Raw genomic sequence first — 107,199 nt, forward strand, 5'->3', positions numbered from 1 at the left:
GAGTTCATCCAAAATAATTTTTCTCTTTTCTTGTGTATGAACATTTGCTTTGTGTAAAGCCCTGGGATTCAGATTTTAACACAAGTTTGCATTATAAGATTTTGTATTATATAGTTTGTTTTAAATTTCGCGCAAAGCTACACGAGGGCTATCTGCGCTAGCCGTCACAAATTTAGTAGTGTAAGACTAGAGGAAAGGCAGCTAGTCATTACCACTCACCGCCAACTCTTGGGCTACTCTTTTACCAACGAATAGTGGGATTGAGCGTCACATTAATAACGTCTCCACGGTTTAAAGGACGAGCATGCTTGGTGTAAATGGGATTCGAACCTGCGACCATCAGATTAGTAGTCGAGTACCTTAATCACCTGACCATGCCGTGGGTATTACACGATAATAATAAACATATGGGTTAAATGTAATATTTTTAGCTGATTGACATTAGACATAAAAATGTACGGTTTCTTATTTTACGTTAACATAGCACCAAATAACGCAAAGTTTTTATTCCATGTCAATATGTGACATCAGAAATGCATAATTTCACATCTTATACTAATCTGCAATATTTGTGTTAAATTCTGTATAGTTTAATCTTAATCTCAGGCATATGACGTGCATAAAATATTAATTTATGTTACTATGAGCACTTACTACATAATTGTCAATCTGAGATATCCCGAATACGTTATTTAATATTATTGTAAGCTATAATTTAAATATTTTAGTTTGCTAAAGGACACTTGTTGTTATGATCTGAAAACTTCGTGAAGTGATAAGAAAGCGAATGTGATATAAATAAAACTGGTTTAATATACGAATTACTGAGTAAGTGATTCATTTCAGTGTTATCAGCAATGTTTATAACATCTATTCAGATTATGGAAAGATGAGCGAGGACGTTTTGAAAATAAGTTTATTTGTTTATTTATCATTATTCGTGGAAATTTCTGTTGAAACTTTATTTGACCTCGTAGCACAATTACAAATGAAAGTAGCTTTAACAAGCATTATGGAAGAAATAAATGCGTTTTCCCTACGTGAAATGGATTTAGAATTATGTTTTTAGTTTGGGTTTGTTTAGAATTTCACGCAAAGCTACACGAGGGCTATCTGCGCTAGCCTTCTATAATTTAGCAGTGCAAAACTAGAGTGAAGGCAGCTAGTCATCACCACCCAGTGTCAACTCTTGGGCTACTCTTTTACGAACAAACAGGGGGATTGGGCGTCACATTATAACGCTCCCACGGGTGAAAGGGCGAACATGTTTGATGCGACGGGGATTAGAAACCGCGATCCTCGGATTACAAGTCGAATGCCTTAACCACCTGGCCAGGCCGGGACCTACGCGTTGAATAAATAAACACAGAAAAAAAAAAGACAAGAGGAATCAATGAAACAAAAAGTTCGTACTAACTACTTAATTTCGCGTTTCAACCCTGTTCCAAGATAACTTGCACACCACAATATGAGCCTTAAATAAATGAATCTAAAGAAACCGATTGACTAAACAATGTATTTCTCCTCGGGAAACCTCTCCTGTCAATTATTTGACAAAAAAAAACCTACAGTTAGAAGCGTTCACAGGGAAATGATCAACGATGCTGTATAAGAGTCCAGGAAAACCCTCTTCCATAAGACTCCAGGAAAACCCTCTTCCATAAGAGTCCAGGAAATCCATCTTCCATAAGATTCCAGGAAAACCCTCTTCCATAAGAGTCCAGGAAATCCATCTTCCATAAGAGTCCAGGAAAACCCTCTTCCATAAGAGTCCAGGAAAACCATCTTCCATAAGAGTCCAGGAAAACCATCTTCCAAGTTCAACCACTGAAAACCTTGTTGAGCAGACATATACCTACCAATGCTCAAACCCTGATTATAAAGTATCCAACAACACAAATGTTTTATCCTGATTACCTACAGACATCAAGAGGTGTAGAAAAGTTTTCTACAGTAGAGGAAACTTCTAATTTTGCTCTTGCTGTTCATATAACACCCTTTTCTCTCTTCATTTCTGGAGGCAATTTCTCACTTTTTATTACTAAATGTTGTCGATATGTTGTAGCTGTAAAACCAGAGTCCATTAACAAACTACAAGACTTTCCATCAATAAACCCGTAGACTCTTCGACTGATGTCTTCAAATAATGAACTTCTTGCCTCAAATGGAGCAAATGGGGTATTCTTAGCTAGACTTTGGCTCATAAGTCCAGATGAGTCCTGTTTGCTCTATCTTGTTTCATCAGTATACTCATCCTTTTTGGTGTATTAACTTATCATAATCTCGGCTCTATGAGGTCCTTCTTTCTGATATCCTTTGGAAAGAGTTTTTATTCCCTACAAGTCTTTGTCTGTAGTTCATAGCAATGTGCCCTTTCAAATTACAGTTGAAACGCCTATGTTATTGTGCTTTATTTCCTCATTTATGTGTAAATAGTGGTTAAACTAATCCTTTCAGTGTTTCTAAACTGTCGTCAGTGAGAATTGATCTTTAAATATCGCTCGAGCTGACGATCCCGTAACTTCAAAGTGGAGTCATTATCTATAACTTTGATGGATTCCACTTTCAAAACCAACTACAGTGCCGACTTTAACTGTATATAACTATACGGCTTCATTCTAACATCCATATCCTTGTCTGCTATTACATCTATACATTGGACACATTCCAAAGAATCTACCATTTTACAAAGAGTATCTGGCTAAGACAAATAGGCAAACATTTACAAATTTTCTGCAATTTTGACCGAGATCTCTTCTCTCCTCTGTACCCGATTCCAGCACTTTGCTTTGGATAATTTCTTCTGGTATGTCAGTCAATGCCTAGTGTGTAAAGAAGTTACCAATACTTGTTAATTCTTACAGCTCTCAGTTGGAGATAGTTAATGTCGTCAAAAATGATTTACAGGCCACAAATTGAATACCTTACTGTTCACTACTTCACGAATTCACGCTGAAATTATTTTTAACTGGTCTTGGTATGGCTCCCATGGAATCTCTCCATCATAATCTATCGTTTATCAATTGAGTGACGTTGTTGAATTATCTGAAAGATAATTTGGTCGTATCTTTACTGGAGTATTCCACATAGGTCTTTCATTAACTGCTAGCACACCACAAAATGTGATTGTTGTAGACCAAATAAGTTCCCTCTAATTCATATCTTGTAGTAGATGGTGTTTTAAACTGGCACTCTTGATCTAATGCAGAAAGAGTTGTGGCTGGTTTGTTTGTTTTTCGAATTTCGCGCAAAGTTACACGAGGGCTATCTGCGCTAGCCGTCCCTAATTTAGTAGTGTAAGCTAGTCATCACCACCCACCGCCAACTCTTGAGCTACTCTTTTACCAACGAATAGTGGGATTGACCGTCACATGATAACACCCCCACGGCTGAAAGGGCGGGCATATTTGGTGCAACAGGGATTCGAACCCGCGACCTTCAGATTACTAGTCGAACGCTTCAACCCACCTGGCCATGCTGGGCATCATGACTAGTTTAATCGTTGCATTTAATAATTTATTTTCCAGGGTTTTTTATTCTGTCACTGGTATTTTTCCTACAATTTCATGTCGTATTTTTAATGTTTTATTTTTATCATCACAGCCTTCTATACTTCAATCTTATTGGTATAATCTTTCTGGACATCTCCAGTAGGTTTAGCGATATTGTCGTCAATCAGATTTATTTTTATTTTAGTTCTCCCTTATATACTTTATCTAATTTTTAAGTTCTCTCTTAAATTCCGGTCTTTTTATTTTCCTTTCTATTTTTTTAATACTCTTTCAATCTCTTGTCTCATTTTCCTCGACTTTATTTTGACTGTTACATTAACTCCAATAAGTCTCCGGTATCACAGTGAAGCCATCTCGAAAGTTAATGTTTAAACAACGTTTCATTTCACTTTCACCAGAATAATTCAACTTTTTACACGAGTTGTTATTTTATTTAGCAGAATCTTTCAAAATATTCAGTGAAAATTATTCGAAGCCTAGCTCATCAAACAATAACAAATTAGTATATTCCTTAATTAACGTCTCTACAAGACACTTGTACGCCGTTGTAACTTGTAGGTTGTAGGCCTAAATAACCTTACAAATCACTTTCAAACACATATCACGACTTGTGTAAAAACAAATAAATACACTTACTTGTATAATTTCATGGCTAACCGATAAAGTAACTGAATATTTATGCGATAACTAACACTGTTCCAAATATTCTACAAAGATTAAACACTAACCAAACTAAAATGATTGACTGATACTCTATCATTGTAAGCAAAATACTGATACTTGTATTTATAGTCTAATCTTGTCACTCGCTGCTCCCCAACTTTTGTAAGCTTTCGAGACGATAAATTTATAACCTTTCAGGCCTATTTACACAAATATGTTTGATGTTAACGTCATACCAACATTGAAGTCTAGATGTTTCAAAGAAACGAATAAATTCCGATCTCATCGATACACGTAACATTCAAAATAATAAAGAATTATACATTTAGTAAACAACTTTGTTAATTTGTTTTAATTTTAAATAAACTGTGGTTTAAAAAAAGTCTCAAAAAGTGGCATGAAAAGATCTTCTTGTGACGTATACAGGACGTCATACCTGCACCCTCAGAATTAAAAAAAATAAAATTCTCCCTGACGTAAAACGGAGGCGAAACAGAAAAAATGTGACCCCTATTGTATGCACACAAGATAAAAATTTCGTGAATTTGGGTGTTGCATCTCGCTTAAATTTTTTTTCTAGTATCGTATAAGAAAGAGTTCCATTTAGTATGATATGCCACCCTTCCATTGGATTCGATTGGATCAACATAGTAAGTATTTGGGAATTAGTTTCTCCCGAGGTGTTCGAAAATTAAAGCAATTCCCTCTAACTCCGCTCTCGGTGTGGATAAATATGGAGCGTAAGTAATAATAAGATATTTGATTATTGTTAAGCACAAAGCTACACAATGGGATATGTATGTTATGCCCACTCGTATGGGTTATAATCAGTGATTTATTAATGAATGCACAAAACTGTTCAAACCCAAGGTTTTTCTCTCGTTTATTTCAAAATAAATGGGCCCGGCATGGCCAGGTAGATAAAGCACTCGACTCGTAATCTGAGAGTCGCGGGTTCGAATTCTTGTCACACCAAATATGTTCGCCCTTTCAGCGGTGGGAGCGTTATAATGTTAAGGTCAATCCTACTATTCACTGGAAAAAGAGTAGCCCAAGAGCTGGCGGTGGGTGGCCTTGCTTCTAGTTTTACACTGCAAAATTAGGGACGGCTAGCGCAGATAGCCTTCGTGTAACTTTGCGCAAAATTCAAAATAAACAAACAAAATAAATGAAGGTGTTGTAGCTGCTCTAGTTTTGGGTAACTCATGACTACAATAAAACATTTTAAAAGAAATTAATAGTAAGGTTATAAAATTATCAACAATACGTTGATTTTGTTTATTCATTTCATGCGTGTCCTTTCCAGTTGGCCTGGCATGGCCTAGCGCGGAAGGCGTGCGACTCGTAATCCGAGGGTCGCGGTTTCGCGCCAAACATGCTCGCCCTCCCAGCCGTGGGGGCGTTATAATGTTACGGTCAATCCCACTATTCGCTGGTAAAAGAGTAGCCCAAGAGCTGGCAGTGGGTGGTGATGACTAGCTGCCTTCCCTCTAGTCTTACACTGCTAAATTAGGGACGGCTAGCACAGATAGCCCGCGAGTAGCTTTGTGCGAAATTCCAAAACAAACAAACCTTTCCAGTTTTATTAATTCTAGTTCGATGAACTACCTCTCCCACACTGTTATTTCCTCAGTTTCATTTATATTTCGTCCTCCCTCGTCAGGTGGCACAGCGGTATGTCTGCGGACCTATAATACTAGAAATCGGTTTTTTTATACTTGTTACCAAATCACAGATAACCCTTTCTACACCTTTGTGTTCAACTTCAAACAATCCATCGCCCAATTATCTATATTTCACACTTTTTTATTGTTGCGCACGTGATATAGTTTTTTTTTTTTGTTCTTTCGTTTTCTAACTCATTGTTCTATTATTATTTATGTCAACATCCTACTCGTGATACAAACGAAAGGCTTAGGTTTGAAATGTCGTTTTACTCATAACTTCGCCATTTTCACGAGCTTAGGAGTTCTTGTGCACTTTTTCAAAATGTGTAAAAAAAAAAGTAATTTGCTTATAAATAACTTGTGCAATTTGACCAGCAACGGTTTTGAATAATTTAAATTTGAAATACATGTTTTTCCCCACTAATAATGATCTATACTATATAATATGTAGTGATATATCTAAAAAAAACTTCGCTATTTTATATATATACTCTTAAAAAGTCAGTGGCACGAAGCAACATTACGTTTTGTACGCTCGTGGTGCGAAAATGCAAAATTTTTGAATGATTTCTAACTCTGTGCTTCCTTCTTTCTAGTTTTCAATATCGATACCTACGCCACCTATATTGAATGACAAAAGCAAAAAGTTGAAGTTTGAAAAATATAAACACTGGCAAATGTCAGTCATTTAGGACAAATTTGCACAATGATGCAGATAGTACAATAATATATGTATTTAATAGAATATAACAACAAAGTGGATGATGTAATCAGAAATATATATTAACGATAGAACTGGAAAGTTTTTTGTTGTTGTTGGTTTTTCTGAACGGCACTTTATTCGCATGTGAACCAAAGAACCATGTCAAAAACTTCAATAAACCCCGATTTAAAAAAAAAAATTGTATAAAAATATATTTACTATGAAATATTATATTTAGATGGACGAATACTTTATCTAATTTAAAATACCTTAAAACACTGAAAAATAGATCGTAACCATTTCAATATACTCAAAATATATTTATTTATCTTGTATAAAGATAACTTAAAAATTGATTTTTCAGTATATCAGTGGTAAGTTTACAGACTTACAACGCTAAAATCTAGGGTTTCGTTTCCTGCGGTGGACAAGGAGATAGTCCAGTGTGAAATTTTTTTAAAACAAATAATCAGGTTTAGACATTCATGGTTTAAAGCGAGTTCTCTCAGAATCATCCTGGTTGCACATCTGTATTTATTATAAACTTCCTTGTATTCAACATGGTAACTGAGTGTATTCGGTATTACTGTTCTTGGAATTCTTAAGTATGGTATATAATAACAATTAAAGATTAAACATCTAAATATGATAATGAATATATCACATGCATTCACTTTTGATGGATCACGCGTAACCCAATGGGTAACGTGCTCGGATTTTAAATAAGCAGATCGATAGTCCACACCCTTGCCATAAAAACTCCTTTCGCACTGTTGGGTAGTGGTAGTTGGATTGCGATATAAGAGTAACAACCAAACGTCACTATTCGTTCAGAACAGAGTAGCCCAAGAATCCACAGTTAGTGCTGCTAAATATCTGCCTTCTCTTTAATTTATCAGTTCGAAATTAGATACGGCGCAGTATACACAAATAACCCTTTAATTGCACAAACATTAGAAACAAACACATCAGTCGTCTGAACTGTTTTTCATTTCTTTCATAACTAAAGCTTTGATTTGCTGTCCACTAGAACTTTTTACTCTTCTCTCAATTTAACGAGAAAGCTGGCTGGGCATCCATCGTCTCATGGAGCTAGAACATTCAGCAAAATGTTAGTGAAACATTTAAACTTTCCACAAGCGGAAAAAAGGATGGAGATGACAGCTCTCCTCATGGCATTCAAACGAGGTAACATTCTTCTGAGGGCGCTTGAAGACATTTAATTTTTTTAAATTAATAAATTTTGCTATCCTAAAAACATAACATCTAGTGTTAGCTAAATGATACAGGTCTTGGCCGAAACTAGTCGTAATTAAAAATCTTTATTTGTTTGTTTGCTTGTTAAAAGGCAGTAAAAAGTATATTAAATGTAAAGAAGTTCTTTGAAAACAATGAAAGAACTTCATCAATATTCACATTGAATGAGTTTGCTAGAAAACATAGCATGGTAAGTTGTACTTGAGAAGAGAAAAGAGAGTGTACAGCCAGAAGACCATTGATAATATCAACATAGAAACTCTCTTCTACCTCTTGCAAGACAGCTAGTCTCCACGTGAAGGGTCAACTGTTGGTCTGCCTCTTTGGCTCGTCTCAATTCACCTAATACACTTTTACGTAAAGTCTAAAAATAAACTAAAAATAAGGATAGCACACTGTCTTACAATTTATTGATTGTTCGTAATTAACCACAAAGCTACACAGTGGGCTGTCTGTGCTCTGTCTAAATCCGGTTTTTAGCGTTGTGATCAATAGAAATGAGCTGTCTTACGATCCTAGAAGTTTACTGATGAAAGTTCTCTTTGTTTCTTTGTTTGTTTTCATCACATTTCGCACAAAGCAATTCGAGGGGAATCAGCGCTAGCTGTTCCTAGTTTAGAAGTGATAGACTAAATAAGAGATAACTAGTCAACCACCCACTGACATCTCTTAGAATACTCACACCAATGAAAAGTGGGATTGACTGTGTCCCTACAACTGAAAGAGCTACCATATTTGGGACGGAATTTTATCCCACAAGCCACAGACTGCAGGCTATGTCCTACAGGGAATTGAAAACCCATAATTTAGCATTGTAAGTTCACAAACATAGCGTTAACTCATTTGGAGGACCTAAAGAGGCAAAAATTGAGATAAATAACACTCGAGACTCAGTAGTTTAGTTGGACAAGATATCTGTCTAACAAGACATTCCTTAATTTGATCACAGATGTTTAATCAGTGCTCCATATTTAGAATTAAACAACATTGTTATTATTTTAATAATAACCTCTTACAGAGAAAGTAGCTCAAAAGGAGAGACCTTATGTAACAAATCCGATTTTTCAAAATTACATATGTTTAAGGCAGTTTCTTTGAAAAGGGTAAGAACAAAAAATATTATTTGACGACTATAGTTAAAAACCACTTACATCCAAATTAGTGAATTCAATAAGAAGGTTTTATTTCAAGTATTGGTCGAAATTGTAATAAATGTCGAAACATTTAATTTAATTACTGTTTTACGCTGAAAAAAACTTTATTTCATTTTGTTATAGCCGCTTACAACGCAAATATTTTAGACGTGTTAGCCTCAATGAGCAGAAAGCGCATTGTGAACTTTGCGTTCGAACAACACAAACAAATAGCTTCTTAGGTTGTTTTATTTAAGAGATAGCATACATATTGTTAAATAATTACTACTTCCATTCAAAAATACAATGTTATCATGAAATGAATTAATGGCAAGCTTTACGATGCTACAATACAGACCTCGATTCCTAGTGGCGAATAGAACGTGGAAATATGTTTTTTATGTTTTCTTTGCCAGTTTTATTTATTCTCAACTTTGGGAAGTGCAGGCCAACTTGTTTCAATATTTTTAACTATGTAATTTATTAATAAATGCTGTGAAATGATTTATCAGAAAGTCTGTTTTACCTATAACTATTATTATTATTATTCACCTAAACTTACAAAACAATTTTTTAGGAGTTGCAACTGCAAAATAGCCGTGTGACGTCAGCACCGTATGTGTGCATTTCAGAAAATGGTTGTCGTATGACTCAGAAAAATTTGATTAGTTTTAACGAAAATTGGACTGGATTGTAATAGGATGACTCATCAGTAACAATTATTCTGAAACGTAGGTTAAACTGTTATTTAAATAATTTTGCGAAAATATTACGCTGCTTTAAGTTATGTAGTGGTGATTTTATATTAAAATGTAGAATAATTAAAATTGTGTTATTACTAGTTAATGAAATATTGTTTAGCCTAATGTTGGTATAGTCATTGAATTTGAAATTTGTGTCTCATTTCTCAGATAGCCCGATGTGGCTTTGCTATAGGGAAATACACACTATTTTCTTAAGTTATACATTGACGGTATAGTTATCATCAGTAAAACTCGAATGTTGTAATTAATATTGTTAACGTTTGCATTATATTACGTTTGATGTAATAATTAATATTAAATCTAACGTATTTGTAAGTTACACTAGAAATACCTACAAGTACAATAAAATATTATGATGTGTAGCATTGTAAGCGTACGTACTACTAATAGTGATAAATTGTGTTTGTTTGCAAAGGACGTATGTTGTTCTAATACAAGTTATAGTGTCTTCATTATATTATTTTACTTGTAGGCCTATGTATCTTTCATGTACTGATGGAAAACCAAGTGGCCAGTGAAAAGAAATTCATCCATATAATGGGGTTTTCCCAATGTAAAAATGTTCCCATAAGGGTACATAGAATAGAGAAAGCTTAGTACTTTAAATTACATTTTTAGAAAAAAAATTACAAAAATTTGGTTTATTGAGGAAAGTATTAAATAAAAATGAATTTCTGAGCACAATTTTACGTTGGAGAGAAAATGTCTTTTTGATATTTCGTTATTTTCTGACTTTATCTTTCATGCCATATGTCATTGTATACGACTAAAGTAAATGAAATAAGATATTGAACATGATTTTTATGTTAACCACTGTTAACTTATGAAATTGTATCTTATCTTTGTACTAGTTTAGATATGTAAGTCATTATTGTTTCATAAGTTTTTTGATTGTGAAAACAAATATATCAGGGTTATGTGGATCTGTGAAATTTAAAAGCTTAGAAGTAAACTTCCTGCTGTAGGAAAAAGTAGATACCTCAGTGTGCTTGTTGAAATTGTTCTGGGGAATTTGTGGTTAGAGTTGTCTATGTGAGTTTGGGTTATAGACATTAGAATATTATTGGCAGTATGTGAAACTGATGAAATCATGCTTGGAATGTAATTTTCAGCTTTTGTTCTCTCTCTGTCATAAGAAGATCACTCATCTGTTAAAGTTAGGACTGCAAGAATGACATTTAGTCTGAAGAAAGAGGTGTAATTATAATTTACTGAAACGTTTCGATAAACACTTTTTATTTCACCATTTCTGAAATGTAAAAATACCAATATTTGTTTCTACAGACCAAAGTAGTTGATGGCTTGACCCTGTAGGAAATGCTCTTGATTTGCATGTTATACAGGGTAAAGAACAATTTTAATAGTAAAGGAATAACTAAAAAGTAAAATCTTAGGAAATGTTTCTTTCAACTAAACGTGTTTGTAGATAGAATTATTACACTTTTGATAATTACCATTATGCCACAGGAAGTCTTTTTACAACTTCTCTTACTGTGGTTTTTCTCTTAACATTGTAGACTAGATGTCAACATTGGTTTTATGCTGTTTTGTTTTACCTTCCTTTCTTTTTATGCATTTTACTACATATACTTTATTTTTACCGGACGTTTGGCACAGATAGCCTAGCTGCTTTGTGCCATAAAACATTAAATCAACAAACCAACCAACTACACTTTTGAAGTTACGCATTTTATAGCAGTTAGCTCAGTGTAATGACTTCTACTGTTATCTGCATTACATGTTAATTCAGCCCTGACCTTCCAAATATCAATCAGCCCATTTCTTACATTTCTATAAAGATGTAACATATGTTGCTCTGGATGGGAATTTTTTCCATTGGTTTACATTCCTATTGAAAATGTAAAGCTACTCCTACTTAAGATATGTCTGATATTTCCAAATCTTAGATTTATGGTTCTTGTTTAACTACCCTTAAAATTCAATATAAAAAAGTACAATGCATCAATCTTATCATTTCATTTGATTTACATACTTCAGTGAGATTATCTGTGGCTTTTATCATTTGTATCTATTAAAACAATTTTTAAATGAGTAAACTCTGTGGGCTTTTATTGTTGAATTATTTTAATAATTGATATACGTTATATCTTGGTGATGTTTTACACTGAAACATCAATGGCAAAGTGTATTAGTTGTTTCTGATATGGTCTTACTTCCACTTACGCAAAGTTATCTTGATTTCATTCGTGCTGACTAAACATTGTGAAAAAGTTTTGATGCTCAGTGCTCCATCACGTATGCCCCACAGATTTCATGTCCACTTTTGAACACGTACGTAATCTAACCACAGTACTACTGGTGGAGAGTGGTTACATTATACACATGTCCACTTTTGAATACGTACGTAATCTAACCACAGTACTACTGGTGGAGAGTGGTTACATTATACACATATCCACTTTTGAACACGTACGTAATCTAATCACAGCACTACTGGTGGAGAGTGGTTACATTATACACATGTCCACTTTTGAACACGTACGTAATCTAACCACAGCACTACTGGTGGAGAGTGGTTACATTATACACATGTCCACTTTTGAACATGTACGTAATCTAATCACAGCACTACTGGTGGAGAGTGGTTACATTATACACATATCCACTTTTGAACATGTACGTAATCTAACCACAGTACTACTGGTGGAGAGTGGTTACATTATACACATGTCCACTTTTGAACACGTACGTAATCTAACCACAGCACTACTGGTGGAGAGTGGTTACATTATACACATGTCCACTTTTGAACACGTACGTAATCTAACCACAGCACTACTGGTGGAGAGTGGTTACATTATACACATGTCCACTTTTGAATACGTATGTAATCTAACCACAGTACTACTGGTGGAGAGTGGTTACATTATACACATATCCACTTTTGAACACGTACGTAATCTAATCACAGTACTACTGGTGGAGAGTGGTTACATTATACACATGTCCACTTTTGAACACGTACGTAATCTAACCACAGCACTACTGGTGGAGAGTGGTTACATTATACACATGTCCATTTTGAACACGCACAATCTAATCACAGTACTACTGGTGGAGAGTGGTTACATTATACACATGTCCACTTTTGAACACGTACGTAATCTAACCACAGCACTACTGGTGGAGAGTGGTTACATTATACACATGTCCACTTTTGAATACGTATGTAATCTAACCACAGTACTACTGGTGGAGAGTGGTTACATTATACACATGTCCACTTTTGAACACGTACGTAATCTAACCACAGTACTACTGGTGGAGAGTGGTTACATTATACACATGTCCACTTTTGAACACGTACGTTTTATGTGTTTGCATTCATTACTTTCATTTTTCTATTGTCACCAAATTATGTAACTTTAGGATGAGTTTGTTATTCTATGTATCAACAGTGGAAGTTCCCGTAGACAACACTTCTGGTATGACTACCCATGTTACTGGTTTGGACTTTATCTGAGGAAGTGCAGATCTCAGTTCATATGGAAGTAGATGTGCACCTTCAGCTGTTACTACAGATTACACCTCTAAGAATGAATTAAGTTTTTGCACATTTTTTTTCTAGCGCATCGTTCTTACAGGGGGAAGAACACTTATTGCCCAAGTAGTGCTGTGACCCATAATTATGCATCAGTTTTATCTTTTAGCACACCAGTTATTTTTAAATGGTCACTTTCCACTTGATTTTACTGTTAGATATCTTTACCAAGGTGGGATTTTATTATTGTGTGAAAGGTGGTAGGACCATTTTAGAAGTTAACACTTTCGTACACTGAAAATGTACTTCTGATAGGTACTTCGTCTCGCACATTTTCCACCCACCACTGTTGTTCGTTTCAAATCCGACCAATTCTCAAAAGTAAGGACTGAAGAGGAGAATTAGAGGGAGGTAGCTTCATCAATATAGGTGGTGAAATACTGTTGGTGGGGGGTGGCATGAAACTTGTAGGATGTGTAGACTGGTGCACTAAGTGCTAACATTTTTAGCAGTGCTAGGATTCAGAAAAAAACATTGAAATAAGTTTGTGTGAGTGGAGGTAATTAGCTACTGGAAATTCATTTTTAGTGTTAATGTTTGCTACTTATAATTATTTCATAAACATACTATGAATAACTTAATATTATTTTAACGTTTATAGCAATTTTAATTTTCTTACAGTGTACGTTATTAGCTGTTTAAGTTATGTCAACAGAATAGAAGAGTTACCTACTTCTTGGGAACAAGTTATTTCTTGAAATCACTCATGGAATATGACAGAAAAGAAGGTATGTGTTTTTTTTTAAATGCTAACCATAACTTGCATATTGTAGGAAGTTAATCAAATACTGACGTTAATGTACAAGTTACATTCAACTCTTAATAATTCATTAAAATACATCAAGTTTTCTGGAGATTATATTAAAATGACTTGTGTTATTGAAAAGCTGGATGTAATAATTAGTTTTGAGGTTAATTAATCAAGTATATTTTTGTAATATTTCAACAAGATATTTCATTCTATATTAATTTCAATATTTGTTGAGAAATGGAAAGATTATGCAAGACATTAAAAGTTATGAAATTTCAGTTTTCTCACTTGGACAGGGGCTACAAGTAATGTAAAGTTAATGAAGCTGGTAAAATTATAAATTTATAGCCTTATTTTAAAAAATGCCAAATTCAGATAAATATGCTGAAATGGACAAAGTTTTCACTACATTTGTCTCTTGTGCACATTATGTCTGTGAACATACGACTCAAATTTCTGCTTAAAAGTATATGGAAGTAATATAGAAGTTTTTATTACCATTGTCCATAATTCTTCAGATGCTTATTGAGAGAATTGTTGATGCTAACGATTTATCTTGAATGGCAACTGTGCAGATAGTTCTTGGTAACATCTTGATTGAACCAAAAATAACCACTTATTGAAAGATGAAAAACTGAACTGTTTCTCTAGGATTTGATTACTAAATTGTGTTACATCAGTCATAAAAAGCAAAATTATTCATATATATTGTTTGATACAGAAAAAAACGTATGTTCAAGAAGTCTTGATAGAAATTAATAAAAATACTATAACCCAAGTACTTTAGAATGGTGGACCTTTTCTAAGTCAAACCACCATTACACCACTATACCCAGTTTATCCTTGAAGAAAGAGATTGGGTTATAATGTTTTTATTCATTTCTGTTTAGTTTTCTTGCTTGTTACAAATCATGAATGATCATTAGTGTCCAACATGTTTATCAGTTAAAAATCAGATAGGCAGATATTGAGACTGTTTACTATACTTGTGGCAATACGTCACTATTCCTATCTTTGGAGACTGTTTACTATACTTGTGGCAGTATGTCACTTTATTCCTATCTTTGGAGACTGTTTACTATACTTGTGGCAGTACGTCACTTTATTCCTATCTTTGGAGACTGTTTACTATACTTGTGGCAGTATGTCACTTTATTCCTATCTTTGGAGACTGTTTACTATACTTGTGGCAGTATGTCACTTTATTCCTATCTTTGGAGACTGTTTACTATACTTGTGGCAGTATGTCATTTTATTCCTATCTTTGGAGACTGTTTACTATACTTGTGGCAGTATGTCACTTTATTCCTATCTTTGGAGACTGTTTACTATACTTGTGGCAGTATGTCACTTTATTCCTGTCTTTAGAGACTGTTTACTATACTTGTGGCAGTACGTCACTTTATTCCTATCTTTGGAGACTGTTTACTATACTTGTGGCAGTATTTTACTATTCCTATCTTTGGAGACTGTTTACTACACTTGTGGCAGTACGTCACTTTATTCCTATCTTTGGAGACTGTTTACTATACTTGTGGCGGTACGTGACTATTCCTATCTTTGGAGACTGTTTACTATACTTGTGGCGGTACGTGACTATTCCTATCTTTGGAGACTGTTTACTACACTTGTGGCAGTACGTCACTTTATTCCTATCTTTGGAGACTGTTTACTATACTTGTGGCAGTATGTCACTTTATTCCTGTCTTTAGAGACTGTTTACTATACTTGTGGCAGTACGTCACTTTATTCCTATCTTTGGAGACTGTTTACTATACTTGTGGCAGTATTTTACTATTCCTATCTTTGGAGACTGTTTACTACACTTGTGGCAGTACGTCACTTTATTCCTATCTTTGGAGACTGTTTACTATACTTGTGGCGGTACGTGACTATTCCTATCTTTGGAGACTGTTTACTACACTTGTGGCAGTACGTCACTTTATTCCTATCTTTGGAGACTGTTTACTATACTTGTGGCGGTACGTGACTATTCCTATCTTTGGAGACTGTTTACTATACTTGTATGCAATGCGTGACTATTCCTATCTTTGGAGACTGTTTACTATACTTGTGGCGCATGCGACTATTCCTATCTTTGGAGACTGTTTACTATACTTGTGGCAGTACGTGACTATTCCTATCTTTGGAGACTGTTTACTATACTTGTGGCAGTACGTGACTATTCCTATCTTTGGAGACTGTTTACTATACTTGTGGCAGTACGTGACTATTCCTATCTTTGGAGACTGTTTACTATACTTGTGGCAGTACGTGACTATTCCTATCTTTGAAGACTGTTAACTATACTTGTGGCAGTACGTCACTTTATTCCTTTCTTTGGAGACTGTTTACTATACTTGTGGCAGTACGTGACTATTCCTATCTTTGGAGATTGTTTACTATACTTGTTGCAGTACGTCACTTTATTCCTATCTTTGGAGACTGTTTACTATACTTGTGGCAGTATGTCACTTTATTCCTGTCTTTGGAGACTGTTTACTATACTTGTGGCAGTACGTCACTTTATTCCTATCTTTGAAAAATATCAACAGCTGTTTATGATTTTTATATATTCTATTAACACTGACTTTATGAACTTATTTTATTTCTTTACAGTTATAGGGTATTTAGAGGGAGTTCCGGTTAAAATTGCAGAAAAGTTCCGACCACCGAGAAAAGTGACTCTGCCTTTAAGTTTTCATCCCTCTTTCTCATTAAGTACTCTTCAAGATGATGTATGTATCACATTAGTAAAGCATGTTAAAGGTTGAGGTTTGATACATCTGACCATTGAATTATTATATCAGTACTGATATAATTTTTTTTGTTAATAGAACCTTACAATAAATTATTTTTATCAGTATTTCAAATGTAGTAAAAGTATAATAGTCACTGATACAAAATAGTGCACAGATATAGTTATTAAAGTTACTGATTAAATCATCAAAATCTTTGATAAGAAACATTAAAAGATGGAGAAATATAATTCTTTTATCATTAAAACTTGTTATTTAGAGACAAAGAAGTAAGTTTCAAAACTTTTAAGGTTTCTGAACAGTGTGCTCTATGTTTAAATATAATTTGTGTTATAGGATGCTTGTTTTAGTTTAGACATTTCTCTTGTTGTACCACGGGCAGTTTTGCTTCATAGTAACAAGTTTGACTTGGCACATGTACGTTTTTTTGTTTCTAAAATGGTTTAATCAGTATGATAACTGATTTCGGCTAAAGATTTGTGAATTTTACAGAGGATTTATTACTGAATTTATTAATCAGTACATTTGGTACTGTCAGTCAGTTTAATTTTGTAAATATTGTGTTTGTGTCTCAATGAAGTAGTAAGTGTATGTGAAAATTAGTAAGGAAATAACTGATTAACATTATTTAAAAAACTAGACTTCTCATTCTCTTAATGTTTAGTAAGTATATGAAATTTGTAGAACTTGCAGCTTAACAAATAGTTTTGTTGTTATTAAGTTGACTGGACATTGCATTTTTTTTACTTGCAGTTTAACAAATAAAATAGTTTTGTTGTTATTAAGTTGACTGGACATTGCATTCTTTTTACTTGCAGTTTAACAAATAAAATAGTTTTGTTGTTATTAAGTTGACTGGACATTGCATTCTTTTTACTTGCAGTTTAACAAATAAAATAGTTTTGTTGTTTTTAAGTTGACTGGACATTGCATTTTTTTTTTACTTAATGAAGTAATCCAAAATAGTCTGTTGAACAGTTATTTTGCTAGTTTTTCATATTATAGTTTAAACTGTTTCCTATGAAAAACTAATAGTTCCGCTTCAAATGTTTTATTTTCAAGTCAAAGAATAATACAGAACTCTGCATTCAATATTTTTTTAGTAAGAACTTTACTGAATTTCAATACAATGTGTTTTTATTCTTTTGGTTGAAATAATAAGAGCTTCGTTAATCCAGGATCTGATGTATTTTAAATTGTTCGTTTTGTTTTCAGTATGATTTTAATCTTGAACAACAAGTCATTGAGTATGCAGCAAAATACAAGCTAGAGAAGGATGTTGCTGAAAAAGTGAAGACTCAGAAGATTGCCTCTGAGATTGAACAATTCACAAAAAACATTGCAGTGGCTCAGAGTGAAACTGACCAAATAGACCAAGAGAATGGATGTGAACATCCAGAAAAGTCTGACCCCTCTCAAATCAGATATTCAGTCAATGCTTGTAGCTCTCCTAATAAAACTTTTTATCAGAGTAGATATGTGAACTCTACTGAAGACAGTGTTTCGCAGCAAAGTCCAATCAGTAACCTGCTTGAACCTGCACCAATACTACAACCTCAAAGGCTTTTGCCTCCAGAAGCATTAGAAAATAAACCCACAGAGAGCATTAATAACCAGTCAAAGAGACTTAACCTAGCAGATTTTGAAAGTGATGACTTCAGTCCTTTTGACTACATGGAACTGAAGAGCATTAATGAACTAGAAGAATTAAACACAGTATTTCAAGGTATGGCTGGAGGGGGAGCTGATCCGGTAACTTCAACATCTCCTCTCTATAGTTCACGTTCTAGTGCTCATCACGTTATTAATGGTGGTTCTGTGAGCTATGAGCATCAGTTTGGATCAAACTCCTGTGGGTCTGTAACTGGCAGCTCACTCTACCAGGCTTTAACCACTACTACTACTAGGATGGATTCAAATTCTGGTAGTATTTCATCCATGCCAGTGAATAGGGAAGTGTCCATTCCATTTTATAGTAGTACCAGTGTTCCAGTGAATTCATATCCACTCATAAAGACTCCAGGTTCACAAGAGGGCTCTTACAGTGGTGTCAGATTTTCTCCAAATTCTCAGGTTATTAGATCTGAAAGTACATGTTCTCAAGGTTCTTACCTCCCAAGAGTTATGTATAACCATACTGGGAGATCAGTCTCGGTTTCTGAAGGGTCTAACACATTCTTTAAACACTCAGTGGAGCCCAGTACTTGTTTTCAACCAAGTTCATCATTAAGTGAGACTTTAAGACTTAAAAGTTCCAAAAGTGCTTCTGATTTGAGAACACTGTCTGATATTCTTGAATATGAAAACGTGAACGAGATATCTATACGGTCTGTGACACCACCACCACGACCTCGAACCGTTAGCGCTGCTGGTGCTCAAGTGAGTAGTATCCTCTTATTAAAACACATGTGCTGTATGTATGAACAAAATAATGTACATACAAAGGTAGATTACCATGTCGGCACCAATTATTAATGATCTGTGATATATCAAATATAAAGGTACTCATTTCTCATACAAACATTATGGGAATTAAAACTTTAATTAATATAAAGTGTAGAACAATGTTTCGACCTTTTAGGTCATCTTTAGGTTAACAAAGAGAGTTTGAAACTGACCATGGCATATGTCTTAGGGACGAGTGGGAGATTGTATGGGTTGTTGCAGTTATGTGTTATTTTTTTATATTGGTTCAGTTTTGGTTTGAGTTGTTGTATAAGTAGGGCTTCTTTACAGTTATTTATATTTGTTTCCCTACTTAGTATCTCAGTGTTTTATTTGGTTATGTAGTGTTTGTTAGATTTGTAGTGTTCCAAAATGTGTGAAGGTGTTTTTTTGTGTTCTTTGAATCTGGTTTCTATTTTTCTGCTTCTTTCTCCAATATAGAAGTTGTAGCAGTTGTTGTATTATATAAATAATTCTACTTACAGTACTCCAGATAAGAAGTGTATTGGCATAATTCTCAACCACAAATCATTCATTTATGACCTTAAAAAAAAAATTGAGAAGCTGTTTTAGTGCCATGAAAAATACGAATATGGCTTTCACCGTGTCAAAGGCAGTACATTAATTAATGGGTACATTTTTATAGTTCAGCACAAGATCCGTGTAGTTCACACAGTAGATCTGCAGAAATCATGTTTATAACCAACAGAAAATTCTGTTGGTGCACTAGATAGTGCATGGCCAGGTGGGTTAAGGCATTCGACTCGTAATCTGAGGGTTGCAGGTTTGAGTGCCCGTCACACCAAACATGTTTGTCCTTTCAGCCATAGGAACATTATAATGTGATGGTCAATCCCACTGGTAAAAGGGTAGTCCAAAAGTTGGCAGTGGGTGGTGATGACTAGCTGCCTTCTCTCTAGTCTTAAACTGCTAAATTAGGGACGGCTAGTGCAGATAGTCCTCGTGTAACTTTGCACGAAATTCCAAAACAAGCAAACAGTAGATAGTAACCCAGTTTTCTGAATAAAAATCAAAATAGTTGTAATGTCAGTACATGTGTTTATTGTGACTTCACCTGGTGATTTTATTTGCTAAATTGGTCCTGTGTCAAATTTAACCTTTTAAAATAGCAAATAGTTCATAACTAATTGAATTACTTTATCACAAAATGTTACTTCCAAACTTTGTTTAAAACATTCCAGTTAATCCTGTTGACATAATTTTGGGAGTGATTACTCCTAATAGAAAACAGTTATCTGTAAAACTTTCTGCAGTACTAGTTTGTTGCCAGTTTTAGACTTAGTTTTGTGGTTCAGAGTAATAGTTGTAGCTTGTTAACACTATTTAAAATATTTTAAATACATTTCTAAATAAGAATATTTGAAGATAAACTTTTGAGTATTCTTATCTGTATGTCTGTTCTATCTGAATGCCATGTGACTACAGTATTTCTTATGCATATACAAAGTTTATCAAGTCTGTTAGATTGATGAATTTATTATTAAAAATATAAAATGACTTAAAGAAAATCACAACCCTCACTTATCAAGAGTATTAAAATGTATGAGTTTATTTTGGAATAATAAGAAATGTGATTCTCTTTTTTTCAGATAAATTGTTGGACAACTTGGGCATGTTATGGTAAAAGGAAAATCGTGAATAATGTAGTTTGTAATAAATGAATAAGTTATAAGGATTATTTATTTCACTCTATTTTAGAATAGTTTATTAACAGTTTGTACCAGTTTATTACTTATATGATACATTGAATGACAAAAATAATTTACTGCTATTTGCTGAATACTTTACCAATTGTTCATACTAAACAAATAGAATAGCATAGTAACTCTGTATATTAAACAATAGAATAGTCTACTAATTCTATATGTTGAACAACTAGATTATAATTCATTATACTGAACAGTTAATAGTTTATTAATAAGTGTTTCAGTATACACTATATACTGAAACACGTGTTACCAAGATTTATTTTGCACACAACTACATGTGATAATTTTGTGTGTGTGTCTGTATAAATTAACTTTTATACTGGTTTTATAATCATTACAAAATTGTTCTCTGTAGTTTCCAAGATTCCCACGTAACAAGTACTTTATGTAAAGATGGGTAGTTATATGAGACATAGAAAAAACATATATCTTAAACTGTGGATTTTTTCTTAGATGCAAAATAAATTTACAATAGCTTGCATTTATTTGTTAAACTACAGAAAGTATTTCTGAAACAGGTTTTTTTTGTCATTTTCATACACTGCATATTCACATTTTGATTGGTTTAAATATAACTCTCTTGTTTTTATACATTGAGGTTAACAGGTGTATTGTGTGTTTGAAATATTTCTTTAAAATATACTGTATTTGTTTTAGTGAACATTTATTGTTGAAGATATTTTTGCTGTTACTGTCCAAAGCTGTTGAACTCCCTTGCTAGAGTAGTTGTACATATATGTTTGGCTTTGACTTAATCAAATCTAATATTCAAACTTAATTTGTTAAATCTGTATCGCCCCCCAGTGGCTCAGAGGTATGTCTGCGGACTTACAACACTAAAAACCGGGTTTCGATACCCATGGTGGGCAGAGCACAGATAGCCCATTGTGTAGCTTGGTGCTTCATTCAAAACAACAAAACAACAACATTAAATCTGTATCAGTCTCATAAATACACACATAATTGTGAGTGTAATAATATCACACCTTTACAGATATGTAGCTTTGAATTGTAATTAACAGTGCTTTTGTATACTGCTATAAAGTATTTATGTTTATTTAACTTCTTTGAATTAAATACAATTACAGTAATTAAAGATACATAAAAAGGCATTGGAAACATTTTGTCTCTTTAAAAAAAATAATGATCCTATTATTTGATTTTAAGGATTATTTTCCCTTCAGTGTGTCAGTGGTAAGTCCTAAGACTTATAACACTAAAAACTGGATTTCAGTACCCATGGTGGGCTCAGCACAGACAGTCAATTGTGTAGATTTGATTATTTATTCAAGGTGTAGGCTTTCAAGAAAGTGCTCTGCAGAATATTAGTTTAAGATATGGATGAAAATGGTCTGGAGTCGACATTTAAAATATGACATGTTTGAACTCATTTTCTCGTAGGTGCAGTGGAATAAAAACCTCCCTGTTAACAGTAACTCTGAGACTGAAATCACCACCAAGAATCTCTGTGGATTGACCACCAGTAATAGTAAAGCAAGTGCCTTTCCTGAAAATGTTCAATTACCAAATCCATATGGAGAGCTGAGGACTGAAGAAAAGTACCTTGTGGACACTATTTGCGACATGGGTTTCCCACAAGATATGGTTTCACGAGCAGTCAAACACTTGGGCAACAATGATAAAAAGGTTGTAATTGTTTTAGTTATTTATAAATTGTATTATAAAGAAAAAAATGTGTATTTTTAAATAAATTTAGAACATTCTAATTTGGTCAGTATCACATTGATGTTTAATACACTTGTTCACTATAAAATTTATTTTTATTTTTCTACTTAACCACTAGGGAAACAGTAAATTCTCTGAATAGTTTGTTTTTATTTATGAAAAATGTGTAAATTTAAATTATGTTAACTTGTTATTGGTTAGTCCAGACTGTGTTTAAAAAATTTTAATTTTCTATTGAAATTTAACAAACATATTGACTTAGAATTTCTAACGAGTCTGTAAACAAATCATATTTTCTTAATATCTTTAGAAGGTTTGCAGTAATTTTTGGTGAATAACAATTAAAATGAAGAATATTTACTTTGAGATTACATGTTTTGAGATCAGTTGAGAAAATAATTAAAAATAAATATTTTCTCAAGACATTTATCTTCATTCATGTCAAACTGAATCGTAGTCAATATAGATGTGGGAGTCATCTATTAGATAATCTCTTTATTAGGTTTCAGAGTTTGTGCAGGTTGAAATTTCATTTACAATATCACTGTCTCAAGTTATATGATTACATTTCTAGGGTTTATAAACATGTGAAAACTCAGAAGTATTTAAAATCATTTTTTTCAAACAAGGTTTTCATCTTTGTAAGATATTTTCCTTCCACTGCAGGATGTAGCCCCCCCTGTCAGGTCATTATGGTTAATAACATGGATTTTGCCAACCACTGATGCCTTGGCAAGGTATATTGTTGGTGAGCATGTTCAGTGATAGGATTCAAACTCACAGGCCTTGAGCCTAATCATAACTACCAGGCCTTGAAAACTATAAGTTCTAGTAAATATAGGTAGTTGATTAACAACCACACATTCGTGAGAGGAAAGGTTTTTTTTTTGTTAGTGTACAGTAACTAAACACTTTTCTATTTACATTGCATACAGTACTTATAACCATTCTTTATCAGACAGTCCAGAAATTGCCATTAAATGTTTGAAATTCAATATTTTTACGTCGTTAAAGCTCTGTTCCGACATTTCCATGTAGAAAATGTTTCATCTTTAGGGAAAATCAGTGTTATGCAAAATAATAGTTTTGATCTCTAAACTGTTATCAGAATTCTGTTGAAATTGGTGACTTTAACCATAGCTATTGATAATGTGAAACTGGAACTTTTATTAACAAAGTATTGTGACTATTTATTATTTGCTAACAATCACATCTGAAAAATAACAATATGTGCTGCTATACAAGATGGAAGTAATTAAAGTCAACCAGGATGAAATAACAGGTGATACTGTAGGGGAACATTTTATTTTAAAGCAATTTTTATCTTCAGAAGAAGACAGTAACAAAATAATTTTTAAATTATTGCAAGAGTCTGAAATAAGTAATGAATACTTTCTAAGTAATCTCCTGTATGGAACAACCTCAAATTTTACTTTAAAGTATAACTTGTGTCACTTTTGTTATTAACAGTGTTCCATGTCATTTTTCTTTGTTTTGGGTTGACCACAAGTTCTTCTGAAAACTACTTTCTTGTCTAACACTGTTATTGAGTGGCTACTAACGTCTGTATTTGTACCTTACATTTGAACGTGGTATCGTTCAAGTAGCAGGCTTACGTCTTCCACTATTACCAACTGATTAATGTGTGAGCAGCTTCTAGTTTGGATGTGCTATGCTTGTCAGATTGCTGCAAGACGGTGCATGCAGCTTTGTGCGTTCACTGCTGGACACAGAATGAATCCAAATAATAATGGTTGTTTAATACATTATTATTTAAATGTATGAGACCTTTTATGTTTCTAAATCTTATACATCACTACAGTCTAAAACTGCTGCCTTCGTAGTGACTGCCTTTCGTCGGTGTCGTTCGGGAAAAAGTTAGAAAAGAAATACTACAAAACGGACGGCAAAGTGAAAAGTAGAGAAACCGAGGTAAAGATGAGTACACAAAACTATACAACAGTCACTTTCTGTGTACCTACTGAATCAATGTTACAAGCTAATTAGAAATATGTGTACCTACTGAATCAATGTTACAAGCTAATTAGAAATATGTGTACCTACTGAATCAATGTTACAAGCTAATTAGAAATATGTGTACCTACTGAATCAATGTTACAAGCTAATTAGAAATATGTGTACCTACTGAATCAATGTTGCAAGCTAATTAGAAATATGTGTACCTACTGAATCAATGTTGCAAGCTAATTAGAAATATGTGTACCTACTGAATCAATGTTACAAGCTAATTAGAAATATGTGTACCTACTGAATCAATGTTACAAGCTAATTAGAAATATGTGTACCTACTGAATCAATGTTACAAGCTAATTAGAAATATGTGTACCTACTGAATCAATGTTACAAGCTAATTAGAAATATGTGTACCTACTGAATCAATGTTACAAGCTAATTAGAAATATGTGTACCTACTGAATCAATGTTACAAGCTAATTAGAAATATGTGTACCTACTGAATCAATGTTACAAGCTAATTAGAAATATGTGTACCTACTGAATCAATGTTACAAGCTAATTAGAAATATGTGTACCTACTGAATCAATGTTACAAGCTAATTAGAAATATGTGTACCTACTGAATCAATGTTACAAGCTAATTAGAAATATGTGTACCTACTGAATCAATGTTACAAGCTAATTAGAAATATGTGTACCTACTGAATCAATGTTACAAGCTAATTAGAAATATGTGTACCTACTGAATCAATGTTACAAGCTAATTAGAAATATGTGTACCTACTGAATCAATGTTACAAGCTAATTAGAAATATGTGTACCTACTGAATCAATGTTACAAGCTAATTAGAAATATGTGTACCTACTGAATCAATGTTACAAGCTAATTAGAAATATGTGTACCTACTGAATCAATGTTACAAGCTAATTAGAAATATGTGTACCTACTGAATCAATGTTACAAGCTAATTAGAAATATGTGTACCTACTGAATCAATGTTACAAGCTAATTAGAAATATGTGTACCTACTGAATCAATGTTACAAGCTAATTAGAAATATGTGTACCTACTGAATCAATGTTACAAGCTAATTAGAAATATGTGTACCTACTGAATCAATGTTACAAGCTAATTAGAAATATGTGTACCTACTGAATCAATGTTACAAGCTAATTAGAAATATGTGTACCTACTGAATCAATGTTGCAAGCTAATTAGAAATATGTGTACCTACTGAATCAATGTTACAAGCTAATTAGAAATATGTGTACCTACTGAATCAATGTTACAAGCTAATTAGAAATATGTGTACCTACTGAATCAATGTTACAAGCTAATTAGAAATATGTGTACCTACTGAATCAATGTTACAAGCTAATTAGAAATATGTGTACCTACTGAATCAATGTTACAAGCTAATTAGAAATATGTGTACCTACTGAATCAATGTTACAAGCTAATTAGAAATATGTGTACCTACTGAATCAATGTTACAAGCTAATTAGAAATATGTGTACCTACTGAATCAATGTTACAAGCTAATTAGAAATATGTGTACCTACTGAATCAATGTTACAAGCTAATTAGAAATATGTGTACCTACTGAATCAATGTTACAAGCTAATTAGAAATATGTGTACCTACTGAATCAATGTTACAAGCTAATTAGAATTAGCCATTGTAATATTATTCAGTTTAAATATTTTTATTCAAACCTGAACTCAAGCAACTGAAAATAATTTAACATTTAGTTTTTAGGTAAAAGTTGTTTTTTTTTAAATATCACTACTTAGGAATTTTTATACAGTTTTGTGTATTCATCCACATCTGTTTACTTTTTTGGGATTGCTGTCTTTGTCTTTTTTATTTACTTGTTGTAGTATCTACTACTCAGTTCATTTGTTTTATGCTAGAAGACAATGTTTCTTTCCTATTTTGTGGATTGAATTCACTTTGATAGCTGTGGGACTGGATGATGGAGTTGTTATATGAATATATGTTGTTACACTTTCATTTCACACCTGTTACACCTGAAAAAGAAATGTCCACCTTTTGAAAACAGTTATAGGGTTTTTATTTGTTTCTGTTGTTGCACCTGTTAGCTAACACTGAACAAAAGAAAAGAAGAAATAGTATAGATATACTTGTTAATATTTTGTTTTGCATTATTTGGTTCGTATTACGTGTTGAACTGAAATTATTTAATAACACACCAACTAAAAAAATTAAAACATGATGTTTTAATTTCTAAAAGAAATCTTCGTTGTTTCTTTTGTAAGTAATAATACCTCTTCTAGGTCAGTGCTAGTATTTAGCATTTGTGTTTTGTCATTTGTTGATTTGTTTTTATTAATTAGTAAAAACATACATCATGTGAAAGGGAGTATTGGCCCACATGCCTGTTTATTAAACGTGAACACAATCTAGTGACACGTTTATAAAAGCTCCCGTGTTCCACATCTTGTTCAATTGTTCCGATATTTCATGATCTTTGTAACTGATGAAATTATCTTTGATACGTGTTCAATTAGAGTGGCTTCTCTTAATTTTTTTCTTTTTTAATTGCATTTATGTTCCTTAACTACTCTCATAATTGCCTGCTGTTTTCCAATATACATATCACAATTTTTACATTTTATTTATTAAATTTAACAATAATGTTTTCTAAGGGATCCATCTTACCTTTTAAAGGTACCAACATCTGGTTGAGAGTCAAACATGAGTGAAAAGAAACTCTAATATTAAGCTATAACTAAACTTCTCTGAAGTATTTTACTTTCTCCTTGGATGTAAAATGACCAAATTTTTTTTTAAGTTGCTTTTGGTTTGAATATTTTTAAGTAAAAAAATGTACATTTTTGAAAAGCTCAAGTCAGACCTTAACAAATCCCAGCTTGACAGGGAAACTAGTGTTATCTCCCATTTTATTTGTGCTAAATAGAATTCAAATCTAGGACAATTCTAGACTCTTTGAAATTCAAAACTTTTTATGAATTTGAGTCCAAAGTCAAACTTTGTTTCTTGGATTGTAATTGTGAATTCAGAACTTATATTTTTTCAGAAATATTGTGGTTGCACAACACGTTACTAATTTTTTGCCATTTTATTTGTTTTTGGTGGTGTTTTTTTCTACTCTAACTTCAGGCAATCAGTATGTATGTTTACATTCAAGTGGGACCAAAGACAGTTAAGTTGGTAATATTGAGCGGTTGTTGAAATCATGTAATTGCATTATGTATCACAAATTTTGTTTCTTAATAGCATGTGTTATTTCTTAATTGTTTATGTTGTAAAAGTACACAAAATTACCGTTATTCCCTTCAAACTGTGATTTTGTGACCTGGATAAAGAAATTTAGAAATTAAACTATTTTTTATGTAAAACGGACAAATTTGTACATTTTTATTTACATAAGGTCTGAATAAAACAACATATGAATCAAGATTTACATGTATTTATACTAAAGTTCAACAAAAATGTTCAGAAGTGAGTAGTTTTTCGAGATTTGTGACTGTAATGTCAATCACTTTCATGTATCAGCCCCCAAATATAGTCTACCATCATGTTTTCATCACAAAAGCAAAGTTTGAAGAGAAAAGTAGGTCTTTTCCATTTACTTTAGGCATAAACATTTGGGAAATAACACTTTCTGTCCAGGAACAAGAAGTAGTAAACATTGTGTTACATGTGTTATTACACACTCATAGCTGCAAAAGTGGATAAATATAGCCACAATTTCCTGGTACAAAGAGTAGAAGTTAGCCACACCGAAAGGTCTTTGCTTATCGTTGTGCTTATTGCAGTGATAAGTAGGTTAGACCTATTCTGTAACAACCTGTTGGCCTATCAATATCACAGTATTTATTTTTATTTTACTTTCATTCATTGAAAAGATCCACCTATGTTATAGTTATTTAGTCCACTGTTTTAATAATTGAAGTTTAATATATGTTATATAATAAAGTTAATTATAAATCCTCTTTGTTGTTGTAAAACTGTATGTCTCATGCAATAACCGCACAACTGCCTCAAAATATATTCCATAATGTTTTCTGTACCAAACCTGGCTCTTACATTTTTGGGCTGGTATTTTTATCTGAAAGTATTTATAAAAGCCTAGCTTGAGGACAACCATTTTGCTCTTATATATCGTTTATACAACTTTGGTCCTTAACTTTTTGTATAGGATAATTACAACTATTGTTTGCTTTGTAACATAAATTAGTGACAACTGTTGTTGTGATTGTAGATGCTACATTCTGTTTTCATTTTTGGGCTGATGTGTTTTTAATAATTTTGTCTCAATATTTATGCTGCAATTAATTGTAATATCTATTATCCAGTACTTATATATTTAATTAATAAATGTGAAGAAAATATGACTGGAAGTGTTGACTAATAATTCCATTGGTCAAGAAAATAGCCATCCCAGGTTTTTAACAATGTTTGAATAAAATGTAAGTAGGTTTATTTTACTATTTGGGAGTTTTGGCAATGCTGATTAACTCTGATCTCATTGTTGGATAAAATAATTAATACCAACCAATAAACAAATTTGTGAAAATACACCTACTCTAAGTTTTTTTATTATGACACTGAAAAAATATAAATTTCACAGTCAAGTTCAGACAATATAAATATTTTATATATTTATCGGTCAAGGCCCAGCATGGCAAGATGATTAGGGCACTTGACTCGTAATCTGAGGGTTGAGGGTTCCAATCCTTGCCTTGCAACACTGAACATGCTCGCCCTTTTAGCTATGGGGGCATTATAATGTTACAGTGAATCCCACTGTTTGTTAATAAAAGAGTAACCCAAGAGTCGGCAGTGGATGGTGGTGACTCGTGCCTTACTCTATTAAATTAGGGATGACCAACACAGATATTCCTCATGTAGCTTTGTGCAAAATTAAACAAAAAACAATTTATCAATAATTTGAATACTTTTGTTTACTTAGTACTAAAAGGTACAGTTTTTTCCAGGTTGTAGACCACTTGTGTCAAGTTCAAGCTCTAGTTGAGAAAGGATATGATGGAACAGAAGCTGAGACAGCTCTTCATCTTCATGATTACAGAGTAGAAGAGGTAGACATTCTTATTTACATCTTTATTACAGAAGTGTATGTCAAACTACTTGAAACAGCATAGTTAACGTGTTTAAAATATCTCGTTAGTCCCCTGCTGGTACATCTGTAAGTCTACAGATTTACAACGCTAAAATCATGAGTTTGATACCCCCTTGGTGAAGTCGGCAGATAGCCCCATGTGGCTTTGCTATGTGAAAACACATACAGAAACAAGAACATCCCACTCTGGTACAGTTGTGAATCTATGGGTTTACAATGCTAAAATTAGGGGTTCATCAGCAGATAGCCCCATGTGGATTTGCTATATGAAAAAACACACACACAAACAAGAACATCCCCTGCTGGTACAGCTGTAAATCTACAGATTTGCAATGCTAAAATCGGGGGATTCGATTCTCTTCAGTGGACTCGGCCAATAGCCCAATGTGGCTTTGCTATAACAAAGTACACACACACATCTCTTTGTGTCGAAACTGCATAAAATCAACCAACTTCCTTAGTGAGCCTCTTGTTTATATCAGTTTTTGCATTACCTCTTTGGAATATCTGATCATGTATTTAGATGTAACCTGTGATTGTTACATTTTTACTGACATGTGCATAATTATCAAGATGTCTTTTCCATTTCTGATTACAGGTAGGTATTAAACTTGTATTTCATACTTGTTTTCTGTTTCATCTAGTTAATTTTACCTATATTTACTAAAGGACTTATTTTATATCCTTGGATATCTGTACATGATCCTGAAATGTTCTCTGTCGATTGCATAGTTTTATTTTCTACATCTCATATACTTAATCACCCAGCTCAACTTCGTATCTTGTCTGTTAATTTACTTAACTCGTCTAATGAGATATTTAATTATTTTATTAAATTGGTGAGAGTGTTATAGATTATCTTGTCTATTTCAGGCTGTGAAGTACTTGGATTTGATGAATCAATTCAGTGTCTTGGGATTTGAGAAAGATGCTATCAAGAAGGCGTTAATAAGACAGAAAAATGATAGAGATAAAGCTTTAGACGCATTGCTTCTCCAGTAGTTCCAAACCGATTAACTGCTGTTTGTTTTTATTCAGCATAAACCTGTAAACAAAGTGTGTATCCATTCCAGAAAAACAATGTTTCAATAAACACCATTGAACGAAACATCGCTGCTTTGAAAAAAGTACCTTTATACGAGCAGAATTATACTGGTGAAACTATATGTTTAGCAGTGTTTATACTGTATCACATACATGTATGTGAAGGAAGAATTATGTGAATAGCATATCATGGTAACTGATCTGTGCTGACCTGGAGTGGTACCACGATTAATTGTATAGATAAATATAATTATTGAAAATTATGTAACTGAATATCTCTCCATGTGTGTCTGAGTTGCTAAAGCTTTTATGAAGCTAAAGAAAATGTATTTCTGTCAGTCAGTCAGTTGATTAATTTTTTTTTTATTATTATTATTTCAGTGAAGGAAACCACTGCAGTAGTAGTAAAAAGTTTAGGTTATTTAAACCAGCAAGTGATGTTTATTTACATAGTAAGTGTTTGCTATATTAATTTCTTTACACTGTGCAGTAACAATCAGTAATTTATAAAGAAAAAGATTGCAATGTTCACGACTATAATAGTTTGTTTCTATTTACCTGGTAAGTATTATATGGATTTTAATTTTCAGGTAATTCTAATTACTTAGGGGATCATCTTAAAACTCTGAAAATATTACCTGTTTGTTTCTAGTATTTTTGTTTATCATAATTTTAAAACAAGCTCTTTGAATAATTCACCTACTTCAATAAATAACATATTTACTACTATAAATCACTTTAGTCTTCAAATAACACAGTAATGAAAAATCTTCTACAGGGTGAATATGAATATAAAAATGTTCGTTTCTTGTTTGATTAAAAGTTCCTACCAACCCAGATAACATTTTGTTTATTTTTACTTCAGAAGTCTGTCACATTGAACCACTGATTTAAACTTTTTGAGTTCACTTCTGTAGTTATGGTATATTTTTATTGAGTGCTGTTTGTTTTCTGTGTCAGTCATAACAGTGTATTTATAATTAAATTCAAAGTGTTCTGTCTTGTTTCCTTTGAAGAGATGCATCTGCTACTATAGACACAAAACTTTCCCCCTGAATGAATCTTTAACCCTCTAACTAGGGACTTGAAGACGAGGGACCAAAAGTCAAAATCAGAGTTTTTCAAGTCATTAAAATATGTGCAAAAAATTTGAATTTTTTTTACACGAATTTCGCATTGTTGGGGTTAACGAAAATAAAATGGTGGATGTTTAACTTTGTCCTGAGAAGTTATTATTTACGAAAAAACGTTTGTATGGGCAAGAAAAATTATTTAACAAAAAATCGTGTCAGAATACTTTACCACTCTAAAAGAGATAACAAAATAGTGATCACGGTGACTTCTGTGATAACAAGGGTATTCTCGGGTGGAAACAATTTCATGCATTGTAGAACATTGAAAGAACAATAACAGCAAGTGTGCCCTCTCTCGTCCTGTACTGCGGATGATCACGTCTTCTACTTACATTCTACAACTGATAATTTTGATTGTGGATAACAGCCTAACAACAGGTGGATCATGAAATCCTCTACTGCACTTTTTAAGTTTTACAGTTCCCTTTTACAAGTTTCTGTTGCTACAGAGCAAAATAGGTTAGTGATACTGCATCCAGTGATTTCATGAGCAGTTTTCTGTGAAATTATTTTCATCTGGAAAAATATCTTTTTTTTCTCTCTCTCTTTCTCTCTATCCTAATTGAATATTTCCTATTCTGAATTAAAACCATGTGAAATTTCTTTTCTTCGAGGTCAGATAGGATTTAACATACCTAGAATTCTTCTATTCTGTATGTCGTAAGTAATTGGTTATATCTTTATGATAGTGTAATGTTTTTCTGCAAACATCATGAAATTCAAAATGTTTTCTTTTACAAAATTATTTTACCATCTTTATGAAGAGAAGAATACATTTTTAGTTAAATGTTTGGGAAATTATCATTAGTTTTATGTCCTTATCCAAAGTTTGACTTAGAAACATTTGTACGTTTTGTTTTTTTAACCAACTTATATATTAAGAGAAAATCCACATTACATTTCATTAATTTTTAAGAGCATTTGGCATTGAAATTTATCATTCAAGATGTCCGTCCGTCTTTGTAAAGGTAAGTACGAGTGATGCGTTTACTTTGTCCTTCCTCTAGATGGATTTTTGACATTCAAAATTTTACATTATGTAATGTCTTTGTTTTTCATACGGACAAAACAATTCATCTGATAAAGAAGAACAAGTTCCCCTTGTCTTCAACAGGTCCAGAATTATCCTCATTTACATCATGAAAGTTAATGAGGCTAAGATTTACCAAATTACGTTAAACCTTTTATGTGATTATGTGAAACTTGTTAACAAAAATTAAAAATGCCCCTTTCACCTTCTGAGATTGAAGGTTTGCATCATTTGTTATTGAGATGTTTATCTACTGATCTGCTTTGGAGAGAGGTTATTTAGAGAAAATGATATTTTCTGTCCATGCAGTATGGAAATAATTAGTTTACTGTGCTTTTACCAGTTCAAAAAGGGTGTCTTCTGTGTTCTCTATTTTTCTTCACTTCAGAGTAGTTCTGTAGTGTGTGTATTGTACCCATCATCCAATTCAATGAGATTCTGGTTAATCTAAATTATTCCAATGTCAAAACTTGCAGTTTGATTCCCTACAAAAGATACATTTGATAGCCCAAAACAAACCATTTCAGTGAGATTTAAAGAAAAGTTTTCATTATTTATTCCATATTTTCCTGGTTACTATGAATCTGGTTATTATTAAAACTCAAGTCTTTGAGTTTTAAGTAAGTTAATAATTTGAAACACTAATAATCACTTCTAAAGAAATATTTCCATGAAGTATTCATGTTAATTTATATTAAAATGAAACATGTTACAGGATGAGCTTCGTATTTTAGTGTTTTACAAATGATTGGGGGCTGTTGTGTTGTGTGATATTTGTTGTCTCCCCGTAAGTCAGTGGTAAGTTTATGGACTTATAACCCTAAAATCTCAAATTTGGTGTCCTTTGGTGGATAGTGTGCAAATAGCATGCTGTATAGGTGTACTTGGAATATCTTTGTATCACCTTTGATTTGTTGCTAGAATTGTAACTGTTTCATTTTCTTATGTAATCTGAGGATCACTGGTTCGAATCTCCGTCACACTAAAACATGCTCGCTCTTTCAGTCATGGGGACACTATAATGTGTTGGTCGATCCCACTATTCGATGTTAAAATAGTATCCCAAATGTTGGCAGTGATGACTAGCTGCCGTCCCTTTACGTCTTACACTGCTATATTAGAGGCAGCTGGTTCTTGAGTAGCTTTGCGTGAAATTCAAAAAACAAATAAACCTTACAATCAACATGTTGCATTTGTATGTTATGATTAGTTGTACTATTAATATTTTACTCTTGATTAGAAAGAACCTTTCAGTTACTTATTGATTGTGTCACTAATTCAGATTTATTTATCACATTGATACTTGAATACTGACATAAAGATATTATTTCATAGTGTTTATTGTTTTTTCATTTTATTAGCAATTCTTGTAATGGCTAATAAAGACTTAATATCTAATGTGATGGTAACACATGGACAGCTAATAAAAAAATTAAGTGTTAAGTCATCAGGGCTTTCAATAGATACATGTACTTCTACAGATGCATCAAGATGGTAATAAATGTAAAACATTTGCAGCGTTAAGTATCTTTTATAACAGTAATTTATCTAGCTTTAAATCCTCAATCTTTTAAGAACATCAGCCTCTCTCAAAATATCAATTTTTGTCTTTTCAAGGTTGCAAAATACCATATGGTAAAAGTTATTTAGATGATCTGTGGTACTGTTTCAATTAATGCCACGAAAGTAGAATGAGTCTTTCAGTGCCAGTAAGTTAATTATATTTTGCACTTGAAAGATACTTAAGATTGGTGCTTAATTGTGGAGCAAGCAGATGACACCTTCCACTTGGATGGGATGCCATCTGTTGCAGTTTTACACCCCAGTTACATCTGGGTGGACTGAAACAGTGGGATGGTATCTCGTTCAACAACATGACATGTTTCAGGCAAGACTTAAACTTGGAACATTTTAACTATGAGTTCAAATCACTAGGCCATAATGTCTCACTATTAGTGTATTTTAGTTAGAAACTAATAAAGATAAGTGCACCAAATGTTTGTAGCATGTGGAAACTGTTTTCACATGTCAAAACAGTTGTGAAAGTCATTGAAAGATGTTTGGTTAGAGGTTGAAGATTTTTGTGTGTTTCTGTAGCATTTTCCAAAATGACTGATTCTTTTGTGTTTACTTAGTTACAGAGCTTCATATTTAAGTAGCCTCGAGTAATACCTGTAATATATAATGGCAACTATTTCAAAATGGCCTAGCATGGCCAGGTGAATAAGGCACTCGTAATCTGAGGGTTGCAGGTTCAAATCTCCCATTACACCAAATATGTTCACCTTTTCAGTCGTAGGGGCATTATTGTGTGATGGTCAATCCCACCATTTGTTGGTAAAAGAGTAGCCCAAAAGTTGGCAGTGGGTGATGATGACTAGCTGCCTTCTATCTAGTCTTACACTGTTAAATTAGGGATGGCTAACACAGACAGCCTTCATGTAGCTTGGTGTGAAATTCAAAACAAACCTAACCATTTTAAAATAAACAATAGGATGGTTATGAATATTCTTCAGTTGTTGAATGATACTGATTCTTTAACTTTTATAAATGCATTTTAAAAGATTGGAAGTAAGTTATGTGACATTTCGAGGATAAGAAACTATCCTTCAGTTAAAGCCATGATCTGGTAGGAACGTATTGAGACTCTTGAATTAGGATGTGATTAATGGTTGAAAGAATGACAAAGTTGAAAAAGGATAGAACAGTAAAATTTATTTACATGAATATGGTGCATTCAAAGTTAGTTCAAACAGATACAGATCAATTAGTTCAATTTCTCTGTCACTAATTTCATCACGTGTAAAATGGTGTGTGCACAGAGGGATGGCTGGGGGACAAGCCCTTGCCCCAAAAGTGCCCTATTTTTTTCTATCATAAAAATTATGGACAAGTTTGAAAAAATACACATGATTTCATACTTTATTTGCTGTGAGTTTTCAGGAAACAGGTTTCAGTGTTAAAATGAATGGCACATGAACTATTGGTTTACAGTAAACAATCTTGATGTGCTAATAAGTGTTAATAAAGGTGGGGATTACCATACAATGCTTGAAAAGTGCTTTTTACTGTTCCTCTCACATTACTACTGATGCAATACTATTATAAAAGTTTTGCATCATATTGTATAATAATAATCTGTTACTGAAAATGTGATACAAGGAACATTTATCAGCTGATAATTTATAGCAATAACATATCGTAACTGAGTTTACCAAAACACATTTCATTGAAAAGTGATACGAGGTTCATATTGAGAGCAAATTTGGTTTAAAAAAAATGTTCAGCTTGGTTTCTTTCTCTCTAGCATTGGGTAAAATCACAGTCTTACTTTAAAATGTATACAGTCTGTGATATGTTTGATTACTATGTGCTGAAAATAATGATTTTAATAAAAGTGTGCTTATTTAATATCTCGGAACAGTAATTTTAATTCATAATCATATATAAACACATATTCCAACTTTCGGTGACCTACACGCTTGAACTGCAACAGAAAACTGAAGGAAGTTGAAAAAGACCAAAAGATTCATTTCACACGTATCCTGAAGCAGGCTACATACATGGAAACAAACTGAACATTCGTGACTATGACGTCAGTCTAATTTTTAAGATGTGTTTAAACATTTACGTTCGATTTTTTTTTATGTGCGATAAAATTTGTTACAGGTGTTGTTGTAGATAATTGTAATGTCAAGGTTGAGAGATTAGATTTCATGGTGATAAAAGAAATATTCGTTTTGAAATTCCTTAAGTTTAATTATAAATACACTGCTGTTTCTTAGCAGACTTAATTTCTAATATAAATTAAAATATTCAAATCACCAAGTTACTGGTCAACTGACAGTTTTTATTTGCCAAATGGTATGATTCTTTATTTAACTAGTCCGAAATATTAGAACAAGAAATTGCACATGGGTGAATATATACGTGTTAATCATAAAATATTTAAGTAAGTTTGTTATTAGTAAGTCTACTTAACTCGAGAAATTCAAATGGACCGAACATTGTCTAATCACCAAGTTCACTTGGACGGGTTGCAGCTGTTTACTACCCAATTACAAATCAGTTATCTGAACGACCTGTAAGCTGACGGTTTTTTTACAAGCTAAAGTTAGGGGTTCGATTCCCCTCGGTGGATACACCAGATAGTCCTATGTGGCTTTGCTATAAGAAAAACGCAAATACATGCTTTTACGGCCATGCTCTTTTTCAAAGAAGAAAATTTTTAATCTTTTAAAAACAAAATCTTCGTCTATACATTATACAATATTATAAAATAACAAGTGTACTCTGTGACGAAGAAAAGTCTATCTTTCTAATTCTATAAGGTTATGTGGTTTGTTTGTTTTTCCCTTTACCCCCAGTGGCATTGCGGTATGTTTGCGAACTTACATCACTAGGAACCGGTTTTCGACACCTGTGGTGGGCAGAGCACAGATGACCCATTCTGAAGCTTTGTATTTAATTACAAATACTTTCTTTTATTGTAATAAGGTTTCGTGACTCTTTTATAAACGTCAAATTTAGACTATGGACTCTCAAACATAATTTATTATAATGCTCATTTTATGGTTAAGTAAAACGAATTTAAAACACCATCAAATCTATATAAAAAGCGGTGTGTGTCACATTACACTATATTTCTTAAATTGGGAAGAGTTGTAAAAGCCAAAATACATTTATCCAGATAGAATTGTTCGATTATGGTTTTAGTGACAGGTGGCGTGAAAACTTACAAGTGTTGTGATTGTCGGAATAACAAGCCAAAAGTAAGGATGTAGTGCAGTGTCACCTACCTTTAGCTAAGTGCATAAATTTTATCATGAAAATAATAACATAGCGAATCAATTTTAAACTTAAATCGTGTCTTAATTACAATATTTTATTTTATGTAACCAACATTTTATGTGAAATATTTCTTTCGTCAAGAGATTACATTAAGAAATCAACAAATATTTTTCTAGTTGTCTGCACATTTCATATTTTTAGTAAACAGACTAACAAAAATATTACATGATACTTTTGTTCCTAAGCGATGGACTTGCGAAGCTAGAAACCGGGATTCAATATCAGTGGTGGGCAGAGCACAGATAGCCCATTGTGCAGCTTTGCGCTTAAATTAAAACAATAACAACGCTACGCCATTTGTTATCGAAATGTACTGTAAGACTAAATGAAGGTAACTCTTCAACTAACGAATAATGGGATTGACCGCCACTTTACATACGCCCTCACGGCTGAAAGAGAAAGTATATTTGGTGCCAACGGGGATTCGAACCCGCGACCCTCAGATTATGAGGTAAGGGCCTTATCCACCTTGCCATAGTTTGTAGAACAACATATTGTATTTAGATTGTCACTCTATACCTTGTGCTGTTCTTTTAATCTTAACAGATGAACCTCTCATTACGTGTGTGTGTGTAAATATATATATATTACCTCGAAGTATTACTGGATTAGAAAGTCAAACAGTAAGATTAAATCCTATAAACTACAAGGTGGTCCGTAAGTCTCTACCCATCCATATGTTATTATGTTATATTCAATTACGCATGTATTATACTAATGATGAGTTGAAGGCAGCTGTTTCCGTGGCATTTGGAACAATAACCCCTGCTATGTTGAGGAAAATGTCTCACAGAACATGGCGTCGCATAATATTATGCAGCTTGAATGAGGGACAGCACACAGATACACTGGATGCATAAGATGTATGGATGGGTAGAGACTTACGGGCCACCCTGTATTGTTTTCATTTCCCTTTCATTGAAAGTTGTCGAATAAGAGTTAACAAAACATTTATGACAGAAAAAGTATTATTAGCCCAATAGAAGCTGCCTCCACCCAGTAGCACAGCAATATGTCTGTAAGCTCACACCCCTAGAAACAGGGTTTCGATAACCGTGGTGGGAAAATCACAGATAGTCCATTGTGCTAGAACTACTAATAAATAAATCTGTAGAAAATGAACAACTGATTATAATTAGAGGCAGTTAATCCAGTTGTAATCACATGACAGAAGAGAAAAGACATGTTTAATTCAGCATAATTTAAAATATATTTGAATGTAAAACCATTTAATGAAATGTTGAATAATCGTAAGCGGTATATGTTTAACAGGTTTCCAAAGCACTTTTACCCTTTTAGGAAAATGACACTTTCAGAATGGCTTCATTATTTTTCGACTTTGGTTACTTCTATCTAAACATGTAAAAACTATATCAGAAGAAATAATAAATCATAAGGTGTGTGACACTTTGATATTAATATGGAAATATAGTGATGATTGTAATGTTATATAAAGCTCGAGTTTTTTTTGTTGTTTTTAATCTTTCATTGTACTTTCATCTGTTTATTTTTCTAATGTTATAGTATAGTCACCGACAACGACACTTTATGTTAAACTGTTTAACATAAAACTATTATTCCGTATATATTTATAATGGTTTGTTACTTAACTTGTGGTGATCCATTTCGTCAATGGGTTAACTGAACAAGTGTCCTTGACAAACCGTTGTTCTTTCCTTGGGTGTACCAAGAATTAGTCATTCGTCAAAGACATTACTCATCTTTCACTATAAAATAAAATTCTGAATCAAACTGTGAAAAAACTATAGAACGGCGAAAAAATACGATTTTGTTTTGAATTATAATTAACGTAGGTTTGGTTAATATTAGAAATTTAGAATGTTCTGTGTTGAGTCTTAATTTATTGAAAAAAAATTAAAACACAGAAAATATATATTAAATTGTTATTTACATTTTATAAAACAACTAAACTTAGAATTAATTAATATCACAATACAATCAAATATGTAACTATTTCATACCTCTATAGGTTTTTAAACGTCTGCGTGTAGGAAATAAGAGTCTGTGACGTCACATTTGCGATCTGTAGACGTTGTATTTTGTTTTGTTTCTGCAACTACTATTCGCAAAGCCTTTCGGGTGACATACATGTGTACGTGCAAAGGAATGTACTGCAAGAAAGACTAAAATGGCGGCGCTGGTAGAAGGGCAACAATATGGTCTTTTTTCACAGGGAAGTTATTCGAATTCTAACTCATTAATATTTGTTAAATTAACTGATTCTGCGCTTAAATCAATAGAGGATTATCTAAAAAAATAAGGTGGGTTTATTTTAAGGAGTGGTTAAGTTTATTATATGTCGTACTTTATTTTGTTACTTTGATTTCACTCGTTATGATTACACCAATTCAATTATTATGATCATTCCAATTTTCAGTTCTTACACGTAATTTACACTTACGGGTTTTAAATCACGGCTTGTTATTTTTCACTCGTAGTCACAGTGTGGCCTTTACAACTTACTTTATTATTAAATAAGCCTACATATTCAGGTATTTTACGCTTTGCAAGGGTATAGTATTGGTAATAAACTTCTTCCTTGAAGTTGAACTTAAAGATATGTTTAGTACACCAGTCGTTACACCAACACTCGATCCTGCAGTTAAATTAAAAAAAATAAAATCTAGAACCTAATTTAATAGGCCTTAATCACTTAGGCTAAGTATGATTAGGTTTATGATTACAATTAAACTATTAAAGTAGTTGTAAAGATGAGTAACACAGAGTTAAGAGTGTTGTGTCAAATGACAGTGTAACTGTTACATCGATGTAGGCCTTTGCTACCATATTAGGAATCTGATGGCTTTAGAACCAAACTGTTGAGTTTTAATTATGTGCAAGTATTGATGTTTTTGTTGTTCATAATAATATTTTGTAGCCAAAAGCCGACTATCAGTGTCACTATCGTCATACTTTTTAATTAAAAACTGTGAAGTAACTTGAAATAGTTAAAGCAGAACATATCAACTTCAGACAGAAGTTTTATTGATAGAAATTATTATTATTTGTAAAAATGTATTGTTAGGGACTGAATCATTAGAATAGTTCCAGATGAGGTTCAGTAATTATTTATGTTTTGAAAATTTTAAACTAGTAGGTATGAAGAGGCTTAACTGTTGTACTTGTTTTGTGTGGATTGTGAACTTTTTAAAGTAATTATAACTTAAACTGGAGTCTTTGATGCAAATGTTTAAGTTTGTTAGGGCCTTTTAAAAATATGGTTGAAAATATTGAAAATGTGAATTTGAACATTAATTATAAAGGAAGCAAGATTTGGACTTTTTCAGAAAACATTTCTCTGTTAAAATGGTGGTCTAAACCTAGAATAGTTTGTGTAGCATTGTGTGTGATTGCTTAAGTTCTTAAATATTTGTTTAACAGGAAAAAAAAATAAAAGTTTATATTTTGTCTGATACTTTAATGCTTTTGTTAATAAAGAGGTTATCTTGGAGAGGAACCTAGTTTTTTCTTGTCTTATGCTTGTTTACTATGGAATTATTAAGGTTTATATGAGGACAAATGTGACTGTTAGAAACTAATCTTCAATTATTTTATTTGTTATACCTTTTATTATAGCTGCGTTATATTGAGTAATTATATTTTTTTCTTACTTGAAATATCACTCAGTATAAATAATTTATCAAATAAACTAAGTGAAGGAAACCAATTTTTGTATAAAAATATAGTAATTGCAATACATATGGAATTTTAACCAAGAGAGTGATGAATGTATAGCCAGTCTTCATTAAGATGCTTAGAAAACAAATGTTTAAAAAGCCAGTGGAGTCCTTACATAGTTCATCTTGAATTTAAGGCTTAAGCATTATAAATATAGCTGCTGACTAGGAGAAATGTTTTTTTTTTAATTGTTAACATGTGATATTATTTGTTTCATGATGTATAAGTTTATAGTTTGATTTTATTTAAGTTCATGTAGGGTAGTACAAGTGTATGTATAGAAACACACTAAAGCTATCCTTACATGGACTATATGTTACATGTCCACAATTAACCCTTTTGCACCAGGCTAGGTATATAATACACAAGAGGTTGAACACACATTTGCACATGTTAAGTATTAACACTATAATTTTTGATGCAGTATGTGTATCTTCACAAAACTTGGTAGCCTTTTAGTAAAGATTACAAGTTTTTTTACACAAAAAATCAGATTTTTTTTAGTGGAATATTTTGACTAAAGATTTGTTTGTGAAAGTAGAGTTTTTTTCATTACTGGTCTGAGTGCAAAGTGATTTCATGTTATGATTAAGAAAACTATTCTTTATTCCAAAAAACTCTAATTATTTGCATAATCTCTAAAACCTCCTGAATACATTTTAAACATTTGTTTTCAGAAAGAATATATATATTATTTTCTCTACTCTAACTGTGTAGGGTCTGTCACTTGACCAACCTTGTAATCATCATAAAACAAAAAGAAATTAATATAAATTATGCTTTTTTTTGTGATAGAATAACCACACATTATAACACAAAAATACAAATGTTTAATCTAAGTACGTAAAGTCTCATAATGCTATATATATATTATTATATTGATCTTCCAGTCATGCCTACCTAATATTACATAGCTTGCATTGAGGAAGTGTACATGTGCTCGTATTACCATACCAATAATATAAAACTGACCTTTAGTCTTTAGAAGGTGACCCTGTCTTGGCTGTGTTTTAGTGGAGTAGTGTTTTGTAATATACAGTCACATTTCAATTATACATTATATTTGTATATAGATTATTGTTATTTAGAAATAAATTGTTAAATTTATTTTTCTTAAAATATAGAACAGAAAATCTAAAAGTAAAACAGTTATCTCTTCTCACAACAACCTCTGAATTTATTTGCATTTGGACAGGTTGCTAAGCCTTTTAAAATTTTGCATGTGGAGGGTATGAAAGAAAATCTTTTTTTTGTTAGGTTTTACATACATTGTTGAGTAACAAAAAATTATAAATACCTCTACTGATACCATAGGATTCTGCTAAATTTATTAAGCTTAGTAACTGAGATGTATTGAGATTTTAAAAAATATGAAACTTACAAGCAGACTAAAGACACAACCTACCGACTGTTTAAAATTAGTTGCTTGTGATGTCAAAATATTTAGTCTATAGTTTCATACAAATTAGGAATTCAAATTACTAATATTGACAAGCTAGAATATGAAACTATAGACTAAATATTTTGACATCACAAGGACTAATTTTAAACAGTGCTGCATTCAACATACCACATGGCTCTCAAAAAAACAATATTTAGGTGTTTAATATTTATTTTAATTTTTTTTAATTAAGAAATTAACTCATATATAATATTAACATTTGAATTATAATCCACAAGTTGATACCAAACTTATTGATGTAAATAATAAAATAGTATTTCAATAAAATTGTGAATGCAAATCAACAATCATAATGACATGACTTTTGACCCATCACTAAAGGGTTAATTTAAAATATTTTTATATAATGTTTCATTGATTTGTTGTTTTGAATTCTTGTCCTTAAAGCAAAATTATAAATAGAATTATATAAATACTTAAATTTATTGAATGTTGGATAATCAATTTGGATCATACTGGATTTTGAAATAAGTAATGGACATCGAAGGTCCTAAAAAAAAACTGAGAAAATGCCCAGTGATCATTATCCATCAGTTTTAAAACCTCCTTTAAACTTATCAGTCAATTTTGTAACAAACTGACTTCCCATTTAACTGTTGAGTGTTATATTTATCAAGAGCTTTGTGGAAATTAGGGTACATTATACAGGGTAGCCCATAAGTACCTAACCATCCATTTATCTTATGCATCCAGTGTATCTGTGTGCTGTCCCTTATTCTTACTGCATAATATTATGTGACGGCGTATTCTGTGAGACATTTTCCTCAACATAGCAGGGGTTATTGTTCCAAATGCCATGGTAACAGCTGCCTTCAACTCATCATTAGTATTATTGAATATAACAATAACATATGGATGGGTAGGGACTTGTGGGCCACTCTGTATATATATTTATATATATAGTGATATGTGCCTTTGTTTGAGGAAACCAGTTCTATTGAAAAATTGAGGCAGAAAATTCATTTGTGAAACAGCATGTACATCCATAATATGTGCACCACAAGGAACCATTTGATCCTTAAAGGGCTGTCCCAGCATATCTACTTTACAAGAATTCATTGGTTCTATTCTTTAATGTCTGTAACTTACTAGCTGCTGATACTTCCAGTGATATCTCATTTCATAAGCCAATCACGCTGTTAGATATATATTGAATCGTCCTTAGCTCATACATTGGCAATCCAGAATTTTTTTGTTGATGGATCTTAACGCAGTATATATATTCACATTTCAAGTATGAACGGTTATTTCATATAACAAACATGCATGTGATACGGATACATGACTTGGTAATCTGAACATTTGGATTCATGTTATATGTTATATGAAATAACAAACATGCATGTGACTTGGTAATCTGAACATTTGGATTCATATTATATGTTATATGGATACGTGACTTGGTAATTTGAACATTTGGATTTATGTTATATGAAATAACAAACATGCATTTGGTACTGATACGTGACTTGGTAATTTGAACATTTGGATTCATGTTATATGAAATAACAAACATGCATTTGGTACTGATACGTGACTTGGTAATTTGAACATTTGGATTCATGTTATATGAAATAACAAACATGCATTTGGTACTGATAATGACTTGGTAATTTGAACATTTGGATTCATGTTATATGAAATAACAAACATGCATTTGGTACTGATAATGGATTCATGTTATATGAAATAACAAACATGACTTGGTAATTTGAACATTTGGATTCATGTTATATGAAATAACAAACATGCATTTGGTACTGATACGTGACTTGGTAATTTGAACATTTGGATTCATGTTATATGAAATAACAAACATGCATTTGGTACTGATACGTGACTTGGTAATTTGAACATTTGGATTCATGTTATATGAAATAACAAACATGCATTTGGTACTGATACGTGACTTGGTAATTTGAACATTTGGATTCATCTTATATGAAATAACAAACATGCATTTGGTACTGATAATGGTGACTTGGTAATTTGAACATTTGGATTCATGTTATATGAAATAACAAACATGCATTTGGTACTGATACATGACTTGGTAATTTGAACATTTGGATTCATGTTATATGAAATAACAAACATGCATTTGGTACTGATACGTAACTTGGTAATTTGAACATTTGGATTCATGTTATATGAAATAACAAACATGCATTTGGTACTGATACGTGACTTGGTAATTTGAACATTTGGATTCATGTTATATGAAATAACAAACATGCATTTGGTACTGATAATGACTTGGTAATTTGAACATTTGGATTCATGTTATATGAAATAACAAACATGCATTTGGTACTGATACGTGACTTGGTAATTTGAACATTTGGATTCATGTTATATGAAATAACAAACATGCATTTGGTACTGATACGTGACTTGGTAATTTGAACATTTGGATTCATGTTATATGAAATAACAAACATGCATTTGGTACTGATACGTGACTTGGTAATTTGAACATTTGGATTCATGTTATATGAAATAACAAACATGCATTTGGTACTGATACATGACTTGGTAATTTGAACATTTGGATTCATGTTATATGAAATAACAAACATGCATTTGGTACTGATATTGACTTGGTAATTTGAACATTTGGATTCATGTTATATGAAATAACAAACATGCATTTGGTACTGATACGTGACTTGGTAATTTGAACATTTGGATTCATGTTATATGAAATAACAAACATGCATTTGGTACTGATACATGACTTGGTAATTTGAACATTTGGATTCATGTTATATGAAATAACAAACATGCATTTGGTACTGATAATTGACTTGGTAAATTGAACATTTGGATTCATGTTATATGAAATAACAAACATGCATTTGGTACTGATCTTGGTAATTTGAACATTTGTGACTTGGTAATTTGAACATTTGGATTCATGTTATGAAATAACAAACATGCATTTGGTACTGATACGTGACTTGGTAATTTGAACATTTGGATTCATGTTATATGAAATGACAAACATGCATTTGGTACTGATACGTGACTTGGTAATTTGAACATTTGGATTCATGTTACATGAAATGACAAACATGCATTTTGTACTGATACGTGACTTGGTAATTTGAACATTTGGATTCATGTTATATGAAATAACAAACATGCATTTGGTACTGATACGTGACTTGGTAATTTGAACATTTGGATTCATGTTATGAAATAACAAACATGCATTTGGTACTGATACGTGACTTGGTAATCTGAACATTTGGATTCATGTTATATGAAATGACAAACATGCATTTGGTACTGATACGTGACTTGGTAATCTGAACATTTGGATTCATGTTATATGAAATAACAAACATGCATTTGGTACTGATACGTGACTTGGTAATTTGAACATTTGGATTCATGTTATATGAAATAACAAACATGCATTTGGTACTGATACGTGACTTGATAATTTGAACATGAATCCAAATGTAAATAAGTATAGTGTACTGTAAACAGTGATCCACAAACTTTTTATAGTAGGGAAATATTAGAGATGGTTTTGTATAGTTTATCATTGTTATTGAATTTACATCACCTTTAAGTTTGTCAAGATTTTGCTGTAAACTAAACAGAGTGAAATTGAGATGTCAAACAGTGTTATTGAGATTGTAATGTTATGTGAGCTGATTAGTGGCTTAGCATTGACTTAGCAGAATGAACTGGTCAAGAGTTGCCAGATGAGGACATCACTTTTAGTATTTCTTTACAAAAGCATGATATTGACCCAGTAGTTAAGCTAGTCAGTTTCAGTAATGGTGGTCTAGCCTTAAAGTAATTTATATGAAGGTGGTGATCTAACATATTTGCTTGAAGTCCAGAGAAACTTAAAAACAAAATAGTAGCCAAAAATCAGTTCCAAAGCTTACTGGGATTACATCCTTCTTAGGAAAGTGATTTTGTTTCTCTGTGTGTATTTGATTAATACTATTATTTTGTATTTTGTAAGTTATTGGTTTGGATAAAATGATATAATACTTGAATATAATGGAATGCTGCTTTGGATATGCAATTTGTATAATTATTGATGTGTAAAATAATAAACTGTTATGTTTGTTGTATTTACAGCTGGGTTTTTTTTTTGTCTACCAGTTACATGCCCACTCTTACATTTAACCATTAAAAATGCATTCTATTAATAGTGTACATCATAATCAAAGCAATTTGATTATACATGTTATGATAATCTAAGTGAATTAGCTTGTTATGAAAATGACTGGGTAAATGATGTTTAACTACATAAAACTCTCTTAGTCCTATCTACAGAGTTCAAAGGCCATGTCATTGTGTCTGTTGGCTTGTATTCAACTACTATTTAATGAACCTATATCAGTATTAAAAGGAAGATTATGATCCAAGTTTTAGTATTATACATCTGATCATTTCTTATTGTGAAGGTAAATATGAAAAAAACACCACCTAAATATCTGTTTTTGTGTACTATTTGATATATTGAATGCAGTGGTTCAAATTGGATGTTATGATGTCAAAATATAACATCTATAGTTTCTTACAAATTAGGAACCCAGATTACTGATATTAATAGGCTAGAATATAAAATAAGATCCTTCTGTCTTTTGTATTTACTGAGATATCACTCGTGTTGAATTAAACACAACAGCACTGCTCACCACTTTCCATTTTTGGAAATTCATCTTTGTACACACTTCTGTGTATGACACGAATAACCAATTGAAAGCTCAGAATGCCCCTCAAGTGGCTCTCTGCCATTTTAAAGTATTATGACATTAACTAAGTTTTCAAAACCATTTGAGAGAGGTATGTGTCTTTGGTCTGTTCAAAATTTCATATTTTTTTAGACCAAAATATAGCTTAGGTACTAATATTGTTAAGTTACAGTGGAATTTTATGGTATCAGTATTGTAATATATAACATTATTGTTATTATTCCACAGGTATACATAAATCCTAAAAAACAATTCATTTCGCATCTTCCATGTGGAAAATTGTGAAAGGTTTAGCAACCTATGACAAACAGCAAATGATAACAAAAGCTACTGTAACTAGAAGATATAATTGTTTGCTATACTTATTTCTTTACTGCTCTATGTTTTAAGAAACGTAAGTTTAAGAATTTATTTGTGAATAGTTATAATGTACATACATATATAATGTATTATAATTGAAATGTGGCTGTTTTGTAAAATATTAATTCATTAAAACACAGCCAAGACAGGTCACTTTGTAAACGTCAATTTTGTGTTCTTGGATATGGTAACACTTATGCACTGCAACATTGCAACTTCTGTAATGCTATCCAGGCACAGATAGTGTAATAGATTAGTATAATAAAAATATATATTTAAATGTATAATGTTAACATAACCTGTTTAGACTAAACATTTGCATTTTTATGTCACTTTAGAATGAAAGAACGTAACATTTATTTTCTGTTTTTGCCTGGTATAAGTTAAGAGTTAGGATAGAGAAACCAATAGATAAAATATAGTTTTTACTTAAAAAAACATTTGAAATGTCTTAGGAAGTTGTGAAGATTAAATATTTAAGATTTTGGGGATAAATAACAGTTTTTAATCGTAACATAAACAATTTGCACTGGTACAAGTAATGAAACAGATTCAATATATTCACAAAGAAATCTTCAGTAAAAACATTAAAAATATATTTTTTGTGTACAAAAGACTTGTAATCATTATTAAGAGGCTACTAAATTTTATGAAGGTACACAATCCATTAAAAACTGTTACAAATAAGTGATATGTTCAGTAGTGTATATGAACTTGTGTATTGTATACTAAACCTATTGTGGTAGGGTTAACTGGAGCCTAGCCTATCTTTTCCTAATCTTAAACTTGTGTTTTCTTGTTTCGTTACCTTTACAATATACAATAAAGAAACTAATTCTTTATTGTATCAATCTCCTAGATAATCATATAAACATTAGTAAAATTATTGAACCGTTTCAATAAATCAAAATACCTTCTCAGACAATGAGACAATATTCTGTGTAAGGTCTACTAGATTTCAGGGGTTCTTCATTGCTTCTTAGTGTCAGAAAACAGCTCTCATTATATCTTGTTCACATTCATTAAAATTTTAAGAGGATTCTCATTAGGACTAGGCACTTCCCCCTATAAATCATGCAGAAATTTTTTCTATATGTTTATTATATTTTAAATGACAAAGATATAAATTAAACTTGCTACAAAAATTACACATATGATTCCAAAAGTATGGTGTAGGTGAATTCTCAATCATTTTCAGTTGTTTGCTTTCCTTAATTGTTAAGGATGTTTAAAGGTCACTTGACTAGTTGAGAAGAGTGCTTCTTTTGTTATAACAACCAACTAACTAAAAATGTATGTAATTAACAAAAACTTCCTACCTTGAAGTTGAAAGAATTTTATCTTTCATATCAAATTTCTACATCGTTTCTTACTTCAAACCTTATCAATCAAAACAGTAGAAGTAACTTTGTATGTTAACCAGCCCTTATTTTATGCCTAGTGCTAAACTTGTGTGTATTCTGGTTCATGTGAAACAACTTCTACTGTTTTTAAATATCGTGAAATGATAAGCCTAATGTTGTAATTAACCTTTTGCTCATTTCCTCGAATCTCAGGTGTCGGCTGCGTCTTTAAAAAGTCGTACAATACTTCCAACTTATTTTGGAACTTTTTTAACTTTGAGTATCAAAGTGCTACTGATAGGAAATGATAAAATACTAGTTTGGTAGTTTGTATAAAGAAACAGGAATGGGTGCGGTACAGTAGAATTGTATATTTAGTAAATCTGCCTGAAGATCACACATTGAATGTAAAAACAGAATTTTCAACTTGTTTTTGTGCATAATTGATGAATATACAGCAGGTGTGTCACTTGTTAACACAGGATATTCAAGTGAGGTCTTTTTTTTTTTTTAATATTATTTAAATGTAGATTAAAATTAGAAATGTAATTGTAGATGTTACACTATAAATACAAAATATCTAGCATGGTATACTTATATCAGTAAATCTTATTTTACTTCAGGTTTGTGCTCTGCCTCCACGTTTGTATCTGAAATTGTATTAAAACTGACCTTGACAACAAGACATTCAGTAACAATAGAATACACCTAGCTTAGTATAACGTACTGTAATATTTCAGGTACGACAGAGTGCTGGTTGGCTTATTACTAAACATCTCCCTAGTTATGTCCAGTTTTTACTCTCTAAAGGCTCATATTAAGTCCTATCTTAAACTCTCCTGGTCTCCTTGCATCTACTGAGTATGAAGTAAATCTATTCCAAAGACTGACCATCCTGTACAAAAAATAAAATAGCCTAATTTGTATATTACTTCTACCCTTTAAAATGTTACATCTGTGTTTTTAGTCTTACTGCTTTTACCATTAAACAGAAAAAAAGACAATGGAACAATCTTTTATGTTCCACTTGTAATCTTTAATTTTTCTGTCAGCCCATCATGTCAAGCGTGTTAAGGCATGTAAATCATAATCTGAGGGTCACAAGTTTGCATTCCCATCGTGCCAAACATGCTTGCTTTTTCAGCCGTGGGGAGTTATAATGTGACGGTCAATCCAACTATTCATTGGTAAAAGAGTAGCCCAAGAGTTGGTTGGGGGTGGTGACGACAAGCTGCCTTCCCTCTGGTCTTAAACTGCTAAATTAGGAATGGCGAGCACAGATAACCCTTGAGTAGCTTTGTGCAACATTCAAAATTCAAAACAAACAATTTTTCTGTCAGATTCCTACAATTAATCATTTTAAGAAACTTAACTTGTCCTTGTACAACAGACCCTCCATCCCAGCAGTCATCTCAGTAACTACTGAACTTTTTTTTTTAACAACTCAATGTCCCTCACAAAGCAAGGAGTCCAAGAGTGAACACAGTGCTCTAAATGAGGCCTAACCAGAGTCCAGTAGAAAGAAATTACGATTTTCTTTGACGTGTACTCAATATTTCAGTAGATACAATCCAACACATACTGCTCCATGCACTTTTCTTAAACCATGTGGAAACAAGTACATGCATAACTAAGATATGCTTCCTTGGGGTCTGTGAATGTGCTCTGTTTCAAGAGTAAATAAAATTGAAAGTAAATATTTTTACTTGCTGTTTTTCAGATTCATATGTCATACTGTGTTGTATCCTACAGAGCGCACAATTCCTTTCATGATTTGCGGCATGTACGTTTTTACTGATGCCACAACAGTGCAAATTACAATGGTATATTCCTTAAATGTGGTGACATTCTTGTCTAGTCGCTGACTAACAGACAACACACTACCATGTGTTTAGAATGGCTGACCAATACAGATGGCATTTGACCCCTCCTTTTTGGTGAAATTGGGTAATAGCAACCAGCCTGTCTCTTTTGGTAGTTTTTTTATCATTAAGATGTTTAAGTTATCACCATCACTGTAGAGACTGTTGTCCAGAACTTTATACAGAAATTGCTATTTACATATCTGAAAATTTATGTATCATTGGATGCAGTAAAAAAGGAAGACTTGAGGTTAACAAACATTGTAAAAACTAGTTTCAGGAAGTTTAACATGTTTATAATAACACTGGTAGTTTAATTGTTTGTACAGAAGCTCATTGCTGTTAATCATAATTACTTTTTGTATCTGTAATGAAATTGTGCAGAGTGTTTTGTGACTTATGGAAGTTTGGATATATTGCAACAGAATAAGTAAATAATAAAAATAAGATATTGTGTGAAAGTCATGTTTTTTGGTTGGTGTTTTTGTGCACTATTTATTTGAACATGACTACTAGTTCTTGACTTCACCACTTCGTGTAAATAGAATACTCACTAAATATTGTCTATTACTGTGGGTTTCAGTTGTGGTATTTAAATATATTAATTTATAGTAAGTACAAGAGTAAAAAAAACCCAATTGGTTATCAGATACTTTTAAATAATTATATTTCTACTGAAAAAGCTACACAGATTTTATATGAGTTAAATAAATTTATATTTCTGTATGATTGTTCTCGGTTTGTGTGATAATTATTATGCAGTTTAACATTTTTATTTTTCGTTTGTTGATATACATTAAGAAATCCATCATTATGATTGTTCAATTCGTTTTATGTGAGGGTAATGAAACACAATCAGTTGAGTAATTATACAAAAAAAAGTGAAAACTATGTAGCACAGTCTACCAAGTGCAAACAAACTGACTGTGAGTTTATGGATTGTGCAAAAGTGGTCACTGATGTTTGTTAGTTTGCTCAAAAGTATTAACAGTTGATACAGAATGAAATGATGGGTTCCCTGTTTTCATTACAATACAGGGCTCATATTTGTAGAGCATACAAATATGAAGTTTAATATTTATATTTTGTTATTGAAGAATATGATTTTCTAGTATTGGCAGCAATTTCTAAAGTAAACACAGGCATCTTGGAAACGACTTTGGCAATAAGGCTGTTTCTGTGAAAAATTCAAGTTTTTCATTTCTCTGTAAGTATTAACATGAGCATCATTTCCTGAATAAACTGTTCTGAGAACTTTCAACTTCTGGGAAACAATCCATGTATTCTATTCATTGAGCTGTTTAGGGTAAAGAATGATTAATAAGTTGAACTGCACACATGTACATAACCAGAACAGATATAACTTTCCACCTCTGTTTTGTTATGTGTAGGTAAGACAAAATTATGAAACCCTCTAACCTAAGTTATTTTAATACATAACCATTTAAAACCACTTGTGTTATAGGGTTTCATATTTTTGTAATTATTTTGCCCTCAGAAAGGTTTCATAAAACCAGATGTATTTTAAAACATTTAGTTCAAGTGTGAAACAACTGTTGAACACAATTTTTCATTGTCCACATGACAATGGGTGTAGGATGTTCTTGGTTTGATTTTTTAAGAATGCTGTTTTGAACAATTGTTATAAGTTTCAAGTGTTTTAGCTCTAAATATTTGACTACAACTTAAGATTATAGAATAACATAACATACTATTTTGATATCTGTGACATTTCATGATCTCATCTTTATGTGCAGAAGTTTATCTTTGTTTCATTTTTTCTGATGGGAAAGAAAAGGAATCTGATACTAGCTTGCAGTGAGTTATTTTGCTGTAATGGATAATTAATTACAAAGATATGATATTCAAACACCTATTAGTTATTAGTGGTGAGCAAAAGACTAAACGAAAACCAAACAATTTGCTCACAGCAGTGAAGAGTTGTGAATTCAGTAAAACAGTTCTGCTGTGTCTCTATGTAATTAGTTCTTCAGAAAAACAGTTAGTAATGAAATATGTTATTCTTATTTAAGTATGTATCTAGAAAGAAAGCTTTGTTAATCAAACAACAGATAAATCTATGTTCTCTATACTTTACGAAAGTGTGAACCTGGAACTCCTGGTTGGCAAAAGCCTGCTTGGTTAATACTCTAAAGAGTTGGCAGGCCTGATATTTGTAGCAGGCAAATTTTTTTTAATTTTCTAGTGTTACGTAAGATATTCATTTTCAACAGTATTCAATTTTGAAGCATTAGATATGGGAGGATTCTTGTAATTATTATTGAGTTTAAAAAAAAAATTGGACCCAGAGTTTTCAGAAGCTGTAAAACAACCTAGCTCTGTAAATTCATAGCCTGTAAGTTTGAAAACTAGTAGAGGTTTTTTTTAGTGCTTCTAAAATTGCTAAAGGTAAAATATATAAAGATGATATATACATTAAGAAAAAAGTTGCATTTAAAAGAGGATATTTAAACCATATGTATATGTTGCCATCTGGTGCTAGTGTGTTTATATCATGTAAAAGTAATCAGTCACAGTCCTTCCTGTTTGTAAAATGTATGAAGACCATAAACAGCTTCACCACATAATTCACAGAGGCAGTTAATGTGCTAATGCTGTATCTCAATTAATTTGTACTGTTTTTGTTTTTCTGTCGACAAAACAGTTTTGCTAACTAAACTGAGACTTGTTCTAGTATTCCACTGAACTGAGGCAACGATTACAACCTTGTGTCCAGCAGAAAGTGGTTTCTCAAGTGCAGGTTGAGTTACTGGAACTCTTCTTGTTTTGAATGTCTAACTTTGTAACTTAAATTTTAAAATGCTGTTTTAGTATCAGAGTCATATCACTTAACAAGAGTTGCACAGAGCTCTGTCTGAGCCATGTCTGTGTACAAATACAACAGGTGGCTGCATGGCCAATACCATGACTGATACTAACAGGATCTAAATCCAGAAAAATTATTTCCAGGTAAAAATAAAAGAACCAATAGCAGGCCTAAAACTGGGCATCATGACAGACTGGATGGATGTTTTAACAAACCCTGCCCCTAAAAAACATGAAGGGCAGTAATTTTTTCTACTAATATAAATAGAAAGAAATAGTAAATATTTTTCTCACCTAACTGTTATACAGTCCTGGGTAATTAGTGGTAATTACTAATTGATGGTTTTAGTAATCAGTTACATTTTATTAGACAGTTAGTACTTCAAATCATGGTACATAGAAACAAGGAAATGCTGGATTACACAGTTAGTACCTCAAATCATGGTACATACAAACAAGGAAATGCTGGATTACACAGTTAGTACTTCAAATCATGGTACATACAAACAAGGAAATGCTGGATTACACAGTTAGTACCTCAAATCATGGTACATACAAACAAGGAAATGCTACATTACACAGTTAGTACTTCAAATCATGGTACATACAAACAAGGAAATGCTGGATTACACAGTTAGTACCTCAAATCATGGTACATACAAACAAGGAAATGCTGGATTACACAGTTAGTACTTCAAATCATGGCACATAGAAACAAGGAAATGCTGGATTACACAGTTAGTACCTCAAATCATGGTACATACAAACAAGGAAATGCTACATTACACAGTTAGTACTTCAAATCATGGTACATACAAACAAGGAAATGCTGGATTACACAGTTAGTACCTCAAATCATGGTACATACAAACAAGGAAATGCTGGATTACACAGTTAGTACTTCAAATCATGGCACATATAAACAAGGAAATGCTGGATTACACAGTTAGTACTTCAAATCATGGCACATATAAACAAGGAAATGCTGGATTACACAGTTAGTACTTCAAATCATGGCACATAAAAACAAGGAAATGCTGGATTACACAGTTAGTACCTCAAATCATGGTACATACAAACAAGGAAATGCTGGATTACACAGTTAGTACTTCAAATCATGGTACATATAAACAAGGAAATGCTGGATTACACAGTTAGTACTTCAAATCATGGTACATACAAACAAGGAAATGCTGGATTACACAGTTAGTACCTCAAATCATGGTACATACAAACAAGGAAATGCTGGATTACACAGTTAGTACTTCAAATCATGGTACATACAAACAAGGAAATGCTGGATTACACAGTTTGTACCTCAAATCATGGTACATACAAACAAGGAAATGCTGGATTACACAGTTAGTACTTCAAATCATGGCACATATAAACAAGGAAATGCTGGATTACACAGTTAGTACTTCAAATCATGGCACATATAAACAAGGAAATGCTGGATTACACAGTTAGTACTTCAAATCATGGCACATAGAAACAAGGAAATGCTGGATTACACAGTTAGTATCTCAAATCATTGTACATATAAACAAGGAAATGCTGGATTACACAGTTAGTACTTCAAATCATGGTACATACAAACAAGGAAATGCTGGATTACACAGTTAGTACCTCAAATCATGGTACATACAAACAAGGAAATGCTGGATTACACAGTTAGTACTTCAAATCATGGTACATACAAACAAGGAAATGCTGGATTACACAGTTTGTACCTCAAATCATGGTACATACAAACAAGGAAATGCTGGATTACACAGTTAGTACTTCAAATCATGGTACATACAAACAAGGAAATGCTGGATTACACAGTTAGTACCTCAAATCATGGTACATACAAACAAGGAAATGTTGGCGAGAGCTGATGAATACTTGTTTTTTTCTCTGTTTTTGATTAATCAGTTGTTGGAACAATCAGAAACTAATAACCAGAAAAACTCATTTCAGTCAGTATGATCAGAATTTCGAATATTAGTGGAATAATGTAAAACAGTAATGATTGGAAATGGTCATTTTTGATTAATAGAAATCCATTGGAAACTGGAAGGAATGGAGAGTTGTCTAAGTTTTCTATTATACATGTAAAAATGGACAAAATTTTATATTAATCGTTACTAAGTGTTTTAAAGTTTTTGTCGAATAATTTTCTAAAACATACATGTAGATGTTTTGAAATGTTTACATTTGCTATCTAAAGTAATTATTTTCTTGCAAAAAAATTCCATATGAAAAACAGAGAAAAATATAATATTTTGATCAACTTTTTCAATCACAAGAAACAAAGTCAGGAAAGTGTATTACTTGTTTTACTGTCTGATGTTTTAGTTAGGTGTTCTGCAGTTTTTACTCATTGCTCCTCTGTTATTCCATCAGTAGATTTAAGTTAGAATGACCTAACCCTTATTTTTTGAGAATTAATCAAATTAACTGTAAAAGTGAAAATGTCAAATTCTATAATTAAAAAGCTTAGGTGGGTGACCAACTTCAAGTATGTTGTTTTGATTTTTAAAATGCTGGTTAAAATTTATTGGCTAGTAATATAAATGTATCAAAAGTAAATTACAAGTAAACATTTTAGTACTGTTTTTCCTTTAAAAAAAATCTAAATTAAGATAGGATGACAGCAACAGAATTCTTTTTTAAAATGGTCAGAATAATGTCAGTCATATTAGAAAACCTATTTCCTTGATTAATGTACATTTAAAGGAAGACGCTTTAATGTTACAATTTACAATTAATCACACACAGACAGTATCCCATTCAAACGTATGTACCTATTTTTATTGTACATGTAGCTTCAGTTGCTGAGTGGAGGACATTATTTATTCTGGCTATTAGCCAAAACACTGGTTCAAGAGTACATGTCAACACTGGAGGGTTAATCTTAATGCTTTTTTTTTTTTTTTAACAGAAGGCAGATTAAGTGTATTTCCTTGACCCTGTATTTACCTTTATTCAAGATTAACTTTGCTATATCACTTGTTATGTTGTTTTACTATTGAAATATCTAACTTAATGTCATTAAGTTTGTGACTTTTCAGTTGAATGAGGAATTCAAAATCACTTCCTCTATGAAAATCATATTTTATTCTACCGGGCAGAACATACATCCATCCTTCATTGGTACAGCAGTAAGTCTACTGATTTACAAAGCTAAAATCAGGTGTTTGATTCCTTTCAGTAGACTCAGCAGATAGGCTGATGTGGCTTTACTATAAGAAAACACACACACACAGAACATACATCCATACAACAGATATATATATATATATATATATACATTTTTTTTTTTCATTATTATTAAGTTCTGTTAAGAGGTGTTTTATTTTAGTGGGTTTTTTGTTGTCTTTAATTATATTACTTAGACTTTAACAAGCATGTTTTTCCCTGATGACAAAGTGTCCAGAATTCATGATAGAATTGTTATCACACTTCCTTATTTTACTTGTGTTAAAAACTGCTGAAATTAGGTTGTTTACATTGATATATTTAACTACCTTTAATCTGCTGTAATTATCTAATTGTTTCAGATGATAAAGTGGTACTTGTTTTGTTCCAGCTAGGTTTAAACATATTTATACGATTATGACGACTGGAATGGATCTCCATTGTTATTTAACTCTTGTGTTAGTTATATTCTGGAAACTAAATAACAATAAAAATAGGAAACTGCAGTCCCATTGTGATGGTAGTAAAATTAATGAAGTCACACAAATGGTGCTAGTCAAAATAAAAAGTTTTCAATCATATTTTGTTGTTCTTGGTTGGAAATTATTTAAATATGACCATATTTTACATCATTTATGGAATATTTAAAACTACTGAAACATGTACATAAACGTGTAGAAACTTAGTTATTGAACAAAAGCTGTTTTGACTGGAAACAAAACAATGGACATTGTATTGTTAACATCTTTCTATTATTATTTAAAATCAGTTTGAAGTACCGAACATAATGAATTCTACTTTCAGAACTGATCGATAAGTTTCAATTTGTACTGTTTTCTTTGTACTACAGAATGAACTACCAGTTAGATATCTAATTAAGACAGACCACTACTGTTAATTCCATGTACTTACTAGATTTAATGTATTATACTGTATGTTGTAGTACTGGTTACAGTAAATGTTTGAAGTAGAGTTCTATATTAAACAGTCATGGCAAAACTGGTGTAACACCAGGTATATAGAAGCCTAAGTTATCCAAAATTTGTCAAAAGTAAAACAACTCATTTGTTTATAGTTTTATGTGGTTGTAGAACATCACTAATGTTGGAGTGTAAATTGACGTCCAAGTAACAATGTATTTTTGACTGTGATTAAACTATTTAACAAAATTGTTACTTTTTCTTGTTCCTGGACAGAAAGTGTTATTTTCCAACTACTTATGCCTAAAGTAAATGGAAAAGACCTACTTTTCTCTTCAAACTTTGCTTTTATGACCTGGGAGCGTATAACAAAAACATGATGGGAGACTATATTTGGGATCTGATACGTGAAAATGATTTACATTACAGTCGCAAATCTTGAAAAACTACTCACTTCTAAACATTTTTCTTCAACTTTAGTATAAATACATGTAAATCTTGATTCATATGTTGTTTTATTCAGCCCTTATGTAAATAAAAATGTGCAAATTAGTCCATTTTGACACAGAAAATAAGTTCTAAATTTCATTATCCAGGTCACAAAAGTAAAGTTTGAAGGAAATAATGGCCATTTTCTGTACTTTTACAACATAAACAATTAAAAAATAACACATACTATCCAGGAACAAAATGTGTTACATAATGTTATCGATGTAGTTAAAAAAGTTGAATGCACTTCACTTTCTTCCACTTGTTGAATTAAAATAATTTTACTCTGACTGAATCATTTCTAGAACTTTCCAGTTGATGTTATTTGTTAGCTACATTTTAAAAGTTGTATAATAATTGCTTGGTTTGAATGGTAGTGAAAACAGTAAACTGTAAATAAACATTTGGAGTTTGTAATCAGCAGTTTGGTTAGTGAAATGAGAAACAACTTTGTTAACAGATCTTATAGACTAACGAAGTTCCCATAGAGTTTTGTGTATCATTATTACCTTTCAGTTATCTGTTTGCCCTTTATAAAGAAAACAGATATAGTGTGTACAATGATTAAATGTTGCTTTGTACGTGTACTGTTCAGACGTGTGTATTCCTATATAGGCACGTAAACCATCTGTCAGAAGAACTTATCTGATAATTCAGCCTGAAAGGCTTAGGATAATTTTTGTTTATTGTTTATAAGGATGTTGGATTGTAAAATCTTGTTGTGTAAAAATAAAATTGTTTGAAAAATAGAACAAGTGGCATCAGTAAGCAACAATGCATAGTTTGAATTTATTACAGGAACAATGTGCAGTTTGAATTTATTACATGAACAATGTGTAGTTTGAATTTATTACAGGAACAATGTGTAGTTTGAATTTATTACAGCAAAATGTGTAGTTTGAGTTTATTACACATTAAATTTACTACACATCATTAAAATAAAATTTTCTAACTACAAACATGTGAAGATAAGAAGTGTTGGATTTTTTTTTACCAAATTTAGTGTGATCAGTGTTACAGGTAACTACATGTATGAGCAGACCTATACTGCAGTGTATGTTGCACAGATATTTACTTTGCTTGTAAAGTAACACTAATATAAACATGGCCAAAGAAACATGTGCAATAAAGATTTTTAATGTTGCAATAGAAACTTAAAATGCAAGGTCAGATTGTAATAATTAATAAATAGTATTTTCAATAAAAGAAACTGAATGCACATATCTCGGAGTTCATGGTTGTTGAAAATTTTCATTAAAGCAAAAATTGTTCTATAATAATTTTTCTGTTTTTTTTATAACTTCTTACCAATTATTATATCACCATAACACTAACTGGAGCAAAATTATTAATGTAGAGTGAAACAAAGGGTTGAAAAATACAAAAAGGAACCACAGTTTGTTTTGTTTTTAATGAATGACTGCAGAGTGTAACATAGTTACAATAATTTATTCTAACAGCCTCAGATTTTTGACTTTTTCATATGTGCTTGTTTTTTATTTTATTACTTTACAATCCACTTTAAGACCCTAGGTAAATAAAACAATAAATCACCATAGTAGACCGTGATACAGACAACCAGTCAATTTCAAATCTTGTGACATATTTAGCTCATGTTAGTCTTATCAAATAGTTTTATTTATCTAAACTAATAAATTTCTAATTTTTAAAGTTAATTACTTTTGTTAAAATGTATACATAAAAATGAAATTTTGGACTTGTAAGTTGGATAAATTAGCATTCTCATGTTAACAAAGGAAAACCTAAAATTATGAAGACAAAAAACAAGTAAAATATAACTATTTAACACCTGATGGTCTGTAAAATGAGTGATTGTGAGACTGGTATAATCATAGGCTAGAATGTTACATTGAGAATTATCTAGAAATTTTTGGCTGCCATAAGGAATGTTTTATTGGTCAAGCATATTTATTTCATAAGAGGATTTATTTTAAATTTGTTTTTTTACTGAAGAGTAAAAATTGCAAGATTGTCCGAGCCATCAAGTAAGATCTAACATTTTATGACAAGAGAAAGTAATTGAAAAGTGATAGATCAATGAACACTTGTGAATAAATTATGCGAGTAGTGATATTTGAATCAAGAGTTATTTGACAAAATATTAGAAACGTATACAGCAAGTTTGTTTTTTCACTGTGTGCTGTTTTTAAATTTTTTTATTTGTAAATTGTGATACATCTTACCTCCTCACAAAATAGCATTATTGGTACTAGGCCCGGCATGGCCAAGTGTGTTGAGGCGTTTGACTCGTAATCCGAGGGTCACGGGATCGAATCCCAGTTGCACCAAACATGCTCGCCCTCCCAGCCGTGGGGACGTTATAATGTGACGGTCAATCTCACTATTCGTTGGTAAAAGAGTAGCCCAAGAGTTAGCAGTGGGTGGTGATGACTAGCTGCCTTCCCTCTAATCTTACACTGCTAAATTAGGGACGGCTAGCACAGATAGCCCTCGAGTAGCTTTGTGCAAAATTCAAAACAAACAAATTATTGGTACTGCCCTCAACTGGGGAAAATTTTCAATGCTTGTCACTAGCCTTCCACCTCTCCCTTCTGCATATTTACATGTAAATGATCATGTATCAGTGATCCACTAAGAAGAGCATGACACAACTCCTGTCATAACCATTGCCTTCTCTTTATTTGCATTTATTAATGGCTTCTCAGTTGACAATTATGGTTTGCACACCACAGAAATGGAGTGTTCTGTAGAACCTCAAGTAGTCTTTTGCTTCATAAATATGTCCATCCCAATGCAACATTTATGGATGCAAATGAATGATGCAAACAAAGATTGCTGTCCATCTTTGATGCATTGTGGCATTAAGACTCTTCATACTGCAGACCTGATATAAAATTCTAAATGTTGCCAGATGTTGGTTGATTGACTCTGTTGACAGGGTAGCTCTGCTTTTCAAAATAGGATATTATGGTGACACATCCACTGTCTGAAGTCGCACATTCCTCTGGATTTTCCAATGCATTTTTCCTTTCTTTCTTCCAGCAGAGAATGGGAGTTCTTGCCAACTTATCAGTTCCTACCTGCTGGGGTGGTGAACCATGGAGGCTTGCTGTCCTGAGTAATGTATCATACCACTCAGAGGAGGGTAGGGAAAAGGCACTGTGTGTGTGTCAAAGTTGAATATCACTTCCTACTGTTATCCTTGTGTACAATTCCATATACTGCCAGGTTTTGGCTGTAGCACTGTGCTGTATTAATGTATATCTGATAAATGTTTTGTCACCATAACATTTCTCTTTCCTACCATTCTCTGGGTGTGGTTCCTGGACATTATTTGGAGTTGGTTCAGCTAAGCAAATCATCTCATGTATTCTGGTTGGTATCCCCTCTTCTACTGCAGACTGGATGAAAAATGTCCAATGCATTCAGGTTTGTGGTCCTTACTACTGTCTCTCTATTCACGTTTCCCACCCACCGTTCTCACGATATGTGGTGTAGGTCTTCTGACCAATCTCAAAGTGACTGACAAGTGCAACTGTGTAGAAGGTGCTGGTCAAAATAGGAGTGGTTTCACACCTATTGGTGAAGAGCTGCTACATGATCATTATCATGTGGGTTTACAGATGCAGCAGCTGGAAGGCAAGTGTTGACAATTTTCACTAATAGAAGGCATTGCTAATTGGGAAAAGCTATCTGTGGGAGGAGGCAAGTATCTCTCGGAAATACATTTTCAGTTTAAGAAAATGTTAACTTATGGATACTTATATTTGTTAACATCACTGTCACCCATTCAAACTCATCTGTTCATCAGTTTGTGTATTAGTGGAGTGAATGTGTAATCTGTGATCTCGTTAATATTGAGAGGTATAACACAAAAAAATTATTAATTCACTCATTGTCAAGAATTAGTGATTTCAACTGTAACGAATAATACATTACCAGTTGTGTTTACCAGTTGTATTAGTTGTGATCAGTGAAATAAATAACAAGTTTTACGTGTTCGTGTGTGTTTTATTACCTAAAGTGTGTATTAAGTTGACGGTGTATTTTGAGAGTTTTCACTGAAAAATTCTGAAATGTATTCCTTCACGTCTTTCAGGGTAGCAGTGTTCAGAAACCAACAGTTCAGTTTGAAGCTAACCATGGGGTGAGTACAGCCTTTGTTCCTAATGCACGAGTTTTTTATTCACTAAAGTTTTCCATTCAGAGGCAGTTTTTAATAAGACAGTATTTAATACGTTATCTTGTCTTTAAGTGAGATTATCTTAGATTATATAAAAACAAGAATTGCATAATGGTAAGATTTCTTTTGGGTGTTTTTAATTAGATTTTCATTCACGAGTATCTTACAGAGTACAGTTTGTCATTGAAAATAATTTTTCAGAATAACAAGATATTGATGTTTTTTGCAGATATAATAGGAATAGCACATTATTTTAAGTAAACACTGTTTTGTAATTAAATGGCAAAAACGTCCCCTTATCTCCGAGTCAGACTTGTAATAGGGCATAAAACATCCTCTTATCTGTCGAGTTAGAATTATAATAGGGCATAAAATGTCCCCTTATCTCCAAGTCAGACTTGTAATAGGGCATAAAACATCCTCTTATATGTCAAGTCAGAATTATAATAGGGCATAAAATGCCCCCTTATCTGTCGAGTCAGAATTATAATAAGGCATAAAATGGCCTCTTATATGTCGAGTCAGAATTATAATAGGGCATAAAATGGTCTCTTATATGTTGAGTCAGAACTATAATAGGGCATAAAATAGCCTCATATGTTGAGTCAGAATTATAATAGGGCACGAAACGTCTTCTTATCTGTCGAGTCAGAATTATAATGGGATATAACACATGAGAAGAATGTCTTATTTCTGTTTTATCTGTGTTGTAAACATCATGTATTTATTTACTAATTTGAAAACAAATCTTTTTTTAATGTGATTCTCTTTTAAGAATCAAAGTCCATCTTGTTTGATTTGAAATTATAAAATGGAGGTAATATTAAGTGACTTGAAATCAGGACTGGAAAGGCCAACTTCAGGTGACTAACTGCTCTTTGAGCTACCTGTTAGTTATCCTGGTGAGTTATTATTAAAATTATGCTAGAAGTCTTTTAAAACTTTTATAAGTTTACTTTCTGAAAATGGCCATAATGTAAAATAACTTAGAACCAGGACTGGAAAGGCCAACTTCAGATGACTGACAGTGGTTTTTGTACTTACCTGTTAGTCTTCCTGGTGAGTTATTATAATTATAGTTATGCTACAGAAAGTCCTTTACAACTTGAATTACTGTAGTTTTTCTCTTAACGTTGTAGACTAGTCGTAAACATTGGTTTTGTGCTGTTTATATATTTTTTTAAACTTTATTTTGCTTTACCTTAATTTCCTTTTATGAATTTTACTAAATTTACTTTAACTTTTTACGGATGTTTGGTGCAGATAGAGTAGCTGTCTTGTGCTATAAAACACTAAATCTTCTGTACCTGTAGTGCAGACAGCCAAGCTGCTTTGTGCTATAAAACACTAAATCTTCTATACCTGTAGTGCAGACAGCCTAGCTGCTTTGTGCTATAAAACACTAAATCTTCTATACCTGTAGTGCAGACAGCCAAGCTGCTTTGTGCTATAAAACACTAAATCTTCTATACCTGTAGTGCAGACAGCCAAGCTGCTTTGTGCTATAAAACACTAAATCTTCTATACCTGTAGTGCAGACAGCCAAGCTGCTTTGTGCTATAAAACACTAAATCTTCTATACCTGTAGTGCAGACAGCCAAGCTGCTTTGTGCTATAAAACACTAAATCTTCTATACCTGTAGTGCAGACAGCCTAGCTGCTTTGTGCTATAAAACACTAAATCTTCTATACCTGTAGTGCAGACAGCCAAGCTGCTTTGTGCTATAAAACACTAAATCTTCTGTACCTGTAGTGCAGACAGCCTAGCTGCTTTGTGCTATAAAACACTAAATCTTCTATACCTGTAGTGCAGACAGCCTAGCTGCTTTGTGCTATAAAACACTAAATCTTCTATACCTGTAGTGCAGACAGCCTAGCTGCTTTGTGCTATAAAACACTAAATCTTCTATACCTGTAGTGCAGACAGCCTAGCTGCTTTGTGCTATAAAACACTAAATCTTCTGTACCTGTAGTGCAGACAGCCTAGCTGCTCTGTGCCACAAAACACTAAATCTTCTATACCTGTAGTGCAGACAGCCTAGCTGCTCTGTGCCATAAAACACTAAATCTTCTATACCTGTAGTGCAGACAGCCTAGCTGCTCTGTGCCACAAAACACTAAATCTTCTATACCTGTAGTGCAGACAGCCAAGCTGCTTTGTGCTATAAAACACTAAATCTTCTGTGCCTGTAGTGCAGACAGCCTAGCTGCTCTGTGCCACAAAACACTAAATCTTCTGTACCTGTAGTGCAGACAGCCTAGCTGCTCTGTGCCACAAAACACTAAATCTTCTATACCTGTAGTGCAGACAGCCAAGCTGCTTTGTGCTATAAAACACTAAATCTTCTATACCTGTAGTGCAGACAGCCTAGCTGCTCTGTGCCACAAAACACTAAATCTTCTATACCTGTAGTGCAGACAGCCAAGCTGCTTTGTGCTATAAAACACTAAATCTTCTGTACCTGTAGTGCAGACAGCCTAGCTGCTCTGTGCCACAAAACACTAAATCTTCTGTACCTGTAGTGCAGACAGCCTAGCTGCTCTGTGCCACAAAACACTAAATCTTCTATACCTGTAGTGCAGACAGCCAAGCTGCTTTGTGCTATAAAACACTAAATCTTCTGTACCTGTAGTGCAGACAGCCAAGCTGCTCTGTGCTATAAAACACTAAATCTTCTGTACCTGTAGTGCAGACAGCCTAGCTGCTCTGTGCCACAAAACACTAAATCTTCTATACCTGTAGTGCAGACAGCCAAGCTGCTTTGTGCTATAAAACACTAAATCTTCTATACCTGTAGTGCAGACAGCCAAGCTGCTTTGTGCTATAAAACACTAAATCTTCTATACCTGTAGTGCAGACAGCCTAGCTGCTTTGTGCCACAAAACACTAAATCTTCTATACCTGTAGTGCAGATAGCCTAGCTGCTTTGTGCTATAAAACACTAAATCTTCTGTACCTGTAGTGCAGACAGCCAAGCTGCTTTGTGCTATAAAACACTAAATCTTCTGTACCTGTAGTGCAGACAGCCTAGCTGCTCTGTGCCACAAAACACTAAATCTTCTATACCTGTAGTGCAGATAGCCTAGCTGCTTTGTGCTATAAAACACTAAATCTTCTGTACCTGTAGTGCAGACAGCCAAGCTGCTTTGTGCTATAAAACACTAAATCTTCTGTACCTGTAGTGCAGACAGCCTAGCTGCTTTGTGCTATAAAACACTAAATCTTCTATACCTGTAGTGCAGACAGCCAAGCTGCTTTGTGCTATAAAACACTAAATCTTCTGTACCTGTAGTGCAGACAGCCAAGCTGCTTTGTGCTATAAAACACTAAATCTTCTGTACCTGTAGTGCAGACAGCCAAGCTGCTTTGTGCTATAAAACACTAAATCTTCTATACCTGTAGTGCAGACAGCCAAGCTGCTTTGTGCTATAAAACACTAAATCTTCTATACCTGTAGTGCAGACAGCCAAGCTGCTTTGTGCTATAAAACACTAAATCTTCTATACCTGTAGTGCAGACAGCCAAGCTGCTTTGTGCTATAAAACACTAAATCTTCTATACTTGTAGTGCAGACAGCCAAGCTGCTTTGTGCTATAAAACACGAAATCTTCTATACCTATAGTGCAGACAGCCAAGCTGCTTTGTGCTATAAAACACGAAATCTTCTATACCTGTAGTGCAGACAGCCAAGCTGCTTTGTGCCATAAAACACTAAATCTTCTGTACCTGTAGTGCAGACAGCCTAGCTGCTTTGTGCCATAAAACACTAAATCTTCTATACCTGTAGTGCAGACAGCCTAGCTGCTTTGTGCCATAAAACACTAAATCTTCTATACCTGTAGTGCAGACAGCCAAGCTGCTTTGTGCCATAAAACACGAAATCTTCTATACCTATAATACAGACAGCAAGCTGCTTTGTGCTATAAAACACTAAATCTTCTATACCTGTAGTTCAGATAGTCTAGCTCTTTTGTGCTATAAAACACTAAATCTTCTATACCTGTAGTTCAGATAGTCTAGCTCTTTTGTGCTATAAAACACTAAATCTTCTATACCTGTAGTGCAGACAGTCTAGCTGCTTTGTGCCATAAAACACTAAATCTTCTATACCTGTAGTGCAGACAGCCAAACTGCTTTGTGCTATAAAACACTAAATTTTCTATACCTGCAGTGCAGACAGCCTAGCTGCTTTGTGCCATAAAACACTAAATCTTCTATACCTGTAGTTCAGATAGTCTAGCTCCTTTGTGCTATAAAACACTAAATCTTTTATACCTGTAGTGCAGACAGTCTAGCTGCTTTGTGCCATAAAACACTAAATCTTCTATACCTGTAGTGCAGACAGCCAAACTGCTTTGTGCTATAAAACACTAAATCTTTTATACCTGTAGTGCAGACAGTCTAGCTGCTTTGTGCCATAAAACACTAAATCTTCTATACCTGTAGTGCAGACAGCCAAACTGCTTTGTGCCATAAAACACTAAATCTTCTATACCTGTGGTGCAGACAGTCTAGCTGCTTTGTGCCATAAAACACTAAATCTTCTATACCTGTAGTGCAGACAGCCAAACTGCTTTGTGCCATAAAACACTAAATCTTCTATACCTGCAATGCAGACAGCCTAGCTGCTTTGTGTCATAAAACACTAAATCAACCAAACAATCAATCAAAAACAGATTGTTATTATTGGAACATGTTTGGTTATATATCACTCCCAGTGTAACAGGCTAGAATTCCATCCTGCAAGAAATGCTTTCCATTGTATATGTAACATGATATGTTGAATATAGTTTTTTGTGTGTGTGTGTTTAAACAAAACTATGAGTTTAATGCCAAACATTTTATTTGTGGAGGAAAAAACACATATATTTTGAATTGAGAAAGATGTATATTTAGTAATAATACAAATACAGGGTGAAAGTGTGGTTCTTGAGGAAAGTGGTTATAGTCAAAGTAGTAATTTGTATTGAAGTAACGAATATTTATCTTCCAATTATATGTGTGCAAACCACGTTGAGACACTTGATGACCAGTGAGAATTGTAAGATTCATAGTAATTGTTTGTTGGTATCTGTCTTGATCGTATGTGTTGCAACTGTAATTTGATAATTTGGCACTAGGTTAAAAATTACAAAGATGAATACGTGGATGTTCTTAACCTTGAAACTGCAAGTTTTTCAGATTAAAACTGCTGTGAAAAATATACTTTAGCATGTATGATGTCTCAAGGTTTTCAGAAAATTTTAACAAGTTTGTTCTGTGGTAATCGAATCTCTTCATTGAACTTTAACCTTCATACGTGAAGATCACCTTCCATCTTTGTTAGAAGGTTGTTTGTTTTTGGAATATTGAGAGGAGAATCGTGTTTCTAATTAATTTCTCAGATGTGTGATTTTATTTAACTTTTAAACTTCTTTGTTATAAAACTTGATATAAAAGGATATCTTTCATAAGATATCTATGGTATAAAAGGTGGATAAAAGGGCTGAAAGAAGAATGATGTGATCAGTGCTAGAGTTTGAAAGAGTGACGAATCATGTTTGTTGCAAATTTATGTAAAAGTTATTACAATTAAAAACTTGCTATCCTAAGTAATGCATATTAACAAAAAAAATCGTACCATGTAACAATAATAGAAATATTTTGGCACCTAAATGCTAATAACAAGTTGTGCGTGTGGGGGTAAGTATTTTATAATTTGTATATTAATTGGTATAGTAATTCATAAGTTTGGATGGTACATGTAGACTAAAAGTTTCATATTAAAAGAAATGATCTCATGATACACTGATTTCTGTTTTTTATAGATTACTTGGAGAGTTTTTTTCATTGTGATTTCTGCATAATCTATTTTTTATGCTTGTACATGTTGTTGTCGTTGTATAATAACTGGTCTGTTAACATTTAGGACATGTCTGTAGTGATTTAAGCCATGGCCCTTTTTCTTGTGCCTGTTATGGTAATCTGAGGTAGCTGGTTTGTAGGAAAAAGTTTGGGGCTTATCTGTTGTACTTTAATCTTGGTGAAGTTGATATGATTCAGTTTTCAGATTTGTGATAGTGAAGAACTTTGTGTGAAATATATTATTGATTTGGTTGTTGTAAAGTATTGTGTCTGAACAGCAATCCCTGTGTTTCATAGATTCATTTTTACATTAATACACATTGTTAGTATTTTCTAAGATTTTTCACAGGTATCTGTGGTTCATTTTTGTAAAAATGGTTTTCTGATATTTATTTGAGGTTTATATATATATATATATGTATATTTGTTTCTAATAATTGGTTTTTTAGAACAATTTTAATTATGTAGTATATCAATTGATTATAAATTCAAGTGTAACGTCGCGTGTTTCTATCATGAGATGTAGAATCGTATCCTTGAAGATAATAGTCATAAAAATAATTAACGTGTACTTTAGTCAGCCGAGGAGTTAGTTGCTGAGTGATGCAAGTTTTTGAATATAAAAAAATGTTTTCCGTTGTGGATGTTATTGTCTGGCTATTTCCAAAACAAAATTCATTTGTTGACCAATTTTACTGGGTTGTTCAGAAATGCACACTTGAATGTCGAGTTATTTCATTCATAAAATTACATTTTATACTCATTGTCATTGTAAAATCAATAAATTTCATTTTGTTTTTGTTGTTGTTTTTTTACTTTGAAATATTTAATAAAATGTCAGCCATTATAACCACCAGTTATGTTCTTTGTTTCATCAGCCATTATAACTACCAGTTATGTTCTTTGTTTCATCAGCCATTATAACTACCAGTTATGTTTGTTTCATCAGCCATTATAACTACCAGTTATGTTTGTTTCATCAGCCATTATAACTACCAGTTGTGTTCTTTGTTTCACCAGCCATTATAACTACCAGTTGTGTTCTTTGTTTCACCAGCCATTATAACTACCAGTTGTGTTCTTTGTTTCACCAGCCATTATAACTACCAGTTATGTTTGTTTCATCAGCCATTATAACTACCAGTTGTGTTCTTTGTTTCACCAGCCATTATAACTACCAGTTGGGTTCTTTGTTTCATCAGCCATTATAACTACCAGTTGTTTTCTTTGTTTCATCAGCCATTATAACATAACTAACATAATGTTTGTTTTATTTACTTCTGTGTGGTGACGATTTTGTTGCATGATACTGAAAATCATACTCTGTAGTTTAAGTTTATACTCCATATATCAGTAAAAGTGATTTTAACTGTTATAATCTTGGATATAGTTTTCCAGGGTAAAACCTCTAACATTGAAAAATGTGTACATTTTTAGTAAATGTTCGATCTTATTTCATAAGAAATCTGTTACCATCGTATTTCATACACGTAATATGTAAATATTTTTGTTCAGTCTTAAACAGGTAAAGCTTATAAAAGTTGTAGCTTTAAATAGAAAGAATATACAGTACCAATGCTTTATGGTGTGCTGGCTTTAACCCTTGGACTGTGACTGCTTGAGAAAAGTGCAGAAGTTTTGCAAGATATAACCTGTATGGTTAATCAGCACTCAGTAGGTTAATTTTTATGGTATTTTATGCAAAATTGTTCTTGGAGTATTTGTTAACGGACATTCAGATTCATTCTGGTAAAACTGCATTACTATTTTATCCAAGTGATTTGAAACAGATAAAAATTTATCCATTGTTTTGGGTCTGTACATTTTTAATGTGATAAAACTCAACACTTTAATACACTAATTCTATAATAATCTACAAAGACAAAAAAGAAATGTATATTTGTTCTTTACTTTTGAAGTTGTAAAATTAGGATTATTTGAAGTGTACAATAAATTATTGGAAGTCACCTTAAAATAGTTTGGTTGCATAGAAAGAAAGGAAAATATTTTATAATAAAGAAATTTTTTTAATTTAGGTATCATATTAATAGTTATATGTTACACCTAAGTTGAATGTAATATAAGTGTGAATATGAATCTGAGGACTTGTTTTAACTGGAAATTATGTCGTGTCAAGGCTTTTTTGAAATGTTTTGTGGACTAAAATATTTTTGGTTGTATTTCTCTGTATGAAATTAGAGTGAATGAAAATAGCATTCAGAGTTGACATAAGGAAATACTAACAATAATATTTGTAGGATGCAGTTGACTGTACTAAAGCAAAGAAAACTGTATTGATGGTCTTATCTAATACTGTATTTTGAACTGTATTAATGGTATTATCTAATACTGTATTTTAGACTGTATTAATGGTATTATCTAATACTGTATTTTTGAATTTTATGTGAAATTTTTGTTTTCAGACAGGAGGGTTGCATATAAAACATATAAATTTTTTAAATGGTTTATTTCCTGTTTATGTTTATCTTGTTTTGTTTGTTTGAATACTGAGCTTCAGGTAGATGTATATCTCCATACATTCTTGTTTCTTGACCTGGAAAATGAACAAAGAATTTTTTCCTGAAGTATGAATCACAGTTCCACACTACATGCTCCAGATTTCTCTAGCAGCTGTGAAAAATGTGTTGAAAACATTAGCACAAGTTCAGGAAACAACATTAAATTTTTGATATGTGCAAGTGTAAACAATTCAAACATTCATTAAAGTTAATGTTTGTGTAATAATTTCTGGCAGAGTTACTAATTTCAAGTTATTACATGAAGTTCTACACGTTGGTTTAGTGTCTATAATATATTATTCAATGCGTGTAATGTGAAAAGCATAATTATGAATCGAATAAACAGATTTTAATGTTGAAGGAATTCTTTTAGAGAAATGAATGTATAAGGTTATGTTAACTCATTGATAAGTGTTCAATGGAGTTATTTCATTGTATGCAGACAAGTGCAGAACAATGTCTTGCAGCTCATATTCTTAATGACTCTTCTGTAGACATATAGGACATGGTGATTTCACTGGTTTTGATTGTGACAGCTTCTTTGAATGTTTTTATCCATAGAAGGTGATTTTGCTGGTTGTGGTAATGATTTATTTGCAGACAGACTTTTACGGGAAGTACTGTTTGTGTCTGTGGTGGTATTTTATGTAATCATACAGATATACTGTTTGTGTCTGTGGTGTTATTTTATGTAATCATACAGATATACTGTTTGTGTCTGTGGTGTTATTTTTTGTAATCATACAGATATACTGTTTGTGTCTGGTGGTATTTTATGTAATCATACAGATATACTGTTTGTGTCTGGTGGTATTTTTTGTAATCATACAGATATACTGTTTGTGTCTGGTGGTATTTTATGTAATCATACAGATATACTGTTTGTGTCTGTAGTGTTATTTTTTGTAATCATACAGATATACTGTTTGTGTCTGTGGTGTTATTTTTTGTAATCATACAGATATACTGTTTGTGTCTGTGGTGGTATTTTTTGTAATCATACAGATATACTGTAAACGTTCACGTTGCTTGTAGTTGTTCTCACATCCCACGTGCTTTTTGGATAATGAATGTTTTCATTTATGCAGTTTTGTATCATTAATGGTTTTGTTTTAAGTAGTTACGTTGCTGGTGTCATGGCTACGGTAAGATCTCTGAAGTGTACCTAATGTTTGTTTGATTGCTGTTAGGTTTTGTATCACACTAAGTTTTACTGAAGACAGTATCTGTAGAATGTGATTTCTATATTTTCTTAAATAATATTCCCAAATTTTTGTTTCTGAACTATTTCAATGTAACCTTTATATTTCCTTTGAGTAGGCCCAGCGTGGTCAGGTGGGGTAAGGGTGCTGGACTCGCATTTTGAAGACCGTAGTTTTAAATTCTCATCCCATCAAACATGCCCACCCTTTTAGTCATGGGGACTTTATAATGTATGATCAATCCCAGTAGTAATTGGTAAAAGAGTAGCCTAAGAGTTGGCAGTGGGTGGTGATGACTGCCTTCCCTCTAGCCTTACACTGCTAAATTAGGGACGGCTGGTGCAGAAAGCACTTGTGTAGCTTTGTCCAAAATTAAGAAAACAGATATGTTTACTGTGTGGTTTATTCTGAAGGTACATGATTTTAATAATAAAACAGATAAATTAATATAAAAGAAACAACTACAATGGATGTGAACTTTAAAACAAACAAATTTTTTGAGCAAGTTCTCCTAATAGATGTGCACGCTTGATGTTGAAAGCTGGTGCTTTAAGGAACGTCCTCGATTTATAGAAGTCATGTTTTTCTTCATAATCAGGACCAATCTTAATATTGCTAAGGACAGAAAACATTGCTAGGAAAGTTAGCTAATCTCTTGTATCACCTTCAATACTAATTTTTAACCATTTGAATAAAAATTTAAATTGAATATTTATAAGAGGGAAACAGTGTTAAAGTAATATAAACATATTATTTAGTGATTGATAATTGCAAAGACACTTCTATTAGTTTTTAGGAACAAATAATAGGTTTAAAATACTGCTAGTATTTTATTTTTACAGTTGTATGTGCTAGTGTAAGTATATGAAAATGTTGTGGAATGAACTTGTGTGTTTTGTGATTTTATATGTTTCCACTACTATAAACAACTGCAGAGTAAGATGTGATATTTAAAATCTGCTATTGTTCATTTGAAAGTGACTGAAACTTCAGTTGTCATTTGTGATTTTTCCAGGGGATTTCATTCTAGGATTCTAGATCACATGCTGTTAAGTCATTACACTCTGATATTTTATACATCTTGAAATAAGATGGTTATTGAACACCACATACATCTTGGTCAGGATGTATGAAAATGAAGGTAGTTTATGATGAAACAGTCTTGTTTGGCTTTTAGTTTAAAGTATTCAGTTGCTCTGCTGTCATGAACGGAACTCTCTTTCCAAATTCAGTACATAATACATGTAATTTATATTCTCCTCAAATCAAGCTGGAGTGCAAATGATATACTTCATTCATATAAATCATGAATTATCTTTGTTTATATAAACATCAATTAATTTTAACAAATTTTTCCTGAAATTTCAGTTGTCAATCTTCTTTCAAGTGTTTAAGTAACAAGCAAACATCACTAAACTGTCTTAACTTGTTTGTTTTATTATTTTTTTGCTGTACCCTACAAGAGAATACAGCAGTTTATCTGAAGGTATTTGCTTATCATTCTTTCTTTAGCAACCATATGGAGAAGCATTACAGTTGATCATTACTAGAATATTACTATTTTGTGATGACGAGAAACCCACTTGAAGTAGAACTGTATTCTAAAGTCAGGTAGTTGGAGTATTAAGTAAAGTACAGTCTGGGAATGACTGGTGATGTGGATGTACTACAGGATTCGACAAAATATTAGTGTGTCCAAACACGTGTTCCACTGTCAATAATTCTCTTCCTCACATTTTTAAATTATTGTTAACCTACCTATTATTATATTACCTTATTGTGGTTTATTTTCAGGTGATCAACATCCCAGTTAGTAGCAAGGACAGCCATTCGTTTGGTTTTACTGTTTCAAACACAGAGAATGATAATCCTCAAGGAAGCTTTGAATGCATTCAGCAGAAGAAATCAAGGTATATTTATTTATAAATAATAAGTAAAAGATGTGCATTGATAACTAAAGACTATGGTATGTAGTACTACACAGCAACGGTTTTTAAACTGTGGATCACAGCCAATGGTGGGCTACAAGAGGGATTGGGGTGTGTTGGAGAGAAAAGTGCAGCATAAATATATTCTTATTTTAAAAGTATTTGTAAAGTGCTGATCTTAAAATAATTTTGAACAAACAAAACTTACAAATGCTACTAGACTTCGTTGAAGTATATTACAATAACTCCTGCTCCAGTTAAGAACAGATTCTAGAACATTGTCCAACAGCTTAGGTAGGTTATTGGTTGAGGAAGTTTGGAAACCTTGGCTGTACTGTTTCTTTTTTCATTGTATTTATTGGTCAGTAATTTGGACAGAATAGAGTGTTGTTCATGTTCCCATGCATCTTTCAAGTCTGTGATCGTTTACTTTATAATCCTATATGTGTAGTCTCTGAGGCAGCTTTTGCATGTCATCTTGGAATGGCTGGTGAGAACCTCACTTTTTCCATTTTTTTCTTTTACTAGATCAGCCACATCAGAGGATCATTTTGATCAACCACTCCTCAGCTCATTTCCACAAACTAGAGTTTGTGAGATTTTGGAGGATCTATCCTATTGCATTTATCTCAGCTTCCATTTTTAACAGAAAGAACAGCAAGTTATGACATGCTCAGTTACATGACAGACACAGTTATGCCTTGTCCCCCACACTTGTAAGATCAGTATACTTTGGCTTATCACCACCAGGAGGATTGTTTTGATTTTCATTGGACCTGTGGGGGTCTAGTTTAAAACCTATGATCACTTTAAACAGATCAGTTATCTTGGATCCATCTTACTGTCACGATTGTCCTGAGGTACTTCAACCCAACTTTTGTCTGAAGTCTCTCAATGTTTCCCTCAGAAATTTGAGGATGAGTTGGGAAATTTGCTGTTGTACACCTCAGTCAGATTGTCTTCTTCAGTTCTTCCTTTGATTTCCTGGCTGATTTGTTTGAAGGTGTTTGTTTACAGTCTAAGAGGATTACAGCTCTTCATCCCATGTCATTTGCTAGAGTTCCAGAGGTGTTAGAATCCTGAATTGATACAGCCCATTTACATTCTTTATCATCATTGGCTTTTTGCCATTCTGGTGCTGATTTGGAAGTATTAACCAGTAGTGTTTCCCTTCCCCCTACTTCAATTTTCAGGTTTATTGGTTACCACAACAGTGACCGTCCATATTCTCGAGGATCCATGGGTACTTCGTGTTCTGGATTCATGGTTGATCATTTCATTTGTATCATCACCTCCAGCAGATCCACATTGAGTGGAACTCCATTTCCAAGCCAAAAGAGAGTTGTTAGTCAAAAAGGCAGTAGGGTAGGTCATCCCATTCTTCTAGGATTTTATTCCCATTTATTCATTGTACCCAAGAAGATAGGAGATTGGCATCCAATCATCGACCTGTCTTGACTCAAACAATTTTTAGGTCCTCCTCACTTTACAATGGAATCTTTTCTCAAATTATGATGGCATTTTGCACCAGGTCTCTGGATGACCAAGTTCATTGTTAATGACACATACCTCTATATTCCTATGGCAATATCTTCCTGGAGGTTTTTCATTTTTGGCCACAAGGACGAGGTGCTACAGTTTCAGCTCTTGCTTTTGGTCTTGTTTCAGGACCTTATGTTTTCTGCAGAGTTGTTTTTTTTTGTCACCTGCATTCCCTGGGCCTGTACCCACATCATTATATGGACAACTGGCTTCATCCTGCCAGTCAGCAGGACAATGCTCAGATTTTCCCTTCAGATGCCACCAAAATGGGCTTCTTTATCAGACAAGGGAAATCTGTTTTGTTACCAATGTGATATTTCATTCATTCGGTCCCTGAATGTTATTCCCAGATGTTAGTAGAAGTTTTACTAGCTTCCACAGGACCCTACTTATAATTCTGTTCAAATTTGACACAAAGCTGTTTGGTTGAGGGAGTACATTGCCCTTCTCTTTGATCAGTGTTGGTTTCATCTATTCTTCATGGAAGGTGGTTCACTATCTCCTCATAATTCTAAACGTGAAGTAGTTCTGCTCTAGGTTCTTTGTTAAGCACAGGTGCCATGTCCTATCCTTAATTCCAGGGCCAAGCAGAATGCTCCTTGTCTGCATGGTTGGGAAGTAAAAATGAATGTTCATAATTTTGGACTGTGAGTTCTGGAGTATGGCATACGTAAACCCATCATTTAGAGCCTGGTGTGTTGTCTGTTGGACTTTTTTAGGTGCAGGAGAAAGGTTGTCCTCTTAGGTATTGCTTACTCTCTTGTTGTGATTGCAGTGATACAAAATGCATCACTTATGGCTACATGCTGGGATCCAATAGCTCTAGCCACCAACGTAGAGTTACCATAATTCCCTTAATGGAAACCAAGTTGTGTAACCATGGATATCTGGTTGGGGCTGGCTTTTACTAATGATTACTTGTATTCTATTCCATCTTTGATATAAGAGCTAAGTTCAAGGTGAAGAGAATACCTGTTCTGGATGTTTTGTGGTTTCCCCCACTTGTACCAGTTTTTACCTTGGTACACTCCTGTTCTATACAAATTTTTTCTGCATGTATCATGTCTGCATGGCCTCTTTACCTTCTCAGTGTGCAATTCTAGCTATGTTGTCAATGGATGGTAAGTGTGTTTTGGAAGTTAACGTTTTCCTAAACAGAAAATGTGTTTCCAGTAATACTTACCTCTGTATACAAATACAAAAAATGCACTTTAAAACTATAATTATTTATCTTTTAATGTCATATTGATATTTTTGTGTACTTTGTTTTTTATGGATGTCAAGAAAGTAACTTAACGTGAATGCCTATTTGGATTTGTTTAATAGTCTGGTTGAAGGAAATTTTATTTTCATATTTAAAACTGAGATTAAGAATATACATTTAAATTGAAATAAAGGAATTAATAGATTATCCCTAGTTCTCTACATTTAGAGACACTGGAGAATTCCCAGTTTGAGTCCTGGATTGAAATGGAATCAGAAATAGATCACATTTGTGTATTATTGTTGAGTCATGAAAACATTCCATGTTGTAGCATCCTTTCAAGTAATTTACAGTTAAACAGTTTGAAACAACTGTACAAATGTTGGAACAATTTTTACAACTGTGTAGTAGCTGTATTAACTCTAGATTTACAAGTGATTTTCATATGGACCAATAAGATTTGTTATACATCTTTTGAATCTATTTGTGCATCAAATTGTTGATTACAGAAACCCTGAAAAGCGACACGTGCACGCAAAAAGTTTAGATAAGTTTACGTTGCTTACAGGAAACTTGTATGTGTTATTAATTTACTTATACAGAGACTTCCTGTTTCAGTAATTTTCATTTGATATGTAAATGTGTGTGAGAGATGGAAATATCTCAACTTGTTTCCATATGTTGTATATGATAGCCATATATCTTTCTAACTCTGTACATTGCTGATAAAAACCAGGTAGAAAGTGTTAGGCTTCTAAGATTTCCACATAGCAGTTAGGTGTTCACAGACAAATGCTGTTTTCATTTGTGAAACAAAACACCTGGGCAGTGTTGGTATAAACTGTTGTCTGATCAGTATTTGATCCTGAAAGAGTTTTACAGCTAATATTATGAATAATTCAATAATTGTTGTTGTTTTTTTAACCTGATTTATACTTTGACTTCATGGTTAAATTCATTAAAAAATTGATTGAATATCATGTTCTGGAAATTTCTAGAAAAATGTTTTTGTGAATATATAATGAAGTTTCAATTTCAAATAAATGTTTATATATATTTCAAGCATAAAACTTATTAACTTAAATATTTTATCAAAGTAAAAACATTTCTACATCCTTTAAACAAAGCACTTAGCCTGTTGTGTAATACAGTAAACACAATATTATAGCACTTACAAGTTTTAATAATTTCCTAGGTCTTTAGAATCCCTGGGGAGCATGCTACATAAGATGCAAATTCATGCCACGGAAGACAGCTATGAAAAAACAAAACATAAAATGGCTTTTGCTGAACAACAAAACAAGAAAAACTGGTAAGTTTTGTTAATATGTAGTCTATAAAGTTAATAAAGGACTTCACAAGGTCATCATCATCTATCTGGTTCATCATTAGAAAGGTGGACTTCATAAGGTCATCATCTATCTGGTTCATCATTAGAAAGGTAAATGGATTAATTCAATATTTTATATAATCATTTCTCACGAGGTCATCATCTATCTGGTTCATCATTAGAAAGGTAAATGGATTAATTCAATATTTTATATAATCATTTCTCACGAGGTCATCATCTATCTGGTTCATCATTAGAAAGGTAAATGGATTAATTCAATATTTTATATAATAATTTTTCACAAGGTCATCATCTATCTGGTTCATCATTAGAAAGGTAAATGGATTAATTCAATATTTTATATAATAATTTTTCACAAGGTCATCATCTATCTGGTTCATCATTAGAAAGGTAAATGGATTAATTCAATATTTTATATAATAATTTTTCACAAGGTCATCATCTATCTGGTTCATCATTAGAAAGGTAAATGGATTAATTCAATATTTTATATAATCATTTCTCACGAGGTCATCATCTATCTGGTTCATCATTAGAAAGGTAAATGGATTAATTCAATATTTTATATAATCATTTCTCACGAGGTCATCATCTATCTGGTTCATCATTAGAAAGGTAAATGGATTAATTCAATATTTTATATAATAATTTTTCACAAGGTCATCATCTATCTGGTTCATCATTAGAAAGGTAAATGGATTAATTCAATATTTTATATAATAATTTTTCACAAGGTCATCATCTATCTGGTTCATCATTAGAAAGGTAAATGGATTAATTCAGTATTTTATATAATAATTTTTCACAAGGTCATCATCTATCTGGTTCATCATTAGAAAGGTAAATGGATTAATTCAATATTTTATATAATAATTTTTCACAAGGTCATCATCTATCTGGTTCATCATTAGAAAGGTAAATGGATTAATTCAATATTTTATATAATAATTTTTCACAAGGTCATCATCTATCTGGTTCATCATTAGAAAGGTAAATGGATTAATTCAATATTTTATATAATAATTTTTCACAAGGTCATCATCTATCTGGTTCATCATTAGAAAGGTAAATGGATTAATTCAATATTTTATATAATAAATTTTCACAAGGTCATCATCTATCTGGTTCATCATTAGAAAGGTAAATGGATTAATTCAATATTTTATATAATAATTTTTCACAAGGTCATCATCTATCTGGTTCATCATTAGAAAGGTAAATGGATTAATTCAATATTTTATATAATAATTTTTCACAAGGTCATCATCTATCTGGTTCATCATTAGAAAGGTAAATGGATTAATTCAATATTTTATATAATAATTTTTCACAAGGTCATCATCTATCTGGTTCATCATTAGAAAGGTAAATGGATTAATTCAATATTTTATATAATAATTTTTCACAAGGTCATCATCTATCTGGTTCATCATTAGAAAGGTAAATGGATTAATTCAATATTTTATATAATAATTTTTAATAAGGTCATCTATCTGGTTCATCATTAGAAAGGTAAATGGATTAATTCAATATTTTATATAATAATTTTTCACAAGGTCATCATCTATCTGGTTCATCATTAGAAAGGTAAATGGATTAATTCAATATTTTATATAATAATTTTTCACAAGGTCATCATCTATCTGGTTCATCATTAGAAAGGTAAATGGATTAATTCAATATTTTATATAATAATTTTTCACAAGGTCATCATCTATCTGATTCATCATTAGAAAGGTAAATGGATTAATTCAATATTTTATATAATAATTTTTAATAAGGTCATCTATCTGGTTCATCATTAGAAAGGTAAATGGATTAATTCAGTATTTTATATAATAATTTTTCGTAAGGTCATCATCTATCTGGTTCATCATTAGAAAGGTAAATGGATTAATTCAATATTTTATATAATAATTTTTCGTAAGGTCATCATCTATCTGGTTCATCATTAGAAAGGTAAATGGATTAATTCAATATTTTATATAATAATTTTTCACAAGGTCATCATCTATCTGGTTCATCATTAGAAAGGTAAATGGATTAATTCAATATTTTATATAATAATTTTTCACAAGGTCATCATCTATCTGGTTCATCATTAGAAAGGTAAATGGATTAATTCAATATTTTATATAATAATTTTTCACAAGGTCATCATCTATCTGGTTCATCATTAGAAAGGTAAATGGATTAATTCAATATTTTATATAATAAATTTTCACAAGGTCATCATCTATCTGGTTCATCATTAGAAAGGTAAATGGATTAATTCAATATTTTATATAATAATTTTTCACAAGGTCATCATCTATCTGGTTCATCATTAGAAAGGTAAATGGATTAATTCAATATTTTATATAATAATTTTTCACAAGGTCATCATCTATCTGGTTCATCATTAGAAAGGTAAATGGATTAATTCAATATTTTATATAATAAATTTTCACAAGGTCATCATCTATCTGGTTCATCATTAGAAAGGTAAATGGATTAATTCAATATTTTATATAATAATTTTTCACAAGGTCATCATCTATCTGGTTCATCATTAGAAAGGTAAATGGATTAATTCAATATTTTATATAATAATTTTTCACAAGGTCATCATCTATCTGGTTCATCATTAGAAAGGTAAATGGATTAATTCAGTATTTTATATAATAATTTTTCACAAGGTCATCATCTATCTGGTTCATCATTAGAAAGGTAAATGGATTAATTCAATATTTTATATAATAATTTTTCACAAGGTCATCATCTATCTGGTTCATCATTAGAAAGGTAAATGGATTAATTCAATATTTTATATAATAATTTTTAATAAGGTCATCTATCTGGTTCATCATTAGAAAGGTAAATGGATTAATTCAATATTTTATATAATAATTTTTCACAAGGTCATCATCTATCTGGTTCATCATTAGAAAGGTAAATGGATTAATTCAATATTTTATATAATAATTTTTCACAAGGTCATCATCTATCTGGTTCATCATTAGAAAGGTAAATGGATTAATTCAATATTTTATATAATAATTTTTCACAAGGTCATCATCTATCTGATTCATCATTAGAAAGGTAAATGGATTAATTCAATATTTTATATAATAATTTTTAATAAGGTCATCTATCTGGTTCATCATTAGAAAGGTAAATGGATTAATTCAGTATTTTATATAATAATTTTTCGTAAGGTCATCATCTATCTGGTTCATCATTAGAAAGGTAAATGGATTAATTCAATATTTTATATAATAATTTTTCACAAGGTCATCATCTATCTGGTTCATCATTAGAAAGGTAAATGGATTAATTCAATATTTTATATAATAATTTTTCACAAGGTCATCATCTATCTGGTTCATCATTAGAAAGGTAAATGGATTAATTCAATATTTTATATAATAATTTTTCACAAGGTCATCATCTATCTGGTTCATCATTAGAAAGGTAAATGGATTAATTCAATATTTTATATAATAATTTTTTCACAAGGTCATCATCTATCTGGTTCATCATTAGAAAGGTAAATGGATTAATTCAATATTTTATATAATAATTTTTCACAAGGTCATCATCTATCTGGTTCATCATTAGAAAGGTAAATGGATTAATTCAGTATTTTATATAATAATTTTTAATAAGGTCATCTATCTGGTTCATCATTAGAAAGGTAAATGGATTAATTCGATATTTTATATAATCATTTCTCAGGAGGTCATCATCTATCTGGTTCATCATAAGAAAGGTAAATGGATTAATTCAGTATTTTTTGTAATTGTTGATAATTAAATTAACATAAATTTACAAATTTATAAATGTAATTAAAGCTGATGGAGAATGAAGTATCTCATTATTTGTATGTATTTAAAGCTAATGGAGAATGAAGTATCTCATTATTTGTATGTGAGAAGTTAATATTTATGAATATATACCAGTCTTTCTTGTAGGTATTGGTAGTACAAACATCTTTAACTCAAGTATAACTTCAAATAATAATTTTTTTTTACAGTTTTAGCATTTAAATAGCTTGTAAATATGTCATAAAAACATTACATCAACTACATATTAAATTAAAAATGTTATGCTTGTCACATGGGAGAAGCTGTGTAGAATCTAAGATAAATTTTCTGTCATAGGTAATTAAGGTTCAACAATTCTGATGTTCACAGAAGTTAAACTTGCATGAGTTAGCATGGATCAGACGTGGCCTGTTGGTTAGTGTGTTGAACTGTGAATCTGAAATTTGGGGCTCTTAAGTGCATTATAAGAGTAGTCATATTCCAACACCTAAAGTTATTTGTGTGGGCTGTTCTACTTTTATTATAGTTTGTTAGCTCAAAATTATTGATGGCTAGTGCAAATAATCCTTGTTTTGTATGGATATCTGAAATGAACAAACATGAATAAATTACCACCATAAAAATCACAACATATACTTTCTTAGAAATATCAGTGGCTTTTCCTTATGTATAAACTATGTAGCAAGAATAAATCTAACCATCACTATCAATATCCTTAAATATTTTTTTGAGGTTGTTGTCTTGTAAAAGACATTTATTGATAGGAAGTGCATAGCTGAGAGTGAGTCTTAAATGCTGGCTTTGTTTTACTTTCTCAAGTCCTGTTGTATTAAATCAAATAATATGAACGTCTGTTGTGGTTATTTTCATTCTATTTGTTTTCTCATCTGCCATTTGTATTTCACCATGTTAATGTTTTATTTTGTAGTATGGCAAAGTTAGGCAGTCACTTCCAAATTATAGCTACACTTTGTGATGTGTTCTTTTGTTTCAAGGCATTAATTCAGGTTTTTTATAACTTGTTATTTCACTAAACATGTTTTGTTTTGTTTTAATATTTATACAGCACAAAAGTGATCAAAGCTGCTGGTCCTGATGTAGGTAAGTAAAATATTTCTTAGAGGGTGTAAGTGTTTGTGATTCTTGAGTGAGTATTAAAATTGTGACTGTAGTTGCACAGGCCACATGCCTGGAATAACCATTATCTCACACTTGCACAACCTTATTATGTAATGTCCTGAAACAACTGTCTGTCACATAAACATCATGGCTGGGTGAGTTCCCACTGGATTGTTAACTAACTACTATATCAGTATAATCTGTAAAGTATTAATTTATTATTCAGATCTAATAAAAGATATGCTGTTTAATTATTACTGTCACAATGTAAACAATTACTTTTTTAATTCTTACTAGACAAAACTGCCCAATTTTGTACTGTATGCTAAGTGTGATTTGATCTCCGATTTTTAACAATATTCTTGCACTAACAATATTATCTTTCTTTTCATACACGTTAAACTAGGGTTGACATAAACTGAAACTTGAGGTTTTATGGTTCTTTTTTTCTTGTGTATTTTTTAATATTCTTAAGAGTTAGTGACAAGATAAAGATGGTGTTCATTCGCGGTGCACATGAGCTGTGGTTTCTTTATGTAAATTAATTTTTTTAGGCTAAGAAAAAGGAACTTGATTAGTCTGTAAAATTATAATGACTAAATTATTTTGTATCAAACTATTTAGTGTGTCTCTTATTTAGTCATTAAGTTATTTTTTAGCTTTAGTCACAGTTGTTTCGTATACTACCCAGCAAGAAACATACGAAATGTTGTGATTGGACTATAAGCAGCATACAAAAATTTTGAACAGCTATAACTGACTTTCTGGAGTGCTATTATTAAGCCGATTTAAAAAACAAACAAACTTTTATTTGTTTGGTAATGTAATTTTTCTTTGTTTCAATTGCAAAGGTATTTACATGTTTCTAGGTGTAAAACAGTTGTGAAACTTGTTAGAAAGTGCTCGCTGTCTCTAGTGATTGGTCATATTTGCTAATACTAGAAATATTGGCACATTTATTTATTGTGGAAAGTTGCCACACAACACATCGTTGTAATTACTGAATGGTATATTGCTTTACTTGTACTAATTTTAGTCATAAAATATTCTAATTAAAGTATTTCATCTACAAACAGAAGTAAAAAGTTTAGGGTTTTTAATTCATATTTATTGTGCTTATAGGTAGAAGGATTAAAGTAAAGAGGTCTCTTTCATCTGTTACACTTCCTCCATCTAAAGCTTCCAGTCCCCACCAATTTCTCCCAAGCTCTGTGTCCAAACAAGTAGTTAAATCGGTCAGTGGAAGCAGTGGACTACAGCTTGGAGGAACAGGCAGTAATACTTCAAGACCCACTCCACCCCCAAAACCTGCAAACCCAGATATCTTAAAGAAAACGTATAGGTTAGTATTAGAAATTACTGATTATAGTCAGTAAATTACTTATTATAATTTTTTATTTGTGCAAAGGTAAGATGCAAAATGTATGAGTAATAATTGTAAGAGTGTTGAATAATTATAAAACCTGTTAATGTTTAATACAATTATCATAAGCATTTTGTTTGTTAGTCAGCACTATGAATGGTCAACATTTCAAACTAATTTTATGTACTGTATTTCTCTATGTTTTTTCTTATGTATGCTGAGGTTTTACTTGAAAATGCAAAATTGTAATCACAATAAAACTAGTCTTTCAAAACAAGTTCTCTTTGTAAAGAATTCTTTTGTTTTATTGTTTAAATATAATCAGGAACTTGAGGTTGAAGAGTACAGTTACTCCAGTGATCTAGTGACAAGATAAGTTCAGTAAAGATGGCTTAACAGTAAAGAAAGTTAACTTAACGTCCGTTGAAAGATGGTTGGTAGATAAATCCAGTGAAAATAAATTTTTTTCTGAGATATACTAGAGTTGAAAAATAATTAGCTTTGATTAAACTGAAAGTTAGCAATTAGTCAAACTCTGTGAAAAGTAATGTTTGTTTTAGAAACTATGACTGAAGCCAGGAGAAGTTACAAGAAGAGTTTTTTACCAGATAAACTGAAACTGTCTTATTAAACGTAGGAAAAGAAAACCTTAATTACCTGACCAGATAAACTGAAACTGTCTTATTAAACTTAAGAAAAGCAAACCTTTGTTACATGAAGAGTTTGTTACCAGACAAACTGAAACTGTCTTATTAAACTTAAGAAAAGCAAACCTTTGTTACATAAAGAGTTTGTTACCAGACAAACTGAAACTGTCTTATTAAACTTAGGAAAAGCAAACCTTTGTTACATGAAGAGTTTGTTAGTATATGAAGTTTGTGAGCCTGAAACTCTTACTGGGGCTGGTACTGAATTTAGATTAATTAAGATATAATCTATTGTTCGTTGTCACTGCTTTTTAAGACTTTGTAATTATTGTTGGCTGATTGTTAAAATTATGTAACCCATTGTTGACTGATTGTTAAAATTATGTAACACATTGTTGACTGATTGTTAACATTAAACCCTTGTTGACTGATTGTTAACATTATGTAACCCATTGTTGACTGATTGTTAAAATTATGTAACCCATTGTTGACTGATTGTTAACATTAACCCTTGTTGACTGATTGTTAACATTATGTAACCCATTGTTGACTGATTGTTAACATTATGTAACCCATTGTTGACTGATTGTTAACATTATGTAACCCATTGTTGACTGATTGTTAACATTATGTAACCCATTGTTGACTGATTGTTAACATTATGTAACCCATTGTTGACTGATTGTTAACATTATGTAACCCATTGTTGACTGATTGTTAACATTATGTAACCCATTGTTGCCTGATTGTTAACATTATGTAACCCATTGTTGCCTGATTGTTAACATTATGTAACCCATTGTTGACTGATTGTTAACATTATGTAACCCATTGTTGACTGATTGTTAACATTATGTAACCCATTGTTGACTGATTGTTAACATTATGTAACCCATTGTTGCCTGATTGTTAACATTATGTAACCCATTGTTGCCTGATTGTTAACATTATGTAACCCATTGTTGACTGATTGTTAACATTATGTAACCCATTGTTGACTGATTGTTAACATTATGTAACCCATTGTTGACTGATTGTTAACATTATGTAACCCATTGTTGACTGATTGTTAACATTATGTAACCCATTGTTGACTGATTGTTAACATTATGTAACCCATTGTTGACTGATTGTTAACATTATGTAACCCATTGTTGACTGATTGTTAACATTATGCCACCCATTGTTGACTGATATTTAACATTATTCCACCCATTGTTGTCTGATTGTTAACATTATGTAATTCACTTCAGAATGGCCAGTATTGGTATTAACACTTTTACTAATAAAGCAGAGAACGTTTCGACCTTCTTAGGTCATCTTCAAGTTAACAGTGGCATAATGGAAGTAAGTTCAGGCATGATGGGGCTTATACACAAAAGACTTACACTTCTCATATAATTGTTGTTAACGTGAAGATGACCTAGGAAAGTCAAAAGGTTGTTCTCTGTTTTATTAGTAAAATTGTTAATCCCCATACCAGTCGTCTTGAGATATATTTTTACTTCTAGCGAGTTTCTCATCATCAAGTACGTAATTCAATGTTTATTGATCGTTATGATGACTGTTAACATTATGTAATCTGATTCCATTTTTACCAGGAACAGATTAATCAACACTAGAATGTGTGTAATATTAATTTCTCCTCATTTGTACACCATCTTGTTATATATTGAAACTTTATATTAATTACATTTGTTAAATTTAAATAAATTATTTTTGTGTAATTAACAACAAATGTTTTTATCATTGTTATTATAGTTTATATTATAGTGTCGGTAACTTATTTTCTAGTGGCAAAAACAAAGTACTGATGGTATTTGTAATTTTCTTGGTTTTATATCACTTTCGGAATTAAACTGTTCTTTGAAAAGGATTGGCCTTTGTTAGGTATAATGAATACAGTTAACTAATCCAACAACATGCTATTTTTGTTTTACAGTTTCTTTCATGTAGATGTTTTTATTTCTGGTATTTAATAAAGCAGAGTATTTTTATCTATTACATCAACAAATAGAAAATGTTAGGGTTTGTGTACACTAAACCTTTAGAATTTATCTTGTTAATTAAGAGAGAAGAATGTATCATGTATTGCTTAATTTAGTCTGTTAGAGTTTCTTCAAATACAAATTCAGTATATAATATTTTGAACATTTTAAAATTTTTGCACTTGCTGTGCATGTAATTTTCTTAATTTTTATACCTGGACAATTTTTAAATTTTATAGTTGTTAACAGTTGAAAGGCATGCAGGTTTTGAAATACTTAATATGATATATTAAAAAATAACCAGTCTGGTATAATAACTGGTCCACTTGTAGTTTTTTTCAAATGAAACAAAGTTTTTCAAACATTGTTTGTACAATTTGTATTTAGAATAAAAGGAAATTCGTTGGTGCCATCTAAGGTTCTAATATTTTCATCTGGTCTATTACAGGGAGAGGATAATTCATCTCTTAGCTGTCCGTCCATATAAGAAACCTGAACTACTGACTAGACTTATGAAAGGTAATACGCAGCCTATCAGTGTCTTGAAAACATAATAATAAAAATGTCGGTATATATTATTAATATATATATAGTATCTTTCAAATTAATGTTTATGTTCTGAGAGTGTAGTATTGGTTAACAAAGTAAACTTGGTAATTTTCTATTCTTATGACTTCATATTATCACCAGATGTTGAAAGTATATGGATAGAAGAGAATAGGAGTGATGGTATGAGTTAGAATTCCTAGCTGTCTGCTGCCGTTCTACAAAAACACTTTACATTCCTTCTTTTCAGTTTTTAGACTATTGGACATTGATATATCTTCAACCGGAAGAGCGTAAAATAAGTAATTATAAACATCCATCATCTGAAAGATTGAACATAGTAATTATAACTAAGGATTTTACTGCCACATCAACCAACAGAGCTAACATCTTTGCCACTTTTGTAGATGGTATAAAAGACAAAGACAAGAAAAGTTTGAGTGCCATCTTGAGTCAAGTGGCTGTACTAAAGGATAATAGCTTTTCCTTGGTGAGGCACGTCTGGAATGAAGTCCAGGATGATTGGCCTTTTTACACTCCCCAAGAAAGAGAGCTAATGAAAAGGTTTGTTTTTTTTATTTATTGTGACAAATGTTTAAAACAAGTTCACGCAATTTTTATATATTTTGTGATAAAAAGTGGGTATAAAAATTAGTTAAAACTTGTTATAAATATGAATCAAATCAATAGCTTGTTTGGCTAAATGATCTCCAAATGCTACATAAAAAATGATATTGGATTTATTTTTTGGCTTATATGGGCCCAGTCTAACTAATAAGTTTGTTTGTCTGTTTAAGCTGCAGTCATCCATCATTGGATGTAGCTCTTCATCAGACCAGTTCAGTATTTCCTATTCTCAACGTGCTTGTCTAATTCCTGCTTCCATTACTATACCATCCCTCTTTCACTTAGATCTTTATCCTATCCTATCCATTGTACTTAATGTCCACCTATTATTAGAACACCCTGCTTCATACCTAGCCCATTTCCACTAAGTTCTCAGGATTTCCTTGTATCTTTTGTTGGTACCTATGTTTGGCTACTATATGGTAAGGTTAGTAATAGTTACTGATTTGTGATGTTTTTATTCGAAGTAATGTGATCTTGTGGATTTATACAACAGACAAGTTCGTGAAGTAGAAACAGCTTTCCTCCATTTGAAGAATACTCCATCTGGCCTTGAGCACAAAGTACCCTTTGTGGTAACCTTTACTTTTCATGTTCTTACAGGACTATGGCCCTTCATTAATGTACTGGGTGGGCGTGATGTTAGTGGGTGACTTGTAGGAGATAAAAGACAGAACTGAAATACCTTGTATTTTTCACTCCCAACTGTTTCAGACATTTTAAGAAGGTCTACAACAAATGTGAAAAAAAACATTTACAATTAAATATGATTTTAACCACATTTTTCAGATGTTCAAAATCATTTGTTAAAATGTTTTTAAGCAGTTTTTTCCCCCTTGCATTTGAAGCACTGACATTTATTGAATGTAATTATTACCTGTAAAGATCATACTAGATTGATTGTCTAAATTCTGACTGCTCTAATTTATACCGCCTGAGCCAATGCAGTGGTGTTTTTGTAATTTGTCTAAATTCACAAATACCTGTTTTTAATTTCTAGAGTTCTCTGAAAATTATCTGTCCGTAATATTGTTTTTGAGATATTAATGTAAATACAAGTTGTCTATTTTTACTCTTTAAATTGAAACATTTTGAGAGTTAAATTTGGGTTTTAGGATGCTGAAAACAAGCAAACCTTTTTGTTTTTAGTCCCAAATACCTGTAAGCCTCTTCAGTAAAGTTAGCATACATTAGCAAGTAAGAATCAGCACATGTAGTAACAGATGTGAATGGTACATTGTAACATACCTTGTCCATATTTGGCAACAATTTATTTGTCACTGTCTGTTGTGTTTATGTTATATTTACTTTCAGTTGTCCCATATCTGGCAGTAAATAGGCTAAAAACTAATTTTAACATTCAAGGTATTTTAACACACAATCAGTGGTACTTTGGATATATCAGGTGACCTGATTTAAGTGCTTCACACGTTACAATAGATTTTCAGGTTTGATCAACTAAATGGCAGCCGACATAAGAAGTAAAATAAAGGTAATATGTGTTTGGCTAGGTTAAGAAATCTTGATAGAAATGAATAAAAAACCTGAACACTTTCGAAAGGTAAATCTTTCTTTTTCAGAGGGAAAATGAAGAAGAAAGGTCCACCATTCGAAAGTGTTCAGGTTATAGGATTTTTATCCATGTCTGCTATTTGTTACTGTTTGTTCTGCCGCTTTTCATGTTTTTGATAAAAGAAACTAAGACAACATGTGATACTCAATATTCAACTTCTTTTACTGAATCATTAATTTTTAGCAAAAATATTTTAATGGAAATTGTGAATTTTTCCTATACAAAAGATTTGTAATGTTTAATGAAAGCTTGGCTAAATTTGTGAAGATAAATAAATTCTACTATATTGAATAACGTATGGATACAATCGTATCACAGTTCTACAGTATGATACTCAATAACGTATTGATACAATCATATCACACTTCTACAATATGATACTCAATAACGTATCGATACAATCATATCACAGTTCTACAGTATGATACTCAATAACGTATTGATACAATCATATCACAGTTCTACAGTATGATACTCAATAACGTATCGATACAATCATATCACAGTTCTACAGTATGATACTCAATAACGTATTGATACAATCATATCACAGTTCTACAGTATGATACTCAATAACGTATCGATACATTCGTATCACAGTTCTACAATATGATACTCAATAACGTATCGATACAATCATATCACAGTTCTACAGTATGATACTCAATAATGTATTGACACATTCGTATCACAGTTCTACAATATGATACTCAATAACGTATCGATACAATTATATCACAGTTCTACAGTATGATACTCAATAACGTATCGATACAATCATATCAGTTCTACAGTATGATACTCAATAACGTATTGACACATTCGTATCACAGTTCTACAATATGATACTCAATAACGTATCGATACAATCATATCACAGTTCTACAGTATGATACTCAATAACGTATTGACACATTCGTATCACAGTTCTACAATATGATACTCAATAACGTATCGATACAATCATATCACAGTTCTACAGTATGATACTCAATAATGTATTGACACATTCGTATCACAGTTCTACAGTATGATACTCAATAATGTATTGACACATTCGTATCACAGTTCTACAATATGATACTCAATAACATATCACAATTATATCACAGTTCTACAGTATGATACTCAATAACGATACAATCATATCACAGTTCTACAGTATGATACTCAATAGCATTATCGATACAATCATATCAGTTCTACAGTATGATACTCAATAGCGTATTGACACATTTGTATCACAGTTCTACAATATGATACTCAATAGCGTCGATACAATCATATCACAGTTCTACAGTATACTCAATAACGTATCACAGTTCTACAATATGATACTCAATAACGTATCGATACAATCGTATCACAGTTCTACAGTATGATACTCAATAACGTATCGATACAATCGTATCACAGTTCTACAGTATGATACTCAATAACGTATCGATACAATCATATCACAGTTCTACAGTATGATACTCAATAACGTATCGATACAATCTTATCACAGTTCTACAGTATGATACTCAATAACGTATCGATACAATCGTATCACAGTTCTACAGTATGATACTCATACGATCGATACAATCGTATCACAGTTCTACAGTATGATACTCAATAACGATCGATACAATACAACAGTATGATACTCAATAGCGATCGATACAATCGTATCACAGTTCTACAATATGATACTCAATAACGTATCGATACAATTGTATCACAGTTCTACAATATGATACTCAATAACGTATCGATACAATCGTATCACAGTTCTACAGTATGATACTCAATAGCGATCGATACAATCTTATCACAGTTCTACAGTATGATACTCAATAACGTATCGATACAATCGTATCACAGTTCCACAGTATGATACTCATTTCATATCACTGTATCACCACACCTTTACTTAATATTCATCTTTTTAGCATTTTGAAAAACAAATTAATATTTTCATTGATTTTTAGTACTTATTGCTTTTCAGACAAAAACCACAGAATTTAACACCACCATGTGAAAATGGACCTTATTCTCCATCAAATCATCATACTAACACTTCACCAAATTCTCAGGTAATATTCTATGATTTGTGATACTGAAAATGTTTAAATAATTAAGTTGTTTGACTCATTTATGATGCTACATAGGAAAATTAGTTGGAAGATTAGAAGTGTTATGTTGGATGGATTGTCACTCGGGATACCTGGGGTTGATCAGTTAGTACTTTATTAACTGTTTCTTTAAATAATATGTTTAGAGAACTTGACATGAAAATGGACATTAGTTTTCTGGTGGATGGCCAAATAATGTTAGTCGTAGTAAGTTGTATTTGTACTGTTTTTGAATTAGGTCTCAACAGAAATGATTGGCAAATTATGTTTTGAATAACGAGAGATAGTAATGTACTCGGTTGCAGTTGTGGGATTTAACAGTAACCTCTGATACAAAATGAATCTTGATGAGGAAGCAGTTTTTCATCTGTTTTAAACGTAGGTGATCAGGGATGTTAATTTTTATTGTAAATTTGTTAACAAACATTTCATTTGTTAAACAAGATAAAAACAGTTTAAAATGTGTGCCTTATCCTCCATAATTAATCTTGTTTAAGAACTCATAAGTTTCAACCAGCTTCTGTATTATTAGAAGCAAACTCTGGATTGAGTTACATTTTAGCGCTATAGAAATTTAAATAGCTGTTCAGGACTTTTTTTTTATTTTATTTTCAGGTTTATATTTATGAAAATAATTAACAGCTGTCAAACACAGTTTACTGTACTTGAAACATGTTGGAATTTTCCTCTAGAAACGAGCTCCATCTGGCTATGAGCCTTATCCAGGCAAAAAACAGAGAATATCCCATTACCAGAAGCCTGAAGTGAATGGTGCCTCGCCTTACTCGGGTTTTGTTAGTTCAGCTAAACCAGATTCTACTGACCTGACCTTTGTTAAAGCCGACTCTGTGCTCAGCACTTCAAAGAAGTGGGAACCTGCTGTGAATGGACAAAATGGTTTTCCAAAAACCGATGGCTTCAGTCCAAAGTGCTCAGCTACGGAGAATGGTGTCACTTCTCATACTTCAACCACATCATCACACTTGTTCAACAGACGAACTCCAGAGCCTGAGAAATTTACTCACTGGTCAGCAGCAGGGCTTGCATGTAGCTACAGCAAATCCACAACACAAGCATCTGACTCCTCTCATACTTACATCAATAGGCATTCCTCGCCTGACTCCCATAGTCACTCGCAGACTGTAGCAGCACACAAGCTTAATAATTTCACTTCCAAGCTGCTTCCTAATGGTTATCTTAAGCACCATAGCAGTCCTGTAGAAGATAGGGTGAATGGAGTGAGGCAGTCAAAAGTCACATCTACAACAAACAGTACTGATTCAAGTCACACAACTCCCTCATCCAGTCCTGATAGTCACGACAGATTGTGTTTCAAAGGTGCTTATTTTTACTCTCATTTTTCTTAAGAAACTGTTTTGTGTGACTGTATAGTAGTCTAAATTTATATATGAACCAGTATATTTTATTACTTATAGGGGATTATTAAAAAACTGTTCATAGATTGTTTTTAAAAACTATGCAAGTGCACGTACAATACTGTTAGCAGTATTTGTAGATTACCCTTCTAACCACTAATAGTTAAGTATGAAATTTGCTCTAGAAGTTATGGGTAAAAATGATGAAAAATGTTAAAACTAAATTATTCATTTATTAGTAGTTGCACCAATTTATTTACCGAAATTGTGTGACTTTAATGAACTGTTTTAGAGCATAGTCAGAGGTTTGAATTCTGTTTGGTCTCAGTTTTAAAATGTCCAACTTTAAAAAAGGTTAAAGTTCAGTTGCAGAATGTTGTTCAATGATATTTTGATGTAATTCCTAATTTACTTTTATTTTCACTAGCTATTTGGAAGAAAGTTTAAAAATAAGTAAGATAACTTAATCTAATTATTACATTATTTTAATTAATCTAATCTAATTATTACATTATTTTAATTAATCTAATCTATTATTATATTATTACATTAATTAATCTAATTATCACATTATTTTAATATAGGTTCTCAAAGTTATACATCATCTCCTACTACAACTTGTGAAGTACCTGACTATTTAACGTAAGTATTTATTATTTGTAATATCTTCACACACACATAAACATTCCTAAAGTACAAGTCAAGTTCATTGTTTTAGGTATGTGTGCAATTGACAGTTGCTCATGACATAAATTTCTTATTCATATTTTTTCTCTTGTGTATGAATTTAAAATGTCTCCGGATTTACAATGCTAAAATCAGGGGTTCGATTCCCCTCGGTGGGCTGAGCAGATAGCCTTTGTGGCTTTGCTAAAAAAAAAAAAACATGAATTTAAATTTTTCTTTATAAAACTGCTTAAACAGTTCACAGAAATAAAAGTTTCAAAAAGTTGTATATTGTACAATCTGTGAATTTGGTAATATATACTTACATTAAATTCTTACATTGTTTGTTTCTATCCACTGTCAATACATTGTACATTCAGTTCTTTGATATCGAGATAAAGTTGAGTTTCTTTTTCTAATGAAAATATATATTTTCATTCAGTAGTTGGAATAAAAAGAAATCTTGAAATGAGTAATTTGCAGTACATATGCTATCAGCAAAGATATAGTGACAAGTTTACCGTGAGCCATTTGAATGTAAGGTTCTGTTTCGTTTCTTAAAACCTTCATTATGGCCATTATTTTTCTCTGCATCTCACAGGTTTAATAAGTAACATTCACAATTTAATTCAACAAATTTCTTAAAATGACGTACACATAAGTTTGGTATAAAAACATAGCTAATAATCCAAATTTTAATAGTATATAATTTTTAATTTTCTACGGCATAGTTGTAACAAAATCCTGAATTTTCCGTAGTTTGAGATTTGTGACATGTTTTCTCCCTATTCTCTAATGTATTAGGCCTGTCTTGCTTGCCATGTCTACATGTAACATCCTTTCTTACAGATATTTAACACAATGTTATTTATAACCAGTAGAAAGCCAATATTCTAATCTGTCAATTGACATATTACAAAAATAATATTTTGTTTTGTTCCCGTTCAGACTTTGTTCCCATGGAAACCACATTGATAAGATTAGTTAAGTTTTTAATTTTTAAAAACTTGTTACATAGTTAGAAAGCCAGAAAAATTGGGATGGTTTTCTGCTTTTTGCATGTGATTTTTCTACATTATTTGGTGCATTATTTAAAATAAATAAATAAAGTGTTTACGCTGTAGTATAAGCTCTGTATTAGTATAAGAAAGTAGGGTTAAGCATCACCTGACAGAAAAATAATTCAAGTATTTTATTTCTTGTTTTTTATCTGTATTCTTTTTTTATTATTATAAAAGCAACTAAAATGTCAAAATTAGGAACTCTTTAGGTTATATTAGGTGAAATAAATAATAAGGTTATGATAATTTTTCTTGAGGTATGCTCATGAGTAGTTTGTGCATTATGTAATTCTATATAGGGTAAAATGAGCTGCATGCTTACCAAGTGATTTACAAATTCTGTGGTGAAAATATCAGTCAGTCTTGGTTCAAAGGGCAATACAATTTAAACTTACAGAATGTATTCTGTTATGAGTTTAAACTACTTAGGATAAACAAATGTAGTTTCATGTTACAATTTGAAGTCATTCTGGGAGAAAATAAAAGATGTATGTTTTTGGGGAGAGGGGTTACGAGGTTGGTTAATTTGACCAATCTGGTTATTTTCCCTAACCTACATCAAATATAAAGTTTTACTACAACTAACATTTGAAATTTATTTAGAAAGCTGTAGAAATTATGCAACTTAAATTTATAAATTCTCAGAAGAATAAAGGTATTTTTAATCTTAATGTGGAAATCACTTTGCACTTGAGTAGTGAACAGTTTAAACTCTATGTTTATGGAGAAACTTTTGATGAAAAATGACTTATAGACTTTTTGTCTATAAATGACTTCTAATAGTTACTCAAAGCTTGCAAAATTTCATGAAGATACACAAAACATGTTTTATGTTACATTATAGAAACTATAAAGGTCAGTAAGGGGCTATAAACTCAGGTGATTCGACCTAGCCCTCGTGTGAGGGTTAAAATAAGCTGTGTTTGACAAACATTACAGATACTGAAATGTGTAATCCATGATGAATTACAAATGTGATTTGATAGTAGACTCATAGCTTAGTTTGTTAATAAACTGCATCTACAAAAATGTTGTTTAACAGCATATCCTGTAATTTGTGTTAAATGTTTTGAGTTATAATTCATAGTATTATTGTCATTGTGGGTACAGACATTGGTATCTCACGTTGTTTCCAGTCAAATATTTGTATTTTTTTTATGAATATCTACATGTTTGTAGGATATAGACTGAACTTGTTTTCTGACTTTTAATGTGGAACTTTAACATACTTTAGAGTTGTTGTTTAAAAAGTTCATTATGGGATCTCAGCTGAGTTTCTGAAATGAGAAAGTTTTTAGGTGTTTTTGCCTTTAAGTGAACACTTCAGAGATATAAAACTGTTGTCTACAGTGATTCACTGACAGTCCTGCCTCATACAAAATTTCACGTTGTTAGGGTGTAAAATTTATATGTGAGTGGTGTTAAATGCTCTTAAAAATCATGTCAGGCATGTAAAAACATAAGGGTGTGCTTGCTTAGCACGAAAATATTCTACTGATTTGTTAATAAAGACAAAAAGATTCCTGTTGTATTTGACCATTATGAAGAGAAGTGTACTCTGAATGTAAATCAGTATTTCCACTTTTGTACTGTAAGTTTATGATTTTTCCTTGTGAAACCATTGCAAATGATAGTTTATTTCAACTTGTATTATCTATATAGACTTGTAGACAGTTTGGATGATTTCTAATAAGTTGTCAGACAATCTATTGTCTGTTTGGGATTCAAACCTGAGATGGGTATATACAGAGAAAGGTAATTCCAGTTTTTCAGACAGTGCGACAATAAATACAATTTTGGCCAAACTAGCTATTAAAATAGTGTTCAGACTTAGATAGAAGTACCATAGTTTGCTGAATAATCAGCAACTTGTAAAATTTATTTTCAACCTAACTCAATCTCTGTATGTACACGAAACGTTAAAAACTGGTAAGATATCAAATATCTGGCTCCAAATACTTCACTACAAATGGATGTATTTGGATAGTAGATGTACCTTAGTGTACTGAAAATGTGCCACAGGTGTTGAGCTACCATCTAATACACTATGAAACTAGTTATTTTGTTGTTTAATAGATAACACAAGTGAGTCTACACCTTACTCCCCAGATTTGTTGTTGAGACTGTAGTTTGGTGCCTGAAAAACTCGTATGACAGTACTATAAAAAATGTTAGTTGTGCCCTGGATTTAATGTGGTCATAAGTGCACCCTCTGACCTTCACTCCTTATTTCAGGAAATATGTCGAAATTACCAGCAACGACCAGAGAGCTAGGTATAAGGCTCACTTTAATGCAGAATACGAAGAGTACCAGAAGTTGCATTCGCACATCACAAACGTGTCTAGACGATTTGCTGAGCTTGAAGACAGGCTAGGAAGTTGTGTAAAAGGTTCCGAAGAGTGGAAAGTAGGTATTCCATTAGAATAGTACGTAAAGTAAAAGTATAAACAACTGTTATTAATCACTGTTGTGGTTTAGTTCATGGAATCTCTAATAATATTTGTATCATTAACTGTTTCACATTGCTCCTTTGTATTATTCAGTAAATAGTTACATTTACTTATTTGTCTGTAAGTCTTTGTACAGAAGATCTCACTGCAATACTTATCTGATAACGTTTCTATATTCTACTGAAATAATCTTTGTTGTGTTGAAATTGGTTAAGACTATTATTCGTAGAAACCTGAAGTTTTTCTACCCGTAGCTTACTGTAAATATTCCTGAAAGAAATACAAGCTACTGGTTGTTACAGAATTGAATAAAACGTTGTTGAGTAAGATTGTTGTGTTATTGTTATTTGCCGTATTGTGTCTTACAACATGTATTTAAAGGTAGGGTATTTTTTAAGTATTCTAAAAATGTTTTTTCTTTTCTTGAGTAGGCACGTATCACTTTTTGTGGTAGCTAACAACATGTTACAAAACTGTTTTACAGGAAACGACACGAGAAATAAAGATGGAATATAAAGAACAAAAACGGAAAAAATATCAGGAGATGAAGAGGAAGTATCAGTACTTACATGAAAAACTGGCTCACATCAAACGTCTGGTAATGGAATATGACCAAGCCCATTCTTAGCACTAGTTTGGCAGCTGATCATTCTCCCATTTTCTGAGGATCGTTGCAGACCATTTTCCACCTTGTTCCACTGTTAGAGATCTGTTTTGAGTGGTCATTCCTGGTGCACCTGTGAACCTATATTGACCCCAAGATATGTTTATGTGGTCACAATAATTGTGGGTCATACTGGATAAATTCCCTGTGAAGATGAGATTATATTTTTAGGTGTGAAATGAAATTTTTGCAGCTGAGATGGCATATCAGTCTTTTTTGTGCCTCCTTTGCTATAAATATTCTCTATCCAACCTAACCAAAATATGGTTCGTTTGATTTTCATTGCTCGTAGTGTTTTTTATTAATGCCCCAAAATGTCGAGAAACTCGTATATATTTGTGTCTAATAAAATCTGGTTAAAATCGTAATCGTTAAAGTATTAGTTCAACATAATTTTGCATTAATCTTTTATTGTATAAACAACATTTCACTTAGTTAATTTCAGAAATAAAACTGAGTTACTTATAATAAGGTATTTAAATGTACATTCTTGTGCTTGAAAATTATTAGGAAGAATTGGTATTTTAAAGAAAATAGAAAAAGATAAAAGATAGTTTATATATAAATTTCTTCTTTTCTCAAATACTGGGGCATTATATACTCTTTAGGAAACATCTTTATAACTTGTCACATAGAATATGGCAGTTGACCTGGATTTCTAAGAATTCCTCATGATTACAATCAATTTCACCTGCATCTGTTTCATTATATTATGAATATTTACACTGAGGATTCTCTGTGTTGAATAGTAAGCTGTTATTGCTAGTCATATAACATTATCGAATCTGTCTTTTTGACCCCTGTTGTTAAATAAAAACTAAAAATGGAAAAAACACAAGTATTTAACAGGATTAGATGGTAAATGGTTTCCATCAGAACTGTTTGTGTTAGACGGCCATGAATTACGAGGACTTCCTTTCTGTATTTCCCTGAACAAATATAAGACTTCCATATTGAAACTCCTAATGTTTTGATAGATAAGTGTTCAAAATTTGTGTATTCAGTAAAACAATGAATGTATGGACTCTTACACAAAATGACAGCATTCTCAGCTGCAAAGTGTTACTTGGATCTAAGTTAAACTTTGTCTCCTATTTATGTTGATGACTGGAATGGCTTAACGAATCAATTTTATGTAATAACACTTTCTACTCTCTGTGCCTTCCATAACATAATGCTTATTTCCCTCTTGTTGTACAAGAATGTATGTATGTAAGTATACTATGGGATTGGTAATTGTATGCTTAAAGATATTGAATAGTTAATATGTAAATTTGGACCAATCAGAGCTTAAGGTTTGGAATCAGTGGCCCCAGTTGCCAGGGGCTACTGTACTTAATTTTTACGTCTGTCATTGTGGCCAAATAAATATCAATTGGTTGCTGTCTATGCAGAGGTTTTGGTTCCAAATACTATGCAAGCAGTGTCAGTGAAATCTTCCAGAAATAGAATTTTATGGATAAATGTGACCAATAAGTTTCTTAGAAATGCAAGAAAAAAACAAAAAAAAGAAAATAGTTTCACTATGAAGGTAAAATGTGTTTTATGGGATTTATAAATAACATTTTTATTTTGTCAGAGAAAAATAATGAAAATTGCTACTTGATTTCTGTATTACATTACCTGTTGATGTGATGGTGACATTGGTTTGTTTTTTTAAAGTGTTTATTTTCCATTGTTCAAGTGACAACTGTATTTCAGTGAAAGGAAGAATAATTGTTACTTATTTTAAATATCCTGAAACAAAATACACCGAATTTTGAACTTTTTTTATTCATCATTTAAAGACACTGAGATGAAATAAGCTGAACCGATTTTAGTTTGAACATTTGTAATGGTACTTTGTGTATCGTGCATTGTTGGTGGCTTGTAACAGCTGCTCTTAATGTGATGGAGTAGTCTTAAATATACTGTCTTGATCCATTCATTCCCACTGAACATAATAATATAAATGTTAAAAGAAATTGAATACAAAAGACATTTGTGTATGTGAAATAAACATCCCAGTAATCTGAGGGAAAAAAGTCTGGTATGTAGCAACATGATGTGACACAGTGACTTGTGTTGTAATTCTAAAGGTGGTGATACTTGCTCTGTATAGAGATTTGTCATAAGCCAGTTCATGTTTTGAGTGTGGATTGTGTATGTTTAGTTTGTCTTTGAGCAATAATAACCATTCTGTAGGTTCTTTCTCATACTTCCTATGTTATCTTGTAATTTTCAGTGCATGTAATTAAAGTAGATGGCTCTACCTGGTGGAGACTGCCTTAATGTAATTGTTTTGTATAAAACATACCTACCACAGCTGACATTGTCACTTCATTTCCGTTGTGTGTGTGGAGTATTACTGTTTAACAAGTTTATGAAAGGTTACTTAAACTATTTATTACAGGTTATCTATAGATCTATAGACTTTCTTCTGTTAAACTTTAGTCAGACTATGCCCTGTGAACTTCTTGTGAGAGATGACAAGAGCTCTATGTAGCATACCACAGTTGGATATGGACTTTTGTTGGAAACCCTTTTTCATGTGTTGTTTTATCTTACTGTGATAGTTTTATCAACTACCGTCGTTTATTTAACATTTAACAAGTTTATTAGAAACCCACTTTTTTTAAGGTTCTGTAAACATTCCGTATATCTTTGGAATAGATTAATAACATCAAACCATTCTGCTGTTCTTTATAATAGCACTTTTCAAATTGTTGTATAACCGTAGCAACACATTATGCTATCACACTAAACTATCAGCAGTTACAGGAACAATTATATATTTTCACTGCTACAATTTACTTTCACAAAAGGGTAACTCCTTGTAGATATACTCTGTGTTTTATAACATCCACTATGTATACTGTATCAGCAAAGTATATACGTTTCAACAAAACAGGTACAACGTCTGTTATTTTGGAACTGGATACAAACTCATTCCCATATTAAAATATAGCTCATTTAACGTAGAAATGTACAATACAACTATCGTGTTGTAATGGTCACGTCACTTTTTACATCTGAATAGCAAGAAGTTATCGTATAAAGACCCCACCTACAGCCAAATGGTATGTACCCACATCATATAAGTGATACACAGCAAAATTATAACATGGGAAATCTATAGCTTTGCCGATAACGTTTCTTTCTGAACAAGATCAGCGTCACCTCACATCAATCGTGGTATGACTTCAAATTGACTGCTGTGCCGATTTTAAACTGCATGGTTAAGGTAATATACCACTGTTGTTGACAGAGCTAAAGGGCACAGCTTCTAACTGTTGTTTTCTACATTGAAAAGAAAAGAAGAACCTAATAAAATAAGTAAGAGTGATTCTGGGGCTTGTTTTTTTCCAGTGATTGCTGTGTTACTTGGAATCAGATTGAACAAAGTTAAGTGTCCATTCTTGACCCTCCTGAAATCTGTGTATAATTAATACAGAGGGCGAGTGAGGATTCATTTCCTTTGTGTTGCATATGAAGTGCCATTATTTGATTTTGTTTAAGTTTATTTGCAAGCAAATAAAAAAAAAAAATTATAAAAATGGTTGTATTTTATTCATTCCAACTGTTATCGGGCAAAGACAATGAAATTAAACTTTCTGTATGTATTCTGAGAAAGTGATGAGACAGTAAAAAGAAGGGTTTGTTATCACACTTAACGTTTGTTTTTTTTTGCATATGTGTGTCCATTAAAAACAGCTGTTTGTGTACGCGTAAATTTTAACTTTTATTTCGTCCACTAAGTCATTAGGACTTTTAAATGCTAACAAACTTTGAAAACTTTTTTAATTGTTTTATATTAAATCAGTTATTTATCGTAATAATATGCATCGGAAATGGTTTTTGTTGTTTTAATAATGAAATATTGAATTAACTTGAATTTTTGTAGTTCTTACAGCCTTTTAGGTGAATGGTGACAAATATTTGAATGAGACAGTGGTTTAATGAGTTATTTTTGTTTGGAGTCAAAGAAAATTGACACATTTTAGGAAATATAAAAGTTACTGTTAACAGTATTTACGTAAGTGATTGCTATTTCAAATTTTAGAATGAAGATTTATATTGTTGCTACTTGGTTTAGAACCTATAAAATTAATACTGTTACAACAATGAAAACTGCAGTGTTGTAATTACAATGATGGTGGGATTGACCATGTATGGAAGTTGTTACTATTACAATTGTATATTTTAAGTACAACCATGAACCATGCATTGCCAAAACTGTAAAAAAAAAACATTCTAATTTTTAAAAACAAACATATACTTAGGACTTAAAAAATGTCAAATTTTCTGTTTTAGAAAAGTGGTTGTGAGAATTGTTTTAAAACCAGTTTTTTCTCGTGACAATTATTAGTAAGAAGACAAAAGACTTTAAAAAAAGTCAAATTAACATTGGAACAATGACAGAAGGCTATTACTAAGTTTATAATAGATCCTGAAGTTGTACTGTTTAGGACTGGATAAATATTTGATAGAAGTGATCATTATTTCATAGACTCTTAAACTGGTGTTTTAAGGTGAAGTGAAATGTGACTGTTGGAGAATTATTCTGATTCTCACAAGTGTTCATCTTTCATTTAAAACTAACAATCTTTTAATTCTTTGGAATTGGTTGGAGTCTATGAGATGATAGTCCTAGTAGATGATACAAAATCTTGCTTATTTAATATGCAAGTATTAAAATTCTAGGGTTGATAATTTTAAAGTTACGTAATAAACTTGTTGTAAATCATTGATACTTTGGTGGAGATTAACCAAAAATCTCATCAGGTTGCAAAGAATCTAATTGAGTGCTCTTGTGATTGCTAATCTGTATTCACATACTTTAGTAAGTTTGACTCCAGGAATCAGAGTGAGGTCTAAACATTGAGATAAACTTGTTAACTTCTACAAACCATTAAAAAAATATATTATTATCCACTATAAAAGAAAGTTGATTTTTCTGTTTATTTTTATCAGAATAAGAATCTGAAAATAAAAAATCAGGTTAAGTGTGAAACCAAACAATGAATTGTGGGGAGTGACTGTTGTCACGGCAACATCCAAGTTTCTCTGTTTGCCAGACAATACATTTGAGGGAAGTGATTGTTGTAAAGGCAACATCCAACTTTCCCTGTTTGCCAGACAATATGTGGAGGGAAGCAATTGTTGTCAAGGCAACATTCACAACTGTGAGTAGTCAGGATAAACCCTAAATAAAGGGTTTGTGTATACATAAAAAATAAATAATCTTGTTGCATTCAAAAGTTTTTTTGTCTTTATTATATAAAACTTATCTTTTGCTAAAGTCGTCAGTAACACCCAAGTTTCCGAAACATAAGAAACTTTGTATTTAACATTGAGATATTATGAAGTATCAAACATCCGTTAATCGACCTGGCATGGCCAGATGGTTAAGGTGCTCTGCTCATAAACTGAGGGTTGCAGGTTCGAATCCCCGTCACATTAAACATTCTCGACCCCTTCAGCTGTGGGGGCATTATAATGTGATAGTCAATTCCATTATTTTTTGGTAACAGAGTAGCCTAAGAGTTGGCAGTGGGTAGTGATGACTAGTCTTACACTTCTAAATTAGGGACAGCTAGTGCTGATAGCCCTCGTGTAGCTTTGCGTAAAATTCAAAAAACAAACATCCTTTAAAAACTATTTTCTCACATTACCATATCCATTTGTCAGAAATAGGTGGACCCATTTTGACGTGCAAGTTTAAACAGACTTTTGACAAGAGAAGACAGATTTACAACGCTAAAATTGGGTTCGATTTCCCTCGGTGGACTCAGCAGATAGCCTGATGTGGCTTTGGTATAAGAAAACACACACAAGAGAAGAACACAAGTTTTTATTTACACTTAGTTTTTGTTTGTCATTAAAGTGTTAATCTAATACTTGTTTTAAGAGCAGGTATGTGGACAGCGGATGCATTACCTGTTTGTTAGAAAAAACGTTAAAATTTATCTCTATCTGTGGCGAGTATCTTAGAATAAAAATCCAATGGTTCGTGTACTTTACATTTTGTAATGCAGGTGGGTCATAAGAGTGAGTGATGGTCAAATTCCAGTTATTCAATTAGAGCACCTAAGAGTTGGCTGTGGTCGTTTCTTTTTGTATATCCAAAATTTGGATATTAGTGCAGATGACTTGTGCAGCTTTGCACATTTAAGATAAACTAATAGGGCTCTTTACCAAGTTGCTAGAAGAAATATAACGGAAACATCATTGAGATTGAAGTTAAAAACTCTGCTTATAGATAATGTAGATATCAAGCAGGAAAATATAATATATACAGAAATATGCATTAAAAAACACAAGGAGAACAAGTAAATCACCACAATACGCCCTCTGACTGTAGCTCGTAAAGAATTAATATAACTAACTATTGGTAAGAACAATCATTTGGACAGGGAAATAGAAAATGGTTATAACAATACATACCATAATTCAAACTATGTACAGTGGTACCTCGGTTTTCGAACATATTGTTTGAGAAAAAAATGTCGAACATAAACTCGGTTCCCGAACCAAGCTGTCGTGGGCCGAACACACCCTCCGACCATTTTCGGCCCACGCCAAACTTGCCCAAAACATTTTACCCACACCTGTCACTCAGTCCATACCCTCGCTAAAATCTGATGTGAACGTTTTCGTTTTTCTTTTGGTTGTTTCTCTAAATATTCTGATTAAATAAGTCACCATGGGGTCAAAGAAGGATGATGAAAGCAGCAAACCAAAAAGAAAAGTTGTTAGAGCTATAATAGAAGTGAAAAAAGATCTCCTAGCGAAGTTTGAGAGTGGTATTCGCGTGTCTGACCTTGCGTCACAGTTTGGTATGGCGAAGTGTACAGTCTGTACCATACTGAAAAATAAAGAGGTCATCAAAGGATCTGATGTTGCAAAAGTAGTGACAGTGCTTACGAAACAAAGATCACAAATAATGGAAGAGGTAGAAAAACTGTTGTTGATTTGGGTAAACGAAAAACAATTAGCTGGTGATAGCGTTTCTGAGACCATCATTTGTGAGAAAGCAAAGCAGTTGCATGTTGATCTCTTGAAAAACACCCCTGGAACGAGTGCTGATACAAGTGATGTCTTTAAGGCTAGTAGCGGGTGTTTGAAAAATTTAGGAAAAGAAGTGGCATACATAGTGTGGTGAGACATGGAGAGGGTACCAGGCAGAAACAAACCTCATTATACAAGTTTCCAGTGAGTCTCAAGCAGGTTGTAGCGGTGCAAAGAGACAGAAAAGAGAAAGAACCCCAGAAGGAGAGTTACCTGACGTTTTTATGGAGGGTGAATCCCCTTCAAAACAATAATAACCCTCCTACTCTCCACGTTCCTCACCAGCTTTCACTTACGTCATCAGCTCTCCTCAGCATAGGTAAAGTGCAGTTATATTTTCATTTATTGTTTTTTTATTGTGTTTACAGTTTTTGTGGTTGACATGTAAGTATTATTATACAGGTATAAATAAACAATATTTTTACTTTAATTTAATTTAGAGTATTTCTTATGGGAAAAATTGATTCGGTTTTCGAACAGCCTTCTGGAACGGATTAAGTTCGAGAACCGAGGCACCACTGTATTTTAGTTTGACATATTTACAGAAGCTATTTGCAGTTTCTTTAGAGCATGGCATGGCTTGGTGGTCAAAGCGCTGGACTTTCACTCAGTGTTGCAGAATTGAATCTTGTCTTTAATGTGCTCGCTTTTTCAAGTGTGGTGGTATTATAATGTAATGGTCAATCCTGCTGTTTGTTGGTAAAGATCAGCTTAAGAGTTGAAGGTAGATGGTGTTAATTAGCTGCCCTTCCTGTACGTTCAGGTAACCCTCTTGTAGTTTTTGCAAAATTCGAAACGCGTTTCTCGGGACGGCTGGTATGGGTATTAACACTTTTACTAATAAAACAGAGAACAACGTTTCGACAGGATTACCTAAGAAGGTTGAAACATTGCTCTCTGCTTCATTAGTAAAAGTGTTAATACCCTTACCAGCTGTTCTGAAATACATTTTTTTCAAATGAGTTTCTCATCATTACGAAAATTCGAAACAATTTATATATATGTATATATTCAGAGTACATAGCTACACATTTAAAGTGGTTAAACACAGAAATTTAAACTATTTTCTGACATTTACGTGGAATATTTTTTTCGACCAGTAATCCGAGAATTGAGGGTTATAAATATTCTTATCAAAATACTTGAACGAGTACTCTAAGAACCTGTCAAGGACTGAGTGTATAATTCCACATCAAGGCATGAAATCAAAATTTGTTGACCAGGGAATTCTAAAAGATTTGGTAATTTTTGAATTTTGTATTGTTCGTAATTTAATTACATTTGTTGGCGTTACATTTATCCATACTGGAAGGGTATATTCAGCTACTGGACGTATAAACAACTTGTAAGTTACAGTAGCACACTGTTATGGAACGGTATTCAGTCGTTGTACGCGACTTGTGAGGGTCAGGCTTTCAGCAGACATCACTCGTGAAATAAGATGTAAATACAGTAATTATTATGAACCTTTTCACAGACTTGTCACATTGTAGTACATCTTGCTCCTTTCTTTACTTTTTGATCACTTACACTCACCAACAGTTCATATTAGAATATTTCGCTTCATTTGATTGCAGGGGTAGATTTAACGGTCAGCTAAAATTGACCGAAACCCTTCTTTAGGCCGATCTCCTGTTTGCTTTCGCTTGATGTATAATATTGGTATGAAAAAGGTACATCACCCCTTTATTTTTTTTGATAGCGGTCCAGGCATTTAGG

The 107,199-nt window shown here is 32.2% G+C and overlaps 2 protein-coding genes across 4 annotated transcripts; both read left to right on the top strand.

Moving 5' to 3' along the window:
* The first annotated feature begins 9,526 nt into the window (after window positions 1-9,526).
* LOC143222351 (ubiquitin-associated protein 1) lies at window positions 9,527-31,996 on the top strand. The gene is made up of 7 exons (XM_076448781.1): window positions 9,527-9,666; window positions 13,883-13,989; window positions 16,632-16,750; window positions 17,987-19,150; window positions 22,348-22,593; window positions 29,596-29,697; window positions 30,612-31,996. The coding sequence occupies exons 2-7, from the start codon at window positions 13,968-13,970 to the stop codon at window positions 30,738-30,740; spliced, it is 1,782 nt and encodes a 593-aa protein (XP_076304896.1). The 5' UTR covers window positions 9,527-9,666; window positions 13,883-13,967; the 3' UTR covers window positions 30,741-31,996.
* Window positions 31,997-39,904: 7,908 nt separating this feature from the next.
* Window positions 39,905-103,670, top strand: LOC143222352 (RNA polymerase II elongation factor ELL-like). Of its 3 annotated transcripts, none has more exons than XM_076448784.1 (13): window positions 39,905-40,078; window positions 62,749-62,796; window positions 74,193-74,308; window positions 78,268-78,384; window positions 83,296-83,330; window positions 84,471-84,690; window positions 87,795-87,865; window positions 88,300-88,456; window positions 92,086-92,173; window positions 92,905-93,550; window positions 94,173-94,230; window positions 97,551-97,722; window positions 98,251-103,670. In XM_076448784.1, the coding sequence occupies exons 4-13, from the start codon at window positions 78,290-78,292 to the stop codon at window positions 98,392-98,394; spliced, it is 1,686 nt and encodes a 561-aa protein (XP_076304899.1). In that variant the 5' UTR covers window positions 39,905-40,078; window positions 62,749-62,796; window positions 74,193-74,308; window positions 78,268-78,289; the 3' UTR covers window positions 98,395-103,670. The 3 variants fall into 3 exon arrangements, with proteins under 3 accessions (XP_076304899.1, XP_076304897.1, XP_076304898.1); XM_076448782.1 differs by lacking the exon at window positions 39,905-40,078 and adding an exon at window positions 49,816-49,875; XM_076448783.1 differs by lacking the exons at window positions 39,905-40,078; window positions 62,749-62,796 and adding an exon at window positions 68,294-68,515.
* The last annotated feature ends 3,529 nt before the right edge of the window (window positions 103,671-107,199 follow it).

Source organism: Tachypleus tridentatus, chromosome 8 (genome assembly GCF_004210375.1).
Source record: "Tachypleus tridentatus isolate NWPU-2018 chromosome 8, ASM421037v1, whole genome shotgun sequence".
NCBI classification, from domain to species: domain Eukaryota; kingdom Metazoa; phylum Arthropoda; class Merostomata; order Xiphosura; family Limulidae; genus Tachypleus; species Tachypleus tridentatus.

What these genes read in the sequence shown, in the direction of transcription:
- LOC143222352 (XM_076448782.1), top strand. Translation starts at nt 49,831, where the DNA reads ATGAATATACAGCAGGTGTGTCACTTGTTAACACAGGATATTCAA. An exon ending in TGTTAACACAGGATATTCAA is followed by an intron (nt 49,876 to 62,748) that starts GTGAGGTCTTTT and finishes CACGTCTTTCAG; the next exon opens with GGTAGCAGTGTTCAGAAACC. An exon ending in AGTTTGAAGCTAACCATGGG is followed by an intron (nt 62,797 to 74,192) that starts GTGAGTACAGCC and finishes GTTTATTTTCAG; the next exon opens with GTGATCAACATCCCAGTTAG.
- LOC143222351 (XM_076448781.1), top strand. Translation starts at nt 13,968, where the DNA reads ATGGAATATGACAGAAAAGAAG. An exon ending in TTAGCGCTGCTGGTGCTCAA is followed by an intron (nt 19,151 to 22,347) that starts GTGAGTAGTATC and finishes ATTTTCTCGTAG; the next exon opens with GTGCAGTGGAATAAAAACCT. An exon ending in ATGATTACAGAGTAGAAGAG is followed by an intron (nt 29,698 to 30,611) that starts GTAGACATTCTT and finishes TGTCTATTTCAG; the next exon opens with GCTGTGAAGTACTTGGATTT.